Below are 102,988 nucleotides of genomic sequence, written 5' to 3' on the forward strand. Positions count from 1 at the left end.
TAATAGGTGTGTAGAAATAGTTGCCATGATTCTTATTATAAGATAAGATCACTTTATTGGCCATGTACAATTTCTTGCATTAGGAATTTGTCTTTTCACAGACCCCAGCTTGCTCTCCATGAGACACACAGTAAAAGAGAGAGAGAAGCTTGGGGTCAGAGCGCAGGGTCAGCCATTTATACAGCAACCCTGGAGTAGTGGGGGTTAAGGGCCTTGCTCAGGGGCCCAACGGAGTAGGATTCCCCTGCTGCTTGCGGGATTTGAACCGGCAACCTTCCAGCCACAGGCGCAGATCCTTAGCCTCAGAGCCACCGCTCCGCCCTCATTGTTGGTGGTCTTGGTATGGAAGCTGGCCTGGCCAAGCTCCCAGCTCTGCAGGACAGCACACCTGGCAGCACACTTATTGGGGTGGACATGTGTCATGTCACACCAACAGCCCCCACGGACGATTATTCAAGTCACTGGATGTCACAAATAAGCACACAACAGTCAGCCATCACACCTTACAGTAAACCAGCCACTCGTTAGTCGCATGACATCTCATTACTTTCATTAACGTCTCATCTAACTCAGGGTCATGGGGGAGCCGGAGCCTAATTCCGGGAAGCACTGGGAGCAAGGCAGGATACACCCTGGATGGGACGCCAGTCCATCACGGCACACACAGACACAGTTTGTGCCAGTTTACCCAGAGGATAATTAAGCTGCCAGTATGTCTTTGGATTGTGAGAGGAAACTGGAGCACCTGCATGACACCCTTACAAACTCCACACAGACAGCACCCCAGGTGTGAAACTGAACCCAGAGCCCCAGCGCTGCGAGGCAGCAATGCTCACCGCCGTGCCACTGTGCTGTCTTACTTGTTAGTCTTTCAGAACAACGATCAGAACACAAGGGACCTTGCACGGGCATCAGGAACCACCCTACCCCCACCACCGCCACCCTCCTTGGAGAGGATCCATCCCAGTTCGGCCGGGGAGCGAGAAGAACAGCCAGCTCCACTGGGTGTGGGCGGATGTGGAATGTGGAGGCCAGTCCTGTCCAGACGGCCTGCGGTGCCGAGGAAGGGGAATCCGAGGAAAAGAACCTCTGAGGAAGGGAAACACAACTTCTCAAGTGAAATAATAATAATAGCTTACACTTATACAGTGCTTTTCTGGACACTCCACTCAAAGCGCTTTACAGGTAATGGGGACTCCCCTCCACCACCACCAATGTGCAGCCCCACCTGGATGATGCGACGGCAGCCATAGTGCGCCAGAACGCTCCCCACACATCATCAAATCCACAGATCCTAAGATTACCTAGACAGCAGTAACAGTGTCAAGGCAAACGCCAAGTACAACCAAACGCAAACCTGACCGACGCACAAAGAAAACCAGTTCTGAGGGCAAGGTGAGTGTTGGAGTCCCCAGTTTGTCAGCTGTCAAGCTGGGACATCTCTTGAAATATTTAAAGCCAACGTAATGTATAGTCTAACCTGCCTGGACTGAAAGAGAATTCACATTGCTGGCGTACGCATACATCTGTTAAAACACATACTGCTTGTAAGTAAGACGAGCCAACTTTGCATGTTACAATTAATTGCTTTGGTTTTATAAAGAGTATATGCTATACATATGTAGTTCAGGTGGGGAGCTGCGTCAGCATGAGTAGGCTGCAAAGGAACAAGTAATAGGTTTATTCCATGCTGAAAAGAGAAGAAAGAAAAAGAAGGCTCCACGGCCAAAACGTTATGTTTTCTTTCTTCTTTTTTCAGCGTGGGATAAAGCTATTACTTGTTCCTATGCTATACGTATGTTTGTCAGTTGCACTAATATGGAGCCTTATCGTGGTTAGCATTATTTAGGGCACCCAGGCAGAACACTTTGCTCTGGGACAGTTAATGGTGTCAGGTCAAAAACCTGTGCTGACAGAGGAGAATGGAGGAGAGACAGGCGTCCATTCATCTACTCTGCTCATGAGTCTTGTACACAGGGACAGAGTGAGGGCGTGCCATGGTGCCATGACTCCTTTTTCTGTAAAAGCCTTTAAAAACAAGACTATTAACAGTAAGCACTCATCGATTTATTTTTTTGTTTTGTTAACAAACAAAAGTCAACTGAATTTTTAATAAGCCGATTTCCAAGGAATTCAGTGCTATAGATAGAACAGTACACGTCCAACAGGGAAGAAACAAAAGATATACATGAAGGCAAATCAGGTCAAACACGGGCATAGACATAAAAGAAATCATTAAAAAGCTAAAATCACCCAGCCCTCAGTGAACACCCCTGTAGGAAACTGGACAATTCATTGTTGTTTTACTGTGACCTTATTTGCAAACTCACCCACAAAACTAGGAAACATGATGAGGGCAAAACTTGTGAATTGTGTAAAGCTTGTCCGGAAAAGCCACCTTTACCTTCTACCAGGTAAAACGCTAAAGGTTTTACAACACAGGTTTTAAGAATCTTATAAAACACATACTAATGGTGCAGAAGAGCAGGTGCAGTGTACTTGGTATTATCTAAACTTCACACATACTGTATATGTATGCCAGTGTACTCATTATAGGGTAAAAGGTGTAACGCTAGCTTTGAAAAGATCCTGCATCTTTAAAGCTGCTTAGCAGACTGTGGTCTGATTGTGTGGTTGTATCATGCTGGTTCCACCAGCTATAGTAGCTGCAATGTGGTGCTGTCCTCAGAGAAGAGACAACAGTACTTCTCTGCCACTGCCCAGTCAGCCTGTCTCATCTAGGCTTGCCCTCTATCAGGATAGGCCTTATACTGGAGAACCACAGGCAGGTGTTATAGATGTCCCTCACAGGAGATTGGATGAGTCTCTCTGTGGCCTGTACGGGCCTGACACAGTCGGGACAGTACACTCAGCAGGAGATCTGTGTTAGTCCAGTGGGTAAGGACACCAGCTCTGTGTGATCACAGCTAGCAGTCGGTGTCCCAGGCTCTGGGAAGTCACAGGAAAAATCAGTGTGGAGTGCTGGACAGTGACTAGCAAGCTGGCAGTCTGCAGACACCTCATTTGTAGCACACAAGTCAAATAAGAAAAAAGAAATTGTACACAAATGAGTTTATGTGGATGACTTTTTTTTCTTACTAGAAGTACCGGTATCACATTATGGTGACTGCCCAATTCAAGCAATGGAATCTTGAAAGCCTTGCACCACTGCAATTTGGGACAACTACAAACACGAACACGAACACATCTTGCAGGTTGTGTTTCCATGGACAACAGCATACGCACCAAAGCATGCTGTGTCAAGCTCAATATGTCTACATTTCTGTCTGTGATGGCTTGACTGTGCAGACATGCAACACAACTGTGTCCACAATTATTGTGCAAGTGAGTAAGCTCCCTATGGTCCCATCTGGATGCCTTCCACACATCATCGTCCAGGATGAATCAATTTCAGGATGCAACCTTCTGCATCCAGGATGCTAGGACGTTTTTGCTCACTCACTTTATAAATGCCCAGTTTTTTGGGAAGGTCAAATATATAACACTGTCTTACAAAGTCTGTCAGGGATATCTATGAACCAGAGCAAGTGCTGTCACAGTTCTGTCTTCGCACACTGAACACTCGCTAAGGAACGGGAACTGTGCAGGGTCTGCACAGGACACCATCACCTCGGCTTGGAGGGATGGGGCAGCCTACTTGGAATTATAAAAAAGATCCATCTTGTCAGGTCCAAGTCAAGACCTTGGCACTCCCCAGGGATGCCTTCTTTTTCCTTTGCATAGAGGGAATTAGTTTTCTGTAGCCAAGGCATCCTGTCTGCCTTTATTTCCGAGTCCTGAGAGCTAGTGCTGGCCCTGGATGTGCAGTGTGTAGAAGGCCCAGGGCTCGGGGACATATATCACCCCTGGGTACTTCTTCCGCAGGGTCTGGTCACTCCACAGACAGGCCACCCACACCGCCACCAACGCCAGGGTGATGGAGAAGCTGTAGAAGAGGAAGAGGCCGTTGCTGTCCAGCACAAACCCCTTGCGTTTCTGGTGCATGACCGTGGCCATCATCGCGAAGAAGGTGAAGATGTAGAGGATGAAGATCTGGCCCTCTGTCACCAGGTACCTAAGGGCAGCACGACAGGAAAAAGGTCAGACTGAGGGGCCCGCGCCGTCACGGTTTCACTCCGTTGACACACTAGTGCTCACACTCCCCAGGAAAGAACATCGCACAAGCCAGGCATTCTGTGTGCACACTTCACCACAAGGGGGCAGCAGCTGGAGCAGCTTTCCTCTGCCTGTGACTCGAGCAACAGCCCTTTGTCAGATGAAACACGCAGGGTCCAGTCACGCAACAAAACTCTGGGCTAGTTTGAATGTCTCAGACCTCTTGCATTAATTTCAATTGCTCTGTTGCTAACTGTGTTTTCTTTTGGGTGGGGAAGTATTAAACTGTCCCCTACCAGCTAAAAACAAAACTTTGCTTATCTTCGGGTTCATAATTATGTATTAACCACACCTTTGAATTTGCACTACACGCATAAATTATTTCATCACAACAGACAAGCTCTGGTTTAAATTATGAACGTGTTACACTGACATGTATGTCCTGAACTGGTCAAGGCTGAGTTCTTGTCTTGATGTTAATTGCCTTTGCTGATGGATGCTTTACTGTTCCTCAGTGTTACAAGCCTTGGCAGTATTACATGGGGCATGTGATTCCACATGGGGACATATAAAAACCAAGGAACCAAAAGAGAGAACATGTTCATCTTTACTAGTGGCTGTGACCAGTCCTCCTATCTACATAACTATAATTAACTGATACTTTTCTTAATTAAAATACACATACCACATGAGACACCTAGAGCAAACACATCACTAGGAGACACTACTGAAGACAGAGACCAAGTCATTCTCTGTGAATGGATGGTAAAGCTACCCAGCACTGCCAATGTCAGTTCAGAAAAGTAAGCAGTTTAGATTAAGGCCTGTAAAACTGACCGAGGCAAACAATAAGTAAATTCATAATATACTAGTAGGAAAAAGGGTTACGGTTTAAATTACAACTTGGGTTGGGTAAAGAAAAGGTAATTCACAGGTTCAGTCTGTGCATTTTTTGTGGTAAGAAATGAAGGTTTTTACGCCAAATAGACAGTTTATACTGTAGGTAACAGGTTTGTTCAGAGTGCAATTTTAACAGGTTGACAGATATCAAACGCAAGAGGTGTCTAAGGGCTGCTGCAGTAAAAAGAGAAGACACATAGCTGAGAGTGTATGTGAGTAAATAAAGCAATTTTCTGAGCTGGCCTTTGAGAAAGGACTCAAGTACAAGATCTGAGCGGGCCTGGAGGTTATTAAAGTGCTCTACTATGAGTGTTTCTAGATTCAGTTCACTGCCAGCCAAAGGTGCCAGCAGGACACTCCTCTTGACACCTGTATTTAAGCACAGGCGCCCCACAGGAACGGCGTCAGCAGAGGGCATTGAGCAAACTGCTCTCATATGGTCTGAGTGCAGGAAAGCACAGAGCCCCAGACAATGAAGAGAACAGACCTGGCTTAGAGATCAAAGAAATGTAACAAAACACTAAGTGCCTAGCTTGGTTATTAGACAAAAACACATTTTCTTGCAGGCTGGCCTTACACAATACACAATATCTTTCTGGGCTGGTCCCTAGAAGTAGGACACAGGCCCAATATTTGATTGGGCCTGGGGGCTACTAACAAGTGCAGACTGTTAACGAATGCAGACCATTAACAGCAAGACGTGTTCCTATCTCCAATTCTTTGGCCAACTTGACCAGAGACATGTGACTGGCCGCTGACCGCTGGCCACTGACAGGACTGGTGCTGTGGACGATTAGATTAAAACCACCAGCAAAGGCCACCCCTTTGATTACAGAGCTAGCACACACAGCAGGCAGCTGCACCCGGAAAACCACAGCTAAAAGATCCAGCTCATGTACACGTTGTTCAGCCTTGTCCCCCTGAATCCAGAGGCTGTGTCCTCTCCTGTCAATATAACTCAATAAAAAACTGCATTATGGCGATCAGAGTGATTCTGTTTTATCCTCACACAGCTGTACTCACCAGTAGTAGAGCCCACTGGGCCCCACCAGCAGCCATGCTGAGACGGGCATCTTCTTCTCCTCCCTGATGTGGGTGAAGCAGCCAGTGAAGTAGAGGAAGAGGATGAGGAAGAAGGGCACATACCTGTGGGGGAAGAGCCGCAGTAGTCAGTGGGCAGCACCAGCTCTCCAGTTGTAGTGTGCAAGTGGACCTTGCTGAGGGGTCAAAAGCTATTCTTGCGGTCTAATTCAGTGTTTAAAACCCATTGTACATACTGTAGCTTCATAGCTGTGGGTTTAGCTCATGTGCCTTTTGCCTTTTTGTTGTCTTCTAATTTAATTTACAGCTTTTGGAATAAAAGGACCACTGAGTAAATATGAGCAACAGTCACACACTGGGTCCTAAGGTAGGGTATGACTATAAAACATCTTGTGCGAAAGCAAGAAAATGTTTACATGTCCTTATAAAGAAAGTTCCTTTAAAGCATTCTGCAATTTAAGTTTCTTTTTACAACTTTGGAGACAGCAGGAAAACTAAGACAAATATTTAAAACAAATTCTACCTACCACATGGAGTGTCCCAGATTTTCATCATAGTAATACAGCAGTTCAAAGGAGTCTATCTGTGGGGAGAATTGAGATGTGTTAGACACCTGATTACCTCTGGGCTGGGGCAGCACAGCCACAGACCAGGGGCTGTGTCCTTTGAGATCTTCGTGCTATTGTTAGTCAGTCTGACCAAAAAAGACATAGAAACATGTTTCTAATCCATGTCAGAAATCAGGCACTACCCTGTAGACACTTCACTGACACAAAGGGCAGCAGATTTCTTATAACAGTGGAAGTAAGCTACCTGCATTATCTCTGCCACTATATGGAGAGCAAAGGAGAGAAATTGCAAATATTTAGAGTTTTTAACAATTGTGCTCAGAATCTAGTGACAAATTTAATCAAGTAACATCAGACAACAAGTAATATATGTTTTGCAGCCCTATATGTATGAGAAATTGTCTTCCTGTGAATGTTGATATGCTGTAGTTGAACTTGATATGAGGACTTCAACTCTGAACTCTTACTGACTTCATTGCAACTGGGCCTTCGAATGTGCAGTTCAATGGCCTTTTTTCTTCTTAAAGGAACCCACTGAAATCCTGCCTCGGGTCTGGAACAAGTACAGTTTTTCAGAGGCCTGGGGAGCCAGCCGGCTCTGCGCACGCTGGGGACGTACCAGGCTCTCAGGCTTGAGGCTCTTGATGATGGGGTTGTCGCGGACGGACAGGTGCAGCTGGTAGCCACTCAGGATGAGCCGGTGGTTGATGGAGTCGCCCACCAGGTGGATGCTGGCGCCCATGACGAAGGTGATGATGCACAGGTACACGGCAGAGTGTGGCAGGGTCTTGGGGCTGCGCTCGATTAGCTGCTCAGGTAGAGAGAGAGAGAGGGACAAAACCCAGGAGTGAAGTTGATTTTCCTAGAACTCACCGCCACCCTGCACCTGGACATTCAGATTTTCCCCACTCTTCAAAAATAGAATGATGCACCACTCATTTCAAAGGTAATGCCCACCCCACCTTCCCATCTTTTAACCATTTTATCCAATACAGGGTCACAGGGGAGCTGGAGCCTGTCCTATCCCAGCATGCAATGGGCACAAGACAGGATACGGCCTTGACGGGTCGCCAGTCCATCGCAGGGTGCACACCAACACAAACACAGGCACAGGCACTCATGCCAGTTTTCCCAGAAACCAATTATCCTACCGGCCTCTAGTCTTTAGACTGTGGGGGGAAACCCACTGGAACACAGGGAGAACATACAAACTCCACACAGACAGCACCCCAGGTACAGAACTGAAGCCAGGGCCCCAGTGCAGCGACAAGAGACAGCAATGCTCACCGCTGCACCACTGTGCATTTACTTATGCACACCATCCACTAAAAGAAGCATTTAAGGGTATTGCAGAACCTTAATAAATGACATGAAATAAAGGATAGCATAATAAACAATCAAGAGGAATGACTTTATGACATGATCCCCTGGTGTGGGATGTGTAGCTGAAATGGATTATAAATATTCTTAATGGAGCTGGAATGCAGACGTTCCCACCAACTGAATCTTCCTGCCAAACCAGCTCCCACAACCAGCACTAAGCAAGTACTGAATTACAATGACAAGTGATCAATGGTCTAATTAAGGAGCTGTGTGTAACAAAGTCCAACGGGTGGTGACTGGAAGGTCATCTTGCATGTTGAGGCAGCAGTAAACAGCGGGAGATGTAAATGCCAGCGATTCTGAATCGCAGATTAAACTCCACTGGTGTTTTACCCACATGACAGATAAATCAGGTGGCTCTGTCCGCTGGGCAATTAGTGCAGAGCAAAAGATCTAAACAAAAAGTATAAAGTACTTTGAAATACACAGAATTATAAAGCCGAATCAGCTCCAGAGTCCACTGACACGAGGAAGACATTAAAGTAAACTGACCCTTGGGAAAAGGCTTCAGTGCTGTATAGGGTTTGGAATTAAAGTCCACAAGAGATGATGCAGAAGTGGTGCAAAATTCCAGTCTTGGAGGTTCTCGTTCAACCTCTTCTGCTAATAACCAAATTGTCCTAATCAATTAGCTTAACCGGACAAATGGGACACTTTCTGAAGGTCTTCGTGTAAAGAGAAAATGTGTTACGATACATAAGGAATTGCGTACCCATGCACTAGAGAAGCCTACTTGATCTTGTGACCACCACTGCAGCACTGAATTTCGCTATAGCCGTATCCCCAATCACTTTAACAATAATAATAATAATTATAATTGCTTACACTTATATAGCGCTTTTCTGGACACTCCACTCAAAGCGCTTTACAGGTAATGGGGACTCCCCTCCACCACCACCACCTTTACTGATGATTAAGTGGAAGATGACAATAATCGAATTAAAGGTACCCCCATAGAGAGGACTTCAGGCTGAGTAACCTGGACTGAGTGAGGACAGAACAGTTTGAGCAACAGAGGTTCCAGACCCAGCGTTTCTAGTTACCTTGAGGAGCAGGAAGGGAGTGATGATGTTGTAGGCCATGTGAAAATAATCACCAGCGCTGGGCTTGTTCAGGGGGAACCACTCCAGTGGCAAGACAATCTGAAATTGCACAGAAATCAGACTGTTTTCAGGGCAGCTGAAAACACAGTTTTCATTGCTTGCAAAGCCAAGACACATTTCCAAGTAAGACTCTATTTGCACTGTAGTGTAATCCATTTTGGGTTCTAGGAGCTGCAGAGTACTGACTATTCATACAGCGTTTCTGCATTTGGAGTAAATCTGTTTATGCACACTGTATATGTGAGGTGAAAATAATACTAAATGCATTGCTTCAATAACTTATCAGCACTTTCTGCATTATAGTGTGTAGTTCAGAAATGCAGAATTAGATACAACTGCTATGCACTAGGGGGTTTTGCTTTCCTGTGACTGCTTTAGCACCGTGAGACCCTGTGGAGTATCTCCAGGCGCTGTGAGCCCCGCGTGATCACTCAACACACTGCTGTTCTGTACTGTGCTGTACTGGCCTCAACTCACCATGACGATGGGCCTGCCGAAGTCCAGGACCCAGTTCTGAAGGGTGAAGTAAAACCACAGGTCCAGGTGGAACTGCGGTTTCTTCAGCGAAGACTCTGCTTCTCGGGACGCGTGTCTGCTGCAGGAAGAGGGTAAGAGACCGCGGGATTCTCACGGCACTGTGTTGTCATCAAACGACACTTTTCAACAGTTTGCGGAAAACAGGTTTCCTCAGCGCAACATCACAAATCTGATGGCACAAGCATGCCTGATTTGGATGAACTCAACAACGCACTTTAACGTCATCGGCTTCCTCAATGGTCTTCGGTGTCGACTCCTAAACACGGGTTCGGATTTTTTCCAGTCACTCGTGCACATGATTTTTTAGTTCCCTGCAGCTGTGCATTTACCACATTCTGTTTCGGTCTCAGCGATCTGTGACACTAGGGTCTTCCTATAAAGTCATTACTGTCATATTTCCAAAACGCTGGTGTTAAGGCTCTTGATCCAAAGCATTCTAATTTAGCTCTGATCCCTCTGAACAGAGCAGAGCTGATTCTGACTCAATACCAGGCACATGAATTACAGAGCGATGCTGCAGTGAGTGTGGTCAGTGGCTGCTGCAGGACAGCACTCTCTCCCACTGATGCCGAGTTGTATTACCCAGCACCCTGTGTGCTCAGTGCCATCTGCTTCTCTTCAAACCCATCTGTTCCTTTAACCCGAATGCTAAGAGCTCAGGAAACCAGCAAGGTTTAACAAACACATTCTTTGCTCTGTAATCCAAGGGTATTTATCTTTTTCACATAAGACCTTCTTAAATACATCACATCTGCATCCCACCACATCCATTTCACAACCCTGTTCTGAAAGCATGTTATCTTACACAAATCTGCGTCTGTAACCAAGCGTTGGCAAGGATAAAGAGGTTCCAATGGAAATGCAGTGAAAAAGGAAATCATAGCCCAGAAGACTGACACACAATGTCAATCAATCCAATACATTTGGCTATGCGTTCTATGTCCCCAGCCCCTTCAATACCCTTAACAAAGACTAACCCTGAAACATTCCCAAATCCCTATGTTAACAGTGGGAAGGGTATCTACCTCCCATCTGCATAACAATTCCAGGTTAAAGACCTGTGCTTTGACATCTGATGGTGAAATATTGATACACCTTTATTCCATTGTGATTAGGCTGCTGTAACACCTTTCTTACTGGGGTGTGTATGCTTCTAAATAAGGTTCAGCAGAGTGCAACCTATGAGGCCTCTGCTTCAGCACATTACTCCCATCCTCTGTGGCTCCCAGAGTTCAGAGGTCATCCTCCTCACGTATTGGGCCCTGCAGGGTCTCTCTCCAGCTGATTTCAAGGACTTATTGCATGAAGCTCAGATCTGCTCGTTCAGGCCTTCTTGCTCTGCTGAAGACCAGACTCCAGAGGGTGACAGGGCCTTCTTGTGAGGTGACACACCCAAATCCACTGGAGACTGTCAACACTGTTAAAGGCCTGTCTTTTCACTGTAAGCTTTTAATATAGAATTAATGTTTTCTGGGTCAACCTGCTGAGCTCTGTTTTACTTCTGCTGTGAGTTTTACATGTGCAGTACCATAGAGCAGACTGAGTAAAACCCCTCATAAATGAAATTATTATTATTATTATTATTATTATTATTATTATTATTATTATTCAGACAGTTGAGAACTTCTAATTGCTCTCCTCAGACAGAGTTCCTCGTCCTCTGTCTCCCCTGCCCTACAGGCCTCTCTGCACCTTGCTGGGGCTGGGCGCTGTTCAGTGGGAGGCAGAGTCCTGGGGTGTCGGGTTCCCCAGCCCTGCTGTCTCCAGATGGCGGCCGCCGTGTGTGGTGCTGCCTCTTGGCCCCAGCGGCGATGTTTCTGCCAGGTGGGGCAGACAGGAGGGGTTCGGTTTCAGCTGCAGTTTCCGTCGCCCGTGTAGCGCGGAAGTCGAGACATTGTGCGCAAGGGAAAAATAAGTGGGGGTTCACCATCCGAGACCCCTAAAGAGCATTCTCATTTCTAATATCCTTTTTCAGACAAGGGAAGCAAAGATCCCTTTCTCGTGACCTTTGGGTTTTAGCTGAAACAGCAATTCAGCTATTGCAAAAACGTCACCTATGTAACAAGGCAAGAAGAGGAATGCCTTTCTATTGCCTTACTGACATCACTGGCCCGGTTCTAAATACAATCAGCAGCCAGTGGATTGACTCCAGCACGGGAATAGTAAGAATGCATTAATAATAAGCCGCAGCAAGCAGCACAGTTATTCAAACCTTTAGAAACACAGCAATTGCTAAATGCTAGAGACGTTGCTAATTATGCAATGCTTTGGTTACCAGTTACAGCATATAAATTGCAACTGTTACTTTAAATAGGTGGCACAACCTGTACTGGAATGAACTACTGCTCAGATCCTGGCTTCTCAGTCCCTACAACCTCCATGCATTTTCAGTCCCTCCAAAAACCAGGCTCACTGCCTACTGTCAGCTCTCCCCCGTGTTTGGACTCTTCCCAGTCAGGGTCTTAGACAGATGTCCTCCTGTATTGTGGTGAAGTTCGGCTAGACTATTGGCAAGAGGTCAGATCGTGCCACCAGAGAGCTGGGATCCGGAAACAAGCGAAGAAACCTTCACAGCTCTTCGCCTAGCACCCTGTTTCTAACCTAACATTTTAAAGCATTGATTCCCGTGCAATTAAAACGGCCTAACCAATCGTATAGATGTACGAAACTGCACATATATCTGACTTTGAGTGAAATAAGAACAGCTAAATGTCTGTTCAAAGTATAATACACAAACGTCAATACACCGAGTGACAAAAGTTAACGTTAAGGATGAGAAACGTTTCTTCTAAATCGATTTTAAAGTCTTTTATAACAGTAAATCTTTAATTATCTTTTGACAGCATTCGGGCAAGTCCCCCGAAACACTACACAGTGATATACAATTCTGCGATAGGCTACTCAGCGGTCTCCTTTTCACTTCTGTAACTGCAGTAGGAGTTCCCTTCCTAACTTCCAGCCATTTTAGAGAATAACTCTTTTGTTCTGTTTTTTGATCACCGCTGCAATGCGAGCCTTTTCCTTTACATCTGCGGGGGGGAAAAAGTCATTTTAATTTCTCAAACCTAGGGTGAAAGGTTGACGCCTGCATGGCAGAGTTCTGTCGTTTCCGCATTGCCGACTGCGGGCTCCTCGCCAGACCCCCAGATGAAGAGTCTCTCCCCGGCCGCTGTACCGTCCTGCCTCCGCTCACTCTTCCTCCTCCTCCTAATCCACCGCCGTCCCACGCTCGCCGGTCGGCCTCAGTTGGCAGAGGAAGCCTGGGGTATAAACCGATCGGTTCGCCAGCTACCCGCTTCTGGAAAACATCACGAACAGTCACAAGCCGAAGCTACAGCAGCTTGTGACTGTTCCACATGTGTCCGGCGATCGGAACTCCCCCCCTTCCTGACCCGGCACACTCAACGTGCGTTTCACTTCTTCTGGGCTCAGTGTTTACAAAGTAGCGACATCTAGTATCAGGATTACCGTACAATACAGATTGACTCACTTGGTAACAGGCTGTAACACTAGACGCAGTTTCTCTTACACCTCGATATGCTTTTAAATATGCGATCTTCTTCTTTCGGTTAACCCGTCTGCATAGAGCCAGGCTCGCAAGCTTTCGGTGCTTCTCCGATTGAGCCCTTTGTATTTGCCTCTGACTCAATAAAAAAAAAATCAACAGCTTTGTAGCTGCAACAGCAGCCCACTTGAGTAGGATTATGTGAAGAATTATCCTTTGATATTTTGTGGCGCTATCTGGCCTCATACACAGTCGATCACGTGCTTTTTTTTAAATTTTGGACTCAAAAACAGGTTCAGTTTCCCTCTTAACGCAGAAGATCTTAAAGATCAACCCGTTTTGTTGTTTTTTTTCACCCCTGTGCACTAACCATTGTGAATTACACGCACACACACTGAATGTGTGATTGCGGGGGGAAGACAGCTGCTATTACGTGAAATTGTAGGATTTCGGTTTACAGATGAACCACTGTGCCTAATCTCCGTTGATCCACCACCCAGGCTGCAGGGGAATTAGAGTGCGTTGCGAATCAGTCATCTGGCAGGTTATCTCTCAGCGTCCAGAACTAAAACCTCTCTTTTACCCGCAGTTCAGACCAGCACGTTACTCAATGTGACCACGGCACACACTGTGCTTTTTCACGTGGAACCGAAGTCTTAAAAAGAAAGGATCATTTCAGTCTAAAAACGTATCTGTGCGCATAACAGCCTAGACCTCGTTTCAATAGCTAGAGCTTCATTTGGGTTTCTTTTTAATCTGCATCCTGGTTTCTGTAATGTCGCGCCATACGGACTACACTACACTGACCCACAGTGAAGGACTACCAGTGTGAAATGAAATACCGCTGCTATACAGAGGGACTTGGCCTCTGTGTAAATCTGAAGAGCTGGCCCTGAATAATGCATATAGATCAGAATGGCAGGAGGAGATGTTGTATGTGTCAAAGCGCAGATTAAAAATGCATGCATCTTGTGGCGCCTTTAGTTCCCAGGCTTAAAAATCAGATGCACCAGTATAAACGTGTGCAGGGGGCTTCTCGCACCTCTTACACAGTGAAAAACCCGATCGGGCCTACTGAAATTCTGTTAACATTAAAAATAAATAGGCGCCGGGACCGCCATGTTCCTGTGTAAATACAGTATATCATACAGAACGAAGCCATGCTCAAATGTTTTGGTCATCTAATATGATGATATCTGTGCAAGGACGTACTGGAGTAATGTTCCATTGTGGCTAGGGCACCTTCTGAAATATGACCAGAGGAATTCTTAAGTGCTAAGACTGACGCTGAAACTGGCCATAAATGACTTCTTTTGCCTCACTCCAACAGTCTTCATGTTTCCTGTGAAATAAAGTCGCGATGATTTATACAGAAATTCGGTTCATTTCTATAATTTACTGACTACAAATATTTTGCAGTTCCTTTTCGGGAACTTTTTTACTTTGCAGATATTTGGCTCCCAAATCCTTTTGCATGAATCCCGAAAGGGGTTTGAAGGTGTTACATTGTCATTTGTAAGAACACCAGACGACGACAGAGACGCTCAGACGTTTCTGGGTGTTTTCGGAAACGCTCCAGATTGGTGACACACCGGTCTTTCATTTTTAATGTGTGTTCACTGCTCTCTCCTCTATAGCTAATGGGTCAGACAAGGACACCTGTCCTATTGCACCACGGTATTAAAACCACAAAATAATATCTGTAACGACCTTCTTGTAATAAATATGTTATTCCAACATCCTCATTGGTTAGTTGTTACCCAAATTGTGTATTAAACACAATGTGACATTTCTGATATTATTATGTGAATTTTAACAACATAAGTTACATAATCAAAAAATTAATCTCCGGGACATTTTATCCTAGATTATTTATATAATTGGTTCCTACATCATCATTTTGTGACACAATAACACCCAAAACTCCTCCTCTGGGTGCATCACTAACAAAACCCCAAACTGTTATTCCGGCCCCTTTTGTAATCTCCGCCTTTGGTTTCACGTCGGAACTATTTCTTAGTCGTAAACAGCTGCTTCCTGTATCTTATCATTCTCGGAGAGAGGGGCGAGAGGTGTTCTGTTGAAGAAAACTGGGGACCAAATACAGGATTTAAAACAAACAAGCAAATAACGAATTAAAACACGACCCCAGTCTGTAAGGGAGGCGCTGACTGTGAGGAGAAGCAAGCGACTCGACCAAGCATATGGCGCCGCCGACCCGAAGCAGCAGAGTGAACCGCTGTATCGTATAAGAAATAAAAACAGGAAAAGTTCAATTAAAAATTGAAGACGCTGTCTCCAAGTAAAGTCGTGACTTTTTAAAATTTTGTTCCGTTTTGTTGTTTTAGTATTTTAACTCCCTTCTCGCGAGCTGGCGTGAATAAAGCAAAACGATGCGTTACTTCAGCTGAACGCCGAGCCCGCGGCATGAGCCTTGACAGAAGTTGTGTCTTGGAGATTAAAAGTGATAACACACATAAGGAAAACAAACAAACGGAAGAAAGAAAAACAACCCACCAGGAAACCATGGTTTTCGCGTGAAGAGCGTGCCTTGTGCCGGGATTTTAATGGGAGGCGGGCTGCGTCGCGGAGAAGCTTGTGGGCGAGTGTTCTTGCGCAGGAGACGGAGGTGTCGAGGGGCGCAGCCGGGCGGCGGGCCTGAATGGAGTCGCTGGCCGGGTACGTCTACAAGGCGGCGAGCGAGGGCCGGGTCCTGACGCTGGCCGCCCTCCTGCTCAATCACTCGGATGCCGAGACCCGCTACCTGCTGAGCCATGTCACGCAGCACGGCGGGCAGAGATCCACTCCGCTCATCATAGCAGCGCGCAATGGCCACGCCAAAGTCGTGAGGCTGCTGCTTGAGCACTACCGAGTGGACACCGAGCAGACGGGCACCGTGCGCTTTGACGGGTGAGGGCATTTTCTCCGTTTGTCGTCGCAGCCTGGTTAGCCTCTTTCTGCGTCACCCTAGAAATGGCTTGTAAAAGCAGTTCAAGTAACGAGGGTGGTGGACGCAAACAACAGCCTTGTCTGTCAGTCTCATGACATGGCTGTAGTTAGATCAGTTAATGTCGAGGTGACGGGAGTCGTTCCAGCGTTGTGAAAACCTGTAACTACTGCCAGGGTCTCAATGGCGGGGGGGTTGCTGACAAACTTGTCTGCAGAACCAAAACAGAAAACAGAGTAGAAGTACAAGCAGGCTGCCAACACGCACAAGCTCATTATTTTGTGGGTATTTTTAAATAATAATAATAGCTTACACTTATATAGCGCTTTTCTGGACACTCCACTCCACTCAAAGCGCTTTACAGGTAATAGGGACTCCCCTCCAACACCACCAATGTGCAGCCCCCACCTGGATGATGCGACGGCAGCCATAGTGCGCCAGAACGCTCCCCACACATCAGCTCTCAGTGGGGAGGAGAGCAGAGTAATGAAGCCAAATAACCTTCACGTGGTAAGTGTAGTGCAGTTCAAAGTCTACTCTGTCTTCAAGACCGATTTATGCGATATGGGAACACTGAGGGGTGTCTTTCACCTATCTGATGGGCTGGGGACATGCTGACCATACTGAGGAAGACATTCAGGCTGGACCTCCGTGGGCTTATTGTTCGTCAGTTTGCAGTTTTTCAGCCTGTGCAGCAGAGCCAGGTAGTTTTTTCCAAATCCCCATGGCACTTCGAATGAAGAAATCAAACCTGTTTCCTATGTCAGAGTTGCTTAAATTCCACCCATCTCTCTCTGCACCCAGATTCTTTCATAGTCTAAAGCATTTGCTTTGGTTAAGTTTGTAAGTTTCCTTTGGGCAGTATGAAGACATGATTCACATTCCCATAAACTAGTCTTCTGTTTTTCTAGCTAAGCAGATTTTTTTTCTTATTTTGCAGGAAGACATTTTGACCACAGGCTGTGTGAGCAGTTCCTAAATTAAAAGATGTTGCAGTCTGAGGGGATCTAAGTCTTCAGAGTAGCACTAATACTACATTAGATTAAACCTTTAAAACTTTGCTCCACCTGCCAGTTGTAGACTCCATGGTGTCACACAGTGCTTTTCCATTTCCTAGAGGTTTGACTCTACCAATATGTCATGCAGAAGTTTCATGTGGTCTTGAAGTCACTGAATTGTGCTACATTAAATCGCTTACCCCTTCTCTGATCAGATTAATTATTTTTCTTTAGTTATTCTGCAGTTTGCATGCACAGTGGGTGCTGATCTTTACAATGCTGCTTCTGTGGATCGCAGCAATGATGTAAAAAACTTCCCATTGCAAGATTACTCTTCCCCGCCGAGCTTTGACATATTTGTGATTTGCACCCTTTCCAACTGGACGGTTTGCCATGACTAGGGTTCCTGGCACCGATGTGTCACGTGCTTCTCTTCCCTCTCTCCCCAGCTATGTGATCGATGGTGCCACAGCGCTGTGGTGTGCCGCAGGGGCAGGGCATTTTGAGGTGGTGCGGTTGCTGGTGATGCGCAACGCCAACGTGAACCACACCACCGTGACCAACTCCACGCCTCTGCGGGCGGCCTGCTTCGATGGCCGGCTGGACATCGTGCGCTACCTGGTGGAGAACAACGCGGACATCGGCATCGCCAACAAGTACGACAACACCTGCCTGATGATTGCTGCCTACAAGGGCCACACGGACGTGGTGCGCTTCCTGCTGGAGCGTGGCGCCGACCCCAACGCCAAGGCGCACTGTGGGGCCACGGCCCTGCACTTTGCGGCCGAGGCCGGGCACCTGGACATCGTGAAGGAGCTGGTGCGCTGCAAGGCCGCCATGGTGGTCAACGGGCATGGGATGACGCCTCTGAAGGTGGCGGCCGAGAGCTGCAAAGCGGACGTGGTGGAGCTCCTGCTCTCGCACTCCGACTGCGACCGCGAGAGCCGAATCGAGGCCCTGGAACTGCTGGGGGCCTCCTTCGCCAACGACCGCGAGAACTACGACATCCTCAAGACTTACCACTACCTGTACCTGGCCATGCTGGAGCGGTACCGGGACTCTGCCAACATCATTGCCAAGGAGGTGCTGCCCCCCATCGAGGCGTACGGGGGGCGCAGTGAGTGCCGCACCCCGCGCGAGCTGGAGGTCATCCGGCAGGACCGTGATGCCTTGCACATGGAGGGGCTGATCGTGCGGGAGCGCATCCTGGGCTCCGACAACATCGACGTCTCGCACCCCATCATCTACCGCGGTGCAGTCTACGCGGACAGCATGGAGTTTGAGCAGTGCATCAAGCTGTGGCTGCACGCGCTGCAGCTGCGGCAGAAGGGCAGCCGCAACACCCACAAGGACCTGCTGCGCTTCGCCCAGGTCTTCTCTCAGATGATCCACCTGAACGAGCCCGTGCGGGCGCACGACGTGGAGGAGGTGCTGCACTGCAGCGTGGTGGAGATCGAGCGCAGCATGGCGCGCGTGCAGGGCTCCCCCGAGGCCGAGCTGCACACCGCCCTGGACAACTACGAGTCCAACGTCTTCACCTTCCTCTACCTGGTGTGCATCTCGACCAAGACGCAGTGCAGCGAGGAGGAGCGGGCGCGCATCAACAAGCAGATCTACAACCTGATCCAGCTGGACCCTCGCTCCCGGGAAGGCTCCTCCCTGCTGCACCTGGCCATCAACTCCAACACCCCCGTGGACGACTTCCACACCAACGACGTGTGCAGCTTCCCCAGCGCCCAGGTCACCAAGCTGCTGCTGGACTGCGGAGCGCAGGTCAACGCAGTGGACAACGAGGGCAACAGCCCCCTGCACATCATCGTGCAGTACAACCGGCCCATCAGCGACTTCCTCACCCTGCACTCCATCATCATCAGCCTGGTGGAGGCGGGCGCCCACACTGACATGACCAACAAGCAGAAGAAAACGCCGCTGGACAAGAGCACCACAGGTGTCTCCGAGATCCTCCTCAAGACTCAGATGAAGATGAGCCTCAAGTGCCTGGCTGCCCGCGCCGTGCGGCTCCATCAGATCAGCTACAAAAACCAGATCCCCAAAACCCTGGAGGAGTTCGTGGAGTTCCACTGAAATTGACAAAACCAATAACTTGGATCTTTTTAATTTTTTTAAATTGAAACCATTGGTGCTGGGGTAAAAAAAAATAACAGATGATTAATGACAATAAGAGAGGTTGTTTCAAAACAATTTTATATGATTTTTCTTTTTATTATGTTATGAGCATGAAGTATAAGCAACCAGTTTCCCTGAAAAGGCATGCTAACCTCTTGGGTGACGTCTCCCATCAGGTGTTTCTGAACAGCGGTGTGTTTTGATACAGTGTTGTGTGCAGACAGAGAATGGGGCATGGAGTTGGCATGAGATCCCTCTGTCATCGCTGGTGTGTCCTGATGAATCCCTTGTCACAAAGCTTTAACTCCAGAGTCCGCTGTGAAGTCGGGCTTTCTCTACACTTAGTGAAACCATATTGCTCCAGGTTTAGATTGTTCATCTTTTGTCGGAGTGTAATAGCTAATGTACGAGAGGCAGAAGAAGAGGAGGAGAGGAGCATGACTGCCTCCCACTTCAGCCCTTAGGTCCTGTGGGAGCTCATGCCCACTGGTGTTTATGGGGGAGTTCGACTGCGTCATTCAGTGCAGTATTTATTTTTATCTGTACACTTAATGCCTTGCTTAGAGAAATACCCTTGGGGAACAGCTTTAGGATGCATTTGGCATTTCCTATAAAAATTCACTTAAAATCTTTTTGTGCATAAAGTGAACTGTACTCACACTACAGGATGAGCCCAGTCTGATGCCTTCATTGCCTTCTTGAAAGGGTTAATATTATAAATGCACAATTACAGCCATTGCTTTCTTTTCTGTATTATTTGACTGGATTGGTTTTGAACAGGTATTACTTTTAACCTTTGAAAGATTACTGCCGACCTTGAGTTAGAGCTTTGTGATTGTGGTAACATCTGTTGAAATATTTTTCTGCTTCAAAAATCATTTTAGTTCTTTGACAGTTCAGTTACTAGAGATTTGCATTTTGTTTTGCTTTTCTTTCTGTAACTGTAAGGGGCTTGTTTCTAAGATGGCATTATGTTTGATCCCATTTGGAGATACTGGTAGCAGATCTGGTGTGAAGGGCCAGAATATTAAGAGAATTTATTTTCACAGAAAGCTTTAGTGTTCAAAGCTAGACATTTGGAAAAAGTTTTTAAAGTACCTGTATTACACACACAAAGTGATTTTAACACTGTTAATAATTTTTAACAACTGTAGTTAGACACAAGGTCTTATCACAGACTTGGGAACCAATGCAAGAAATGCAAAATCATCTTAATCATTTAGAATGTAATAATGCTTCTGTGAGTCAACACAAATCTCAGGTTTGAAGCTGTGTAGTCTTGTCAATGGTACCTGAGAAGCAAAAACAAATATAAGACCAGCACTGCAGTGTAAATGTTTTGTGTAATTAATATTTCAGGACTAATGCAAACAGAAGGCAGTATTTCTCCCTGGAGTTATCCAAACACCCAGGCTGGTTCTGTGTCAGGGTCTGGAGGCAGGTTTCACTGAGTTGAAGCACATGTCAGATATAGGGATGGAAGTAACACTTCAGTGTCCTAGGCAGTATAATGAACCCTGATCTGTTTTACAAGTTGTACCGATGGATTCTCAAGGCAGACTTGTCTGCTGTTGTCTCCATTTATGTTTGTGCTTATTTATTCGATGGAGGTGACATGGGGTCTGCAGTTTGAGCTACTGCAGGTTTTGGAGGCTGTTTTGCAGAGTGTGTTGGGGGTTTATTTCCACTGTTTCAGAATGCATGTGCAAGCACTGCATGTGCAAGTCTGGGCTTGGCATGGGCAGCTCCAGTCCTCTAGGGGCTAGGCCCTGCAGGTTCACTGGAACTTCCTCAATCGCACCTGATCAAGACCCGAAGAACCGGGGGATCTAACTTCTGATCTAACTAATTAGTTCAATTCCAGATGTGGAATAAAAACCACAAAACCCTAGTTGCCCATCCCCGGTATAGACAAACACTGAATCAGATGTGTACAACTGTGTGCCGTCTAGCAGAATATATATTTGCCCTGTGCCTCAACACTGAAAGGAGTGTTAAACTGGTCTGTTTGAACTAGTAATTCAGTTAGGGGATTGAGATTACGTGTATTAAGAGACAGAAAACTCTGTGGTTCCCAAGACTTGGTACTTGTTAGTCTGCACCAGACTCATTGCTTATTTTTCTTTTTTTCCTACCATACCCACTTTGATTCTTCAGCCCAGTATGTATTTTTTTAAATATGTGTTTTAATTACAGATTAAATTTTTAAATTTTTTAAAGGGGTAATCAGTCCCTGATATCATTCACAAGGCACCCAGAGCTTCAGCTCCTGTCTGCAAATATGCCCACCACCCACACTTGCGTGGCAGGGCTGCAAGTGAATTGTGCTGCAGCTTGTTAGCCATATGGTGCTCCAAGGGCTGGAGGCTGTGCGGAGACCAGCTGCTCTCTCCCTGGCAGCCGGAGCTCTGCTTGACCACTGGCAAGGTGAGGGCAGCTCTGAGAGGTTAGAGAAGAATGCAGTGCTGAACAGCCCCAAGCTCAGGACACGGAATACATGTGGATTGTATCGCTGGGCTGCACTTTATTCTTATAACACAGTTTTTTAAATTATTTTTATCCTTACAGCAACAGATTTTTTAGAAATGTTCATTAAAAAAAAAACATTTGAAAATATTTTTTGAAATTCAATAGTAAAAAAAAAGTAATTTCTTATAGATTCACTCAAGTGGAGAACCGTTTCAGAGTCCTTTTAATTTTATAAAAGTCCTGTGGCATTTCTACCTGTGGATCCAAAGACAGATAATTTTTTTTTTAACGTGTTGGCTACAGTTCGAGTCTCTGTAAATGCATGTAATGTGCAGTGAAACTTTTACATTTTAGGTTTCTGTGCTCATGCCTGCAGTGAAGGGTGTATAATTTTCCTTTTAAGCCCTATCCTGTCCTGTGCTGAATATCTGTATCATGAGCTTAGTACAGATACATCTTGACTTAAGGAGATGCATGTGTTCCATTCTCGACCCCGTGTTTTTGCAATGGAAATGCTGTGTTGTCTTGCTGTTCCGAATGAGCAAAGCTTGTTTCGGCCGGATATACCTGTAAACATAAGAGGGCAATCTCCATTTCTTTTGTCAAATCCCATGTAACCAGCGATTGTACTGTAATTAGATTTTACAGAAATGTTTTTGAAAAAGGCATTAAAAATGAAAAAGTGCTTTTGGAGGCCCCTTTTTCTAAAAAAAAAGCATGCTACAGCTCAGATCTCTGGAGCAATAGCATTGTGTTCAAAAGCATAATGAAGTTTCATGAGAATTGGCCTATACAGTCTCTGTGTCAGGTGAGTAGAAGCGTCGCGGTGATAAGAATGTATGATATTGATGTTTGCTGGAAATGATGGACATTGTGGAGGCTCAAAATTGCGGAGTTGCATTAAGGGCTATAATTAACAGGAGGCCATTTTGCCCATCTTACTGGGTTTGGTGTCACGTAGCCGAGAAATCCCAGAATCTCATCTCGTCATGTTTTGGGGGGACCCTAGGGAGCAAGCTTGAACAGCTGGGTGGTGCCGCTTGCTCCAGCCAATGAAGAGCGTTTTCCACCGAGCTGAGGACACGTTGTTTATGGGCACGGCTCTCTCCCCCCCCCCACCCCCACCCCCACCCCCACCCCCATCTGCAGATAGTGGAGAACAGAGGCACTTATCTTGTCTTCTGTTGGCGCTTGTTCTACTCCCCCTCCCCAGACGAGGGCAGTCCGAGGTCGCATTGCTGAGCCAAGTCGCCTGCCTTCCGCTTGGCTTCCGTCCGCTGCCATGCCTACGATCCCCCGCGTCCTGCTAAGCTCTCTGCACGCGCGGGAGATGAAAACCCCCTTCTGTTCTCCCAGCTTGGCCGGATTTTGTGAGGGGCTGGACTTGTGGGCTGGCTGAGGGCCGCTCTGTGTGTGACGTGGAGTGATCGTCTGGCCTGTTCCGCTGCGCTGCGTGCTTGCGTGCTGTAAGCGTCAGTAACTCTTGCACAAATAAAGACTCAGGTTTTTTTATTCTAAATAATTAACATATTTACAAACCTTATTGTAGAGATGGCAAAATGCATATATTACAGACAAGGCAGGGTCTTTCCCCTCCCTGCCCTGATGTGTTGACTGTACAAGTCTTCTGTAAGCATTCAGAAACTAGACTTGAACGTATAGTAATCTACCAGCAGGCTGTCTGGGCTGTTAGACCCTACTGCACTGTTCGGCATGGTGCTCTACTGTCGTTGGTCTGTCTTGCATGTCCTGGGATATCCGGTCTGTCCGTTCTCACCCAGCAAATCCCAGTACAGTCTCCCAGATTCAGTCCTCTGGACCCTGACTGTAAGATATTGTTTGCTCAGCTGCAAAAATGTCATTTCACGGATTTACAACGTGAATTCTGCACTTAAAGGGCTGCAGGTTTCAAATATATGTTTCTTATAAAACCCTTCAGCCTTTTAAGAGTGCTTAAGTAAACCATTAGTTCACATAAGGGTTTAATAAAATAGAAAACTAGTGTGTCCAAAATTGTTTAAAAAATGTAAAACAAAATGACACACTCATAGAGTGACTGAACCTCACTGCTAGGACTGTACAGTGTGCATACCCTTCTAAGAAGGCTATTTGTTCAGATACAAAACATTTAAATGAAAGCCTCTGCATTACTAATGGTACAGCTATGCCACTAGTTACAGGGGAAAAGCCATATTCCTAAAGCTGTGTACAGCAATCTGGTGACCAGGCTATCATAGGAAAGATGTGTGAGCCTATTTACAAAATTCAAGTTTTTCGTTTTACAAGATTAAAAAAAAGTGCATTCGAATACTGAGATACTGTGATTAAAAGAACATACAATTTTCTGGGACAGTTTAACAGAAGTCCTTAAAAAAAAGTCTATAAAGTCATATAAGCTGCTCATTGGGTTAACGTGTTAACTGAACAGTTTGTGGCAGTTGCACCTGTGTTGCTGGGATGCAGTTCACAGTGGTGCCTGAATCGTGATCTCTCTCTCTGAAGCACAGGAGGGCAGCACAGTGACCGTCAGGAATGTCCTTGTGAAACTCGCCTGCAAGAGCACCACGAGCCAGACTGGAACGCCAAGTGACCGACCGCCCAGGACTTCTGCACTGCAGTTAGTCACATGGATGACAACACTTTGGTTTAGCACAATATTATATATTAAATACCTAGAATCCTAAATAAAATAAGGGTGAAAAAAAACCAGGTACGTTTGTGATTGTGAATCGGGGTTGCTGCCGTCTTCATTCAGACTGCCTGACTTCACCAGGAACCAGTTCAAACCTGCAGCCTCCTCTCTGGGGAAAGTGTGGGGGCGCACACCGGCTAACATGTCCCTAAACAGTACTGCCTGTCCGGATGTGGGAGTGGTGCGAGGTAGGGAGGTCCATGCTTTGCTCACATCTGGCCCCAGGGGCAGGGCCAGTCCGTGGGGGAACCGGAGGAAAGGGGGCTCAGAGGTGCTGCTGTTCTGACACGGGTGGGCCTGGCGGGCCTGAGGGTCCCACCGGTGTCTGATGGCCAGGCTGAGTCCCCAGATGTGCTCCGCCGCCTCTGTACGGGAAGCTGCTTCAGCGGGATGGAGGGAGTGATGGCAGGCTGTCCTGTGCCCTGCCCGGTGTTACCGCTCCTCCATTACTTTCCCGTTGGCCTCCTGCTCGGACTCCTTGCCCCGCTTCCTCCGCTGGAAGAATCCCAGCTGGAGAAGGACCAGAAGACGGCAGTGAGCAGGGCGCAGGTTGTGCACATTACAGTCACGCTACAGGGCGGGGGGGTGCAGGGCACAGTAAAGACTGAAGCACAGTAGCGATCAATGCTGGGCAAGTTTTCAGAAGGGGTGTGCCCAGAGTTAGCTCATGCACTTGTTTTTATGGATTTGCGTGCTATTGATACTCGTTAAATGGCGATAATAGCTCTACTTCCAGTTCACTTAATGAACGAAATGAATATTAAAATACTGTCTAAAATGAATCATCACCATGTAGTGTGATCCTTGCCCTTGCTTTACACTTTTCACTCTTTAAGCGGCATGCAAGCCTCTGAGTATTCAGTTGTTAACTGGCTAGAGCAGGAACAAAGAGCTGACTTCATGTGAGCACACAGAGGTGTACAGTATGTTGAATGCTGAAAAAAAATTCCCAAATCAAGACCATTGTGATAATAAAAAGGCGCTTAAATGATAAGGTGAAAGGTGTGGAAACAAATATCACACATCACCCTTAATACAATGTAAGATGTTTGACTTCTCTAGGAGGTTTCATTATGGTGTTATTGAAAGTTCCAAAAAATGAAACTTGAGTGAATGTCGAACACTGCTAATTTTCCTGCAGTGCATTTAAAAAATCCGCAACACTCATCCACTGAAAAACTGAGGAATCCACGTTGCTGGTATCACCGTTGTCTAGGAGGTTAATCAGAAAAGAAAATATACAATAGGGTGAAAATGTCAGATTTCCTGAAATCTGATCAAATGCTGTTGCTAGTTCTGGCATATACATTCCAATCTCAGCAGCATGAACTGTACAATATTTTGAATGTCCTATAAGATGCTGTGAATAATGTAAAATTGAGGTGTCAATATTCCTAGAGAAAATAGCAAATTATGCAAGAATTGCCTTCCACGGTCTGAAAAGAGACATAACAGTTTGATCTTGAGGTTGAGGTTTCATGTGTAGTGATGTTGGCTTGAAACATTAGCTTTGAAACCCATTTATCATCGTGCAGTACGAAGACCTTGATTGCATCAGGCCAGTGCACAAAGTGAGCCAAAACCTTCCCACGGCTTAACAGTGTTCGACCTTGCGCTTAAGTGTGAAAAATATTATCTGGAGCACGGATTGCAAGCTTTCCTGTGAAAACGATAGGCTAGCCCCACTGAGAATGTTATAGAGAATTACAGATAACGTAAGTTAAGATGACTTTATTGGCCATATACAATTCTTGCATTAGGAATTTGTCTTTTCACATACCCCAGCTTGCTCTCCATGAGACACACAGACACAGAGTGAAGCTGGGGGTCAGAGCGCAGGGTCAGCCCCTGGAGCAGATGGGGTTAAGGCCCTTGCTCAGGGGCCCAACAGAGTAGGATTCCTCTATCAGTCAAGCATCATTTTAATGTTTTTTTCACTTTTAATTTCTTCTTTGCATATAAGACAGTTAGTGCAAGTGCCCTTAAAAATCCCTATGTGCAAAAATAATGGATGCCATAGGACGCTGGGCACTGCCCTAGACGATGTGTATGGAGTTTTAAGCCCCCAGACGTGTACACATGTGCACGTGTTTGTGAACTTACACTACTCCCGCCTGGGAGACGCCTCTGTGTCCCCAGGTGTAAAAATAACAGACAGAAAAACTTTCAACCCTGCTGCAACCTCTCTCTCAATGTAAAGGAACTCTCCTTTCTCTTGTAACACTGCTGTACTGTCTTCTCTGTTGGTAATGTTTGTCTCCCTTGTTTTACTGTTGTTGCATTGGACTGCGCAGTAAAACAAATTTCCCCCGGGCTCTCGGCACAGAGCTCCAGGTGCTCACCTTCCACAATGCCAGGATCAGCAGGGCTAGGAGCAGCAGCCCCCCCAGCGTGCTCCCGATGATAATCCAGATCGGGATTCTGTAATCTTCCTCTTTTCTGATCTCCAGGATTATCTGCAGAGATGAGGAGAACGAGGGGCGGGGTTTAGAAACTGCGAGCTCACCAAGCGCTAGGCTGCTCCACGCTCGTCTGACCATGAGCGGAGCAGAGCGGACAGACAGAACAACGTAACCCTGCCTGCACAAGATCTGCAGCACTTGCAGTCCCAACACAAATCTCTGCCAAATTCCAGTGCAGTGAATTTTTTTCTTTAAAATTTAAAAGAAAAGGCTGGGAAATTTGATCTAAATTATTAAAAAAAAATAAGTGATCCATTCTATTTTCCCAATTGTAATTACAGAAATATATCACTGTCAGAGAGCTGCTCACAGTGCCCAGATATTTGACAGTAAAGGTTTGGTTAACAGGGCTGAAATCCTCTTTATTCTGATGGGGGAAATGTCACATGACATTCCACCTGCAGGTGGCAGTATATAGCTATTTTAGTAAATTCAGACCTCCCTTGTCTAGACTGTTGGTCCTCCTGGTCCTTAAGCTCAGCCAGAGCTCTGTGTGTTTTCCCACTCAGACAGGCTCTGCAGCTTAATGTCAGCAGCTCAGCTCTCTACTCACTTGGCGAACTGGTTTCTCCTCGTGCATGAACATCGGGCTGGACAGGTCCAGCTTTATTGTGGCAGTTGTCACAAGCTCCAGCGACTTGAATTTCACCTAGCAAGCAAAAAATAAAGTTGTAATGAACGGCCAAAACTGGTTCACAATACAAAAAGAATCATCAGCAGTGTCATAAAATGGAGTTGCAGAGCTTTGTCATCTTACAACAATCTCTTTCTTATAAACCAGAGCTCTTCAAACATGTCTCAGTAGGAAAGACAGTGCTGTATGTGAGCATCTGTGTCAGGCTTTGCAGGCTGCACATGAGGCCTTCAGAAATGTGGTCTGCTCTGTGCAACTCTGAACCTGCGCCGTACAGATGCTTTTACTGATGAGTATCTGAGGTGGGCGGGGCTGCAGTTTCTGCCCTGGGCAGCAGAGGGCGCCCCTGAGGAAGCAGGCAACTCACTGTGCGGAGTGAATCGGTGTGGAGGATCCCCTGGATGCGGATGTTGACCACTGTGCTGGCAGGAATGCCCAGTCTGCAGCTGATCGGAATCGTCATGGTGTTGGAGTGATTCTGGGAAATGGGCAGGACAGACAATGAACAGGGATTGGAGGTGGAAACAACTGTGGACGATCAGTGGCTTTGACTTTGAAGAATATTCATAGAAAGAGGCTAGAACCATGGTTTCTGGGCCACTTTTAATATTTTTAAAACTGTAAATCAGTAAGGAGGTAGGCATTTTATTTCAAAAAGAGAAGTACAGCAATACGTAATGCATTATTTTAATGTATATGTAACATATAAATCTATCTGGCTACCAATATCCAATGATATATGTAATAGAAACTGACTGAAAAATAACAGCAGTAAGAGAGGTAGACAGAATATAACCGTGGGAGAGGCAGGTAAACTGAAAGACAGTACTGAACTGTGTGAACGGACACACAACACGCTTCACAGATCTCAAGCTTTACCAGTTGTGGGTAGCGGGAGAGGTCTTCGAAGGAAGTCCTGCTCAGAGCCATGTGGCTGGGGGTGATGCAGTCTGTGCCTTCTGTCTGATAAAAACCAGGAACTGTCAGGGTACAGACACACACTCCAGGCACACACACTTCACACAGATTACAGAAGAATGACTTCATCATCTCACAACCACAGCAGTATTATTAAAATGCTGTCTCTTCTAATTTCATTTTCTGACCTGCACGAAAGCTATACGGTACTTATAGATTTTTAAAAACACAGCAGTCAGGCTTTGCTAGAATGCCACAGGCGCGGCGCCTGAGCTTTCCTGACACGACGTTCCTCCTCGGTGTAGCGGTGCCTCACCTGATCGATGTGGAAACTGCTCATCCGCAAAAGCCGGTTTCCGCTTTTCGTAACTTCCGGGATCTCAATCGTCAACTGCAAATCTCTCAACGGATAAAAGCCCAAATTCTGTATCTGCGTTTCAGAAAGAAAGAGCAAAATGTGGACTTGGTTTTAAAAACCCTCACATATTCCCATTTGTTTTCTACCAAGAATTCCTTCTCATTGTAAAAATATGTTAATGTGAATCACTTCAGAACAAAGTGCTCTACGTCCTCCACATCTGGCATATTTTCAGAACATCCAAAAAGCCAGTGAGCTCTTCACTTGAACTTTGCCATTTGAACTCTTCACTGAGACACTCTGGAGAATTTGCTATGAATTATTTTTACTTTAGAGAAGCGGAGCATCTACAGTCCACTTCCTGGTCTGCTGACCAGTCCGGTTCCCTGAATCAGTGCTGCCCGGTCCCTGCCCCGGGCCTGCAGTAACGCTCAGACTGAGCCGTATTCCTGCTACGGGTCACGTCAGTATCAAAGGAGGAGCAGCCCAGCGAGCTGGACACTGGCGTGAAAGGGGCTGAGAAACACTGATCTACAGGACAGAAAATGTAGTCAGAAAGCCCTTCACTGTGGCCATGATGTAGCTTCTCTCTGGGTTTACCTGGAAGGTGAAGTTGAAGTGGGGAAGGTGACCGCTGTGAGTGTCCAGGGAGCGGTCGGCTTTGATCTCGTAGCGGGAGGGGCTGGATTCCCTGGTTAAAGACGAGATGGGAGGGGAGGTGAGCTCTGGACAGCAGCGAAAGACAGTAGGATGGCTTTGAAAAGCTTGCAGCTTAGTGGTCACTGAAATGTTAAAGGCTGCATCTGTTTTTCGACTGGTTATAGTCCAAGCCAAACACAATCAAACAAGTCACATGAAGACAAAAACAGATGCTGTAAATAACATGAAATAAATCATGCTGTATTCAAATTTGTAATTGCTGAGAGTGACCATTTATACATTTCCTGTACTTTCCCTGTTCTCTTAAGGCGAATAGTGAAGAAACCCTGGAAAATACTGGGTGAGAACATGCAAACTCCACATAGAATGCTACTAAGTCTAAAATCAAATCCAGGACCCTGAAGCTGTGAAGCTGTTTACAACCACACCAACATGATACCATTTTAACACACCGTGTTATAAAATTCTAATTTGAAGTTAAGAGAAAGGTACAAACTAACTATATATCTGAATTGAATCTTTATTGGTAATTCTTCCTATACCGTATGTCTAAAATAATAAACGAAGGTGAGAAAATGCACCTTGTGAAGAGAAGGTCAGCTTCATATTTTAATGGATACAAAATGTCATTTATGTTGTCTCCAACAGTTTTTTCTTCTCCATCACTGCAGAATAGACAAAGAGTCAATTAACAACAGTATGTAATAATGAATTAAGGAATGCCATAAATAATACACAAAACAAATATGTAAACTTTATATTTATAAACGGTTAATTTTTTTTAGAAAATTAAGTTTACCTTTCATCTATACTGTATTTTGGCATTGTCAACAGCGCCCTCTGCTGGCCCACATGATTAACCTACTGTAACATGAGGCCATAGAATGACATTTCTTACCAAACACCGCAACGCCAGACGAGTCACAAATGAGATAGTTCAATTGAAACAGGCACTTCATATATTCTATTTCTCTTAAGGTTCATGGCCAGTACATGCAACATAATCCTCTGTTCCCCCAAGACATCCTCTCGAAACTTCAGGTTGTATTCACAAAATATTTATATCACCTTAAGTTTTCAGCTTGTATTTTATTTAAAACTAGAAAACACAAATACAAAATCCTTATGTTCTACAGTAACAGTAAATAAAATCTTTCTGTAACTATGAAATTAGCATTCTTAAGTATTTACTATAGTTCCTTCCTATTTGTTGTGTTGTTTTCTCATAAGGAAACAGACTGGTTAATTTAGACCATGCAAACTCCACACAGACAGACTCCAAGCTGGAAGTGATCCCTGGACACTGGGGGAAGCAGTAATGCTGACCCCTGGCCTCCTTTTGGAGTACCATGTTTTAAAACCACGGGACAAATAATATTATTTACTAAATATTACCGACTTAAAATAATTTATTCTAAAAGCAACAATATGTGTAAGTGAAGCAGGGACATCTGCTCCTGTATGTGGTCTAATGGAAGATCTTACAGTTGTCATTCCAGCTGGACCCTAAATGACTTAACTGGCTTAAATGACCACTATTTTTGTCTTTAACCATTGAGGCTCTTAGGCTTCCCTTAAACCTTGCCAGTTTTGTCAATTCTCCCCTATGTACATACACTGGAAATACTGCATATTGGGAAATATATTCTAGTGTCAATGTCAATCAACATTGGTCTTACGAGCGGAAGGGTCTGATTCCAAATCTTAGAGCAGTGGTTCTCAAACTTTTTGGACCTAGTACCACCCCTGATCAAACCAAAGCATCCAAGTACCACCTCCAAGTCATCTTCCCATAGGAACCCCAGACAATCTCAATGACCAACATGAGCCCGCGTGCGTGCACACACTCACATATAACAAATATTATAATAATAAACTTTATTTGATATAGCACCTTTAAAGGTGGCTTCTCAAAGCGCTTTACAGAAAAAACAGAAGCAACAACAACAATTAAAAATAAACAATAAAAAAGCACCATTTCAGCGAGAGGGGTGAGCCTGTTTAGTCGAGCAAAGCAGATGTGAATTCATTTTTCGAGCCCCGATACAATTCACAACAGAGTCTAACAGATTTTTAAATCGTCAGGCATTTTCTTGACGGCAAAGGTCTCGCTGTGGATGTTGCAATGCGTACATTCATTTCTGGAGCAACCTCTCTAATTTGTGCAACTACACCGTTATGTCGGCTTGTCATCGCTCTAGCACCGTCTGTACGAACTCCGACGCATTTTATCCAGTCGAGGCCATTCTCTTCGATAAATTCATTCAGGAGCTGAAATATGTGCTCTCCTGTAGTTCCCATTGGTAGAGGCTTACAGAACAGGAAGTCCTCATGGGACGTACCCTCAAACTCGTATCTAACGTAAACGAGCAAATTGGCCAAATCACGACATCTACAGACTCCTCTAATTGCAGTGAAATGCATCTGCTCATCTTAACGCGCTCTATCAGAGTACTTTTGGTATCATCCGCCATATCAATAATTCTCTGACTGACCGTGTCTTTCAGTGGGGGCAGCAGGTCGAGCTGTTTAGCAGCTTTTTCTGCACACATAATAGTGTCAGCTCTTTTGCCAACGGTAAATAAGGTTCTTCAAAAATAGTGTGGGGCTTACCTGCTTTAGCAATCCGCAAGCTTGCATTTTTCCCCGTTTCCGTTTCAGGAGTCCGTCTCAGAAGTTTAGAAAGTTTTTATTTCATGCGCATGGGAGCGAAAAACAGAGACGCTCGGGGTATTTTTCTAAAATTAACCTAGATCAGTTCTTAAATATTTTTCTGTTGTCTATCACGCTTTCCCGTGTTCACAAGATTGCCAGCGTTCGTAGCACGCATTTTTTATGCATTCCTGTGCTTACAACATTGGCATTGTTCCAAAATCACGCACATTCTCCTACCTCCCTATTTGCTGGAAATAACTTTTTTTTAATACAATTGGTCACTTTCGTTCGTAGCACGCATTCCTTTAGAATGGTATAGAAATACATAATAGCTCTTGTGTCCGCTCAAGTATTAGCACGCGCTGTATCGTAGTACGTACAGTAGGCTGCGTATTCGACACGTATTAAAATAGAAAATATGAAAACCCGTCCCGATTTTTCAGCGCACACAACAAAGTTCCAGGGTCATATGGCGTACCACCTGGCGGTACCATAGTTTGAGATCCACTGTCTTAGAGGGAATCATGTCTTTGCATTACTAACATACTGGTCAAGATGTTCTGTTCACAAATGTTCTTACTATTAAGTGCACCCTGTTTTACGAGCTGTTTGTTGACATGGCCGGATTGCCTTGGTGTGAAGAGACTGAGCTGAAGAGCAGAAACACCCCTGTACAGAGCGACTCGGAGTGGCCCAGACACCAAACAGGGGACAGGTACTGTACCTAAGCAGAGGGCAGTGACAGGACCGTAAGCGGGAGAGCTCACCTGCTGGCCTCCAGGATAATCCGAATGTGGTCCAGGAACACTGAGCGGCTGAACTCAAATTCCAGGCGGAAAGACACCTGCACACACAGCAGGGGGTAATTAACAGCGTCTAAGGCATGACAGGAAGATCACAGATTTGGCCCCACTGACCAGGTGACGTCTCATAAAATCCAGCGAAACTTTTGCTTAGTTCACCTCCACTCAGCAAGAACAGTGGACATCCGGGCTTGTCCCACCCACATCCCTTCATCATCTGATCTCTTGGAGCTCCTTGCATCCCGTCATTCTCCGAATGTCTTATTACCAGATTAGGCCAACCAGTTTGACTCTTTTCCCTACTCCCCCATAGTGGTGTATTACTAAACGCATCTTGACTGATGACTGATTTAAATGACAGGCTGAAAAAGACATTGAATTCAATGTAAAAAACTTCACATGCGAGACAATTACGTCAGTGGAAAAGTAATGGAAAGCTTAGGCAAGAATCAAAACCAGAAAGACCCTGCAGCCTCTGAGGACAGGGCTGAATCTCCTGGGTACGTGCCTACTCCTCTGTAGCAGTGAGGCCGTTCTCTTTGAAGACAGCAGTAGCGTGCAGTGTAAGTGTCGGTTTGTTGTTTCGGTCATGATTAAGACCGAGCCACAGACATCCCACAAGCAGCACCACTGCCATTTTACACCCCTCTGACTCTAGACTCCCTGCGCTGCAGAGGGGATTCTGCCATGCTTCCTGTCTAGACTTGGGCGACAGAGATAAAAGAGAGCTCTTTTTCCACAGTCCATAAAGAATCAGTAGACACGCCTCTTTACCGTCAGGCCCCTCCCTGGAGCCACTGATGGGCACTCCAAGAGACATCAAAACATTTCACACACAGAGAGGGAGAAAGAGCACTCTCACAGTAAGTAAGAACAGAAGCAGGGCTGAGTTTCATCGCCCAGTGATCTGTATGGCTAGCATGGCAGCTTATCCAAATAATTCTTTCAATTAAGCAATTAGGATCTGAGGCACAGAGTAAAGGAAGACCTCATAGTCACTTGTAGTTACACACACCTTGCTTAATCTAATACCAGCAATTCTTTGCTATCACATAGAAAGCCGTGCCATCCACAAAGCTGGGAAACACAGGCAGGCCATCCCCTGTGTTGGAGAGCCTGAGCCCTGCAGGGACGTGGTGAGAAGGGGCTGCTGGGAAGAGGGAGGACTGCCCCAGCATGAAGCCTCCCAGCTGGCACACTGCTCTGCTGTCCTGGCCTCTACTACACACAGCTCCCCATAACCGTGGAGCACTGTGATGTACAACAGGCATGAAGAAAAGCTACAGCAATACCCAGCTAAATTCACGGATTCTAAAGGATTACATTTTAACGATGATTAATCTCCCCACCCTACAGGGCACACAAGCAGATTACACCCACACTCTGTAGAGCTCACAGGCAGAATATTCAAATCCCCAAACCCATGGGAACACAGACATAGGAACATTAGGATGGTTAAAGAAAAGAGGAGGGCTTGTTTGATTTCTGGCATAAAAACCGATCTGAGGATCTCTTTCAGCTGATTTTTAAAAGAAGTCAGGATATTTAAATAATATGACATGTGCCCTGTTCCAGACTCCCACAACCCTTTGTGTACAGAAATGCTCTTCCCTTTAGTTTCCACTTGTGTCTTTGGGTTCTCTTTTGCTGCTGCTTCTGAAGTCCACTTTGCTCAAGACTACAAAAGTTCAGATTTTTTAACATGTCACAGTAGTTGTTAAGCCTGTGAATGTTTTCTAGGTTTTCAAGAATCATTAAAGAAAAGCAATATTGTTTTTATAATGTGGAGGCGTTTTTCCTGTTTGACCATAACATTGATTTAAAATTTGTACTTTTAACTACATTATCAGTTTGTCCCTTTTACTGCTTCCCCTAATTATTTGACCCTGAATGGAGACCTCATCTGTTTATTTTGTGTGTGTGGGGTAATTTAGTCTCCTTTATGAGAAACTAGCAAAAGCTTTCTGAAAATCTAAATATACATTGTGTACCCTGTAGCCATTACAGCAGCTGCTTATTAAAAAAAAAATCTAAAGGACCCTTAAGGACCCTTGTCAAGGCAAAAGGGGTGAATACCTACAGTATGCAATCAACACGTTTTATTTTTAAAAGTTTCTTTGCAGTTTTTGCTTACGTGTAATCTTTAACCCATAAAAGTGCTCAGTTTGAGCATTCAAGTACTGATCAGAAGCATTCGTTTAAAAAAAAAAGGGTTTGCAGCTTTTCCAATTCAGCACAATCGGACATCATTGGAAGGGGTGGAGTGCTTTAGCAAGGCCCTGTAGCTCCACCGATACACATCTCCCCAGGACACAGACAGGGAGGAATTGTTTGGGCACTCACAGTCATTTACCAGACAGTTTACTGTCTTTAGCTCTTCCGGGTGGTACCGTAGTGGAAGGGTCCAGAGATCCACGTAAAGCAGTCAAGGGAAATCATTATGAAGCACTGGTCTCCATGTGTTCAGCTCACATGGCACAGAATACAGACACAGTGCAGATATGAGTACAAGGCACCACATAATAGAGCCATGCTGTTTTCCCATATTCCCCAAGAAAGATGTATTAGGTATTTGAGAAGAATGCTAGTTCTCATTGTGCCTAACCAAAATCATATACTGTATGTACACTGCTGTGCATGTTTATTGAGCTTCCCTGGGGGACAGTTAACTTTAATCCTGGATCCTCAGCCCTGCCGGTGGGGAAGGGGTTGAAACAGTCATGCTGCAGGGTTCTGGTACGACTGTGTCTCTGCGCTCAGGCTGTCAGAATGGAAAATAAAACAATTCTCTCTGGAGAGATTTTGCTGCTTATATAAAAATTTCAGCATTAATGCATGTTTCACGGAGAGAGAAAGCTGCCTTCCAGCACAGCGGTATTACTGAGATAACTTCAGGTCAATGGCTTCAACAGCTACTGAAGACTAATTCTTTTACCAGGCAATCGGTTTCATATTCCCAGGGAATGAAGTAAAACAATAATCCAATTTCACGTGCAGCGTTCCAGCACTAAAATTGGAAATGACTAAATCTAGGTTGCTGGTTCTCTGGAGGTGATTTGAAGGGAAGGAGTTTCATTGGTGATCAACCAGGCAATGGTGGGTAGAGGTTAAATGTCCTTAACAATGGCATTGACTACGACAATACAGGGGGTTTAATTCCACATCAAAATATCTTAGTCTGACAGCCCTTTGTGTAAAAGCTCTCAGATCTCTTAATGCTGCAGAAATCAGGGTAAGCTCGCTTTTGTGGAGGAGTTTACCTTAAGTTTTACATTGCTCTGCAATTAATCACATGGGATCTAGAGCAGTGGTACACACCCTTGGATCCGAAGGTTCCCTGCTGCTTCTTGATTCTGCAGTACCTGAGCTCTCAACTGCGTAATTAGACCCTTAACTGAACTAATAATTGACTCCTTAACACCGTTTCAGTTGTCTTCAAATGCTGTTCACGTGGGTGTATAGGTAAATGCCCAATTAAGACAGGTAAATGTCCTCAGTAACTTACATTTGGAATGGATGCCAAAACGACAGAGGAGCCACTGATCTAGAGCAGTAACTTAGTTCTTGTCTGACAAGTCTGGATCTACAGTCTACAGTCTGGGTCTGGGCTCAGGACAGGCAGTAATCACATCCATGTGTAGCTGTCCTGTCTCCCACAGAGCAAGGTGAACTCTACTGCCCATTCAAAAAGCCTCACCCATGGGCCCAGCTTTCCCCATGAGCCTCATACTTATCAGTTATTTATGACCATGATATCAGGCCTCACTGTCTGCTGGGAACAGCATATTTCATCCTTGCTGCATCCTGTGAATGGTCTCGAACTAAGATTGAGCTGTTTTCACTGTCCATAACTCAGACAAACAACGCTCATAAAATTTACTGCGAACATAGACTGCAGAGAGCTGGGGAGGCTGGAGAACTGAACTGAAGCAGGACGTCTTTTGACAGTGGGCAGGTGGGCTGAAGCAAGAAGGAAAAGGGCCATGAATCAAGGCTCAGAATGGCTGCGAGCACAGAGACTTGATGACCTTTGAAAACAGTGAGAAAAAGCATAACAGGGGCAGGCAAATAAAGCCATTCTAGTAACGAGACAGATGTGGTTGTATTGATGGTGGTGTAATGCATTCATGTGGCTCTCTCCATCAGAACAACCCATTTTAATATGGCCAGGCACCGGTCCGGCCCCGAAGCTCTCACCTGGGCCTGTGAGCGGAGAAACGGGGCGCTGACGTTGCAGGACCTCTCGTGTTTCCACCTGTCCTCACTGCCACACTCGATCTTGATTTCTGAGTTGTCCTGAAAGAGACCCCATAGCCAGGACAGTGAAGGGCTGCCAAAACGCTTCTGCAAACACAATAGCCCTCTCTGCTGGTCCTGGAATACTACACCTTCTTCTACTGTTCATTGCACATTCTGTTTCTTGGTGGCTTGAATCAATATCTGTACTTGAGGGGGCTTACATTACCACTGTGTCAAGACCTTCAGTCAAAAACTAGAACAGAAGTCCTGGTTGTGCCAGAATCCTGAACTGCAGTGGAGTAGATGGCCTGGTGTTTGACTGTCCCTGATCTGAGTGATTTAATCAAGCTCCATTCACCCAGAGGCACAGACATCTCTCATCTCCACCTGCCTCCACGTAACAACATTTATTCTTTCGAGTGTCCCAGATCAGGGCTGTGCAACTCAACACCTATTTGAGCGCGATCCGGTTTTGAACTGGATGGGAGGAAAAGTCCTGAATGCATTCACCAGCAGCGAAGGCCCCCGGGTTCCCACTGTAAACCAGCAGGGCCATGCAGTTCCGAGACGGCAGCCCTCACCTTGACGATGAGGCTGGAGAAGCGCAGGTTGGGGGTGAAGGAGATGTTGAGCACGGTGCTGTACGCATTCTCCCCGCGGTTGTCCAGCCGCGCATCCACGAGCAGCCTCCTCCGCGCCGCCTCCACCACCCGCTCCGCGCCCCACGCTCCCCCCTGTTTCCGACAAAGCGGCCCCCCAGCCTGAACCGCCATCTCGCAGTACTTCCTGGAGAGAGAGGAGAGGAGAGCATCAGACCCCCCAGACCTACAGAAGACCACCAAACAGCAAACAGTCATATACCCATCTATATGAAGAAATGTCTCAGGAATACACATGCGTTATACTGAAGGTACCAAATGGCTTATCGCCAACGGGTTTATTTGGTCTATGAGAGAACATGGGGAGAAAGAAAATAAGACTCCCTTCATACTGCAGTCTGAATCATTTTAGGTCTCACAGAATGTTTCTTCTTTAATTTCAACTGAATCTTGCACATCTTCAGTTTGTGGCCCCCTTACCTGCTCTCCAGGAGGTCCACGCGGCTGTGCAGGACCAGGTCAGGGACACAGTGGTCATCCTCATCACAGCCATTCCAGAATGGCAGCTGCACAGAGCGAGAGACAGAGAAACAGAGGGGTTCAGGGATATAGCTGATGTGTGTTGAGCGTACTGGCACACTTTGGCTGCTACGCATTATGGTGGTGGACAGCATTCCCCATTGCTTGTAAAGCGCTTTGATTGGAGCGTCCAGAAAAGCCTATGTAACTGCAAGTGCAGAATTATTCTTATTCCTATTTCTATTCCTATTCCAGTTTACATTGTAATAACACAAAACAACAGGTCTCGTAATGTAAAATGTGTCTGTTAGGGCATCTTCACTCCTCTGGGACTCACAAAAGTATTTAAACTCCCCAAGGCATGGGACTGGCCTTTTGGTGCGGTGGGTTTGGCATCTGCTTATATTGTGTGGATTGGGCACCCAGAAATGGACTGGGGCAGTTGTTCAAATCTAGGGTCTGACCACAAACTCTACATATGTTCATTATTTATTTTAATAGTGTGCAGACTTACAACACAGGCTTCCTGTTCCAAGCCATCCTCGGGCCCATCTGTGACTGGTCTGACTGTGATGTCGAACAGCTTTGTTGCTAGAACAGAGCTGACATGCTGCTGTGCTTGTCTGTTTCATTGAGGACATGCAGATGCACCAACCTCTGTCCTTAGTGTGGTTGGCCAGGTGTCATCCAACACTGGTCCCTCACTGGACTCCAGCATTCCGAACTCCACAGTGAAGATGATGGGGCGGCCATAATCCATGGTATCCTGCAGAAAAGCAATGATTAGCTGTAGCAAGGGGTCCTGAAAAGGCACTGCTCTCGTACTGAAACACCAGACACACTACATCTTACACCCGAAGAAGGATCCACAGCCAAAACGTTGTGTTTTCTTTCTTCATTTTCAGCATGGAATAAATCTATTACTTTGCAGCCCACGCATGCTGATGCAGCTACCCACCTGAACTACTTCACTATACATCTGTGACAGCTAAAGTCCATCTCAATAGTACTGCACTGTGCCAACCACTCTCCTGTAGGACTGACTATTGTATTGGACATTCTGTACATCGCATTACAGCACCTGCTCTGGTTTTTAACCCTCACCTCTACTTGCAACCAGGAAACAGTGCATTTCTTCAGAGTGTCCCTAAAGGTGGACTCACTGTGACACCGTCCCGGTAAAGCAGATACAGTAAGTGAAATGGATTCATTCACAAAGAATAACAATGCTCTGTTGCCATTAAGCTTTAAGTCATGCTTTGAAGGACATTTAGGACAAATCAGAATAATAAATGTCCTGCTGTTTTACTGATGCAAGTAGAGTTCAGAGATCAACATCTGTGTCTCTGTTTCCAAGAAGAGTGATTTCTCAGTGTATGTAATATCAGTCAGAGACACTCATACGCCAGGTTGTCGATTACAGTCAGGATTCTGGTATAGCCAAGACTTTAATTATAAAATTACATTAAATGCCAACTAACCAAGCAATGCAGGAACTGTTTGTGCCAAATGCATAGAGTGTCTGAGTGCCCTGTACTTACCAGGACATGGAAGTATATGTGCTCACAGGACTCCTCTCCCAGGAGCAAGGTGAGGTTCTGGGGCTGCTGTCTGTCATTGTCATCCAGGATGGCACGCGGTGTGTATCTCCGCTCCTCAATGTTGACGCTGTACTTCACTGCTGTGAAGAATTGAACACTTTCAGTACAGTGGGTGTCATCCTGTATCTACAGAGTTCAAACCCTCCAAAGTGCACTACCATGAAATACTGAATTCTGTTAGAGAGGCACTTTTTCATTCAATTAAAATGAAACAAAGACTCTTATCAGTTACATTGAACAATGATGTGGGGAGATGAATGAATTATTTATCATTCCAAAAGACTCAGTTTCATAGTCGGATACTCACTTGTTATATTTTGGCATTGTCTTTCTGGCAAGAGGATGATTGATTACAGCTAATTAAATTATCCATCGTCTTACAGGTCAGACATTTTTTCCACAATAAACTGGTCTCCAGACAGTGAGAGCACATAATCTGTTTCTTTTCCTCTCTACTGTATGTTTTTCAATGTGTTTTTCCTGTGATTTATAGCTCTGTATCATGCTCTAACCAAGGCAATTTCCAGAAACAGGATACGGAATAAAAACTGAAAAAATGCATTTCCAAGGTCTTTAGCTTTGTCTGCTTAATTCTCCTTGTTTATTTGAACACAGTCCAAACATTTTGTACAAAAAGCACACTGCTGGCCTCACAGTAAACCAGCAGCAAATGTTGTCTCTAATTTTACAGTCTGATATCGGAGGAGATACCGGACAATAAGCGGGTGATGAGAAACAGGCCAGACACAGAGAGAGAGGGAAAGCTGACACAGTTAAAAGCTACTCAGTTTTACAGATAAAACTAACTACAAGCAGTCCAAAAGAACACAGTACTATAAAGAGTTATCTACCCCGAGGCTTAGCACATTAGAGAAGTGGTTTCCATTATAATCGGCTGAACACTGTGAACTTCTGACCTGCACATCTGACAAAAATTATAGGCAGACACGACAATAGGAATATGAAAGAAATGTGCTCCACTGTTTGCTATTGCAGTCAATTTCTACTTCTGATTTCTCCTGTCTGAGCATCAGGGAACGAAGAAGGATTTGCCAGGAGGGACATTTCTCAGAAATCAGTGAACAGAAAAATACATCTTTAAGAATTCTAGGCTAAATGCTGTGGTGTAGTATGTGGTGTGAAACACACTCATTACTCTTAACCTGGAGCAGAAGTAATTCAAAGTTTAGCACTGAGGTGCAATCATAAAGGACATAGGTCATCACCAAACATTTAATTTCCCACTGGGGGATTGCTACCATAATACAGCAGCCAGTTCCTTACCTGGGCCTCAGGGCAAAGAGCTGTGGCAGCTGTGCCTTTTTCTTTGTAGGGTAATTTCACAAAGGCTTTTGAGAGTGCTAGTGGCGCTATTGCTGATTAGTTAGTCCTGGCATTTCAAGCCAGAAAGCAATAAAAATATATTAAAGAAATAAACTGCCATAGATAGTTTAAACATACGTATTGTAGTCAAAAGAAGCTGTGCCATGAAAAAATGTTCCAGTGCCACTACTGAGGCAATGTATGAGCCAGGGCACTTGAAGATCAGGATAGTGATGGTTAGCACTGTGGTCGTTTATCAAGATATTTGGCTGGATTAGCTATGGTTAGCAATGGATAGCAATGACTGAATCCACTTCTTGCCAAAATTTCCACTGCCAAATGACAATCACACCCCTTGAATAGATGGGGCACTGATTATAGTTTTGGCAGTTGCAGTCAGTGCTGTCTGAGTACAGGTTATTATCCAGATACTGAAATGACAAAAAATTAAGTCTTGCACCTAATCATTTTAAACTTTCAGTGCCAGAATTTGCAGGTATTAATACGTAAGAGGTGAAAAGTTCTATATGATGATCTGAAATATTATTTTAGGTTTATTGCATTATCTGAGCATCTCAAACTGTATTCCAAGAGCTGCATTCGGAAACTTCTGAATAGTGTTTACTCTTCTCATTAAATCAGGAATGGATTTCCAAGAGAATTTAATAAACTGCTCAAAAAAACTGCAATGCTTATGACATTGCCACTTTCTGATGAATCTTGCTGGCTCCATCTTGTTTCATTTTTTTCTTGGATTTGCATGTCTTTGAACTTCACTCAGTACAGAGGCCACCCACCCAAAATATAATGAAGTTGTGCCTTTTGCAAATACACTTTTCTATTTGAGCCTTATCTAAGAGGAGACAAGATGATTTCTGTTTTTTTATCCCATAAACCTTTTACCAGCGTTTATTTTGCTAAGATGATATTTTGCATTACATATATATCCAGACAATTTCGCTTTAAAAGTTTTTAATTTTATAAAAATAATTTCATGGAGACAAGAAAAACTCTTATCACATAGTAGTTTTATCTGTTTCAGATTCGTTTGGAAATAATGCCCCATTAACAAACTGTACCAGAGCAGAATAACATTTTGTTTGGTTTATTTAGGCTTTATATTTTAAGTTGAGACTTTGAAAGATTGAACACCTGACACTGGTTTACAGACACTGGCCTTTTAAACCTGGAACAGCTCAAGCAGGAGGCAGGGAAATCTCATCCTTTCTGGGACAGACTGAGGAAAAGGAAACTCAAATATAGCAGCAGAATGCGCAGCTGATGAAAGGGAAGCTCACTGGCCGATCTTCCCATGTGACTAATGCGGGCAGTGTCAGGCTCAGGGCTTACCTACTTCCTGTGTGGGTGCGACGGGGGACTTGGCAGTGACGTTGAGGCAGACGATGGCTGACATGCAGGTGACATCTTTGCCACCCCTTCGGCAGTCCTTGTTGAAGATATTGACCTTGTGGGGCTCAAACTTGACAACGGCATGAATCTGAACGACACTGCGTGACCTACCGACAGAAAGAAAGCATTTGAAATAACTGGCCTTTATATTATCTAATGAAGACCCTGACTGCTCACTTCACAAAATAACACATGACACCATTATAAGATAAGATCACTTTATTGGCCATATACAATTTCTTGCTTTAGGAATTTGTCTTTTCGCATACCCCAGCTTGCTCTCCATGAGACACACAGATGGGGAGAGAGAAGCTTGGGGTCAGAGCACAGGGTCAGCCATTTATACAGCACCCCTGGAGTAGTTGGGGTTAAGGGCCTTGCTCAGGGGCCCAACGGAGTAGGATTCCTTTGCCAGCTACAGGATTTGAGCCGGCAACCTTCCAGCCACAGGCGCAGATCCTTAGCCACAGAGCCACCGCACCGCCCTCTATACAACTTGTATATGGAGGTAATAGTACTACTAATAGTAATTTCACTATCAGCTTTACATAAGGACACCATGAAAACAGAACATTATTTCTACTTGTCTACTATTCTGTTTCCAATTAAATATGTATTTAGTGTTTTTTCATATATCTCGGTACATCAGCCTCCACAGCCAGGCTTATATTTTATTCCATGCATTGATAACTCTCTAATTAAAAAAAAAAGACTAGTGTTGTCCAGTGTTGCTGTAGACCCTTCTCTTTGCAACACAATCCTGTTGTGAAAACATCTGTGTTATGGCAGTATTGTTTAATAATTCTGATGCACTTCCTGAGCACAAGGAAACTATCCTTGGAAGTATATTGGAGGTGCACAGGCTCCTGAGCTTCACATTCAAAAAATAGAATATCATACTGTATTGCTAAAGTTATTTATGCTCCAGAAAATTGCCTGGAGAGATATTGTCACACTGTGAAGCTGCTGTAACAGCACATGGTAAAATAATTACTTAATAGACTAGTAATAATAATATGTAGTCTACTAAACTACTAATGATAACTACTACTAATAATAGACTACTACTAATTAATAATAAGACTTTAAATTTCAAAGGGTACTAAAGTGTTTCAGGAATAGGGGTAGGAGGGCATTTACTTCATTCACTTCTCCAGCTGTTCTTCACCAGCAACCACAATCTCAAATTGAAGTTAAGGAGAACTTCACTTTAGTGTACTGTTGATTGTACCAAGTCACTGGTTTGAAAATTGTGGTTTAGAGGGAATAGCACCATCTACTGGTCACGCAACACTATTTGGCACAACACTTTGGTTGGTCATTCTAGGACTGACCAGACCCAGCCTTGCTTAATGTCTGAGATCTGATGACATCAGGCTAGATGGTGGCAAGACTGTCAATGACAATATACAGATATCATAGAGCCCTCCATTAATAAGGGGTTCACACACCAGAGCAACACAACAGCACCCAGAGAGCCTACTGCCAAGTCCACCAGCCCATCCTCATTCAGGTCCATCTTCCCATGAATGCTGCGGCCAAAATACATCAGGCTGTGGGAGAGATCTGCTGCTGCGATCCGCTGACAGGGAAGAGAGACATGCTGTTTTCAGTGGGTCTGCAACCTGTCACGGAACTTTACAAATCAATTATGTACATGACAAAAACTGGACACAGTCTGGCCAGTTTTGGTCCTATCGATAACTCCAGTCCATCATGCTCTGGGGGAGCTTTCTCCAGAGCTGAAACAAATGCCATCATTGAGCAATTTAGCAAATAAGCTTTCTAATGAAGTTTGGATTTGTCATCGTAAAAGGGATCAGAGTCAAGATGACCATTTTAACTACTGTGAGTTCTTTCCATTACAGTACTCTGTTCCAGTTAACAGTTACTTAGACAAAATCTGTACCACAATACATTGGCTCATTGGGCCTGACCTCACTTTGGTTTCTGAAGCATTAAGCAGAGAGACTCCCCTTAAAGATGTGATGGCCAACCATTGCGGGGTTTACCCATGGCAATGCTGGTTCACACCTTAGTATCTGGGAGGACTAGAGCCACCAGGATAGTGCTCTTTGCTCAAGAGTGCAAGAGCGGTATCTGCAGAGGGGACTTGATCCCACAATTGAAAGCTTACCCACTAAGCTATGCCATCCTTTCAACAATTTCTTAACGGGTGCTTAATTAAATAATAGAGTCTGCTGTTGAAGAGTATATAAATGATTAAGGTAAAAACATTTAGTCAACAGAATGGGAAAGCCTAGGCTGTTCCTGGAGAGGAGAGACACATTAAGCCGTTGGTTTCACCTGCTTGTATTCCCGCTGTATCTGGTCCTGCTGGCCAAAGAAGATGTATACTGCCCCCCGATGGTCGTCCTCCAGTGGTGCACCCACCACCACCTCGTTATAGGAATCAGCATTGAGGTCTGGAACGGGGGCCAGGGAGGAGCCGAACCGTGCATTTTGCCAGCGGTCTGAAATCTCTAACGCCCCCTCCAGGATGAAGTGGCTCTGGGGTACGAAACATGTGGTCAGGCAGGTGGCTAATATGACGAACGACAAGAACAGCTCCTGTAACTGCCAGCATGCAATGACGGTCACTTGTGGGTTCAGAACATACACAGGGCCTCTCCCTAGACAACACCAAACTGCATTGCGTCATCAAACTGGGTCTCCTGTCACAGAAGAATCTGACAGTGTTTAGGTTGCAACGACATACATTACCTTCTGTAACAGGCTCTTGCACACTGAGATGTGTTACTATGACGGCAGACCAAGAATTTACACTACTATTATCTGACAAACTGTAGTTTTTTGAAGGATTTCCAGTTTCTAATCCACATTCAGGAGAGATACTGGTCCCTCCCACTGATGGCTGGTCATTGTAAAGACTTCTGAATGTTTCATGAGAACCTGTATTATCAGGTGTTCAAAACAGTGCAAACTCAGCTGGAAAATATCTGTTCTTTCAAACAAAATTACTGTCACATCTTGATTAAATGGTCTTAATATGAGGAAAGTGCTGAAGTGAAAAGTAAAATACTTGACTGTTATGAGATAATCCAGAAATGTGAGTCAAATTCAAGCCAAAACATTTTAAAATAATTAGCTATCCTGCATCCAACCTCCTTCTTACTATCTATAGATGTCTGAATGTCATTTTGAATGTACAGTAATGTGACATGACTTGCTTCCCTTTAACAAGTTCACAATCTTCATAGACGAAAGAAAGGATTCCAAGGGAGCAGACTGTAGCACATATACCTCACTGTGCCTCAGGGTCAAACTTGCTAAATATGATTACAGAAAGAGGAATAAAATCTCTAGTTTTATTATTGGAAACACATGGTGTTGAACTGAATCCCACATATACACATAGCAAGGCCGCGTGCTGCTGATTTAACAAGTGAGGTGATGGACTTTTCCATTATCCCACAGCTTCTCCATCCTGCATTCTCCTGTGACACTTTTTCCTTTCCCTGAAGGAACTCCAGTTCATTTAAGGCTGCATGAACTGGTTCTGGGAAGCCAAAGAGGGGTCTCCAGGTTTTTCAGGTCTTCCTAATCTGCAACCCTATAGAGATCTAATGAATTTCTGAAATAAACCAACACAGCCCCTTTTCTAAAGATGAAACACTTGCTTTTAAAACTCCCTGGAATAAATCCCAGCTGTTTCATCATGCTAAAGCATTTTGCTTTTCACTCCAGCACTTTTCATGTACCAAGGTCATTTATGCTGGACATAGTGGCAATTTTGCTTGAATGATTAAATGCTTTCCTACTGAGGTCACCCTACAATGTGCTTCTGATGGCAGATCTTTTCATTATGGCTAATGGAAATCTAAATTTTTAGTGGGTATTTCACACACCTGAAGAAGGCTCCACGGCCGAAACGATGTGTTTTCTTTCTTCTCTTTTCTGCATGGAATAAACCTATTAATTGTTCCTTTGCATCTATATTTCTATTCAATTGGTTATTCATGTTAGTGACCAATATCTCTCCTGAATATTGATAACAGTCATTCTTCAGGAAAGATTTTATCAAAATGTAGTGTATTGCAGGAAATATAGAGTGGAGCAGGGCACATCTATAGATGGGCAAAGTGCAGTTTTTATACATTTCTCCCCCACGGCCCACAAATATTTTAAATATTCAATTTTCTACCATGTGAAATGGAGCAGACTTTTCTCACATCTGGCAAGGTAAGGGTTGAAAGGAAGATGTATTCACTCACCTGCTCAGTGACTCTGTAGATGTATACCTTGCCCTTCTCCCAGCCTCCACTGAAGAACATTGGTGCAGCAACTAGGAGATTGTCGGTCACACCGTCACCGTCTATGTCCACCGGAGCAATCTCACTGCCATAGTAAGAACCAATCTGCAACCACAACAAACCGCTGCAGTAGCTGCACAGTCCAAAAACAGAGACAGAGGGAAGAGACCAAAGCAACTTCCGTCCAAATCTTTTCGTACTTGTCAATAGTCACGGGTCCTGGGTGCACTGCAAAAACTGTTAAAGTCTGAGTCCTGATATGACTGAAATTACAGAAAGAAGGATTTCAGTATTTTTATATTTTGGCCGCACATAACACAGCTGTGATTAAAGATTGATGGAGAGAGAAAGGATAAGAAATAAAAGTCCAGAAACAAACATACCGGTATTTTAGCTTGGTCTGGACAGTGGCTATATTGGCCTCAGGCACCACTGTATGTGTTTTCAAGTTGTTAATTTGTCAATTTAGAAACTCCCCAGGGGGTAAATGCAGTTCCAGGAAGTTCCTTTAGAACTTGTGATTTCTTCATTTCAAATAACTTCTCAGGTTTAGATTTCCTGGCACACTTTTGAATCAAGATGACTGCAATGTGTTTTTTTGATAGAAAGATATTTGGGATTTATACTGTAGCTGCCCTTGAGGAAAACCTGATTTTTTTAAAGTGAATTGATCACGAATCTCAGTGTGCATCAGGTTAAAATGCGGAACTCATCTCTACAAAGATAGCCAACCCTCCTTTGACTGAAATGAGTTGCCTATTTCATTTGTTTGATGAATGCTCTGATTTGTTTCTAAAAAAAGTCTCTTTTTACACAGTTGTTTTCACATTTTTAGGCATTGCTGGTGCTAAAGGAATTTCTCACCTCCTATTAGTCCCTGTTCTAATTTAGGGACTCAGATGCAAAGCATGTGCCTTCTGGCGTTGGGGTCTAGACTGTAATGGCGACCCTCATGTTCTGAGCACGTGTGACAAGAAATCTCCATGAAGAACACAAAGCAATTAGGTTCGTGCTGTTTCTGAGCTGTCTGGAGTAGTTTAGTTGCTTACATGCGAGGAGTAGCACATGGATTTGTATTTTAACCAGCAGCTGGAAACCACGCACGGAAAGTGTGCCTTTCTAGACCCCAAAGACAACGTTGTTTCGAAATAGTTTGATTCACTTAAGTTAAGCACCATCACATGTTTGGAAATTAAGAACTCATGTCAATACTGTATGGTGCATATGCCACAGAAGTTCTCCTTTACGTATGGAAAAGAAAGAAATGAGTTACTCTATGGTAAGAATATATGCCACCTGAGGCTAAGAGCACAAGAACAGAACAGCTGGAATTGACAAGGCCCAGTCAGGAGCTCCCTGGATTGGTAAATGGATTTGCAGCAGTCCTGACTACCAGACTACTGGGGAAAGGATGTAATAATGCTATAAGCGGCACTTATTTTCTCTTTGTGAAAAATGAACAGATTTTTTTATAAAGGAGTGGAAATTAAAACGGACGAACAGACATGACTTTGTTTCTATGAAAGCGTGTTGTGGCTATTCTGAAATTGGAACACTTCTCGAATGAAGGTGCGCACACCAACTAGCTAAAGGTCTGCGATTCTGGGCAGCTGTGGACAATACAGCTCCACCGCAGCAAAGTACTGCATACATTTTTCAGCTGTCAAGGCTGATCGGTTCAGTTTCTTAGGGGTGGAGTGAGCTTGATGAGTCCAGCGCGGGGCACAGTGCTGAGTGAGTGTGAGCTTGGAGAAGCGTTCACTTGAGGGGGAGGGTACCTGCTGTCCCTTGAGCGAGTGAAGGATGGTGAGGTTGCCATTGTTCCGCAGAGTGAAGATGATGACTTTTCCCGTGTGGTTGAACCGTGGAGCTCCAGCCACGTACAGCCGTTCATTCTTTGCCGACACCACTGAAGTCACAGTGTACCCTGGAACAGTAAGGCACTGGTAGTCATTATGCTGAGTCTGTGGAGACACAATGAGGAACTGGCACTGTTAATCTGTGTTATCCTCTAAGTACTTGCAGCATGCATGGAAGGCTGGTGATAGGATGAAAATCTGGAGGGTGGACAATCGAGGCTGAGCTATTACTACTATGATTATAATTCTTGTTGTTCCTGATGTGGGGGACAAGATAACGTCATTGGTGAAAGAGCTAAGTGAAGAAACAGAAATGCACTTTATAAATCGATCAGCGCTCCTCCAAAAATAGCAGAATATATATTTTTTTCCATGCGTTGTGGATTTTTTTCATACTCCTTTGGCATCCAAATGGCTCTCACTCTGCGGCTCAGACTAATGACTGGCAGTAAAACAATGAAATACAATTGAGGCTGTTTGCCTTGAATTGCTGAACTCCAGTCAGTCACTTTCCATTTCGATGCTGGCGTGTTTACATTTTTTTCAGGGAGGGCTGGGTTTAAATTCGTTCCCTCTCTAATAAGATCTGTAACTGTTTCCACCGTGCTTCCTAATGGAAAAAGCAAAGAGTAAGAATCGCTGGGAACTGGCGTGACAGTTTATAGCAAGGACTGGAGCTGGGATCGTGTTAAAACCACAGGCTGCAATGCACTCGCCACATGTCCTGGATGCTGAGAAGCGCTCATCCACTTTCACGTGTTTTGGAATCAATCAGCTACAGTGAAGCTTGGGAGCTCCCCTGACAGCAGGGAGAGAGCTGCCATTACGGAGCTGTTAACTGCTCTAACATGTGGTGCTTTCAATTAGGCAGGCTTGAGGGTGAAGAGAGGTGAAATTAGGGCTTTTAGTTTGGTCAATTACTAGTACATTAAACTCACACAGCATATTTCATTAGAGCACAGCTAGTGCTTGATTGTAAATAAAAACATGCTATTGCAAAGGTAACTTCTTACATATATATTTACTTACATACTTGTATATATAACCCCAATTTTTTTAAATGGTCTTGAGCCCTCAGGCTTTGGTGCAAAAAGAACATCAGCTGAATACCCCTGATTCACACACCTCTATACACCTCTTCCCTAATCCCTGACTCGTGAAAACACTGGAAGACAGAGGGTGTACAAACTGCAGGAGCTATAAGAACTTACAGCCAATAGTGTTGGAGTGTTTTAACTACCTCCCGTCTGAAAGCTTACCTCTGCACTCAAGCATCTAATTTCCTACACTGAGCTGTGTATGCACATGATTCAAATGCTTTGTTCTGTGTAAAGTGCCTCGAGATGACATGTCATATATGGCAGCATGTTAAACAACTGGAACGACTCGACCGTTCAGCGCTCCGCGCGCGCCCTCTTGCTGGCTTACCCAGGTACGCCCCGTGGTTCTTGAGCTCCTCGGGGAACTCCTGCTGGTAGGCAGCTTTGGAGGGGATGACTTTTCCGTGCCGCGTCTCCTTCAGCACAGCCCCGTTCCAGTCGTATGCCCCCACAGCCCCCACCAGGATCCCGTCCTGCAGCGAGAGACAGATTCGCCGGCGTGAGCCTGCACAATGAGAACTGTGTACCCCGGGCAAAAGACAAGCACAGCGTTTTCAAACACCAAAGCACAGCATCAAAAGCCATTTAAGAAGTAAGAGTCCCATTCCTTTTCCCCCTGCCAGAGGTGTCTTCGCAGATGAAGTAGCTCATCCGCACTGCAGCCGGACTTACATGTACTTGGCATAGTAAGAAGAAAAACAATTGCGATGGCAGATCTGTGAGCCCTTTGGTGTGGATGCCAGCCTTTCTGCACGAGCGCCAGTGCCAGGCTGCACCTGCTCAACAAGATCAAGGCACTGCCATGCTGGAGGCTGCGTGTGTGATGTGTGGCACGTGGTGATGTTTTTTAGCACAGCTTCTCACTGTTATGGCTGTCTGTTTAGATAAGTAGAAGTTCTTAGATGGTTTTTTAGCATTTTGTTTCACTTGAGGTTCAAGGTCTTGATTTTTCTGATGGGCAGTGCCCCCGAGAAGCCTTGGCCATTCAGGCCAGCTGTGTGCAGGTGTGTGGTGCCCAGGGACAGCGGGCTCAGCTGCCCAGGGCATGGAGAGACCTGTAGCTGCTGGCGGGCAGATGTATTTACTTTGGAAAAAGTAGTGGATTACACATAGGATGAAGGTAAATTCTCAGACAAACTGTTTTATCTCCCACTTTTTCTCCCAGTCTGGCTAATCAAAGGGATTAGGGACTGTGTCACTCCCCGAATGAACCCGCATCGCACACAGCATGCTGCTGACATGGGAGCCAGAGCAAGAGCACATGTGAGCCACTTACTCCTTACATCATGCAGAATGCATGGCCCTCACGAGCTGTTTTTAGAGCCATGTGACTCTCCTCTGTTGTTAATTCAGGAAATGGAACATCTTTCACAACACTCTTAAAAACCAGTTTTACTTTACAGACTCTGCCAACTATTGTTAATAAAAAAATTAAAAGAAAACACTTAATCTATTCAGTGTGTTTCTTTTTTAATTTCCCCCCATATTTGTGTTTTGAAAAAGAATTGAAAGTGTCCAAGACATACTGGCAGATGCTAAAAAAGTGCATTACGCACATTTACTCCAAGAGGACCTATTGCAGGGCACAGTGGGCAACCAGGACAGCTAAGTGTTTAATACTCATTAAAGAGTGAATCCTGCAGTGCCTTATTGCACCCAAAATCACTGTGAAACTAGCCAGTGTTCTCACAACACCTCCATGCCAGTAACATACTTATCAGCCTTATACAGCATGTACAAACACCAGTCTTCCTGACTGATGTTTGTGTCTCCTCCTTTTGTGCTTGGTGTTGTTTCACATCCCTGTCACCACTGTATCAAAGCTGTTACTTTTCATTGAGTGGCTCTCTGTAATACTAACTTCCTAACCCAGTAATGTGTTTTTTCCACAGCACGCCAGCCCTGTTTAAGGTATTGCCAGAACACAGTTGCGACCCACTTTGTTTTTTTTGTAAAGTGTACATGAGGTCAGGCTTGAATCATTCAGTGCACAGTTCTGGCAAGAGCCTGCAAGCTGATAAAGTTTTTCTATTCCTTTGTGAGCAGCCAGAATGACTAATGAGATCCAGAGGTGTCATGTCCTAAACATTGTTCTTCATCACAGCAGCTGCACCATGTCATTAATTTACTCTAATGAAAGATTGAATAATTGTACTGGAGGTTGTTTTGGTTCTGTCTAATTAATTTTGACAAAAGTCTTTAAGATGGGGTGCTGTAAAGCAGCTCTGCAAGCATCACATGGCTGGATGAAAAAGATGAGCAAAGGGTATATTTTGAAACGTGACCAAAAGATAAGCCATATTAGGCAGGGCCAAGCCATGAAGGGATTAAGAATTTAACTCTGATTCAAGAAATTGATGTAGGTGTGTGGGTCAACCTGTGGTCTCATCGGTCTGTCTCATTAAGAATGAGGCGGCATAGCACAGTCAGCACTTAAGAGGCCCACACTCTGTCAGCATACACAGTTACTCTTTTATCCTCAGCACTGTGACGCGTTAGAGTTAGAGAGGGTTAGCCAATCACTCTGTGCTACATCTGCATTTTAATCTGATCATTAAACTTATTTTCTCCCATGCATGCACCTTGACTTTACCTTGGTTTACCATAGCTCTCCCCACACTACTCATTGTACATTGCTACACTTTACCATGGTTTAACAATGAACTTTAAGTGAGGGAAGTGCCAAAAAATATATTTTTGGAAAACAACCGAATTTCAAAGCACAGAGGCTGTGCAGGCAGGGATTGCGAGTCAGTGCTGAACACCAGAAACTCGGGAAGCTCTCAGTCGAAGCCAGACAGTCTTGCACAGCCGACTGCATTTGAAGGGAGGACAGTCTGATGTCACAGGACTCGTCCTGGAGAGTCGGGTTTCGTGGGCTCTAGAGCAAATGGGAAACAGGTGCTGCTTTTTGCTATGAAAAAAAAAAGATATTTTCTCTAAAGTTTCTAAAATGTTTATGATGGGAATGATAGATGTAACCGACACGGTACAGTAGCAAACAAGATACAGATTCAGATTCTGATACAGATTCAGAAGAATGTACAGTTGAGCTTCTTAAAAGCGCAAGAGTATCTTTCACAGTGCAGGAAGACGGAAGGTAGTCTGAGAGTCTCGACAGGCAGGGTGTCTGATGAAGCCAGTGCACTGGGACCAGACAGTGTCTCCAGCTGCCAGGGCAAGCAAACCGACTGTGCCTGAAGAGAGTCACAGATCCACTTTCTAAAAAAATATTTTCCCCGATTTTCTCTTTTTCTTGGTATGTATTTTGCTTTTATAAGAGATGCAATGCTATCCCAGGAATCCAGTGATTGTCCTGAAATAGGAAATTTCCACTCTGTCTCATTTTTTGTGTTTGTTTTCTCTTTCTTGGAGAGGTAGGCGAGTGTGTGTGCGTGTTGGCGTGCTTGTGTGTGTGTGTGTGTGTGTGTAGAGGTGGCGGGGGGGGGGGGGGGGATATTTTACTCTCTAAGCTGTGTGTGCGCTGACTGGAAGCTGGATCTTATTAAACCTCATTGCATCAGCGTCCACAAATCCACAAACCACAGAGAGAGGGACACAGAGACGAAGAGAGGATGGCAGAAACTGGGAGAGATAGAGAAACAGAGACCGAGAGAGCAAGAGGAAGAAAGAGAGAGTTTGACAGAACAAGAGAGCACAAATGGAGGAAGAGGGAGAAGAGCAGACAGACAGAGGGACCTCAGTCACACTCCACGTCATCCTCTGTTTTGATTAACAGCTCCTGTGTTGAACACAAGCTTCACCACATTTATTGCACTGCCTGATCATGACCAGGAGAGCCGAGATAAATCTCTTGCCCTGTAGGCCTCTTCTGCAGACATCTCAGAAGAATAAGCTGGTTGTTTAACTATTTATGTCTCCTGAAAGAGACATTACTTATCTCCTCTCTACCTGCAAGACACTTTCTGTTCTTAAAAAGAGAAAGAAGGACAGAGGATAGAAAGGGAGGGAGGGGGGAGAGAAGGAAGCTAAGAGGACTGCAATAATGCTAACACATTTGCAGAGCGCCCCAGAAGGGAGGGAGAGCGAGAGGGAGGTTGTAAAGGCATCAAAAGCAATACTGTACCTAAGCAGAGAGAACAATGTGAAATGACAAGAACTAGTGTAAATAAAACCCCGGAAAAGACACCTGCCTCCACGATGTGTGAGGAGAACCCGGCCTGGGACATCTGCAGGCCAAATGCCGTCCCGTTCTTGCTGGTTCCTGTCAAGATGGAGAGGGGAGCAGCGAGTTAGGACAGGCAGAGCAAGCCAGGAGCAGTCAAATCGAATCATGGCTCAGGTCACTCACAACCAGGTTGAAAGATGGACATCTTGTATGTAAATGCCATATTAACATATGTTACACCTTGGAACAGAAACTTGTTCTGTTGTGTGACCCCAAACAAGAACCAAAGCAGTACAGTATGTGGGGCCTTTGACTTGACCCGTTGCAGGGCCTGAGGCAGATATGTGTACAGAAAGTTGATCTTTATAATGTAACAGGGGCATGGGTAGGAAACACAGAGAATTCCTGCATTTGTGGTTCAGCTTTGCACACCACACGGCCAGGGGAATGCTGGGATCCCCATACTGTATGTCCTGTGGGATAGTTATGCAACACCAACACATTTCACAAATATGTTTGGAGGCTCTTTTTCCAGCTACTGTCTGGAAAGTCAGCACATTTCCCTTTCGGCTTCTTTTATGCTACACAACTCACAGATACTGGGTGTTCATTAGCGCCTTCTCACCCAGAGAAGGTAATCCAACTCTTTTTGTTCATATCTTGTTCTAGATATGTAAAGCTGATTCGGCTGAATATATTTTAAAAGTGAATGTTTGTTTTCTGGAGTGCTTTTGCTGCAGGACTACATGTGGTCACCCCAATTTCATACTTTCAGGGTTACAGTATGTCGTGCACATCACATTCTGCTAACTCTGCAGTGCAGTGCAGTAAAGTACCTTCCAAGCTGAAGATGCGCTCCCCCAGCGCGTCCACAATGTCTTTCAGTGCAGATTCATCCGTCACATTGAAGAAGTGCTTATCATCAGGGTCGCTGGCGATGTACTTGATTTCCTTCAGGAAGGCTTCAGGGTTGATCCCTCTCCTGTTGTAGTACCCCAGGACCTGCCGGCACAAAGGAGACGTCAACACCCTTACTGCACTCTTCGGTTTTCCGTATAGATTGCTTTCAGGAATTTAACTGGCCAGTTTCACACTAAACTGGAAAACCCATTTTCCAGATAAGCAAAAGACATGCTCAGCAAATGCACTATGGTGTCACTGGTATTATGATATTACTGGAAACATTTAAAAACTAATGAACAGGAGCCATTTATTTATCCAGGTGGTTGTGGGAGTCAGGAATAAGCTACCCAGCCATCTTGCTGAAGCCAATGCCCTGGTTTCTTTCAATAAATGGCCAGATTAGACCCCTGGATCAATTAACTACTAACTACCAAAGCAGCCCAATGACCTGAAAAACTCTCTCATTTTTAATCTTTCTTATGTTCCCATGTCTAATGAGAATGTCCAGGCGAATGAGATATGGGAATTAGGAGGTCGGAGTTCAGCTTGGATGGCCTCCAGCTAGTTTCACTGTTTGAACAGGGCCAAGCTGAGGCTGTGCAACAGTGTCCAGTTTTGTTCTCCTACTTCCAAACCAAGAAATGGCATAATCTGGAAAGTCAGAGCCCCTAAAAATGATTTTCCAGCAGGCCCGAGTCCCAAGGGAAGCTTACATCATGTATTTTCGGACAGGCCAGGACAAGAGCAATGCAAATTACAGAGCAGTGTCCACTCTCCCAAGACTGTAACTGAAAGAGTTAACTGAAGAGACAAAAGCTTTCCAGTGGGTGAAGATGCCAGAACACCCCAAATCCATTACAAGAAGAAGATGACAGCTAGATACACAAATCCACTGGATTCTGAAATAACAGACTAGCGATGCAGTGAAAGTAGACTCATTGACCCTGTGTGGCGAGCAGCCTGTGCAATATCAGCCCCCCGTACTCACAGCAATGGCATATCTTGTGATGCCATCTTTCTCACTGTTCTCGATGACTTTTTCCAGGTCAGGGCTGTCATGCGACTCCCCATCCGTGATCACAATCATCACCTTTTTGGAGCCACGCCGTCCACCCCGTTTAAACGCCTCTGAGCTGCAGAAAAACCGGTTGTTAACGACCGTCAGTTTGGAGCGTTGACTGAATATCAGCTCAATTCAGTCCACACTCCCTGATTCCTGCTGTCCTGTCTCTACAGAGCCCCTTTATCAGTGTGCAGTTACTAAAGCGAGGCTGCTTGGACTGATCTGTGCTATCTGGCAAAAATCTGTGCTACATGGGGCGATAACAAAAGTAGGTAATAATAATAGTTAATAATTTCTTACATTTATATAGCACTTTTCTGGACACTCCACTCAAAGCACTTTACAGGTAATGGGGACTCCCCTCCACCACCACCAATGTGTAGCCCCAATTGAATGATGTGACAGCAGCCATAGTGCGCCACTACGCTCAGCACACATCAGCTATTAGTGGGGAAGAAAGCAAAGGAAATGAAGCCAATTCATAGATGGAAATTATTAGAAGGCCATGATTGGTAAGGGCCAAGGGAAAATTTGGCGAGGACACTGGGGTAATACTCCTACTCTTTTCAAGAAATGCCCAGAGATTTTTAATGACCACAGAGAGTCAGAACCTTGGTTTTACAACTCATGCGAAGGACAGCGCCTTTTTACAGCATAGTGTCACTATACTGGTGCATTAGGACCCACATAGACTGCAGGGTGAGCACCCCCTGCTGGCCCCCACTAACACCACTTCCAGCAGCAACCTTAGTTTTTCCCAGGAGGTCTCCCATCCAGGTACTGACCAGGCTCACACCTGCTGAGCTTGCCAGTGGGTTGCCAGTTGTAAGTTGCAGGGCGATATGGCTGCTGGCCATATGCAAACAAAGGAGAAAACTCATAAGGAGATATTCCAATTGTGTAACATACATTTCTGACAGGCTTTTTCAGTATGAAATATGGGGTGGAATATAAATTCTGCGCTGCCTGGCTGTAGCCATACCGTGCTATCTCTATCCCATGGGCTGTGCGAGTCTCTGCGCCTCCGCGTTGGTCGATGTTCTTGGCCGCTTTCACCACCTCCTCCACGGACTTGTAGTCATTGAGGTGAAACTCGTGGACCACCTCCTCCCCGTACTGCACCACACCAACCTGGGAGACGCAGACAGGGTCACTGAACTGATCAAAACTAGGGCAAACGTAGGACGACTCCAACGCGGACGTCCAAGCGGATAAACACATGAAACAACCACATTTTTTGTTCTATCTCTTCATCTCACTCTCTTATACTTCATTCTGAATGGTGGACAGTAGGACAAGCAGCTGAGCCGCTTCTGATGGGGTGAGGAGATGAGACTAGATGCCATGGTACTGGTCAAGGTAGTAGGGGATCCAAGCCTGGGCTCAGCCAATCCAGTGGCCAATCCATCCTATTCTGGATGTCCTTAGGAAGTGGATTACCCACAATACCCCAATCAAACTCGAGGAGAAGATAAAAAAGCCACGCAGAACTTCTCTTTGGAGGGGGAGGAGAAAATAAACTCAAAAGTGATGCTTGAGGACAAAATGATCAATCTGATTAAATATGCTGTGAAGGGACACATTTCAGTCTGATACATGAATTAGTTACTGATGATAGTAAATGACTAAATAACAGTAATTGCCTGATTCTTTTTTACTTATACAATACTGTGTAAGTGGTTACAAGACCCACCTTTCGACAAACTGTCCGACAAAATGGGACATCCCTGACGAGTTTGAAAACTAGGTCAAGTTAAGTCTAAACATGACCGCACAAGAAATTCTCCAAGCTCAGTAGCTCAAGTAGAGACCAGTCTCTGAGTGTCAGCCAGGCACCGTAGGAAGATCACCCAGTGTGGATTACTGCCCAGCCACCCAGCACGCAGCCTGAGAAGCATGGTCACACACACCTGGATCTGGCCCGGCCCAATGTAAAACTTCTGCAGGATGTTGATGAGGAAGTTCTGGACCTCATACCACGGGTAAATGGAATTGGACCCATCCAGAACAATGACAATATCCATGTAGGTCTCACACCCTGAAGGATGAGAATCACATCAGAACATCAGCATTTCAAATGAGGAAGTTCATTTAGCTCACCTGGTTCCTTTGGTTGCTCATTTCTTCTACACCTCCGAATACAGTAGGTTGCTTTCTGAAGAATTCCAGTGAATCAGCTACTGCATTGTGGTTCAGCAAGGATTGCTCCGAAAATTGTTTGAGTAAAGAAATGCCTTCCTGTTTTCTGTCCTCAACGCATTTGAACTGCAGTCCCTCCCCCCTGCTACTCTTTCTCTTCTGAAGCTTGACTTGGCTGTGTAAGGATACCTAAACCACAAAACCCAAAAAGCATTCTCTGACCCAAGCTTAAGACATTGGAAACTCCCACACATCTCCAAGACACAATGCACATCACTGAGCTGCTGCCAAAACATGCCTCCATAGGGTTCCTTAATAACACCCTGATGTAGTTCTCTGATTAATAGGAAAGCTATTTATGGATAATTACGATTGGTTAAAAGGCCTTTTTGTTATTTGATCACTGCATTCTTGGAAATGTGTGTCTAACAATTAGAGAACTGCTGAAACTGAGACTGAATTTCTGTGGGTCAAAGCACAAACTATTTCTATTTGGGCACGCCAATCAGAATCTCTGGGGATGGGATTTATGAATGGACTGGAGGTTACACTGTTACTGAGAGAGCTGCGGAACTGGAGCAGAGATGGAGATGAGAAGAAGCCTCCTCATCTCCAGGGAGAGAATGGGAGACGGGAAGAGATGAAGAGAGGTTTGTGTAGTGCCCTTAATTGTGTTACAACGCAACAAAGCACTGCAGACAGTGATGGAATGTGAAGGCTGGATGTGAAGATCAGGGGCTGTGACACGGATGTATGCTGCAGGCGGCCGCAAAGGATTTTTAGCCAGAACCCAAGTGCGTGTGCTCATGGGTCTTGAATATTTTTGGGAATTAAAGGGGAGGCTCAGCCGGAGCTTACTGGAACACCACCGGAGGCAGCAGAGCAGGGCGAAGGCTAAGACTTAAACAAAGCTTAATTGACTTTCGAAGGTGATGGAACAAAAAGCCACAGAGTGTTCAGAAGCTCTCCGAGGTGCTGGAAGTGAAGTATTCATCAGGACCTGGAGGGGAGGCAGGCTTCTCGCAGGTGGAAAGTCAGGATCTCGGGCTGTGGTCAGACAGACATGCAGCGAGCAGATCCTTAAACAGGCTCAATGTCAGAGCGCTTCCAGAGTGGCACCCCGGAAATAAATAAATAGGGAAATGTTAATTAAGCAATTAATTAACTGGGAGGGGGAGGGTCAAACCAAGAGGTGTCCGGCACAAGTCCCCAGCTCAACAGGAGACCCTCCATCTCTCGGGGGAATGACACAGTTTTCCGGGGCAACCGAGGACTGTGATCCATTAAGCCAACAATGAGATGATTTTAGTTAAGAGCTGAGCCGGAATGAAAGCCTGCAGGGACACTGTCCCTCCAGGTCCGGGACTGGCCACCCCAGCTCTAAACTCTACCTCCTCGCCCTAAGTGAAGACTCTGACCCTGCCCCTGCCTTCAATTCGAAAGCTCACAGGCTGTAGGAGGTACAGTATCCCTGGCTGCTGGGAGGATGTTAGGAGGACAGCTCAGTGTGTGGAGAACGGTGGGAGAGACTCCAGGGGCGGGGCGGCGCTTACTCTGGAAGGCGGGAGCGATGGTGCGGGCGAACTTGAAGGTGGAGTTGACGCGGGAGCAGATCCCCGTGCTGTAGTAGGAGCTCCCGCACTCATAGGACCAGAGGGGGCCGCAGGCCTGAAACAGAGGGGAGGTCTCACTCGGCGCCCAGGCATGGCTTCAGGCTGGCAGTGCAAGGCCGTGCACAGGCTCTCTGTGCACTTGCTCTCATGCGGACCCAGGAAGCAACTGGGACCCGTGGCAGCGCACACTTGCAGAAGGAGTCGAACATGAGTTTCATTTTGATCCTAATTACTTTACGGCAGGCCAGCACTCGGCAAATAAAGCCAACAATTGCAAAATCACTTCTGAAAAGGGAGACCATACTGCAGCTCCTCAGGCAATGCCAAGCTGGGATAATGAAGAAAGCTTACTGAAACTATGCGGTGGGTTTCTATCATGATAAAGTGGCACTTAGTTGGAGTCGTTCCTTTTCTTTCTTTATGGTGCTGCTTCCCCTTTCATTAAACATGTTGTCAACACGGATTCTATCTCTAATGCCTGGCAGATGCCTGGATCAGTACTTCTCAGATGCAGCCCCTGGCAGAACTGTGAGAGACTCAGTCTTACTGAGAGCACCCTCCTCTGTTTAGCATCTCAAATATACCACCTCAATCTGCAACTGAGATTAATATAATTTTTTTTTTGCTGGTTTGCTGTATTAGCACTTCCCTAAAGCTTGAGCTGTAGGTGATTTACTTACCACAAAGCTGTTGTCCTTGGGGTTGCTGGTTAGTGTCATTCCTAAGCGCATCTTGTCCTTGCGCTCTGACACATTAGTGAGCGATATCCTTCCTTGAGGAATAAAACAAAACATAAACAAATGAAACTGGTAGAACTGTGAAGCATATCTATTAAATGCAAGAAATAAAAGTGCTCGAAAAAACACGAAGGTTCAAGTCAAATGCCATGATCCCCACCAGAAATGTCAAGAAGTCCTCCAATCAGTTCTGTTATCATGTCCACACCTGTGCTGAAAGAGGTGTAATGCATGTTCCTTTCTGTGCCTTGATCATCAAGACTCAGCCTTGCAGCGTCTTTGTAATTGCTGAGCAAATGTTTACAGCAGTCTTACATATGTTTGCAATGCTAAGTACAGTATATGCCAGCTGTACAGTCTGTTGTCATAAACAGAAACTGATTAAATTTACGCTGGTGAATAACTTGCTGCAACCTCTTGCCTGGCACAGAATCAGTTCAGGCAGCACTGATGCCAAGGGGGACAATACCTAGGTTGAGCTTGGAGCAGTTGCCACTCCCATTATTGCTTAATGGGCACCTGTAGATATCCCCTGTCTGGTAATGGCCATTGGTTTCAAATGGTGCGCCAACCAGCAACCTGGGGAGACAAGAAAAAGAGGTACAAACTCCCACAAAGAAAAAAAACGGAACGTGGCACCAGGAAAAACTTTCGGTATTCCTTTCAACTGCCCTTAAAAATGATAAAGCTGTTAAAAAAAAACAACAGCCTGGAATAAGGGCTGTGTGAACCTTCAATCGTGCTTGACAGAAGAAGCCACAGTGGCTATCAAAGAGAGGAGATTGATGTCCAGTCACCTACCTCCACAGCAGCAGCCAAAAATATACAAAACCGGCAGGGGTCCTTTAAAAGCTGACAGGGGGTGTCTGTAGTATTCGTTTTAATTGTTTTTCTGTCAATGGCCCTTGATATGGTCCTTCTGAAGTATTCTTTCACACAGTAAAGCTGCGCTACTCCCAGTAAACATTAGGAGTCTACGACAGCACACATTAGACAGGTCATGCTGGGAAGACCCCACCTGCTGCCGTAATCCCAGAGCCCCTCAGTGACCCTGCCATCAGCTACATCAGCTGCACAGGGAAGGAGAGATGCAGAGCGAACTGCAAGGCTGTGTATGTGCTGTGTATATTCTGTGTATGTGCTGTGTAGGTGCTCTGTAGGTGCCGTGTATGAATTGTGTAGGTATTGTGTATGTGCTGTGTTTGTGCTGTGTATGTACTGTGTATGTACTGTGCATGTGCTGTGCTCAGCTGTGTGCAAGGAGGCTCAGTCAGAGATCCACACCCAGTTGCTTGGTCTTCACACAGGTCGCTCACTACAGCAGGACACGGGTAGGTCAAAAGATCATCAAAATATTCCTCCTAACATGAAACAGACTGAGGAGTTTCTCCGTTCCAGAGGTAAAGGATATCAGTATAATATATAGTAACTTAGGGGCAACTGTGCATTTAATCTTTGCTTTTAAAAAGAATGACTAAGGTAAAAGCAGACCCAAGTTTTTTCAAGCTTAGATCATCAAACATAATCGGAAGATACAACTGGGAAAAGTTTTATTCTCTATATGGAACAAAATGCATTGCTACTGTATGTTCTAAAAACTACTTTGCTAGAAGGTTTTTCTGGCAAACTGTTAAAAAGATTGTCTTATGGCTATATTAAAATTTGCTAGCTCAGTTTTGACCAGATGATGTTTTAATATTGAATATCGTAAGACCCATCCATCCATCTTAAACTGCTTTATCCAATACAGAGTCGTGGGGGAGCTGGACCCTATTCTGGCGAGCAATGAACCCAAGGCGGTCTACACCATGGACCATCGCAGGACAAACATCAGAAGACTTGAATATGAGGTGGCTCTTTTCCCCCTTGGAAGACAAGTTAATGAAGTAAAAGATTCCTACACTAGTAGGAGAGCAGTGCCAAAAAAGGATATGTGTTATGGTTTGTTAGCACCTGTACAGCACAGATCAAAACTAAGACCAGAGTGCTGAGCTGACAACCAAGCTGAAACAGTAGCCACTGCTTTGAACTGCACAAAGGTGCTTTGTCCTTCTGGTTGGAGGGAGCCTTAAAGTCAAAAAAGAGAAAACATTCATAACTATATTTCCAAAAGCCAGCTCAGAGAAATGTGATATATCTTAAATATTGCTGCAAAAGCCGCTAGTTTTGAAGGAGCCAGCAGAGTGGATGAACCTCCCACAGAGCAGCGCAGGATGTTACTTTGTGTGTGCTTACACAGCTGACACACAGCCAGAGTGCGGGAGAACTGGCCTCCTGTTTCAAACACGCGGCAGGACCAACAGACCCTTCCTGCATCGTGGCATTTGGCAGACTTCAAAGGGCTAGCTGGTGTACTGCCCCTGCCAGGTTTTCTTCCTCTTGTGCAGATTTAGAGTTTGCTCCATTACCAGACTCTGTATTCAATGCCATTTCCCAGTCACACATGGCATTTGCTTAATAAACATTATTGTCATCACCTCATCATAATAATGATCAAGTCATTTAGGCCATGCACAAAACTTTAATTACAGGTCTATAATGTAGAATAAATTCCGGACTGTACACACAAGTGTATAAAAGTTGTTGTCCAAACAGTGGTAACTCAGGTATTCACAGGCACACTGTGCTCTCAGATAGACTCAGCCCCAGCAGAAACCCAATGAGCGCTGCAGATTCAGGACTCACGTTATCATGATCAGTAGCCCTATTCTGAAGGTCCTTTTTGGTGGCATATGAATGGGTGAGGGGAGTTCAGTCTGGGATGCTGTCCACGAAAGAAAGAGGCACACCGATACTCTGCTTTGGGGGTGGGAGGGGGGGATCGGGGTGTTTATGAAAAAGCAAAGACACAGAAAATCCAAGTTGCTTTAGCAATCAAACTCCTTGCTCCTTGAAATTGAAGATAAGCTCCTGTTCTTTAATGTGAACGCGGGGCGTGAGGATTAACAGCCCTTAATGAAATAACCATTTGAACGTTCAGTTACCATGTTTCTCCCGCAGTGCTGGAAGCAGTTTTGTGGGAACGCGATACCATACCCGAACCTCTAATGCAATAATGCTTTTAACACTTGGAGAAAAGGGCTCTCGACTGTTGCTGGAGGCATTAGGCTGCCTTTCAAACCGCAGCCGAATCTCCAGCCCCCAGCCCCACCTTCCTGTGATACTGCTGCTGACTGACGGGTTTTAAGCTGTTCATGTGTTCACGACACTCATGTGTTTCTAGTTATCCATGAAGGCACTGTCTGTACGATGAGCAGCCACGTTTCATCGATCTGTATTAAGGAGCCGCAAGAGATGATGCAGCAGGGCCAGAAGCACAGTACCTCTCCTTCGACTGTCTTTTTGTTCAGTGAAGCCAGAATTGAAGAGTCAATCCTGCAGGTGCAGACCCAGAAACGGAACAACTTTTAACTTCTGTGTCTGGACCCAAAGCCTGGGCTCACTGCTGAGAGCAAAGACCTCCAAGAGAGGCGATGAACATGTAATAACACCTGAAAGCTTACAAAAGAGAAAATTCCTTTTGGTCCATCTAGCTTGTCTGGTAGCTAGTAGATCCCAAGATCTCATGCAGCCATTCCCTGAAGAAGTCAGGGTATCGACTTCAACAGGTAGCCTGTTCCACACTCTCACAACCCCTTGTGAAAGGGGTGCCTCCTTTTCTGTTGTCAGGCTTAATTGCCCTTCCACATAGTTTCCACTTACTGTATGTGCTCTTATTTCTGTTTCACTGTTGATTCCGAAGACGTCCATCAGGTGAACTTTGTCAGTTACGTTGAGGTCTTTTAACGCTTGGATTAGGACTTTTCATAGTCAGCTCTATAAGAAGGTTTTAAATGAGAAGCAAGTTTTCAGGGAAGTGTTTATCCAGCTTGTTGGAACTGTCCTGCTCTTTAATCGATTCTGATAAGAGCAGGACTTGTGCCATGTCAAAGGTCAGGTCTTGGCTCTTCAGTGGAGACACAACACTGCTCTTTATTTTCTAAGCTAACATAGACTCTTTCATAAGAGTGACCTGGGATGAAATTTCACAGCTGGGATCGCCAGCTGCTTCTCTCTGACTGCAGCAGGACTTTCTGTTTCCCACTGCCATCCCACCCTTTCACCTCACTGAGAAAATGAAGCGGCTCTCCCTGACAGCGCCTGTGAAATACGCATTTACAGAATATTTTCCTCTTCTGTACTTCCACTTAAAATAACTTTCAATTAAAATTTTATGTCTAATATATGATCTGCTTCCCAAGCACGACGATGTTATGTCTCAGTAATGAGACATAATTGTCCCTCAAGGCACTGGCTAGAAACTTAACTCGGACCACAAAAGCACTTTCAAAGCAGATGCTGAACCACTCAACTAAATGTTAAATACTGTTTAAATACAATTTCTGATACGGATCGACTGTTCTTTTATTACCACCATTGTCCAATACCCCAGGGTAATGCTTCGCTACAGAACGTTTCATGTTTCAACATGCTTATTACTTTCAGTGCCATAGCTATTATGGTGCTGATGTGTTATCAGTGCCGCTTCATTACTGAGCTCTTAAAAACTAAAAATAAGTGGCGATGGCACCTCTGCTATCTGCTACGATACTTAATAAAGTCAGTGTGATGATCCAGGCAGGAACCCCCTCCAGCAGAAGACCAGTGCAACTAATTCTTCTATACAGCAATGCCAAGATGCTTCATAAAATCAGGCAGCAATTATAGTAAGGATGGAGTACAAAAGTATATCATAACAGGAAATCATTTTTCAGATGAAGAAAATAAAGATCCCTAAAAAAACAACTGCCACATTAGAAGCTTCAAAAATGTACTCAAATTCCAAGCATCATCACAATGTTTCAAAAAACCTAAAACAAGATGCTGTAAAAAAAAAGATACTATGCAATCTTGTACCTTGATCATTATGTTCTTAAAAATGTGTGTCTAGCCATGAGAGAACTGCTGAAAGTGAGGTTTCATTTCATTTTTGAGGGCAAAACACAAACCATTTTTATTGGGCTGTGCTAATATTACAAACTATCAGCATAGTTAACCAAGCATGAAGGGAATAAACAAATTCCTGTTTTCTGGGATGCTCCTGAGAAGTGGCATGTATTTTTCTTCAAACAGGCAAAGATTTAAGAGCCTGTGATCTGATGCACGGAAGGAGGTTTGGGAATCTGCAGAACCACAACAAATACTTTCCAAATTATCCCAAACAGCAAGACAGCCGCCCACTGCCCTGTTAAAGGGACGAATACAGGATGTTTGTGCTCTACCCATCCTGCCGCTAGTGGTTATATGAATAGTTCCATCTGCATTCCTCTTTCTACCTGTTCGACTTAATTGTGAAAAGGCGACATATTATTCCATCGCCTTTAGAGGAACTGAATTCCTGCAATACCACAATACCAGAGGCTCAATGTTTATTTTTTATGACATTCTTCACTTTGTTTCCAAAGGCAATCTTTCACCTCCCCCCAAACAAAAAACAAAAAACAGGATGGTGAGACCCTCCCCCTACCCTGAGATTCGGCAGATTGTGCAATTCTGCAGGCAGCAACAATCTGTTTCTCACATCACAACAAATCCTAAAGTCCTCATACTTTAATGATTGATATCAGGGGCTATTCTGGTGCAAAATAAACCGGTAAGACATCGGCCAATCTGCCTGAAATATTCAGTGATGAATCTAACAGTGTAATGTCTGAAGAACTCCAGCCTGCTGTTAAGTCATACAGCCTGCTACTCTAGCAGAGATGATTTACATGTTTGGCACCCTGTCTAGATTCAGGAACCCAGTTCCAGTCTGTATGCAGGAAGGACAAACAGATTTTTTAAAATCTTTTTTGAGAGTTCAGTGATTAAGTATAGCCAGTTCTTCATTTGTATTCATGCGAAACCTTTATGCCTTTAAACCTCTCTTTGTGCGAACAAAAGCAAACGACTCAATAGAGAGATCAAGTGTAACGAACCTCTTTTCTCCCCACATGTGAAAGGGGCAGCATGCTGTCTGACACGTTCATGGCAACTTGTGTGTTTTAGATTGGTCTTCTTCAATGTCTGGGCCTCTTTTTCCAGTTATCACCCTTAGCAAAGGAGCCAGTGCACTCCTCTTACAGGTCCTGGAACGGCTGCCCTCCAGTGAAAACTCCCAGCCAGAGCTATCAGCCTCCCCACCAGCCATTGGATTCTGGTACCATCACTGACAAGGAGTGCTCTGCGTCATCTATGGAGTAGAGCCAGGTGCTGTCATGATGATCAATACTGTACCCCTCAAATCATGTTGATTTAAGGGGTATTAAGGGCATCACTGGGAATACATCTGCCAGCATGTAGGAAATGGCAGCATCTGTATTTAATGTGCATTATACACATTCCAGTGCACTGCTCCTCCTCACGTATGTGCATTCTTTTTTAAATATCGCTGTCTGTGTTTTTTCCTGTGCCCAGATCAAAACAAGTTACTGGAGAGAAAAAAAAAGGAAATGAGTTATATATTAAGGGCAATAAAGGGTAAAGAGTAATGCAGCGGATGTGGACCATTCTGTTTCTTTACTGGCAGACGCAGATGGTCGCAGACCTGAGCTTCATCTGCTGATGGCTCCTGGCTTTTGTGAGGGACAGCATCTGCATTGAAGCTGTGTGTTTCTCATTTAAAGCTCCACTGCTGCATGTACCAGCCCATTCTTGGCTCCACAGCAGAGTCAGTCACAGCTAGACTAACCTGTCTGGGCCAGTCCCAGTGGGATTCTTCACTGCATTTATACCTGTCCTTGTAATAGGCAGGTAATGAGTGGTTAAATATTACGACCCCTTGAGCGCAGACTCAATCAGTCCATTATCAATATCATTATGTATGTCCCAGTGTTCCTCATTTGCTCTTGGCAGGCACTGTGCTGTGGAACAAAACTGCCCTGTTTTGCAAACAGGCAAAAGTCTCTGCCTCAAGCACCGTACTGTACATCAAGAAGCATCCCTACAGTAAGTACCAGCAGTGCTTTTCACATTACTTGTGCTGTCTGAGTAAGTGGCAGTTCTGAGCTCACGCCTGGAGCACTAGTGATGTTTCTCAATAGCAAATATCCTTGATACGTACTTCCTGAAAGGACGTACAATCTGCATTGATGCAAATCACCTAAAACCTTTCCTCTACAGCTCAATATTTGCAAAGCCACAGGATTTGAAGATACAATGAGGAAACTCTGATGTAAGTAATGATAATTTCATTTTTAATGGGGGAAAGAGTTAGTGATAGCAGCTCTTATTCCAAACTCAGGGGATCACACAGCAGGCAGGTAACTGCATCAGACTGGCAAAGAAGGAGCTCTTGCTGCTTCTCAGACACAGAGGAGAGACATGAGATCCTAGACCACTGTGACGTTATCCCGAAAATTTCCTCCACTGCCACAAATTGCTTCCAGCTTCCCTGGGAGCAGGGGTAGTGGTGGGGGGTTAAACAGAATAAATCTCAGTTAATAAATGTCAGCAAAACCAAACTGACAGAGTGGAAGCAAACTCATACCATGAGCAGCCCTGTAAAATGCTGCTTCTCAAACACAGAGCAATGTCGCACTGCACTGGTGTTACTCTTTGGAACAAAGCCCTTTGGAAAGTCATAAAACAAATTAAGAATGTATTACCAGTTCTACTGCCATTAGTGGTGTTTCTAATGGGAAAACATATATCACCTCTCTCATGAAAAATTGTTATTAAGGTTTCATGCCTTTAGTTGTGTTCTGCAGAAGCTCTTGTGAGAGGATGGCTTCAGACGAACATTATCTACATTTTCTCTGAAAAGAGAAAAACTTCATTTGTCTGGCCAAAACTGAAATTCACACGAGACACTTCCTCTTAGGAGACAATTCCTAAGAGACCCGGGAGCCTCTTAAGTATGTTGTTCTTTTATTATGAAGGGAAATTTTTTCAGCGCTACTAGTGTTTCAGGATAAAAGGTTCGGGAGTTAACAAATATAAAAGCTGTGCCCGGCATCCGAAAAGGAACTGTAACAAATCAAAACAAAACAATCGATCTCCTGCTTCCATTGACTAACGAGCCAAGAAAATGAGCCCTTTTTTCCCGCTGGGCCGCTCTCTCCGAGTCTGGGAGAGTTATCGAGTGACGGTGAGGTATGCGCAGACCGTCTGGCAGTGAGCTGAAACGCCGCCGCCTCAGCAGCAGCAGCAGAGTAACTCGAACAGAGCGGCGGCAGGCCGCCAGCGCTCCCCTCGCCAGCAGACATGCCTGAGAATGACAGCGCTGACTCCCGTCCAGCACACTTCCAAGAGGACGGCATCCAGGACTTCGTGTGCGGAGACAGGAACAATAGTGAGGTAAGAAGACGGATCGCGCATCTTTCCCCACGGCATTTCCTTAAAAATATTTTTAGATGTTTTGGATTGTACCGGGCCTCATAAATATTTTTCTAATTCTTTTTTTTTTGTGCACAAGAGAACGTGTCACATGCCACAATGTGGCCGAGGAAGAATGTTTACCGTCGCAACAACGAGAGCAATGACCCAGAGTAACACTGAGATTGGAGGCACTGGGGGTTCCTTAACCCTCCCAATCAAGTACAGTGCTGGTACTGCAGTGCAGACCTCAATCACTGCAGGATCCCCGGTCCTAGTGGAGAGCTCAGGTGAAACAAGCCTGCTTTCTCTCATTCAAATACAAAACATGAAATACCACTACACACCTCAGTATCCTCTTTGGTTTCTAACCCTAAGGCTTTTGCAAAACCCTGCCTTCTGGTGTGGAGTTTGAAATGATGCCCAACTCCATATTAGCATTCTAAGCAATTTGGCATCTTTCTAAGTGGCAGACACCAAATTGCTGGTAAATGTTCCCTGAATTACATTTCTGCTCTTATTTGTATTGCCTGTTGTGAGTTCCGAGGCTGTATGCGAGCTGCTGTCTCTCGGCAGAGGCGATGAACTCGACGAAAGGGGGTCCTACCATTTCTGTCCGGCTGCTTCATGTTGCTGCACCGTGTATCCGAACTGGGCCTCCCTGGAGCCCAGGATGATCCTTGGGTGTTTGGTGTCGATATTGAAAGAGTCACAGCCACCTGCAAACAGTAACCATCACAATGCGTTAAACAGGAAAAGCTGCAGGTGAACCTTACCATGCAGCTGTTTTAAACAATTACAGTACACAGCAGAGGATCAGTCTACCAGACCACTGCACCTGCACAAGGCACAAAGAGGCAGGACTACCTGTTTTTGGATTCATTTCACACTTTGTAGCAGAACTGATGAAATAGCCAGGTAACTGATGAAATAGCCATTTATCTTACAACAGATCACAAGAACACAAGCAAGGTTTCGACGAGACGAGACCATTTGGTTGCTGGTAGCTAATTGATCTAAAGGTCTGTTTCTTGGAACAAGCCAAGCCAAGGCATCAGCTCTGACAACTGACTGGACAGCCAGTTCCAAACTCCTGCAAAAGGAATGTATTTGTCTTTATACCACATAACAGGCCGGACCACAGCTCAGGATCACGATATTCCCACAGAAGTCCGAGCTAGAACACTGCCTACACCTGCCTACATTTTGGCAAAAATAGGTCATTAAGTAACCACCACCCTAACAGGAAGGTCCGAGCAGCTTTAAATCGAAATTACAGACAGTTTTGCTCTGGGTTGACCGAGTGCTGAGAAATTAAATCTTTCTATAGCAATAGTGGCGCCTTCCCCACCCTTTAGGTAATTCCTTCAAACAGCACAAAAAAGTTTCAAGCTTTTAGAAGGTAAGGTATCAAAACTGGGATTGAAATGAGTTGTAAACACTGGTGTTATTCCATACTGGGTTGTGTGGGGGCGCTGACCTGGTCAGGGTACAGCTTTAAAAATAATGAACAGGCTCTCTCTTCAGCAGCTAAGGACACGGAGCCCAGAATCGTCTGTCTGCGTTGTTTACACGGTAGAGCCTGGGAGGGTTAGAGCACGGAGGTTGGTCGCCCATCAGTGATAAAGCCCTGCCTGTTTGCGCACAGAGACTCACAGGTTCTGTTCAGCGGGGACTCAGTCTGTGCTCTTGGCGTGCCAAGGCAGAGTCCTGCCACATGGACACAGATCCACAGGAGCCTGGGCTACTGGTTAGTAAACATGCTACTTTAACACAGAGCAGCCATGGTGGCAAAGGTGACAATGAACGGCTCAATCTCACGAACTGTTCTTCTTTCCTTCAAAGACAAATAGCAGGATCGGGTGAGGGGTCTTGTCAGAAATGCGTCTTCTCTTTTCCCCAGGTTCTTAGAGCAAAGCCAGGAGGAAGACAGCAGATTAATGCCTCTCTGTTTGGAGACCGGAAGTCTGAACTGTGAGCAGCTCTGGACTAGTACTACAGTAGTTTGTCTGCACTCTGCCTGTCCTTCAGCTCTCCATCCTTCTGACAGCATGAAGCTCTGTGCAGGATGCAGCTTAGCTCCAGCTAGCCAGGAGGACGAGGAGCTCTTCATGCTGTTTTAAATTAAAGTGTTTATCAGTTCAGGTTATTTTGAGAACAGTTTCCTTTTTTTTTGTTGTTGTTGCCAAGCAACCTGAAGTAGTATGGTAATAATCATGACATAAGTTGGCTTTTTCGTGTTCAGTTATGAGCACAGGAAGTGCACAGAGCAGATGATGCAGTATTGATTCTGTGTGACTCCTCTGCTTTTGGCAGATTGAGACAGGGCAAAACTGACCCCCCTCTCTGTCTCTGTCTTTTCTGATCTCTCCGTATCAGTCAGGGCATCAAACATTTGGTTGCGTTTCTTTGGTCCCTATTCCGAATGAGATGTTCAGTGAATTTGGCGTCAAACAAAGGTGATCTAGGATCGGAGCCATCAGACACAACAGATCTGCTCGTGTCAGACGCCCTGTGGAGTGACATATAGTTTGCTGCTGCCAGAATAACACAATCCAGTGAAACTGGATTCCCGACAAATTTGTTTTCAACCTGATTTTGAAAGGAAAGAAAACTCGGTCTTCCATCAATATTGAAAAAAGGAAGAAAAAAACTGGCCTAGACATTTCCTTAGTTAAAAAAAGAAAAAAAAAACAGCTTTAAAAGGAATCGGGCTAATTATATGCAGATCGCTGCTCCTCGCCGTCTGTCAAGCCTGGTGTGTTATTGCTCCGGAAAAAAAACAACATATTTTTCACATCCAGGATCTTTAGAAGATCTGCGCAAGATGAATTCCACAGAGTTTAGAGGGAAACCAAACATGGCACCGTGCCACCTCCAGGTTAGACTAAAGCTCTGCTGAGAGTGCCGATTCTTTAGGGGCTGAGCTCTTATCATGGGTGCGCCGAAGAAGAGCCTGTAACAGACGCGCAGCACACGCAGTAGCACAACCTATTGAAAAAACATCCCCCTGACTGCTTACTCCAGCAAAATCTGCAGAGTGATTCTTAACAATTACTGAAGAAGCCCCCTGTGAGCACGTACTATGGTAAGCCACCAAACCATCGAGGTTTTTTCATAGTGAAGTGATATAAAAAGAATGGTGAAAACATAGGAAAGCCCAGTGGAAGCAAATGAAAGTACAATGCAAAGACAAATGCAGGAAAGGCTGTCACGTTGCAAATCAGAGGTATGCCCTCATACTTTCACAGGGTTAAATCAATCAGTAAATTAACGATAAATGTCTGAGGGGGAACTCAGACTGTAACCCTTGCATAACACAATGTTACCATGCAGGGTACTCGGGCTACACACAGCGTACCTCCAAAGACGTCACGCCTCAGCTCTCACAAGGTTTTGATTTTGATTATAATGTGACCGGTGTCACATATATATTTCGTACAACATGAAACCCAGCATCTGATTTCCTTTGTACACACTGGCCCAGTCCCTCTGTCCTGTGGAGCTGTGGTTGCAGTGCAATCGAATAGATCCTCCGTTCCAGCTTGAACTCATCATCCGGACAAAGACAGATTGCAAACACAGTCACACTGTTCCAGCTGGGGACAGCAGCGGGCCCTAAACGCAAATGATAGAAATAGAGGAACTCCCAGATGGAGAGCATACATAAGAATAACAATTTAAGTAAGCAATGTAAGTCACAGGCTCAGAGCCAAGCCGGCCCACAACATTGACATCCAGGAAAAATCGCACAACTGGAAAACTGTACAACAAGCAGCTGCTGCTCAAGGAGCTGAGATTGCAAGGGCCCTGGAAGTCTTCAGACAGAGAAAAGAAGAAAGGCCAACAGGTGCGGACAAGAGTTCTCCCTGCCTCAGTGGATGAAAACGCTTTCTCTCTATAGCCTCGTCATTAAGAGTTAGGTCTTATCTATGACTCGGGGCCCTCCGGTTCACCTGAGGTCCAACAGAATTAACACAGAAAAGGCACATACACCTAGCCAGCGACTCACAGGAGAGCAAGGAAACACCACGACTTTTTGCTCTGCATGAAACTATTATTCTGTTACTGCACACCCGAAAAAAATGAATTGAAATAAGAATGTGTGCATATACTTGCCATTTTTAAAGAAGCCGCACTGACACATAAACAGCTGACTGGAACGCAGAAACAGTAGCTTGCTCATCACACCGGCATTGATGTACAGTAGACTCCTGAACACTGGGGTAATAATCAGACCTTGGGAACACTGAGGGACCCTTTTCTAGGGTGCCTGCTACTGTATGTCTGTAGGCTGCTTGCCTAGATGGAAGCAAATATATCAGCACACGCTTTTTTCAGAGCTTTGCGTTCCTGCTTCCGACAAGTGATTCATTTTTTCTCCTAATTTAGCCTATGTTTCTGGAAGCCACATTGAGCAGGTCCTCAATATTTTCCCTCATGCGGCTGACATCATCGGGTTCTGGGGTTCAGTCATTGAACTGATCCCTGCGCAATGGGGTCAGGGGTCAGGGGTCAGGGAAACCAGAACATTGCCCACACCTTGGCTTGAGAGAGATTAGAATATTCACAACTTTAACTGCTTTAAGTCTTCTCTGTTTCAATACAGAGGTCTTACAAGATATTTCAGCTGCCATTGTCCTGGATACTCCTAATTTTCTTGGTGTTAAAAATGAAAGTTAGGTCTTTTTTTCCATTTTTTAAACACGCGGTGATAAAAGATTCCGATCATTTATTGGTAACAAACATGGAAATCTATGAAAAAAAACACATTCAATTTTGCCCCTTTTAAAAAAAATCTAGTACATTTAAGATATTGTGGGAATTCGCTGAATAGCATTCTCATTTTTGAAGGGAATTAGAAATCTTTCCCATATGTGTTTTATCATTTTTCCAAGTGCCAACTTGAAGCGCACATAAACACAACTGACTCATTCCGGACTCTTTGATGACTCTCTGCGCTTGCTGCATAAAAACACACTCTGCCCCAGATAAAATCCAAGAACAGCTTTGGTTTCTGCCGAAAAAAAAAAAGAAAGGAAATAATGGAAGTGCTCCAGTTTCCATTTAAAAAACCTAACGTGGCAGAGCGATTTAATATTCTCAACAATCTCAGCACAGGAGGCAGGGCCAGGAGCTCACAGGGCCTTCCTGCGCCGATCCCTCTGCCCAGATAAATAAGCCTGCAGCCCCTGCGGCAGCCAGGGGCTCACAGCTTGGCCACGTGTCAACCTGCAGGAGCAACTTCCAGAGCGGGGCTTCCTCTCAGCAGGCCGGTGGGACCCGGGGGGACCCGGGGGGGCCGCGGTGACCCGGGCGAGCTCCGAGCTGGCTGGAGGGGGAAGCCAGGGCGGGCCAGGCACGGAGGTGGCAGGAGGGCGCTTGCGTGTCTGCACGTCTCATTGCATTTTGCTTGGCGAAGCCGTATGAGAAATTGAGTGAGAAAGAATAAATATTGGAACACGCACACCCCTGGTGCTGCTCCAGTGAGGCAGGATACATACAGAGGGCTGATGACCAACATGCCCGATAACCTAGTCTTTCTGGTAAAACGATAACACACATGCCCACAAAGCTGGCAATCCCAGCTCCATTACCAGCCAGGGCTGTCATCCTCTTCTGCACTACAGTATTCATGTACAGTACAATGCTGTCATGCTCTTACATAAAATGCCCTTTTTTTAATCCATGACAATGAAAACTTGTTTTAAAACAGATTAGATTTACGTGCTTTCATATTCCCCAAAATTACTGAATCTACAATGGAGGAACTTTGAGGAAAATCACACAATTGCTCTGGTTTTAGTCTATGCATGACCCCCACATTGATCACTATAAGATTGGGATCCTTCTAAAAAAAATGGATGCTTATATATGATAATTCTGCTGTGACAAAGAAAAGCTCTATGGAATATCTACCAAGCAAATAGTGTGGCAGCTTAACCCATTATACTGTGCTCCATGGTTAATTTATCTTAGCTTCTAGTTCCTTAAAGTGCTGTGGCTATGCCTTTCACCATGGGACTCCTCTGAAGAAAGGGTACTGGTTTGTTCCAGGGGGCTTGAGTTGAGCAAACCTCACTGGAGCAAAGGAGATGAAGATCCGTCTTCGAAGTGTGTGTTTTAGCTGCTGCCTCTCCGGTGTATGTTGTTCAGAACACATGGCAGTGACCACACGACATGACAGCACTGCACTGCACCATGGGCTGGATCAGTTTAATAGTGCACCTGCAGAACAGCGGAGCGATGGCACTAAGCTGCAGCACACCCTGACGGTAAGACTGCCAGTCAGCGCTGCCAGGGCGCTGCCAGGGCACTGCCAGCCTTTGAAATGTGGATCAAAGCAAACATCGGCTCCGTTTCCGCCTCAGTGGGTCTTCAGTGTTTCACATTGGGTAACGCACTAGATTTTCACAGAAGAGTGTTTACAGTTACAGGCGAGCTACTCCAAAGGTAATGGGGTCTTCCAGCCATGTGGCAGCATCCCTGGCTTGTACAGCTTTGTTGCTTTTTGTGAGCTAGGCCACACTGTTAATGGCAAATGTTAACATTTTTTTCTCACATCATTAATTCAAATACAACAATCCTGAGTAACCAGACTCTTAAACTGGGGGTGCGTTTCCTGGCAGTGATGATTCTGATTCTTTGAAGTGCAGGATTCCATAAAGCAGCTACTAAGCAGTGACGATTTCCGACCCGCACTGCACAGACATACCAGTGCGCTGAGTAAGGCAGAGAAAGGTGCTCTATCAATTAGTGGAAGATAAATTGACTTCCGCTGAAATCAGACAGCAGAGGAAACACGAAATTCCATATTGAAATAACCTGTTTCAAGCCTAAGATTTAATCTCTCTTGAGCTGAGCTAATTGAATTTTTTCCTCGTCAGAGCCAAGGTTTTAGAAAACCACAGCCACAAAATCCATCTGTACTCACAATGAGAAAATTGCCCAGACATGCATTCAGTTGTGAATTTTAAGTAAAATAGCCTGGTGATCATTCTCCCAAAAAACATGAAAACATTTTTCCGAAATACTTCAGCTACTGTATTAGCAGTTATCTGATGTCAGATACTGCAGGTTGCTGGGAGATTTTAATTATTCCAGCATGGCCATTTCTGTCTCTCTGGCACATAGCCCCTCCAGCAGGACTGACACATAGACAGGCTGGGGAGAATCTGTGCTGATTGCTGAGTGCTAGCACTTCACAGGGCAAGAGCAACGCACCCGTCCCAACACGGAACGTCTTGACCGATGAGCTTTTCTTCTCAAGAACTGTCTGTACATCTTTGCAGAAAGATGGCTATTTCTTGCCAACAACAACAAAATGATTTCCGGTTTATCTTATAAGACACAGAAATGCTTTAAAACAACGAGCAATTCAGAACGCGTGAGCAAATTATTTTGGACACACACAGAGGACTCATGATCATGGCTATCCAAGTAGTCTGGAGAGCCAAACTTGCTAGAGGCAGGTGCATCACTTGACCCCACACATTCAAGCACAGTTAAAACCTGCAGTTAATACAGTGGAGGGAAAAGGCTCCTTTAACACTAACATGCATGATGCATGGGAAGCCACAACAGTCTCAGCTTCTGTCTTAATTAAAAAAGCATATTTAAAGCATTGTTAAAAACGACGGAGAAGGAAATTGATGAAGGAACATCGAGGTTAAGCTAACTGAATGAGGGAGACAAAATCATTGTAAAACTGCAAAACTGCCTTGCAGGTTTACCCTAAGGATGAGTCAAATGTGACATTCAGGCTGACAGAGTATCCCAGCTGACACATGTGGACCGAGATTGGCAAAGATTAAAGGACTCTGCAAATGCCTTAATCTGCAGCTCCTGGGAATTCAGAGCCAATTGACTGAGGTGCTGTAGCTGAGCGGTTAACACCTTCTCTGGCTGGGAACTGCACAGGTCCTTTCCGAGCGGCTTCGAAACTTCGGTTTGAATATTCTGCTGGAATATTGTTTGTAGGACAGTATCCTTCTGAGAATGAGATCCCTCATTGCTACTTCCCTCACCACCACCATGCAACATTAAATTTAAAAACACATCATTCCAGACTAGCTCCTCAAAAACCACGCTCACAAAAATGCAAATTTATCATAAGATGCATATTTTTTTTAAACGGTTCAATCCGAGCCATTGCAGACTTCCACAGTGCATTCATCTTGTGCTGCAAAACCATAAGGCAGAAACAGAGAGCTGGCATGAAAATACATATGAAAACTTTTCAAAAGTTTTTTTTTTTCCCCCTATGTCTTGGTAGTGTAACTTTTGCATCACAGCATTCATGTCTTGGCGTTTGCCAGGCAGATGTGCTGTACGTTCCCCCCAGCAGGAGCTGTGAAATAATCGGAGGCTGGAGCTCTTTTCTGGGTTTGCCTGTCTGCTGAATCTAAGCTGCCAGAGTGCTCAGAGAGACAGTCGGAGCCCCAGGCACAGCCCAGGCTTACCTGGCAGTAAGGTCCAGGCCCAGAGGAGCAGGATGCCGGAGTAGTCCATGTGAGAGGGGTACAGTGTTAATCAGTCGGGAGCTGAGGCAGAGGGCCAGTCCCAGCACTGCTCACTTAAAGATCCTGCACTTATTGACTTCACTGTTACTCAAAGGCTCACTATATCAGGGGGAAGTAGGAGGGACTATGGCAGAGTTGAGGAGGTGCATACACAGCCCTCCATCAGCACACACACACAGCCCTTTAAAAGCACATGGGCTTCTTAAAAAGAGGGGAAAGGGCCACGGATTGATGAGGAAGACATTAAAAAACATAAAGGCAAACAAAACTAGCAAACACCCAGATCTTGGCAGACTTTAAAGACACTTTAATGGAGCACCAGAACTTTTATCTTTTATTGCCCTCAGCATTATTACGGATACAAAGCACAGATTTTGTTGGATCTGTTTTATATAACTGGTTGCTGTACTTAAGTTTAAGTGGTAAAGTGCTTTCACAAACCGGGGGCGAATGATGCTAGTTGGATGGGGTGAGGCTGGGGGAGGGGGGTCAGTTCCTTCCAATTAGCTCAGCTTAAAAATGAAACTGCTGGCTGAGCCAAAAAAAAACCTGCGTCGTGCTGGAGTGGGAAGGTAGGCGTTCGAGCGGAGAATCACAGAAGGCTTCTGGGGTCAAAGAAGGGCTGTGCTGCAATAAAGAGAAGAGACTGTGAATCACGAAGGTTCAGGGAAGTAGACAGAGTATCGACAGGCCTTGAATTGGGACCATTTATCAGCTTGAAACCCCAGTCACCATGTTGAAACGAAAAGGGACGATGAGAAGATGAGGAGAGACCCAAGCCAGGGCATCGACATTACTCTGCTGGTAAAGGTGCTCCCAGAGTGTAGGGTGAGCTGAGCTCTGCGGGTTCGAGCCTGGGACATGTTACTAGGCGAGTGAGGGTAGGGGTAGGGTGGGAAAAGTCAGCCAGGGCTCTCTGGGGTCTCGGCAGGCTTCAGCATGATGACACTGTGACCTGCCATAGTAAAAGGTTACTAGGGCTGTTCGAAACTACCTTTACAAATATGTTCTGTGGGAAAAAGTCAAACCCAGGTATCATTGTCTGCTGTGAACCCAAAAAACAAAGGGAAATTTCACAGCTGAAGAGTGAGTGCAAGTCACAAGGTAAACTGTGAAAAGGTCATCTAAAATCTTATAATATAATATGAACACATAATAAGGGACATCCTTACTCAGCCTTTTTGTGGACTAAACCACCCAGGCACTAATCCCAGAGAAGAGCAGCCCCACCTCTCCAGCCTGCACCTACTGAAGTTGCAGGTTCAGCAGGATTTGATTCTCGCTATGCTAAGCTGCGATAGTACCACCCTCCCGTGCTAGAAAGACGGAGAAGGTCCAGAAGAACGGGAATCATTCCAGGGCTCAAGGAGATTCCGTGTTTTCATCCTCGGGAAAAGACGGACAGAGCAGAGGTTTGAATGCGGTTTACAAAAGGGGAATTCACGAGGTTGACACTCGCAGTATTTTCGAATGACGTTCAAGGGGGAAAAAATATCCGGTTTTAAACCAGTACTCAAAGACGGAGAAAAGCTTCAAAGGGCCTGAAGAGAGTGACCTGGCAGGCTGTGGAGGCAACAACCCTCAGACCTTCCAGACCTGGGCCTGATGCTTTGATTTTGAGTCTTGGTGTGAAAACGAACAGATGTGATAGGCTGAATGGCCTGTTCCTTTCAATACCTTTTCTCCTGTTCCTGTGGCAGGGGCCGTGACACACCCCAAGGATAATGAGCTCAACTTTTTACTTCATAAACATCCAAATCTCCTCACCAAACAGCTCTGTTAAGCAAGACTACCAAGCTTTCACAGTATACTGCTGGAATATTGCTTCTCATCAAAATGTAATTAAATAGTCCTTACTGCTTCTACATTTCACTCAATTATAAAACCCCTTTGTGTCAAAGCTCCTGGAGGGAGAGAGGGAGGATCTTGAATCAATTATGCCTGCATATTCCTGTTTCAGATCCACATTGGAAATCCTTACCTCTATAATCCCTTTCCACACTCCGTCTCAAGATGAGATTTCCACATGAATGGTAACAGTGTGCTGCAGCTTTCTTGGATTCGTGTGAATCCCCAAGAATCGTTAACATTCTTATAATAATCTTCTGGAATTCATTACCAAATCCAAAACTCAAACCATTCGCATTGCATTGAATGTAAGGCCTTCCAAAATGGTCTTCATATAGTCAAAATAATTTACTGGCACTGTAATAAATACACTTATTATTTTATTCATACCAGATCTTCAAAATTATATATGCTGTACAGTACATACTGTTGCAGTTAATGGGGCAGCTGCTTTTCAGCTGGGATTACTGTAGCTTGTTTACACTTCCCATCTTGATTGCCTTATTTTGAAGATTTGGAATAATGGATATTGTTTTCCTGTGTTTAAACAGCTGTCAACTTGGGCCTGAGACACATGAATAGGGCAGATCGTGCAGATAACCAAAATTAGTCCTAATAAGGTTACACAAAGTCAACCTTGGATCATTAAAATAGCTCTATTAAAACATGAATATTTAAAACTGACAAGAACATTCTGAGTGAGGTCTTTAAGGCAGCTCCCATTGGAATGGACACAGATACAAGTGAGAACAAGAGACAGGAAGCAGGACAAAGGCTTGTGTCGTGATAGTGCCTCTTTCCAATTAGACTTAAAACCAGATTCTGTTAAGGTAATCAGAAGGCTGAGAGATTAGTGGTCTGTGAACTTTATTAGAGAGCTTGCTGTTTTATTTGTAAATTATGATTTCCTTTACTGTGAAATCTGCAGGCTAAATATGTCTCCCCTGTTTTAGGAATGTCTTTATTTAGGACAGGAAAGTTTGTTCCCTTTCATTAGTGAGCACCTGTATAGACAGAGAGATTCCTAATAGGGAATAGTAGGACCCATGTTACTTGGACATAGGTTCTCTCTGTGGTTTGGTTGTCTATAAATTATAAGGCTAGAATTATGGATTTCAATAACAACAAAGGAGGGCTGTGATACTCACTGACCTTTTAATTCCAATATAGGTTAGTATTGAATCACAATAAATATTTGTTGTAGGCCTTTTTGTTCCTCTATTATCAAGATGTTCCAGAACACACTCAGCAATCCCTGATGTTAGGGGGTGTAATTATTAATCTTTCTAATTCGCTTGCATAGCAAACTGGGGTCAGGACCTGATACAAGATTTTATCACTGAAGCATCATGGGAAGACCTGTGCTTATCTTCTAACATCCATCTATCCATCTTCTAACCACTTCATCGAATTCAGGGTCATGGGTAACCCAGAGCTTATCCCAACAAGCAACAGGCACAAGGCAGGATACACCCTGGACAGGACGCCAGTCCATCACGGGGCAGACACACACACGCTCACACCAGGGCCAAATTTCCCAGAAAGCATTTTATTTACCACTGTGTCTTTGGATTGTGGGAGGAAACCAGAGCACCAGGAGGACACCTACACAAACACAGGGAGAACAGAGAAAACTCCACGCAGTTACCACCCCAGGAACTGAACCCAGGGCTCCAGCACTGGGGGGGGGCAGTAATGCTGACCACTGCGCCATTACTACGACATTATCTGCTAACAAGACGCGATTCTTTCATCTTCAGTCTTTTCTTGAATTACTGAATTTCAGTTCTTACTGGGATGGAATGACAAAAACATGTCGCTAGAACACCACGCTCTGGGTTCTTACCCAGTGCTCAGTAAAAAATACTCGATATTACTGCAGCAATGTTCTGTGTTTTGAACGAAATCTGCCAACGGGCACAGTCATGCTCTCTTGAAAAATCTTCGTCCTATTTCTGCTTTATTTAAAATAAAGTTAAATCATCTTGTGCTTTTAAAAAACATCTTTTAACGATAAAGCTTTCTTTCTCAATTTCTAGAAAGAGGGGGAAATCAGAGCCATGCACAATCCCAGGTCTCGACAGGTGGATTGTAAGCATTCTGTCTGGGCCTTCAAACAGCCTAATGAGTAAACCAGCAGCACAGACCTGAACACTTTCCATCCCCCACCACTTCTGTCTTCCAAGCAAGTGTCTGACCCACATCGAGAACTGGATTAACAAATTCAGCAGGTGTCCCAGAGACCTGCCAGACAAGACACAGAAGACAACCAGAACACATTGTCACGCAGGTCTTTCTGAACTATTGAAGGCACGACTTCTACCAGCGTTAGGGTCCCAGCTCCATAACCCAAGAATCTGCTCTCAGCCCTTTCGTAGCAAACAACAAGACAAATGACAAGTAAGCCTGAGGTCTATAATTAACATGAAGGGCCTTTCTCTGATGGAGGATTGCTGCCAAGGCAGAACAGGAGCTGCTCCAGTCAGTATTTCCAGACACAAGATTGTTCCGCTAGACGCTGTTCTGCTGACCAAAATTGCTGTGTTGATGTTTAATTCACAGTACAGATCAGAAACAAAAAAAATGGGGGAAAAAGAGAACCCTCTGAGGAGTATGAGAAGTTCTGCTGGTTTTGGAGTTTTGGAAATTTAATTCTTTCCCTTCAGAAGCCCAGGATAGATGAAGCCCCCCTGGAGCTCCCTGTTCAGCCTGAAATCAATATCCCCTCCTCTGCTCTCTGGGCCTGAGAATTGGAGCTGTGTTTACATGGTGTCCTCAGGGCACAGTTAAACTGTGTAGTGACTGTGAGCAATTACTGCCATAACCCGAATCTCCATTAAATTACCTGCAGAATGATTCGACTGCCAGCCTAACCCCAGCCCATCATGTGTGTAGAACACAGTTACTGCCAGAAGACAGAAAGATAGGTACCCACATGCTGGATCAAGGACTTCAACACTTGACTTCTCAAACAGAGATAAATCTACAAATACCAGACTAGTTATAGAAGAAAGCATTCCTGTTGCAAACTGGTTTTGGCCCATTTCTGGTTCTAGCTGAAGGTAAAACTCTAAGAAAAAAAATAACTAGGGAAATATACATGAGAAGGTGACAAGACGGAAACATCCAGTATCTGTATCTGGTGCTGGGTTTATGCATAAACCTGTGGCTTGTAAAACCAGAAACGGATCGAATTTCTATGGGGCATGGATTGGCCCATTTTCCTTGAATTACACAGAGTATTTTCATTTTTTTACCCCCCTAAACTGAGTCAATGGCACGAGTGCAGCCAGGCCAGTAGGGCAATGGCATCTCCGGTCCGGTTCCAACAGGGCTCCCAGTCCACAGCACAGCTCACACCCACATGCTGTGCAAAATCTGGCTCATGCTGGGACCCCCCCCGCGTTAGCCCTGTTAAGGCCACAGCCAGTGATGTAGCTCCTGTGGAATGGGAAAGAAACCACGTTTTCTGAAAGGGGAATCATTTTTCCTCCCCTCTGCAGAAAGCCTTTCCACAGGACAACATTAATTTCTGGCAGGACTAAGCAATGCAATCACTGTGTTCGCTTCCCTCAAAAACTTCAGTAGCTAATTTTATTAAAGTACAGGAGAGAGTAACACTGGTTATAAACCCCCGATGACAAGTGTGCGCAATAACACAAGCAATGGAGCACAGACCGCAACCTTCTTCCTGAAGAAGCCACACGCTCCAGTGACTGCAGAACGATTTGGAATGGGTCCTAAATTTCATCACTTCTCTCTAAAAAAAGAATATGGCATTAAAGGAGGAACAGGCTCTAAAAAATGTGCAAATGTCTCCCGCCCTCTCGTGAACAGATTTATCAGTCCTTCTAAAAACGTAATGAGTACCTGTACAATGTTTAGGGGATTTCTAACTAGATACATATAAGAATTGCAACAGAAAATTCTTGGGAAAAGATTTTTTGGGTCCGTTTATAAACAGCACATATCAACGCCAAGGCACATCACAGTAGATATGATTTATACAGAAAGTATGTGTGTGCTGACCGAGCTTCATTCAAACAAGTGGTCAGATCTACTGAAGCAATGAACCATTTTCCTTGAAGTAGTATTGGAGATCTACCATTCATAGTTCAAGAATACATTTTTAAAAGTAAATACCAATAAATCATCTAGCTCTCCTCCTTCCTTTAATAACATGCTATTAGGTGACAGAAGTCGTTCATACAACTTTCACAATGGTCCTATAAAAGCAGGTTCAGAAAATATAGGCAGCGTTAAATAAAGGCTGCAGTGCATTCTACAGTTTTTCCAGGGCTGTTCACATCCACATTGAGCCATTCTTGCAACTCTGTAACAAATGTCAGTCCATCACCAACCAAATGGAACATTTTGATTGGGACACACCTCTCAATCAACAGCTCCAGCATCATGACAGAGGAATAAATGTTCATGCCATGAATCTGGGCTCAAGCCCACTCCCGAGTGGCTGGAACATAAAAGGCAGGTCACGTCCCTCTCAGACTGCTACAGGGAGGCACACATTTTGCAGAGCACTGCTGGGGTAGGACTGAGTATGTCAATGCATAGTCTCTCGGCTTTCTAGTAGTCAAGGGCTTCATGCAACTAGCTGGGCACCTGCACACTTGCTGTGATTTCAGGACTCAGTGATGTCAGGGCACCTGCATGTTGCTGTAATGACAGGGCACCTGAAGATTTGCAGTGATGCCAGGGCACCTGAAGGCTTGCAGTGATGACAGGGTACCACCAGCCTTGCAGTGATGTCATGGTGTAGTCATATCAGGGTACCTACACGCTTGCAGTGATGTAAGGAACTCTTAAGGCTTGCAGTGATGTTGGGGTGCCTGCAGGTTTGCTGTGATGTCAGGTTTCCAACAGGGTTTCTGTGATGTCAGGGCAAAGTGATGTCAGGGTGCCTGCAGGTTTGCTGTGATGTCAGGGCACAGTGATGTCAGGGTACCTGCAGGCTTTCTGTGATGTCAGGGCAAAGTGATGTCAGGGTACCTGCAGGCTTTCTGTGATGTCAGGGCAAAGTGATGTCAGGATACCAGCCGGTTTGTAATGATGTCAGTGATAGCTGAGCCATGCCTCCAATCAGCACTACCAGTCTTATAACAGCAGCGTGTCACATGATAAATGTCTGTACAGGTGGGCCTAAAGGTGTCAGAGGAGCTCATTTGCATGTCTCATTCTCTTCCAGAAAAATACAGCTGTCTTACATCAATTGACAATTCCAAACTGAGTGGATATAATAAAAAAAAAGGTAATTCCAGATATGAAAAGATAGAGGCTCGGATTAAATTAAACCGCAAATTAAAAATTCAGTGCTTGGCAGGTTAATAAAAAGTCTGATTTTTCTGGGCCTGTAACTGTAATGTAAACAATATTTCTGGACAGAGTTTGAATTAAAATCTCTATTTGAGTAGACTTTTCAAAATTAATTCAATAGAACATTACTGTATGTTATCTTCTCACAATCTTTCCTTCCGAAATTGCACATATGGAACCTTGTAAGATTACAATAGCCGTTTTTCTTGAATGACATTTTTAGCATCCGTCATCAGTTTTTTGCTCCCCATCAGATGCACATATGCAAATATCCATCTGATTGACTGCTGCTATAATAATGATATTTGCTGGTCGTTTGAGCACACAGAAGTCTTCAAGATGAAGCCCACAATGCAGCAGTAATTATAGACATTGTCCCTCACAGCACAGAGATCTAGAGACAACATAGAGCGGCTCACACAAGAGTCGACAAGCTTATTATATTTTACAAGACAGGGGAATGAAGTTCAGTGCAGCACCACTACATCAAGAACTCAAACAGTTTATTTTCCCCGCCTGTGCTACAGCTGACCCCACTGCATTAAGCCATGATAATGAAAGAAATCCGCCGACTGAGTCCTTTTTATATTTATATTACCAATGGTACGTGTGGGGCTTTTAAGAAGATTATAGGGATTTGATCAACCAGACACTTATACCTCAGAGGATTGATAAGGCAGCCATTGACAAAATGCAGAGAGTGAAGGATTATCTGATCAATGTGATCAGTAAATGGTTTAGCTTCTGGTATTGATCTAATCAAGGCAACTGAATCATGACAAATTAATTTAATATCAGAAGCATGAAACAAGATCAAAGTTGGTATCATTTGATTTAACAGCGCAGCTGGATTTACACTTCAGCTGTGGTGACATATTAAGAATCTCAGCATATGGCAACCTTGTGCCACTGGAGAGCTCCTTGCCCATCCTCTCCTTGATTTATCGCTTCAGCTGAAATCTGAACAAGCTTCCCCCCAGCACAGCAGTTAACATAAAACCAGGCAATCTGAAAATATACAAGCCACAAAGGAATTTCACTTCATTAACAAACGAGAAAATCAAGCTGTTTAAATTCAATAATATTTTCAAGATGAGGCCAAAGACTGTTTGTACTACGCCCAGATTCCAGCGCAGTGTTTACATGGGTTTCAACAGGATTTATAACAGCTAGGAAGCTAATATAAACCTCTGTGGGATTTGAATTTACACTTGTAGTTACATTTTAAATCCCAAATCTTTAATTAACCTTCTTTACCAGAAGCCTTACTGAGAGAGACAGAGGTTCTGGGTACCAGAATCTATCACCCCAAGAAGAATAAGTGTCCCTCAGTTCATCAAGGGCTTTCCATAACATTTCAATGGTATTCCTTGGCTCTGTGCAGCCCTCTCTCTGGCCCACACATGCAAATGATCCTCTGAAATATCAAATAGCCCAATGGCGTTCGTTGTTTGGTGTAATGCGTCAACATCTTTCACTAGCTTTGCCAGCAGACAGTAGCATCCTGTATACCATTATCACTCTGTTGCTATAAATATGCATATCCCTTTCCCGGAACTCCTTTCCTCCATTTTCCAGATATGGAAATTCTGTTTGCCATTTTCCAAGTCTTAGGGTCGCCCGGGAATGCAGGAATGTGTTGTGAAGTCACTCTAACTCCACACTGATGGACTGGGTGGGGGTGGGGTGGGGTGGGGGCGGAGGTGTTTATTCATCTTCATGGGTTCCTACAGTGCCTGGGGCCCCCTGGCTCTCCCTTGGAGCTCCGCATCCGCAACCGAGGTCAAAGTTCAGGAGGAATAACCCTTCTGTTAAAAAAAAAATTTCACTGGGAAAGACAAACTGGACTCCGGCCTTCAAGCATCTTTCTTCAAATCTGAATCATTATGTATATGTTGTTCTTACTTTGAAACGCTAAATAAAATCACTATCATAAAACTGAAGCTTTTTTCTATGCCATCACTCCCACTTTCATACTCCAAAGTTCCTTCTTTGAAGCAGCATACAACTGTGGAGATTTTTTTAAAAAAGAGGATCATGCATTATACTATTTTATAAGAAAATATTTCACTATTTAAAATATAAAATAAAGAACAGTGAACTGTGTTTTGTGGTTTTGTAACTTGTGTGCAGGCCTAGATTTCTTTCTCAATTCTAGAACAGCTGAAACCCATTGAGGGCTGTGCAATACTGCCATTATGGACACTAAATAAACTGGAGTCTAGGTCAGGACATTAGGGTTACAGTATAAATTGTCATTGTGCAGCTGCATTTCACCTGAGACACTTTAACACTTTTCTTATCACACTAGTAATGTAACTTGTTAATTACGTTTACTGTAAACTAGGTATACAAAATGGTGTTTTATTCATACTATTTCCACATGACCTACTGATTTAATTGAATTCATTTTGTTTGTTTGATCCTTGTGTTACTTATCTAGTTAGCAGTAACTTGTCATGTTAGCAATTTCATCACCTTTGCCTTATGAGCCTATTCAATTGTTCCTATCACCAACTCTTAATTTAAACGTTCAATATTATAAGTCTCCCTGGATAAAGGTGTCTGATAAGCAGATTATCATCATCATCAAAACCCACATGACAGGACTTATGGATCATGGAGGTAAATGGAGAACGTTTCCCTGTTCACATCTCAGCCCTGAAAAAAACATGGAGGTAGGAAAGGCATCATCAGAGTTTATGACTCTCGCTCAGTTTACAGAAAGAGCTTATGTCTTCCTCTACACTGCAAGCCCTTTGCCAAACCCCAGGAATTCTGTGGTTCTGGGAGACTGCCTTGACGGCAATGCTTTTAAAAAAAAGCAACTGATATCTTTCTTCTGCTCTGGGTTAATGTACAGCTCTGGGTTTGGGTCTGTAAGCTCATAACAGCTGATTTAACTGTGCGGTCAAGGTCCTGCCTGTTGTTTAGCGAAACGTCAAGTGTGTTTGTTGCTCTGCCACTGTCTGTCAACTGATGTTTTTAAGCGAGGATGCTTGAAACACACAGTGAACGAAGTTGATGGAGTGCAGTCTGCTGAATTAAAGTTAAAGATCAGACTCGTACATGAACTGCTGAAAGCTGGAAGCATATCGAGCTGCTGTAGGCATTCAGAACAGTCTCTTGACATAGTAAACAAGGAAGAGGTACTCTGAGCATTGTGGAAATGCTTGGTATCTCCGGGCAACAGATGGAGAATCAGGATTAGTATTGTGCAGTTTCTAGTTTCAAATCCTATCACCGGGTAAAAATGGACACATTCTGCTAAAGCATGCACCAAAAAGTATACTCTCTTCAAGTAGGGGGATGGGGGAAAGTATGTCCCACTCTTAAAATATCAGGAAATTAAATTTCAATTATCCTGAACTTGGCCAGACTGTCTCGAACCCATTGCTGCAGCTCACACCTGCCTGAGCTGGACTGATCTCCCTGTCTTCGCTCAGCACTTAGCATGATTGCTGTAGAGGATGACAGAGAGTCTGGCCCGAGGCTCCGAGAGCCTGTAATTCTCATTATCCCTCACACTGCACTGAGCACATCCTCCCCACCAGTCACAGAATGTTCCATTACTCTCCTTCTGAATCTGAGACATTCCTGGCCAGGGCTTCACATGCACATTGGCTCAGCAAGCACAAGTCCAGCTCTGTCTCTTTGGCACCTCCTGCTGGTGAAGTTTTGGAATTGCTGAAATTGAGCCCATGTACAATAATAATAATAATAATAATAATAATAATAGTGACAGTGCAGAGTGAGAGGCGCCGTGGCAAACACCAGTAAAAAGTCAACACCCTGGCTGAGGGGACAGAAGCACCGGTGTGAGGATCGCAGGGACCAAAAATAATACAAAAAGAGGTGAAACAATAAACAAACAGGCAAAAAGAAAGAGTACCGCTGTGCCTCATAACCTCCAGGCTGGGTTTACCCTACTTAGAGGGGTCCAGTCTGGTGCAGCAGTGAGACAAAAACAAAACAAGAACTCTGCGTGTGAAAAAGGTGTGCCTGTCCCGGTGAAGATACGAGGGGAAAGGCAGAAAGAGAAAGAACGCCTTACGTGGGTGCAATCCCCTCCTGGACTGTCGGTGTAAAACTCCCCCTTGCGGGGGTGGCCCTGCTCGTCCCTTGCGGGGGCTCCCAGTGTGCCTTTATTGGACCTGCCCAGCTGTGGCTCATCATCTAGAAGCCAGGACAGCTGGGACTACAAAGACAAGGTGTCAACCTTCTTCCAGGGCTCCACCTCCACACTGGACACACCCCTGCCTAATGCCACAAATAATAGAATAATAATCTTTGTTTTTATATTGTGCCTTTAAAAGTGGCTTCTCACAGTTCTTTACAGAATAAGAAAGAACAACATTGAGAAGAGATAATAGAGGGGGATATGGAATACATTAGAAAAGCAAAGCAGCACTGAGAACCAGTTAAATTTTTACCTAACAAAATGAGGGTTTTCGGTATAGGTATGAAGGAGCAGTGGGAAGGCGATTCTCCAATATCTTTAGGGATAGAGTTCCAGAGCTTTGGGGCACAGTAGGAGAAAGTCCCGTCACCCATAGAGCGAAGATGGGTTTGGGGGACAGACAGTAGACTGGTATTAAACAAATGAAGGTTACAAGGTACAGATACAGAGGTGCCAAACAATGCAGAGCCTTGTAGGTGAGCATGAGGATTTTGAAATCAACACGAAACCTGACAGGAAGCCAATCAAAGGACTCCAGGATAGGAGTAATGTGATCACTTGCATTAAACCTGGTCAGGATTCTGGCAGCCGAATTTAGACCTACTGTAGTTTGTTCAGTGTGGACTTAGACACCACACTGAGTAGGGCATTTACAGTAGTCAATTCCAGAAGAGACCAATGTGTTGACCAGCTTTTCAGCAATGACACAGGACCTACAGTAGTTCAAGAAGGTAACTGCATCAGCATGCGTAGGCTGCAAAGGAACAAGTAAAGGTTTATTCCATGCTGAAAAGAGAGGAAAGGAAACTCAACATTTTGGCTGTGGAGCCTTCTTTCAGACACAGAAGAGGTGTGGAGGCAATATGCATTGTGAAGAGACTGCGATACTGGAAGCTGCCAGTCTTGGAGCTAAAAAACTAAGATTGTGATGCAAGTTGGGATGAGGCAGGTAATGTGGTTTGGTAGTTTGGTTTAAGCAACGTGTTTATGGTGGAGAATTGCTGTCTGAGGTTATGGGAGAAGTAGCTTGATCTAGCAGACTCTACTACATCCTTGTTTTCAGAGAAGTGCTCTTTCCTGTTACGCTGGAGACCAGCTAGTTGGAAAGTGATGGACTATATGCGGGTGACGAGATCACAAGGAAACCATTAACAGGATGATCAGTGAATCCAAATGTGAGGTCTAAAGACTAGCAGAAAGGTCAAAAACCAGAAGAGAGACAAATCATACGATACCCAAGACAAGACCCAGAAATCAGGGTCAAAAGACAATCCAAAAGTCCATAAACCATGAAGCAGTCAAAGGACAAATGCAAGGAGGATCAAATGTACAACTCACCAGGTAAAACCAAATACTGAACAAAGTTGGAACAGAGCACAGGGTTTAAGTAGGCTGGAGAGGGGAGGCGTGGTGATGAAGGAGCACTGGGATTGGCTAATGAGGTCTGGTAGATCTATGCCTACCCTGGGTAAATGAGGTAGGCTGTAGCAGTATAGGTGCCCTCTGGTGGCTGGATGCTGGTACTGTAACACTTCCAAGACTGGAAATTAACATTGAGGCCAGAAATCTGCCACCTGAGTTCATGTTTACGGGAAACTACCTTCATAGAGTGAAGCTGGTCAGTGTACCATGAGGTAGAGCGAGAAAAGAAGATGGTTCTAACTTAGGTAGCTGCTAAGCTGTCAAGGGTAGACAAGAAAGAGCTATTAAACAAATGTACTTTGTCCCCTGAGAATCAGAGGTAGAGAAGCAAGATAAGGAGGACAGAACAGAATTCACAAACATAGTCTCGCCATCTCATAGATCACCAGTTGCAAAAACATACAGAGCATGAGGGGGAAGAGTGTGAAACAGGAAAATCAAAATTGAAGAGAACAGCTAAGAGATCAGAGGCCTAGTTCAAGGTAAGAGAAGTGAGAAACAAAAGATCTATCAATCCATTGACCAATTATTTGAACATAGCGGCTAGATTTCTCTTTTTATAAGCATTCATATTAACATACCATCTGCTCCAGGTCTTGTGACCACTCAGAAATACAACACTAAAAAGGATTTCTTAAATATTACTGCAGAATCTGGTATCCCAAATCATATTCCTAAGTGTTTTCTAAATGGGATGGCTGCAGCTCGACTCCTGTCCCTGCTGGCTTTTGATCACAGTCACCCAGGGGCTCAGAGCAGACATAGCACTTTGCCTCATCTGCCACAGGAAAATTCTACACTGACTAGCTTTTAAGGATGTGGCATCACTCCTGTAATATGATCACTGCCACTGAGCCCTGTTACATTAATATGCAAAATGTGCTTATCTGAAGAATTAAATATTGAGCAGTGGATCCACTAGGATACTACTTTGACTAATTAGCCTCTGCCGTGTCACTGCTACTGAGTCATGACACTTTGTAGTGTCACATTACAAAGTATGACCCTTTACCCTATCTCTCCATGCTTTACAATGCTATTACTATGATTCCATGTGTTTTATTGTACGTTACGACACTGAAGTGCATTGGAAGGCCAACATCATTCAGACACAAAGTCTTTAAGAGGTAAAAAAGAGATCCCACTAGGAATGCATCAAACCCCACGTGGAACACAGGACCCACACTGAGGGAAAGCGGGGAAGCCGAGCTTGATGGACAGACCTGAAGAGAAGTGTCAGATCTGTAAAAGCACAATTAAAGCCAGAAAACAGACAGGCTCACTGTACAAGACGAAGGAGGTGGCAATAAAGTTCTACAATATTCTATTAACACCCTAGCTCACACACACAGGGTGCATTCAGCCCGTTTTCAATTAATATGTACGTTTCATGTGACTATCTGCACCGTGAAAGCCCAGCTACTATTTTCCAGCTGAAACAGGAGAGGATATTTTAATTTTTACTGTATACAACTCATGCCAATACCAATGGAAAATTTCACTGTTATGTGAAATATTGAATACAGATTATAAAAAAAAAAGAGAGAGAAAAAAAATGCGATCCAGTCTGAGCGGGTGAGTCATGCTGACTTCTCCAGATTCCTGGCGGGCGTTCAGCACGACTGGCCTGGGCCAGGCTAAGTGGAAAGAGACAGCCTCCACGCTTCGCTGAGGGAGTACCTCGTACAACAGCACACGGCTCACGAGTGCAGCCGTACCCACTGCACTCCGGTCACACACACGGCACGCACCACACCGCCGGCGGGCACGCTGCAAGCACGCCCAGCTCGCACGCTGGCTGCCCGCACAAGTTCGCTCCGCTAAGAGCGCAGAAGCCACTGAGACAGGCTGACTGGCTGGGGCTGATTAAGTTTCAAGCTCGGGGATTGCGCCGGGACCGGGCTTAGCTACCGAGCCAGGGTTAAGGCTGCTCTAAGGCTAGCAGGCCTCTGAGGAATCCCCAGGCTTTGTTACCCCTTGTGCTCTCCTAAGTAGGGCAGGGGTCAAAGGAAAAGGAAGATGGAGGTGCTGGGCATCTTTCTGCAAGTGGTGTTCCCAGTTGAGAAAACAGAAAACTTGACTAAACTGAGTGTTCTGTTACAGCATCGTGCACAGAGGTCCTAAGATTTAATCCAAAGGAACCTCATCCAGTCTCTTCTGGAAAGGACCCAGGGCATCAGCTTCAACAACATGGCGGGGTAGCTGGTTTCCTACTGTACTTCCACCACGCCCTGAGTAAAGAACTGTCTCCTGTTTTAAGTTTTCAATGCGCTTCCACAGAGTTTTTTGCTCTGTGTCCTGCTAGTGGCTCATTCTTCACTGGTCTTTTTGAAAAAGCCTGGCAAATGACATTTAATGTAGGAGCAGGACGTTTATAAACCCAGAGCTTGAATAAATCATGTAATAAGAGCGACTGTTTATGTTGATACATTATTTTCATCTTCATGACCCTCATAAAGCAATAAAAGGGCAAACAGAATGCAAGAATATACAGTATATTAAGAGTGTAGAAAGTAATTTAACAGATGTTTAGGTTGGACAATGCACTAATAAGGCCTCATTTAGACTGTTGTGCACAATTTTGGTCACCACATTACAAAAAAAGATATTGGTGCACTGGTATCAGTCTAGAAAAGACCAGCCAGATGTATTCTCAGGGTTAAAAAATTTAAAGAACTTACTCTTTTCAACACTGAGAAAAGAAGACTACAAGGTTTCCTGAGTAAAGTATTCGATATCCACAATGGATTTCTTAAGAACCAATAGTGAAAACCTAACCAGAGAACACAGGGGGGAAACATGCAGTTAAAACAGGGATCAGGAGGCAGTTAGCTACAGAAATGTAGTAGGGGTATGGAACCCAGCCACGCTGTTGTAGATGATACCTTGGGATTTTGTTTCCAAAAATGGCTGGATGAGTTCTCTCAGATTAATTAAATACTACTAAAAACCAAAGATTCGCTAGATAGGTTGCAACCCCGAGGAGGTTGTATGACGAGCCGCTGTAAAAATGGGTTAGAAAGGAGACAGACAACAGGAGGTCTGGGAGCAGGAGGGGCTGAATGCCACCACTCTGTTCCCCCAGACTTGCCAAATCTAGTGTGACATTACGCAGGGCGTGTTCAGTGTGGAGGAGCAGCCCTGGTCTAAGGGTGACGCGTTGCTTTGACAACCACAGCTGAGGCGGTTCATTCTGGATGAGCCACAGCTGTGGGAGCCGTTTAAGACCATGCTGAACACTTGCTCGCAGGGACCAGCAAGCAGGACCTCAGTCCTGAGTTAGCTGCAGCTGAGAGAGGGGGTTTAGGACGAGTCTCCTGTATGTGAGGCTCGACTAGGAGGGAGAGAGCCAGGTCAAAGCAGATGTAAGACGCTGCTGGTGTAACTGTGGCTAAAAAGCGCGTCTGCCAGGAGAACTAGTCCCACACATCCTCTCTTAGCTGCAACTAACTCAGGACTAGAGTCCTGCTTGCTGGTCCCTGCGAGCAAGTGTTCAGCATGTTCTGGAATGGCTCCCACAGCTGTGGCTCATCCAGAATGAACCGCCTCAGCTGTGGTCGCCAAGGCAACACATCACCCTTAGACCAGGGCTGCCCCTCGCAGTGCCACGCTAGGTATGGCCTTTACATGCATTTCCGCACAGCCATCTAAACTGAGTAATGAATGCATTCCACCGTGTTCTCTGCCTCACATTAAACTTAAACTAGAATTATAATAATAATAATTATAATTGCTTACACTTATATAGCGCTTTTCTGGACACTCCACTCAAAGCGCTTTACAGGTAATGGGGACTCCCCTCCACCACCACCAATGTGCAGCATCCACCTGGGTGATGCGACGGCAGCCATAGTGCGCCAGAACGCTCCCCACACACCAGCTCTCAGTGGGGAGGAGAACAGAGTGATGAAGCCAATTCATAGATGGGGATTATTAGGAGACCATGATTGGTTAGGAGCCAATGGGAAATTTGGCCAGGACGCCAGGGTAGCACCCCTACTCTTTTCGAGAAACGCCCTGGGATTTTTAATGACCACAGAGAGTCAGGACTTCGGTTTTAGGTCTCATCCGAAGGACGGATTATAATCTCCAATAAAAATAATCAGACTGATCTGTTAACGTGTACAAGGGTATCAGTTGTTAAACTGGCCAGTGAGGGATCTGTACGCTAACAGCAGAGGAGACTGTCTCTAGTGCAGTATCCTTTTCCAGTTTTCAGCAAAGCTAAGCCACAGACATTACTCTGATCTCATTCACTGTCAGTATCAGCTTAAACAAGGCATCCACTTCCACTAAGCCTGCCTTCAGTTGTGTGTAAAAAGGGAAGAATGCCATTTTTTCCATATCTTTATGGAAAAGCTATTCCTGCAAGACATTATGGACATAATGATTAGGTTCCTGCAGAGCTAAGTGTAATTATTTATTTCAGGTTCGCCACTTAAACACCAAGTTGAGCTCTTCTAACCAGAGTTTTAAATGCACACCATATGATGGCGTATCAGCAGATAATGTATCAGATTTTGTGGCCGAGACCTTCTGAAAAAATGAAGTAGCAATCCAGAGTGATTTTGTCGCGTATTTGGCTCTGGCTGCCACAGTTTTCAGCTCAGTTCAGGCTCAAATTACATGTTTATTTTCGCACCCGCCAAGGTTTTCCACCCTCCTCTTTCCGATCTGCTCGGGGAGAAATTCAGTCACCAGCAGCAGTGACAGTGTGTGAGCTTGCGGGCCGGCTTAACGAGGCTTGGTGGGTTTGCCTTTGAAGGGACTGGGGGAATCTGGACGGTACTGGGACGCAGAGTGTGACTTCAGAGCAGACCAGTAAAGCCTGTTTCTAGTATGATTACTCTGCAATCTTAAACCCTGTACATTGTCACACTGCCTACCAGCTGCGGCCCTCCCATGTCAGCATTTAACACCAGCAGGTTCCAATCCAGAGGAGGCTACAAAGTAACTAGTAAAGGTTTATTCCATGCTGAAAAGAGAAGAAAAGAAACACAATGTTTCGGCTGTGGAGCCTCCTTCCAGTGTCAGGACAAGGATCTTGTCTTGGTTATCGTATGATTTGTCTTTCTTCTGGTTTTTGACCTTTCTGCTATTCTTTAGACCTCGAATTCGGATTTCACTGATCATCCTGTTAACGGCTTCCTCGTGATCTTGTTACCTGCATAGGGTCCATCACTTTCCAACTAGCTGGTCTCCAGCGTAACAGGAAGGAGCACTTCTCTGAAAACAAGGATGCAGTAGAGGCTGCTAGATCAAGCTACTTCTCCCACATCATTGAAAACAACCATAATGACCCCAGACATCAATTCTCCACCATAAATGTTGCTTAAACCAACCTGCCAAGTTACCTGCCTCATCCTTAGTTCCAAGATTGACAGCTTCCAGCATCACAATCTCTTCATAATGCATCTTGCCTTCACACCTCTTCTGTGTCCCAAAGAAGGCTCCACAACCAAAACGTTGTGTTTCTTTTCTTCTCTTCTCAGCATGGGATAAACCTTTACTAGTTCCTTTGCAGCCTGCGCACGCTGACGTAGCCACCTACTTGAACTACTTCAGAGGAGACTACGCAGTTTATCATGCTTGTTCTGTTCCTAGTAGATTAATAATGCCAAAAATTCTGTCGAGCCCCTTCTTGAAGGCCCTCTCAGAGTTTTCTGTCTTGGTGGATGGCACACTGGGTCCTGTCACACATAAGGGGCAGAGACGCAAATGGTTTGTGCCACAAGCTCGCTGGTTCACTGAAGGGTGTGGTGCAGCTGATGGAGATGGGGAGGAAGGACCTTACCTCCCACAATCCTCTGGGCAGCTGATACTGCAGCCAGAGCAGGAGGTCAATGCTGGAGTATAAAGCAGAAGAGAACTACTGCCCTTGCCTACATTGAGGTTGAAGAACAAGCAGAGCTGTTCTGTACCTTTTGAGTCAAGACCATGGGTTCAGTTTAGCCAACACTTTCTGTGATGATTCAATCAACATGAGAAGGACTCTAACCTCCTGTGTTTGACCAGAAGCCTCTCCTGGAGTTCTGGATTCGCAGCAGACTGAAGGCATTTGAATTCTTTGGTCTTGGCAAGGGACAGCTCAGTGGACTCAAGCTGTTAATTCAGAGTAAGTTAATCAAGCAGAGCGTCTGAGTTAATTCCTCGCCAGTGCTGGAAGAAAACAACAGTAAACTGTTCTGCTGCTTCCCCTAACAGGGATAAAACCATCAAGATGAAATCACACAATCGCCAGTTTGATGCTGTAGCACAATCAGACTATGTGAAGGAAACTAGCAACTGCTGGGAATTAGAATGTCACTAAAGATTTCTTATGATCTTACACCTGTTCAAGGATATTTTAAAGCAAAATAATACTTGTGAACAGAAAAAAATAGTTTGTTTTTCCCTCACTCAGAGGATATTATTCATCTTTATACGATATCAAACATCCTGTTTAAAAAGCAAGCCTCCTGCAACAAAATAAAATAACGCAACAAAACTGGACAAATTCAGGATAAAATGGCAATAAGAACAATAACCGATGCAAGAGATTCTGAAATAGAAACTGTGACTAATTTCCTTTACTGAAAAAAAATAAAAGCGCCTGGAAAACTATCCAATTAAAATAAGAACGCCACACCACCTTTAGAAACGTGTCAACATACTCCACATCTAAATTGCTCTGGCAAGTCAATGGCAGAATCCCGCCAAACAGCTGGCGGTCAGAATCATTATAATCTAGCTGGAAATACCGATTCAGGCACAGAGCTCCCATCCCTCCTGAAGAATAGTGATTTAGTGCTCAGATTCCATTCCAGGGCCAGGCTGGGGTGTCTGTACCCTCTGTGCGCTGTGGTCTCCTGGCTTCATGGAACATAAACACTCTCCTCCACTAGCACTGACAGCCAAAGCGCTACCCCGTCTCTCTTTATGAGTGTTCAGGGAGTCCCACCGCTGCTGTAAATACAGGTCTTTCTCGTGGCCAACAGCAAGAGCTGCAGGAACCTCACTGCTGGATGTTTTGTAGCTAGAAGTGAAGTTGGTGAGGTGCGCTGTACCTACCAAAAGAGTTTTGGTCTCGTGACAGTACCAGAAAGGAAAAAAAAAATAGAGCAATTTGTTCTTGAGCTCTTGAACACAATTCTCTAAAAGCAGAAGCCTGTGTATTCCAAGCTAAAAAAACCAGGACTCATTCTGCTGCAAAAACATTTGAACGTGACCCTTTTCATTTGCATTGCGGTCTTAATCTTGTTTCCATTCCGATAGTCATGGTAAAACTACAAATATAGCACAGCACCTTTCACACATGAACCCTTGCAGGCCTGTTTCTCTGAATGACATTAAATCAGAACTAATGTAGAGGGTAAAGGTTATAAATCCTCTGAGCTTGGACTCCTTGACTTACTAAACATCATCTAACAGCTGTTTTTGATAACGGTTTCCCAAAAAATCAGGCTGTGGTTTGTTCTCTGGTACCCTGTGTATATTCTACACTTAATATAAAGCATAAACAAGTGTTGGCATGTGGTTGTTGGTTTTCCTAAATGTACTGAGCTTTTTTCTCTTCTTTTGTAAATTGCAAATAGGTTTGCTCCAGAGTTTGAAATGGGGCTGCTTTTCAGTCTTGATATATCCCCATCCCCTCTTTTCTGATCAGGGCATACGTTGCTTGAACCTGCACAAAACCATGCAAAAAAATAACCTCATGGGCTTAAAACCGGCCCACTTTTTATACTCCTGAAGAGCATCCAATGTGCTCTTTGAAGTCAGTTTGAACATTTTCACTATTTCAAACTCACTTTTTGACATCACAAAGAAGATGAAAATTGAAAGATTTGTGGTTAATTGAGCATTAAACACAAAAGGCCTGGTTCTGCAAATAGCTGATCACAAAAACCTCTGAGATGCCGTTATGTGATTAGAAAGGTTTTTCACTGGGATCTAGAATGGAAGGTCTAATGAAATGGAAATCCCTGAATAATCAGTGCAATTGCAGCTTTGCCTGGTCAAATCCCCACACTTTCTTACTTCAGTTGGGGCTGCTGATCGGTAGATATGTTGTTGTGTAAAACAATGTAAATAAGTTTAGCAAAAAAGAATGTGGGGGTATGTCAAGCCCTGTTAAAGCCAAACATGAGGTTTTTTTCAGCGTTAAAGAAAGAAAGGCTTTTGGTGTGCACATGAGCTGAGGGATGCGGGTTGGAGGTTTAGAAATACTAGGATTATCTAGTTTGTAATGACTGGGGGAAAGGCGTGGGGCTCCCTTAGATGACAGATGAAGAGTTTCTCTGGACAAGGATTAACATGGGCTCAACAAAATTCAAGAATTTTTCATCACCAATCCCTATTTAGATAAGGAAAAATAAGAGGCACTGCTAGAAGCTAAACTGTAAAATTAGGATGAACTGATTTGGATACTGTGGTCAATTTTCTCAGTTCTAGGAGAATTCTGAGGTTGCTGCTGGAAGAGGTGTTAGTGGGTCCAGGAGGGGGCGCTCACCCTGCGGTCTGTGTTGGTCCTAATGCCCCAGTATAGTGACGGGGACACTATACTGAAAAAAATCCTTCGGATGTGACGTAAAACTGAAGTACTGACTCTCTGTGGTCATTACAAATCCCTGGGCATTTCTTGAAAGGAGTAGGGGTGTTCTGCCCAAAGTTCTCCTGGCTTTTACCTATCATGACTTCCTAATAATCCCCATCTCTGAATTGGCTTCATCACTCTGCTCTCCTCCCCACTGTTAGCTGGTGTGTGGTGAGTGTACTGGTGTGCTCTGTCTGTCGTTGCATCATGCAGGTGAGGCTACACACTGGTGGTGGTGGAGGGGAGTCCCCATTACCTGTAAAGTGCTTTGAGTGGAGTGTCCAGAAAAGCGCTATATAAGTCTAAAGACATATTAGTAGTAGTATTCCTCTCTGTCTCTCTTGGTGAGATTTCATTAGTGAGAAAGAGCCACACAGATATCAGGCCTTGTGTGCATGTCAAGTGGTCGCTGTCCCTGGTGCCAGTCCTGTACTGTACAGGCTGTACTGAAACTGGAGATTCACCTCCTGTCTGTGCTTGGTGCAGTTCTATCAGCCTGTCCAGAGAGTGAAGCTAAACTCTGATACACAGCTTGCTTTCTGATAGGCTCCCTCTTAGCGTTATGGATACTATACTACAAAAAACTAATTGTAGTCTTGATTTTTAAGAAAAGCCTCCTAGGCCTTTTGTCCATTGTGGATTGTTTTCTCTTCCTTGCACTTTTAAAATAAAGCCTGGCTAACATTCCAGTAATGGTTTTGTGAAGAAAATACACATTCATTTCTATTATTTTTCCAGACATATGGCAAACCATTATAGCAAATCTTCCTCTGGAGAAAAGAAAAATATTTGACCCTGTCAGGCTGAGAAACATAACTGAAGAGCTCAGTCTGCCCTGATCAATGGGTTTATCAGCTTGACAGCTTTTTGAACACATGCACAATAAAATGGGTGATTTTCCTTCTTACTTTTAGTACTCTTACAGTGTTGCACTAAGGACTGACAAAAGCGGTTGCTTAACTGCTAACACGTGTGTCTCTGTGCTGCAGGTTATTAAAGTGACAGCACTGTGCTGAGCTGAAGAGGGCCCTGATCAGCCTTTGCAAACAACAGACAGGTTGTCACAGTCTACAGTAAGGAGGAACATCGGCCTGCAGTTCCAAAACAAGTCACAGAGCGCAGGTCAATTTACAAGAAATGAAACGATTGATTTATAACATCTTCCTCTTCATCTTGGCCTCTTGTCTGTCTTCTTCTGCTTAAACTGACTGTTCATTTTTAAAAGTCTTTCCAACGGCAAGGGATCAAATTAAAATGCCATAGGAAATTCATTCAGGTGAAATTAATTATCACATCCATCTCGATCAATTCTCTGCAGTGACCTGTCACCATGTCTCTTTTTTGTTTTCATTCAAAACAGTGTCAAAGTCACTCAGATGGCTGCTGACACACAGATACTTTCCCAGACATTAGATCACCGGGATCAAGGCATTCCATTCCCTGGACAAAGCTGCTAAGGAGTTTTATGAGCGTTAAATGCCACGTGGGAACTGTATGCCTAATGTTTCATGTTCAAAACTGTTCCCAGATCTCTGTCACAGGTGAAGACACACAGACGCTGTTTAGACACTCCAGATCAATAAATCACTTGCACCATCACAGGCAGGTGAAATAATAAAAGCTGCTCGAGAGGCTCTCTGGAGTTTATGGTATTGTCAGACAGGCCTGGAAAGAAAAAAAAATATAGAAGACACTAGAAACTCTTGAGCCATAACACAGGCAAATATTTCAAAAATGTTCTAAAGCTCTTGACAGGAAGCTGGCCTGTAACTCAACACCTTGTGTGTCAAGGCCAGACATCACAAACAATTTTATAGAGCCTCCCTATAGCATCAGTGCTGATGAACAGACAAATAAACTGGAAATCTAGTTTTTATAATAAAAGATTCCTGGAAACCATGATTAATCTAAGGGCCCTCAGATTTGACTTTGCCTCCTGTCTGCGGCACAGACAGTAGTGATTTAACTTGAAGAACGTTTCTTGCTCCTGTGCAGAACCTCCCCCACCTGACTGGATTCATCCTGCACATCACAAATAAGAAAACAAGGAGACCGTCTGAGACTGCTCTTCTCAACGGTACAGATTGCAACTGTTTGGTTGTCATGCTTGGCTTTAAAATACGACTTCACCCATGATACACAACCTGAATTGCAAAGTCTCCATTGCCATTCTGACTTCATTACATAAATAACAACAACTCAAAATACTCTCCCCCTCAGATTTTCTCAGTATTGTAGCATCATGGATCTGGCCAATAGCAACCCTTATTAGAGGTAATAACGGGACCTTGTGCAGTTAGTTCCCTTCGCTCTCTCCTGGCCTGCCATTGAGGATTGTTAGTTTCATTTAGAATTGTGACGTAGGACAGCCAGCATAATAATATGAAGACGAAGAACACAGTCTTCTCACAGCTGTGTGTGTGTGTGTGTGTGTGTGTGTATATGAGTGTGCGGTGCTGGCAATCTCATACTTCTGCTGTGTAAGTAGACCTCAGGGCCTTCAGGGCTCATTTGCTGATAAACTGTAAACAGAGGTGAAATTGCCTCGCGCTGGAAAAGGCAAAGAGGGGAGTCTGTGGAAAACCCCGGCAGCAAGCCAGAGTCTGGACCCTCAGGCACCCAAGGAGGTCACCTCCTATTTTTCCATCTCCCCCCTCTCTCTGTTTCTTTTTTCATTCATCTCTCCCTTTCCCCCGTCTCCCTCCTCCTTTCGTTCTCTCGTCCCCTGTGTGTGTGCGCGGCTCACTCTCTCTCTCCCTGCCGTGCCTCTCCCGTGTCCCGAGAGAGACCCTCTCCGTTCCTCCCTGACCTCCAGGAGCTGTAAACCCCCAGTGGGATGTCAGAGCCCCCTGCGTGCCCCTCGAGGTGTAACCCGACCCCCCCAGCGTTAAGGTTCCACTGGATCGACAGTTTCTCAACAGGGATTTAGCGGTGAGTCAGTGTTAGCGCTCAAGACTGCAGACAGCATGCCGTGTCTCATGTCTATCCCCCATGTGTGTGCTCATACAGGAAACAAGCAGTGACAGCCTCAGCTCGAATGGTGGAAAGCAGGAGTGCAGGGCACATGAGGACACTGCCCCCTGCTGGCACAAACAGCATCATTCTGTCATCCAGCTGTCCTGGGTTAAAGGAAAGAAATCCCCTTCTAATTCATACAAGGAGGAGCAGAAACCACACATTGTTCACTTCAAGGATATTCCAATTTTAAAGAGTCCTTGTGGAGTTCTAACCTTTTGTCTGGGTCTTGTAACATATTAGGGGTTTTGTTCTAAAACAAAGATAAACATACTGTATAGGAGAAAGCCTTGTGAATGTTTTTGTGTGTGTGAACCGGGCACATGTCTGCCTAACAAATAAAAACACTTAACACGAAAAATCTGTCAAGGCAGAACTTTAACAACGTGGCAATTCACAATAGGAATCTATATGGCAAGAAATAATACTTATTCCTTACACTTAATAATCATGCCTTACAAGGCCTGATATCTGTGTGGCTCTTTATCACTAATGAAATCTCACCGAGACAGACAGAGAGGAATACTACTACTAATGTCTTTAGACTTATATAGCGCTTTTCTGGACACTCCACTCAAAGCACTTTACAGGTAATGGGGACTCCTCTCCATCACCCAAACGATGCAACAGCAAACAATGCACCAGTACACTCACCAGCTTTCAGTGAGGAGGAGAACAGAGTGATGAAGCCATGATTGGTACAGACTCCCAATGGGAAATTTAGCCAGGACACTGGTGTAACACACCTACATCTTTTGTGAATCAACCTGCCATTTTTCATAACCACAGAGAGTCAGGACCTCAGTTTTACATCTCATCCAAAAGAAGGCTTTTTTTTTTTTTACAGTATAGTGTCCTCCTGACTATACTGGGTTATCAGTACTAACACCAACCACAGCATGAGCACCCCCTGCTGGCTCCTCCAATATTTCTGCCAGCAGCAACATTAGTTTTTCCCAGGAGGTCTCTCTTCCAGGTGCTGGCCAGACTCACACCTGCTGAGCTTCAGTGGGGTGTTAATCATGACTTGCAGGGTGATATGGCTGCTATTGAAATAGCTGAAAGAAATTAGCATGATTTGGTTTTCGTACTAAACTGCAATCAGCAGTCTACAGCACCTGACACCTCAAAAGAGTTTGCTAGCAATCCAGTTTGCAAGTCATTCTGTGGATTTTAATGACTAGGGGATTACATAGCTGAGATGGACTTCCTAACTTTACAGTAAGTACTCCAAAACTATGTGGCAGTGCATTTAAAACTCAGAACAGGAGGCACTTCTTTACCCAAAGGGTTGTGGGAGTAGGGAACAGGCTTGCCCAACCATGCTGTTGAAGCCGATACACTGGCGTATTTTAAGAGATGGCTGGAAAAGGCCTTGG

At 44.7% G+C, this 102,988-nt stretch overlaps 3 protein-coding genes and 1 long non-coding RNA gene across 7 annotated transcripts; 2 read left to right on the forward strand and 2 right to left on the reverse strand.

The window, feature by feature from the left end:
• Positions 1-2,045: 2,045 nt before the first annotated feature.
• Positions 2,046-15,800, reverse strand: LOC148831353 (ceroid-lipofuscinosis neuronal protein 6 homolog). 3 transcript variants are annotated; one of them, XM_088921506.1, is made up of 8 exons: positions 15,672-15,800; positions 12,715-12,947; positions 9,590-9,707; positions 9,053-9,151; positions 7,246-7,434; positions 6,585-6,640; positions 6,040-6,162; positions 2,046-4,075 (listed from the first exon to the last, which is right to left on the reverse strand). In XM_088921506.1, exons 2-8 carry the CDS (start codon positions 12,762-12,764, stop codon positions 3,805-3,807), a joined length of 906 nt encoding a protein of 301 aa, XP_088777632.1. In that variant the 5' UTR covers positions 12,765-12,947; positions 15,672-15,800; the 3' UTR covers positions 2,046-3,804. The 3 variants fall into 3 exon arrangements, with proteins under 3 accessions (XP_088777632.1, XP_088777630.1, XP_088777631.1); XM_088921504.1 differs by lacking the exon at positions 15,672-15,800 and adding an exon at positions 13,140-13,174 and having other exon boundaries at positions 12,715-12,996; XM_088921505.1 differs by lacking the exon at positions 15,672-15,800 and having other exon boundaries at positions 9,590-9,704; positions 12,715-13,051.
• Positions 15,801-15,816: 16 nt separating this feature from the next.
• Positions 15,817-19,220, forward strand: fem1b (fem-1 homolog b). Of its 2 annotated transcripts, none has more exons than XM_088921502.1 (2): positions 15,817-16,064; positions 17,549-19,220. In XM_088921502.1, exons 1-2 carry the CDS (start codon positions 15,817-15,819, stop codon positions 19,182-19,184), a joined length of 1,884 nt encoding a protein of 627 aa, XP_088777628.1. In that variant the 3' UTR covers positions 19,185-19,220. The 2 variants fall into 2 exon arrangements, with proteins under 2 accessions (XP_088777628.1, XP_088777629.1); XM_088921503.1 differs by lacking the exon at positions 15,817-16,064 and adding an exon at positions 16,570-16,611.
• A 4,035-nt stretch (positions 19,221-23,255) lies between these two features.
• On the reverse strand, positions 23,256-77,297 carry LOC148831355 (integrin alpha-11-like). The gene is made up of 30 exons (XM_088921507.1): positions 77,182-77,297; positions 69,327-69,438; positions 60,855-60,964; positions 60,329-60,420; positions 59,589-59,703; positions 57,807-57,934; positions 56,879-57,027; positions 55,822-55,966; positions 54,767-54,932; positions 53,956-54,026; positions 50,130-50,274; positions 48,621-48,769; positions 46,804-46,947; positions 44,876-45,079; positions 44,020-44,150; positions 42,509-42,675; positions 39,776-39,915; positions 38,890-39,000; positions 38,196-38,281; positions 37,698-37,902; positions 37,075-37,173; positions 32,842-32,918; positions 30,001-30,084; positions 29,360-29,450; positions 28,718-28,831; positions 28,363-28,446; positions 27,851-27,961; positions 27,403-27,498; positions 26,730-26,843; positions 23,256-24,897 (listed from the first exon to the last, which is right to left on the reverse strand). The coding sequence occupies exons 1-30, from the start codon at positions 77,228-77,230 to the stop codon at positions 24,820-24,822; spliced, it is 3,567 nt and encodes a 1,188-aa protein (XP_088777633.1). The 5' UTR covers positions 77,231-77,297; the 3' UTR covers positions 23,256-24,819.
• On the forward strand, positions 68,542-70,868 carry LOC148831356 (uncharacterized). Its single transcript, XR_016091337.1, has 2 exons — positions 68,542-68,701; positions 70,623-70,868. It is a non-coding gene; the product is annotated as an uncharacterized LOC148831356 (long non-coding RNA).
• Positions 77,298-102,988: the final 25,691 nt, after the last annotated feature.

This window comes from Atractosteus spatula, chromosome 7 (genome assembly GCF_055471065.1).
Source record: "Atractosteus spatula isolate fAtrSpa1 chromosome 7, fAtrSpa1.hap1, whole genome shotgun sequence".
NCBI classification, from domain to species: domain Eukaryota; kingdom Metazoa; phylum Chordata; class Actinopteri; order Semionotiformes; family Lepisosteidae; genus Atractosteus; species Atractosteus spatula.

Excerpts from the sequence above, each read along its gene's own strand:
- fem1b (XM_088921502.1), top strand. The coding sequence starts at position 15,817 with ATGGAGTCGCTGGCCGGGTACGTCTACAAGGCGGCGAGCGAGGGCCGG. Across the intron at positions 16,065-17,548 it reads GGCACCGTGCGCTTTGACGG|CTATGTGATCGATGGTGCCA; the intron begins GTGAGGGCATTT and ends CTCTCTCCCCAG.
- LOC148831353 (XM_088921506.1), bottom strand. The coding sequence starts at position 12,764 with ATGCGGAAACGACAGAACTCTGCCATGCAGGCGTCAACCTTTCACCCT. Across the intron at positions 7,435-9,052 it reads CTCCCTTCCTGCTCCTCAAG|CTAATCGAGCGCAGCCCCAA; the intron begins GTAACTAGAAAC and ends CTACCTGAGCAG. Across the intron at positions 6,163-6,584 it reads AATCTGGGACACTCCATGTG|GTATGTGCCCTTCTTCCTCA; the intron begins GTAGGTAGAATT and ends CTTCCCCCACAG.
- LOC148831355 (XM_088921507.1), bottom strand. The coding sequence starts at position 77,230 with ATGGACTACTCCGGCATCCTGCTCCTCTGGGCCTGGACCTTACTGCCA. Across the intron at positions 50,275-53,955 it reads TCTCCTCACACATCGTGGAG|GACGGGATCCTGGTGGGGGC; the intron begins GCAGGTGTCTTT and ends CTCTCGCTGCAG. Across the intron at positions 42,676-44,019 it reads GGTGCTGTTGTGTTGCTCTG|GTCACGCAGTGTCGTTCAGA; the intron begins GTGTGTGAACCC and ends TTCTGTCGGTAG.